The sequence below is a fragment of the Medicago sativa genome, chromosome 1 (genome assembly GCF_051527215.1).
Source record: "Medicago sativa cultivar Bolivia chromosome 1, Bolivia_mono, whole genome shotgun sequence".
NCBI classification, from domain to species: Eukaryota; Viridiplantae; Streptophyta; class Magnoliopsida; order Fabales; family Fabaceae; genus Medicago; species Medicago sativa.
The window spans coordinates 71,365,542-71,479,427 of record NC_140749.1 but is presented as its reverse complement, the minus strand read 5'-3'; the positions used below and the strand labels follow the sequence as shown (position 1 = coordinate 71,479,427).

Sequence of the window (113,886 nt, the reverse complement as noted above, 5' to 3'; positions counted from 1 at the left end):
CTATCCCTTAACTCCTTTATTTGATAGTTCAAATGTAAGCATATTCATCCAATTTCTTCAAGTATCAAATTCATTTTGATATATAATTTTACTTGTGACTATTATTTTTAATTCAGCTTCTTCCACGATGGATGATTTTTGAGTTTTATGTGGGTTCAAAAGGTCCAAATATAAATCGACACAATTTAGGTTGATTTTGGCCATGTGGATCTTCTCAAGTAGAATTTGGTTTTGGTGGTTTTGTTATTCTTTCTGGAGTGTTCCACGTTTGTTGCTAAAATTGTAAGGTCTGTGGTTCAATTCTGGGTTTTCGCCATTAAGTTGGCTTGTTACGATGGCGTGTTGATCAAGCATGGTTTTACGGGTAACGGATGCACCTTCGATCGTGGTTGGTTGTTGGATAAAAAGTAATTAATATATCTTTTGTATAAAAAAAGAGATTTCCTTAAAGTAATTAATATAAAAATGGTCAAATATAACATTTGACCATATATTCATGATAAGACACATCATCACGCTATATACCTATGCAAATGGAACTTGCTATATATTGATAGGTTTGAATATCCATGAGTATGGTCTGATCTTTAATATCGAAATGACGAAATCAAATTCAACGGAGTGGAGAGGCTTCCTCAACTATAGTATTAGTTGTCACCGGATTTTAGGAGTTACTTGAGACTTGAGAGCTGTGAGAATAGTGTAATAGTGACACGAATTTAGAACTGATTACTATAAGTTGTATAACATATACTGTATTAATAGATTATTAATCTAAACATGAAAATTTTACCAGAACTTAAATACATACGGGCTATTGGCTTGAGATAAATTGTTTAAATTTGTTATTGAACTTTAATAAAAAGACAGAGCCAATCATTTTTAGTCGCACTGAAAGAAACAATTTGATTATCACTACCAATCATTTCTATACCTTATTTTCTTGACTTATTTATAAGAGTCCATATTTATATTTTCTGTATTGCGCCCATTTCATCTCTTTGACTCGTTACACTATATTTGGTAAAGTGAGATATTTTGATTTTTTTCCTTCTTTCAAATAAGAACATTTAAACAAAAATCAAGAGTGATAGAATAGACAAAAAAGAAAAAAGAGTATATATGAGTGTGTATATTTGAAAGAATGCTTATTAAAATTCCCAGTCTGCATGGGAAATTCCCAAATGATTGTCCAAGATCTGTACATCATCCTAAAAATTGCATTCAATCAATCATTAATCTAACACGTACTACCTCCGTCCCGGTATAATTGACCTACTTTGGTTTTTCACACAGATTAAGAAAAGTGTATAAATAAAGAGGAAAGTGGAATATATTGTATTAGGAATGATAAAAGTAGTATTATTTAGTGTTATATTGTATTGGAAATGATGAAAGTTGTATTGAAAATTGAAATAAGTCAGTTATTTTGGGACACTTTTTTTTAGAAAATGGGTCAGTTATTCCGGGACGGAGGAAGTATATAAAAGTAAAGGAAGCAGAATTAAGTTCAAAAATTAATTAATCTATGTGATATGTAATTATGGGAATGGGTGTCAAACGTGTTTAGTAGTAGTAAAATGTTAACGATCGATCATCACGTGCACATCTTATTCTCAACTCCTCATTCTTTTTTATTAATGAAAATAGATTGTTAATTAAATTTCTTTTTTGAAGATTAGATCTAGATCAAATTTAATGTTCGATGCTTTTTTATATTGGGTGAGAGCAATTCTGTGTTAAGTGAGATTGCTTTAAAGGCAAGGTACAAATAGTATGTGTGAATTGCAACAGCACCTAACTATACGTGTGAAATTTGAATATCTAAACATACCAACCACCACACAAATATATACATTAACGGAGAAGCGAAGTTAACCGTGAGGCATTGGCAGCTACCAACTTGGCCTCATGCCTTCCATAAGAAGCTTGTCAATGCTGTTTCGGATTATAATTAACAATCCCCTAGTCAGGGCCGTTCTTACGAATCCGGATATTTAACTTTGTAAGTGAAAAGAGGTCCATAATAAAATAATATTTTTTTTAAAGAACAATGTTCTATTTAAATTTTTTAAAGGATAAATATAAGGTGTCGTATATATGCGGTATACCCAATGGTGAAAATCACGGCCGTACACCCAAATGTTCTATTTTCTTTTTTTAGTGGGGTGATACTTAGTAGTACTTCTGAACTATAATTTTTTTTTTTAGGCTCATATCTTGGAGAGGCTCAACTCCATTGAGCTGTTTGCACACCCCAAGGTCCGGCATGCTCCTAGTACAATACATTGCAGCATAAATACACTTTGTCATGGATTTATTGAGTTTGGCCATATGATCTAAAATCAAGATTGAAATGTATCTAAAGGTTAAATAAGTTTTTCTTTCCTTACAAAATTATAAATTTTATTTTTCATTTATATAATAAAAATTGAACTTTTTTTTATCCTTACTACATTTTCATGCATGCGGTTTTGATGTTTTAGTTTTTGTTGATCGACATATGATTTTGAATGAATTTTTGAAATAGTATTTAGAAAGAAAGAAGTCCATACTCCCATTTATATCTAAACTGCACTTCACTTTAACAAATTGAAGCAGTAATTTTTTTTCTTTCAAAAATCGGGTACTCCCCAAATGACCAAAAATCTTAGAAAATTCTCGGATGTTTTGTATTTCAAAGGATTCAGTATGAATATCCATATGGATTGTTTTGAAAATAAGTTTTTCAAAAGAAGTGTCAGATTTCGAAAATAAGTTTTTAGTAGATACGAAACTGGGGGGTGTACGAAGTAAAATTCCTCGTCAAAGCTCTTGCTGAAGACTCATGTTTTAGGGCTTATTTGAGAAAGATTAAAATAAGTTATATTTTTGATACCACGCACTTGATATTGACACCCCCGATTTTGACAAATAGTAAAATAATTTTAAAAATTTGATTAAAGAAAATCAAACAACCATCTGGATGTTTCTTCTCCCCCCATTGATTTTTTTTTTATAGATAACTAGCATCATGGGACTAATTAAATGAACAATAAAATGATAAGAAACAATTAGTGAAGAGAAAAAAATAAAAGAAAACTGTTACATCAAAATACAATATTTTCTTTATTTAAAATTAAAATAATTTTTTTTATAATGTTCAATGTTTTTTTTCCTGGATTTTCCCTCCTATTGTTGTAGATTATTCTTATTTTAATGAACCAATTTTTTAATTGAAAACTTAAATAATATTATAAAATGATAATATAGATTAAACGAAAGGTAAAAATAAAAGAAAAATCCATCACAAAAGGGTGTATCCCCTTTAAATTGTCTTTTTTTTGACATAAACCCTCTATATATTGTTATAGTTCAAGGGATGTCCGTCCTTGTGAGCTTAACTCAGTTGATTGGGACAATGCATAAAATATGTAAGGTTTGGGGTTCAAACCCTGACCACTACCAAAGAAAAGTTCAAGCGATTTCCTTTTTATGGTTAGAGCTTGACTTTTTAACTTCATTTAACATGTATAATTTGAAACTCACTTGACATAATTGTATTTTTTTTGTATTTTTTTTGTTAAATAAACCAACGATAAGAATATGCTTTTTTTTTTGTTAAATAAACCAACGTTAAGAATATATATATATATTTTTTGTTGTTATAGATTCATATTTATTTGAAATTTTTTGTTTCGTCAACAAATATATGAATGTTTCGTCAACAAATATATGAATTTGAAATTTTTTGTTTCGTCAACAAATTTGTTAAATAAACCAACGTTAAGAATATATATATATATATATATATATATATATATATATATATATATTTTGTTGTTATAGATTCATATTTATTTGAAATTTTTTGTTTCGTCAACAAATATATGAATGTTTCGTCAACAAATATATGAATTTGAAATTTGTTGTTTCGTCAACAAATTTGTTAAATAAACCAACGTTAAGAATATATATATATATATATATATATATATATATATATATATATATATATATATTTTGTTGTTATAGATTCATATTTATTTGAAATTTTTTGTTTCGTCAACAAATATATGAATGTTTCGTCAACAAATATATGAATTGAAATTTTTTGTTTCGTCAACAAATATATGAATGTTTCGTCAACAAATATATGAATAACTTAAAGTCTAAAGGTTTTTTTTTTTGTGGTGGCCGGGGTTCGAACCCTAGACCTTGCATATTTTTATGCATCGTCCATACCAAATGAGCTAAGCTCACGAGGATCTCTAAACCAACGATAAGAATATATATATATATATGGACCGTCGTAACTTTCTTGGGAGACTTGCTGAACCTCGGGAAAGTCCAGTCTCATGACATCATCACTTCGCCTTGTTCCAAGACTCGTGCTTGGGGGGCTGTGGACCGTCATAATATTCCTAAAGGCTAAAGATCCCTTCATAAAGACCTGGGCGCCCTCCGTAAGGGCCTAGGCGCACTCCAGAAGGAAAATCCCTTCATAAAGACCTGGGCGCCCTCCGTAAGGGTCTGGGCGCCCCCCAGAAGGGCCACAGGCCCAGGCGCGTCTTCCATAAGGACGCCGCCTCACCCAGTCTCTAGAACCCTCCAAAATCATCAAAAGTACGCCAATACCCCTGTTGCTTGGAAACCAAGCAACCAAAGCCCAAACCCATAAACAGGCTATAAATAACACTCTTGAGAGCAGTCTCAAGGCATCTAATCATCAGTCTAAAACCCTAATACACGATTCTTAGCCCTAGAATCCTTACCGTACTTTTCTGCAAGTACAGTTGGCGCCGTCTGTGGGGACATGTAAAACTAGCCTTGACCACGTTTCTAAATCGCGAATCGTGATTTGGAAAACCTGAAACCAGACCTCCGAATCGTAAGACCACCTTACGACTTGGAAACCCCTTTTCCTTTGCAAACCTAAATCGCACCTCACGTACGATTTAGAGAAAAGCCTTTCATCATGGCGACGACCGAAGAGTTAGAATCCATGCGAACTCAACTCGCACAATTGCAAGATCGCAACGACGCCTTACAGGCTTCGATGGAGAACATACAACAGAAACAACTGGAGGAAAAAGTGGAATCACACCACGGCGAGATGGACGATCCAGAGCCGCAGCCTCTGTCCGCCGAGATCTGGGGAGCGCCGGTTCCAGAGAACTTCAAACCACCCCATCTCTCTGTCTTCGACGGGAAAAGCGACCCTATGGAGCACGTCACAGCTTTCAACACTCGCATGTCCGTAGTCGGAGCCCCTGACTCCCTCAAGTGCAAACTACTGGCGGGGACTTTTTCTGAGGCCGCCTTACGGTGGTACATGAACCTCCCTCGTTTCTCTGTCATCAGCTACCCGGACATGACAAGGAAACTCATCCAACAATTCTCTGCCAGTCGCCATCGCAAAGTACCCGCAACCAGCCTTTTCAACGTTCGCCAAGGACACAACGAGTCCCTACGAGACTATCTAGAGAGATTCAACGATACAACCATAAAAGTCATCAATCCCAACCAAGAAGTATTTGTGGGCGCCTTCCAGAACGGTTTGAAGGCAGGACAGTTCAATGAATCACTCGCTCAAAAGCCCGCTGATTCCATGGAGGAGATAATCGCAAGGGCAGATTGTTACATAAAGGGCGAGGAGAGCAACGCTGAGAAGAGGGCGAGAGACGCCAAGGAACGAATGTCCAATTCAGAGCGGCGACCTTATCAACCATCATCTAGTAGGGATCGCATTCCTTACCGAAGACCTAATTACAGGCCCTACCCGCGGCCGGAGGAATTCACCCCTCTCAACACGAAACCGGAGCGCATTTTGAAGGAAGTCTATGAAGCCAAATTGATCCCAGACCCGCCTCCGCCACGATACGAGGTCATGGGAAAGGACAAAAACAAATGGTGCAAGTACCACCGAATACGGGGACATGACACTGACTCATGCATACACCTACGACAAGAAATAGAGAAGCTGATACAGAATGGGAAATTAAGAGGATACGCTCAGGACAGGAAGGGCGAGAGCGAACACAAGATGGAAAGGAAAAAAGATGAAGGGAGCGAAGGGAAGAGACACACGCTCAACACCATTTCGGGCGGTTTCTCCGGTGGCGGAGAGTCCAATTCATCACGAAAGAAATACGTCAGGCAGGTGATGTTGTGCCAAGAATACGAAACCCCAAACTCTGGGCGTGAACCTGACATCTCTTTCACTGCCAGAGATTTCCAAGACGTCATACCGCACGACGACGACCCCATGGTCGTTACTTTACAGATATTCAAGTGGGATGTGAAGAGAGTATTGATTGACCCAGGAAGTTCGGCAGACATCCTATACTACGATACATTCGATCGAATGGGTTTGGACCCGGAACTGCTACAACCTTTCAAGGGAACCCTGGCAGGTTTTACAGGCGAACAGGTACACGTAAGAGGTTACATCACACTTAAAACAACGTTCGGGAGCGGCTCTCATTCAAAAACCATCCGAGTAAGGTACCTCGTCGTGAACTCGCCAAGCTCTTACAACATTATCATTGGTCGCCCGACTTTCAACCTTTTGGGAGGTTTCCTATCTACAAAGTTCTTGGTCATGAAGTATCCCCTGGATAACGGAAAGATCGGGACCATTCGAGGCGACCAGAAAACCGCCAGAGAATGCTACCACAATAGCCTGAGATTACAAAAGACAAGGAAGAAGTCTAGTAATGAAGAAACTCACGAGGTCAACATGATAGACCTCGATCCTAGAGAGGACTTCCAACAAGAGCGCCTCGAGCCCATCGAAGACTTGAAGGAAGTATCCATTGGTCCAGAAGCACATCAGACAACTAAGATCGGCACGTCTCTAAACCAGAAGGAAGAGATCGCCCTCGTCGATTTACTACGGAGAAACCTGGATCTCTTTGCCTGGCACCCATCTGAAATGCCAGGAATGGACCCCGACATCGCCTGTCACCATCTGTCAGTCAAGCCTGGAGTGAAACCGGTAGTGCAACGGAAAAGGAAGATGGGCGAGGAAAGAAGGAAAGCCGTGGACGACGAAGTGCGGAAATTAGTAGACGCCCGCTTCATCAGCGAAATAAAGTACCCAACATGGCTGGCCAATACCGTCCTGGTAAAGAAGGCGAACGGGAAGTGGAGGATGTGCGTGGATTATACGGATCTGAACTCAGCATGCCCAAAAGATCCTTACCCGCTCCCAAACATTGACCATCTGATTGACAGTGCCTCAGGCTACAACACCTTGAGCTTCATGGACACCTACTCTGGTTACAACCAGATACGAATGGACCCTTTAGACGCCCCCAAAACGGCCTTCATGACTAACACCAAGAACTACCACTATGAAGTCATGTCTTTCGGCCTAAAAAACGCTGGAGCCACTTTCCAAAGGTCTATGGACACCGCTTTCACACACCAGATTGGACGTAACCTGGAAGTATACATCGACGATCTGGTAGCAAAAACAAAGGAAGGAGGGAGCCACACAGAAGATTTGGAAGAAATCTTAGGGCAAGTAAGGAAGTATCGGATACGATTAAACCCATCAAAGTGTTCTTTCGGAGTGCAGGCTGGGAAATTCCTAGGTTTTCTCTTAACTAGGCGAGGTATCGAAGCAAATCCAGATAAGTGTCAGGCGATCATCAACATGAGAAGCCCGTCCAACATAAAGGAAGTCCAACAGTTGACAGGAAGGCTGGCTGCCCTGTCCCGCTTCTTATCCTGCGCCGGCGACAAAGCTTTCTCCTTCTTCGCTTCAATTAGAAGGAAGGAAAAATTTGAATGGACACCAGAGTGCGAGGATGCCTTTCAACAAGTAAAAAAGTTTTTATCTAGCCCGCCAATCCTTCAGAGACCAAACCCAAACTCCATCCTCTTTCTATACTTGGCGATCTCCGCAAATGCTATGAGTACGGTGTTGGTCGAAGATTCAGAAGAAGGAGAAAGGCCGATCTACTTCGTCAGCAGAGTGTTCAAAGGCGCCGAGCTGCGCTACCAGAAGTTAGAGCGCCTGGCTCTGGCCGTAGTCGTTACAGCAAGGAAACTGCGTCCGTATTTCCAAAGCCACAGAATAGTCGTAAAAACAGACTATCCCATCAGACAAGTGCTTGGGAAACCGGACCTTGCAGGAAGGATGGTCGCCTGGTCCGTAGAACTATCAGAGTACGACATCCAGTTCGTACCAAGAGGAAGCATAAAGTCCCAAGTCCTGGCAGATTTCGTGGTAGAACTCACCTCCCCGTCCCCAGAGGAGGTCCCATTTGTATGGCTTTTATCTGTTGACGGCTCCTCCAACTTGAAAGGAAGTGGCGTGGGCGTTATCCTGGAAGGTCCCGACGATATTGTCATAGAACAATCCATCCGGTTTGAATTCAAAGCAAGCAACAATCAGGCAGAATACGAAGCTCTAATCGCCGGCATGACTTTGGCGCAGGAAATGAGGGCTGAAAATTTACGAGCAAAAAGTGATTCTCAGCTCGTAACAAGCCAAATTACGGGCGAGTACCAGACGAAGGACCCTCAACTCACCAAATATCTGGGAAAGGTACGGGCCCTAGCCAAAAGATTCGTTTTCTTTGAAGCTATCTACGTGCCCCGAGAACAGAACTCCAGAGCAGATATACTAGCAAAGCTCGCCAGCACCAAACGTCCGGGCAACAACAGAACCGTCATTCAAGAAGTAATCTCAGCACCCAATACCAGCGTTGAAACGGTTCTCCACATCGCCGAAGAAGGTGTAGGCTGGATGGAGCCGCTACTCAGGTATCTAACCGGCTCTTTTACACCCAAGAACAAAGACGAAGAGCAGATAGTCAGAAAAAGGGCTTCAAAGTTCACTATCATCTCAGGCAAACTCTACAAGCGTGGTCGAACGAGCCCCCTGCTGCGTTGTCTAGCGGAGAGCGAGACCCACCTAGTGCTTCTTGAAGTTCATGAAGGCGTGTGCGGCAGCCACATAGGAGGGCGAGCTCTAGCTGCAAAGCTCCTCCGCGCAGGATATTACTGGCCCACTATGCTCCAAGACAGCTCAGACTTCGTCCGAAAGTGTGACAAATGCCAAAGATTCTCTGATAAAAAGCACGCCCCAGCAGTGGAACTTACTTCAGTATACTCCCCTTGGCCTTTCCATAAATGGGCGGTTGACATCGTAGGACCTTTTCCTCTCGCCCCAGGACAACTGAAGTTCCTCATAGTAGGAGTCGATTACTTTACTAAGTGGATTGAAGCAGAAGCCGTCGCCAAAATAACAGCTGAGAGAGTCAAAAAATTTTACTGGAAGAAAATCATCTGCCGTTTCGGTCTACCCAAATTCATAGTATCTGATAATGGGACCCAATTCGCAAGCTCATCCGTGGTAGAATTCTGCAAACACCTGGGAATACAGACAAAGTTCGTCTCAGTAATACACCCGCAAGCTAATGGGCAGGCCGAGTCAGCCAACAAGGTCATCCTCAACGGCATCAAGAAGAAGCTGGAGGCCGCCAAGAGTCTCTGGGCAGAACAACTCCACGAGGTAAGGACATGGTCAATTTAAATTCTATTTTTCAATTCAATTTCTCCACATTTCCAATACAATGTGTCACACGTATGAACGTCGCCTTGGTCAAAATAAGCACAGGTACTATGGTCTTACCACACTACACCACACTCTTCGACAATGGAGACGCCATTTACGATGGTTTACGGCACAGACGCCATGCTCCCAGTAGAAATTGATACCCCCACTTGGCGGAGAGATACCTTTTCTGAAGAAGGTATCAAGTCTTATATTTATGCATCTAACTTGTTGTTCCGCAGGCAGACAGATTTCCTTTTTACAGTTTCACCTCTTACAACTCCACCGTATGAATTCATGAGTTATTTCTTTGAAAAGCTAATGAGACAGGTCTCGCTGTTAGCATGGACGTGATCGACGAGGTGAGAGAGCAAGCTCACATAAGAGAATTCGCCGCCAAACAAAGAGCAGCCCGCCGCTACAACTCAAAGGTGGCGCACAGAGAAATGAAAGAAGGCGATCTCGTGCTAAAACAAGTGGTCGCCCCTACAAGAATAGGAAAATTGTTTCCCAATTGGGAAGGCCCGTATCGAGTTCGAGAAAAATGTTCCCATGGAGCTTACAAGTTGGAAGAACTGAGCGGAGAAGCTATCCCCCGTACTTGGAATATAGCTAATCTGCGCCACTATTACAGTTGATTTTTCGCTTTTCCTTTCTTTTTTCGTAGTTTGTCATCTTTGAATAAGGCTGGCTTGAAGACCACCATTATGACTTATGATTCCTTTGAATAAATTGAATAAACAGAGGGTTAGGGCAGCACTCTTTTCCCCTGCAAGGGCAGGGGTTTTTAACGAGGCGCCCTCTCCTTTTTTCAAAGTTACTAGCTCCTACTATTGCATGAAATATTATTGTCAAAAATTTTATACGCAGGATCGCCAGTACCGTCAACCCTGGAAGGGCTCTGACGTAGATGATTAACTTCAACCCTGTAAGGGCTCTGATGCTCGCCCAAAACGCCAACCCTGTAAGGGCTCTGGCGGGGTTCGACTGAAATTTCCGTCAACCCTGGAAGGGCTCTGACGTAGATGATTAACTTCAACCCTGTAAGGGCTCTGATGCTCGCCCAAAACGCCAACCCTGTAAGGGCTTTGGCGGGGTTCGTCTGAAATTTCCGTCAACCCTGGAAGGGCTCTGACGTAGATGATTAACTTCAACCCTGTAAGGGCTCTGATGCTCGCCCAAAACGCCATCCCTGTAAGGGCTCTGGCGGGGTTCGACTGAAATTTCTGTCAACCCTGGAAGGGCTCTGACGTAGATGATTAACTTCAACCTTGTAAGGGCTCTGATGCTCGCCCAAAACGCCAACCCTGTAAGGGCTCTGGCGGGGTTCGACTGAAATTTCCGACAACCCTGGAAGGGCTCTGACGTAGATGATTAACTTCAACCCTGTAAGGGCTCTGATGCTCGCCCAAAACGCCAACCCTGTAAGGGCTCTGGCGGGGTTCGACTAAAAGTTCCGTCAACCCTGGAAGGGCTCTGACGTAGATAATTGACTTCAAACCCTGTAAGAGCTCTGATGGTCGCCCCAAAATAAAGGCTCGCATAATTTTGATCAATGTAACGTGAACCTTAGAAAGGCCCTAATTAAATTTGACAATCACAAAGCCTCGAAAAAGCTAAAGCGCATCGTCATCCGGAGGAAATTCACGCAACATAAAGACGATAAAACAAAAACAAACGGCAGGCTCATACAAGTGCGATAATATGATCAAAACGCATCAAAATTTAAAAACTACGAAGTTCCCATACGGAATCCAAAAAACAAGCGTTAAATGTAGTACGTCACCATGACTTAAGTTACAAAACCATATGATCAATGTAGTACGACACCATGACTTAAGTTACAAAACCATAAGATTCAACATAAAATCATTCATCGTCGACGAGCTCGCCGTCGACAATCACCTTAAATGGATCAAGATCTTCCAATTTGGCGTCAGGGTTGAAAAAGTGCGCTTGCTCCTTAGCACGCCTGAAGCCGTCTTCGAAGTAGATCGCCAAAGCTCGCCTACCTTCGTCCACCGCCGCTTCCGACTTCTCCAAGGCGGACTTGGCCTCATCCCTCGCCGCCTCTGCAGCCTCTTTGGCCATCTTCATCTCTTCCAGAGCATCCTCAGCAGCCTTCTTGTCCTTCAGCGCCTCCTTCAGGCGGCCATCTAGCCCGCTAGATTTATGTTTCCACTTCTCGACGTCCTCAGCAGCATCTTTATATTTCTTCTCCACCAGATCCTGCTTAACCTCCAGACAATGGGTCAGCAACAGAGTCCTCAAAGCAGCAGTACCAATATCAGCCACCAGGTCACTGCACTTAGCTTTCACCCCGGCCTCGACATCGACCTTCGCAAAAGGCACTTGTTCTTTCAGGTACCTGCAAGACGCCGCGTCACAATAAGTCACCTCTCGTTTGAAACAAATAAAAACAATCAACTAGAAAGCAGCCAAAAAGGCTTACCGGCGAATGTCAAATTCCGAATGCCAGAAGGACTCCATGACCTCATCATTCAGCGACGTCCCACCGACCTCTTTCCCAGACGGAGGGCGACCTCCAGCACCCTTAGCGCCTCGCGTGGTCCTAGACTTTTTTGACAAGGGAGATTCAATGGCAACAGGGTTGTGCGCCCCACCAGCACCCTCTGAATCGTCCACCTCTATAACCCCAGCTTCGCCCTTCCCAGAAGGCTCTTTACGTTTCAGCTTCCGCAAAGAGACGCCAGCTGAGCCACTGGACACATAACCATCAGGATTCTTGTTCCTCTCAAGCTCGGCGAGATACTTCTTCATCTCCGCTCCAGTAAGGGGCAACATCTCCTCTGAAAATAAAACCAAATTCATCCAGTCAGTAAGACACATATGATAATCCACAAGCGAAACCCAACATAAGTAATCAAGAAAACACTCACGTAAATAAGCATTCAGACGAACCAAGTCGCCCTCCCTATTTAGCAGCTCGTGAATATTGGTTAAAGGGGCTTCCTCCAAGAAATCCACAAGTGCACGCTCATAGGGCGACATGGCGTCACGAGCATAACCTTTCACAGCCAAAGGAGCGCTAGTCCACCTAAGAGGAAACTTGGGTACTCCATTCACCAGCACGGAAGATGTAGAACATTCCGGTGCACCCTGTACCCTAACAAATGTGTCTCGCCATTCTTTCTTAAAATTACAGGCGTAAGTAGGAAACAACCTTTTTCCAGAATGGGCCGAAATAGAGATCCACGTGCCCTTGTTAACATCTTTGGTCCCATAGAAGTGGAAGAACACGCCAACCGAGTGCTCGAGACCCATGGCTTTGCACAGAACCTCGAAGGCGCGAATAAACGCCCAACTGTTAGGGCGTATTTGAGTAGGCGCCATATTGAGGAGCCTCAAGACATCCATCTCGAAGGGCGTGAAAGGGATTTTCACGCCAAACTCCTCCAAAACCGCAGTATAGACGAAGTAGGATTCGTCGCCCTCGCCCATCATCTCTTGGTCACAAGCACGCTCATCAGGGTCACAGGACAATAAAACTACGTCCTCCTCTCGCCCAGTTGCAGAGATATCAAACTTGCTCCTAAAGTAGTCGAGAGCAGAAACATCGACGTACAATGATTCTTCCAGCCGCACTTCCTCGGCGAATAGGGCCATTTCTGCGGACCTAGAAGCGTTTTCGTCTCCAACCAACCCTAAGGGAGCCTGAAACGGACGAATCTCCTGGCACTCGTCCTCCTTGTGATTCGTCCCTGAAGTGGCAGACAAGAACACACAGTCACTATCACTACCCGAATTAGCGCTAGACTCGCTAGACAAATCACTAAACAACTCCTCTCCAAATAAACCGTCATAATAAGTGTCCCAATTTATCATCCCATCAGGACCGGTGGCATGTTTCAAGCATTCCTTCCTCAAACGATTTTTCTCAACTGGATCAATGGGTTGAACCAATCTCCCTTTCTCATCGCACTCCCTAATCAACACCATACCTAATTTCTATTTCGAACTCTCACGAAGCGTAACAGTAAAGAAAAATTTGAGAGAGGTTAAGGAGTTGAGAAATACCTGCGAAGGAAAAATAGAAAGATCTGCTGAAGCCGCTTAAGCCGGAAGGGAAGAAGCTTGAATACAGCAACGACGGAAGCGGAGAAATAAAAATGAATGCAAAGGCCAAACACGTCCTTTAAAAAGGAAAGGTCGCCTCGGGAAGCGTGTCCGAAACGATTGAGTGGGGCAACGTCATTTGATCTCGACACGTGGCGATCATCGGGGACGAAGAGAATACGAAACGTTCAGAAGGCGGGCTATTGATGTCAAGATCGCCACGAGCCTCGCCGAAACTCCAAGCAAGTCCCTACGCGTAAATCTGTGAGCGCCCACAACGGGCGTCCGCCCAAAGCTAACATCAGACGTCCTCATCACCTCGCCTTGTTCCAAGACTTGTGCTTGGGGGGCTGTGGACCGTCGTAACTTTCTTGGGAGACTTGCTGAACCTCGGGAAAGTCCAGTCTCATGACATCATCACTTCGCCTTGTTCCAAGACTCGTGCTTGGGGGGCTGTGGACCGTCATAATATTCCTAAAGGCTAAAGATCCCTTCATAAAGACCTGGGCGCCCTCCGTAAGGGCCTAGGCGCACTCCAGAAGGAAAATCCCTTCATAAAGACCTGGACGCCCTCCGTAAGGGTCTGGGCGCCCCCCAGAAGGGCCACAGGCCCAGGCGCGTCTTCCATAAGGACGCCGCCTCACCCAGTCTCTAGAACCCTCCAAAATCATCAAAAGTACGCCAATACCCCTGTTGCTTGGAAACCAAGCAACCAAAGCCCAAACCCATAAACAGGCTATAAATAACACTCTTGAGAGCAGTCTCAAGGCATCTAATCATCAGTCTAAAACCCTAATACACGATTCTTAGCCCTAGAATCCTTACCGTACTTTTCTGCAAGTACAATATATATATATATATTGTTGTTATAGATTCATATTTATTTGAAATTTTTTGTTTCGTCAACAAATATATGAATAACTTAAAGTCTAAAGGTTTTTTTTTTTTTTTTTTGTGGTGGCCGGGGTTCGAACCCTATACCTTGCATATTTTTATGCATCGTCCATACCAAATGAGCTAAGCTCACGAGGATCTCTAAACCATATATATATATATATATATATATATATATATATATATATATATATAGGGGGCTGTTAACTTGCACCCACCTAAAAACACTAAGGTGCAAGTTAACAAGCTGCACCTACTAGTTATTTACCAAAACACCCATGTTTTTCTATTATAAACAAATATTATTTATGCTATTTACAAAAATGTCCTTTTAATTAAAATAAAGTTTAATAGAGACAAAAGGGTGTTTTAGTAAAGTACAAGTAGGTGCAACTTGTTAACTTGCACCTTAGTGTTTTTAGGTGGATGCAAGTTAACAGCCCCCATATATATATATATATATATATATATATATATATATATATATATATATATATATATATATATATATTTTGTTGTTATAGATTCATATTTATTTGAAATTTTTTGTTTCGTCAACAAATATATGAATAACTTAAAGTCTAAAGGTTTTTTTTTTTTTTTGTGGTGGCCGGGGTTCGAACCCTAGACCTTGCATATTTTTATGCATCGTCCATACCAAATGAGTTAAGCTCACGAGGATCTCTAAAAGGTTTACCACAAGTAGTTTCTTGCATTGTATTTTAATTTTAAATCTATAAATTAAAATTATAACAATTAAGAGATAACTTTGATGTACAAACACTATATAGTGTTTAATATGTTCTTCTAAGTAAGTTAGTTTGGAACCTTCTTTATGATCCTCAGAAATTATGGGTGAGGGTTTTATCTCACAAGTACATTAAAGGCGGCGATATTTGGAACATCAAAGCTAAATGAAGCATTTCTCTAATCTGAAGAAGTATTTTAAAGGCATTGGAAGCTTTGAGACAAGACTTTCAATTCCGCATCAGTGACGTATCCTCCTCATTCTGGTATGATAACTGGACGGGGCTAGGAGCACTTTGTCACTTGTTTGATTTTGTCAATATTTCGGATACTCAGTTACAACTTAAGGATGTTAGTTTTATTGGATCATGGGATTGGAATAAGTTGATGACAATGGTTCCAAACGATCTTAAAACGATAGTTGATCGATCCCTCCTCCTTTGGCCTTTGATGATAATATTCATGATAGATGGGCTCGGGGAGCTGCTCAAACTGGAAGGTATTCATACTCTACAGAATATAGTTGTCTTTTATCTCGTTGTAGAGAGTGGAATGATAATGAAAGTTGGGATTGGATTTGGAAATTGTCGATACCAGCTAAGGTGCAACATTTCCTTTGGCTTTGCATACACAATGTAATCTCAACTAACAATCTTCCACATCACTGCCACTTGGCAACTTCTGTTTGCCAAAGATGTGGAACCCACAATGAAGATGTGCTTCATTGCCTTAGAGATTGTGCTCCATCGAAGGAAGTTTGGCAGCAAATTTGTAGTGTTAATCATACATATTTCTTCAGCTTCACAAACCTGATAACATGGTTACAAACTATATGTGAAAGTCCTTTTGGTAACATGTTTGCAATAGCTATTTGGTGGATACGACGCTTCAGAAATAACAATACTCTTGGTGACAAGCAATGGAAAACTTGAAATATCATTCATTCTATAGACATCGTGCGTACTGACCTAACTTCTATTAATATTCGCTCTTCTGTGCACCGCATTAATCGTAACAATGTTAAGTGGACCCCACCTCAAGATGGATGTGTTAAGTTGGATATTGATGGAAGTTGTGGTGCCTCTGGTGACATTGGTTCTGACGGTTTACTTCGTGACAACAAGGGTGACTGGATAGCTGGTTTCTCTTCTAATGAGGGATAGGGGATGCACTTTTTGCTGAGCTCTTTGGTGTTTGTCATGGTTTGATGTTGGTAATAAGAAACTCTATTCAACATGTTATTTGCGAGATAGCTTCTCATGAAGTCCTCCGCCTTCTTCAACATCCGGACTACTCGCATATGCATGCATACATTTCTTTGTTGGTAAAGATCTTTAGTTTAAAGGTGTATATTCCTAACATTTCTTTCCAACATGTGCTTAGAGAGGGAAACTGTTGCGCAAATTTTTTGGTCAAGCTCGGTCGTCTTCAAGGTTAAGTGTGACATTTTGACAGACTTCTCATTCAGAGTTGGAGTCAGTGTTGAGGCTTGGTGCCCCAGACTAAACCCTGTTTGTAGTTTTTTTTTTTCCTTTTCTTTTTTCCTTTGTCATTCTACCGAAAAAAAACTATATAATGTTAATCTTATTAACCTTTTTTTTTGGTTACAATCTTATTAGCTTTTTGACAATTAGATTGGGATACATTAATTAAGTTCCATACCATAAAAGTGAGTAATGGAATCTAAAGTTGGATATATAGTCGGATTTGGATCTTCTACCTTTAATTAAATTCATGTTTATGAATATATTTATTTCAATGGAATAATCATAACCATCTCGTTTTAAATAGAAAATAAAATATAAGAGGGATAAATGACTCTTCCATAAAAAATGAAATCAGAGGAGATAGTTATGTTTATTGCATTTAAAAATTGTAAAATGTATGTTGCATAAAGTCAACATTAAGTGATTTTTTTTATGGTTTCAAATAAAAATGTACTACTATGTTGCAAAAAGAATTCCAGCCGTTTTGGCCTTCCTGCCTCTTGACTAAGAAGAAATAATAAAATTTCAGGCGCATACGTAACATTAGTTCCAAAAATAGGTACACCATTTAGTTGAAGGTTCATACGAGTACCAAGTGGCTATCACACCTTTTGGCTTATGCACTTGTGGTGACACTAATCCTTGAAACCTAACATGGAAAGTTACGTTATATATGTACAATTATATATTTAGCTTAAAATATTGATTGTCAAAATTCAGCATAAGAAATCAAGTGATTTTTTTTTGGTCATAATTTTATTTAATTATGACTAATTACACATGAATAGAAGACAAGTGGACAACAAGCTACACCGTTAAACTTTTTTGAATGACAAAACCAATCATTGTAAACACAACATTCATGAACTTAGGAGACATGACATTGATGTGCATGTCCCTTTGAACTCTATGTCGAAGATCAACATGTAGTGCTAGAAAGCCAAAAGTGTAAAAAAAATGGTATAAAAGCTTGTTGATGTCAGAACACACTTTCTCATGTTTGGCCACTTTGCTTGACGCAACTTTTGGTTGCCCAACCGTATAAGTCTCGACCCCTAATATCACGAGTGACGAAACCCCGATCAAGTCCACACATGCATGTTTACCTCTTACACATTTGTGCATCATAACATCTGCATGCTTAACTGTTCTATCTAGCGAGTCAGTGAGGAAGTTCACATGGCCTCCTTCTTCACTGATGATACTCCTATCTGCTTGAATATATAAAAAGGACATCCCTAGCAAAGTCATCTATGTACTTAAAGTTAGGAAGCTCCTTACAACGAACTACATTCTCCTAAAAAATATCCAGACACACCTTACGACAAACAGGACATGCCTCGTCAATAAAAAGTAGTGAAATTATAAGTCGATATCTAAGAATAGTACGATACTTTACTGATAATATATGCTGACTTAATCTATCAATAGGGATAGCTTGAAGAAAATGCTGATCAGCATCGACTACAAACATTTTTTAACTTTTTTTTTTAATTTATCATTAGCAGAAACATTTCTACCAAAAATAGGAAAATTAAATTCTTATGATCGAAGGAGTCTATACTAGTAGAGACAAGTGTTCCTTCTTCATTGCCACGGGTCATTCCTCATGTACTCTTAAGTCAGTATCCATTCTCCAACATTCCAAGTGTCTCTTGCTCACTTACTCACACTTTATACATTCATTCACTCAATATATATTTGTTGGTACCTCACAAATAATACATACATATAGTATTATCATTAAAGAAAATAGTGTATAGTATTTATATTACTAGTAGGAAAGGTTGCTACAACTTCAGCAGTGACTAGTGAGCAATGGTGAAAAAGGAACCAGAAGAGACAGCATCAAAAAAGCCACGATCAAGAAGAAAAGGAGGACCAGAGAATGCATTATGCAATTACAAAGGAGTGAGGCAAAGGACTTGGGGAAAATGGGTTGCTGAAATAAGAGAGCCCAAACGTGGCACTAGGCTTTGGCTAGGAACATTCAACACCTCTATTGAAGCAGCACTTGCCTATGACAATGCTGCAAAAAGACTCTATGGTGAATCTGCTAGGCTCAATTTGGCACCATCACAATCCACTCCAACAACAAGTATAGGGGTTGATCAGAATTTGATTGTTCCTACACAATCTACTGCTCCTAACTGCATTGAAGAAAATTCTAATAATAATAAGGGTGTGTTAGTGGAGACTAATTTGGACCTTGAGTTACAAAGTCTTCCATGGAATACTAGTGACTTTGTCATGGATGATTTTATGGAACTTAATGATACATTACTGGCTCAAGGGCTTAAGGATTGGGATCCATCATTACTTGAGATTTAATCCATCCTTTCGCAGATAAAATACACACCTTTGATGTATTATATAAATATGTGTTTTTTTTTTTTTTTTTTAACAAATCAAAATGGAATATATTTCATTAACCAAAAGTGAATCACCCCGCACAAGGTGTGCTAAAAGTGATGACTCACTCACAAACAATTACAGAGTCATGACCTCTAAGAAAAGGTCGCCAACCACCAAGGAAAGAAAACAAAAATTACATGACACCCATACAAAGGAGGGGGTGTTGCCACCAGTCATGATAGCAATACCCTAAAGGGACACGATTCGAAGACATCCATAAAAAGGAATTTAGCTTAATTTTTTCTAGAATAATGAAAGAGTCAGACACCGCATTGTTAAAGATACGGTTGTTCCTTTCCTCCCAAATTGCCCAAACACTTGCAAGCCAAATAACCTTTAAATAAAGATGAACAGATCGCGGCATTCCCGCCAAGTGACTAAATTGTAAGAAGTGATCAACAAGAGATCCAGGAAAAACAAAAGATATGCCAAGTCAATGACAAACCAAGTACCAGACAGCCCCAAATACCTTGCAATCAATGAACAGGTGAGCTGCCATCTCGATTGTACCACACCCTCCAACACATAAATTATCTTCAGGTTGTAAAGCACGATGACGCACCAAATTTGTTTTACTTGGAATTCTGTCCTGAAGAAGACGCCAAACAAATACAGAGACTTTGGAAGGAACCAACCTGTGCCAAACATTATTTAGAACAACATTTGCCACAGGTTCGTCAGTGGACGTTAGAAATGCATAAGTCCCACGAACCTAAATATATGTGTTACTTATTATTATTTACTATATTTTTATATTTATATTATATAGTCTAGCTTTTAGTTCATGAAGACTCATTTTGGTTTTTGTAAAACAAATACAACTTTTAGTTCCAAGATTTTTATCTCAATTTGCGTTTAAAGATTTTTTGTTTTTGTTTTGTGCTGATTTTGTGTCAAGAATGTTCAATAACAACTAACCATTAATATGGCCATTTCAAAAATAAAATGTTGAGTATGTGTTGTTATAATGTTTTTAGGGATGATATGGTCTCAATGAGATAAATCTCTCACTCTTAATTTTTTAACCATTCGTACTTTTTTTTCTTCCCTTCGTCCATTAAAGATCTTGCGAGGATCCTCTAAATGTCTAGTTCTATATATAGATATATTTTGAAGATGTTACGGAGTGTAGAATGAATATTTTTGCCTAACTAATAATGTTCCGTAAATCGAATGTTAACTCTACGAGTTTACCGAATTTACGTTTTTAGGTACCAAAATCGTGTTAACTTGGAGGTAAACTCGATTTTTGGAAAATCGAAAGGTTTGATGAGTTTGACCAAGTTAACACTCGGTAAACTCGACCGAGTTTACCGAGTTTTACGAGTTTACATCTAAAAAAATATATAAAAAAACCCTTTTTTGGGCCCATTTTTTCAAAACTCAATTCCTTTTCTACAAGCCCAAAGACTAAAACGTTTACTGAACAGTTACCTTTACAGTAACACATTGTTCCTGAAATGAAACATTTTTTTTTCTTTTTTCTCTGAGTTCTCAAACCATGAACATGGAAGCACATACCAGTTAGGGTTGCGATTTAGACGGTGGAAATTCATTTTTCGACGTCGGTGATTGCGATGTCGGTTAGGGTTGCGGTGGTGGTGTTTGTTGACCTTTTGAAGAAATCAACTAGTTTATTTTTTAGATAGTTTTATTAACAACGTTGGGAACTTGTGAAACTTGCTTTTTTGGATGGTTTTATGTATGGCTTAAACTTAGAGACTTATGAAACTTATGATTTTGTGCGTTAATTTTTGTATTTTGATGCTAAGTTGAGCATAACGTTTTATTATGGTAGTTTGGTATAATTTGCCTTTGTAATTAAGTCTATTTTACGCTATTGACCTATTTACAATATTATATTAGCTTATATATGTCATGCATATAATAAATTTTATATAATTTTAATTTTTGGTAAACTCGTACGAGTTCTCGAGTCGAGTTTACCTAGGCAAAACGAGTTGAGGTAAACTTTCGAGTTGCAAAACCTTAAATGTCACATTGTTAATTTTCGGTAATTGAAACTTATAAAATTCATATACAAACATATTATAATTGAAACTTATAAAATTCATATACAAACAAATCACTTTAATCTCCACTAATTCCATATGATATTTTTTTGTAAGAGTGCATATATTTCGAAATGAATCATATTCTCATGAATTAACTTTTTTACCCACATATGTTTACGGTGATGTAAGAACCCTAACCTTTTTTTTTTACCGAATACAAGTAGCAATGTAATCACTCTTGCTCATTAGACATTGTATGTGATCTATAAAATGTGTTGTTTCTGAACAACGAACTATCATTCACATTATTATATATTTGGTTCATGTCATAGAAATTCGACAAAGTTTTACGTTAATTAAACAAAGAGATAGAAAATGAATCTTTAAAAAAAAAACAGAGAGATAGAAAATGAAATAAATTACCTAAATTTTGATTATTAATTTTTTGGTAAATTTCTTATATATATTTTTTTTAATTTTTTTTAAGCGGGGACCACCGGCCATGGCATTTATGGGGTTCCAAAGAGATCTGCCACTCACTATTATGGTCATATTTCAAAATTATGGTCAGAGAGATCAATGAAGAGACATAAGGATTATCTATTGAAGGACTTCTCATTTTAGATGCTTAAATATGTTCGGTATGTATAAGTTATTCTTTTATAATTTTTCAATGTTAGTATTTAATAAGGGAAACGCGTGTTAGTACGACATATTGAACGATGAAAATTGATGAATTAATCTTAACAGTAAGATGTGCTTCAAATTGTAATTTAGTTTGACTCTTATTTATTTTTTAAAAATGCAATACCTATATCCCCATGCAAAGGTGGCCTTGAAGGTGGGCGGGAGAAGCTGCAGCCGAGGTCATCATTTTTAGGGGTATCAAAATTATATTTTTACTTAGTAGCCAGTACTATATGATATATATATATTTTTTTAATTCTCTTTGATTAATTTTATTGCAAATATACTTTTAGAGAACTTTGATTATAAATGAATATTTTGCAACAAAAATGTAAGAAGAAAAATATTAGAATAATTAAAATGACACAATTTGATTGTTTCGTCTAGGGCACAAAAAATCTAAGGACCGGCTCTGTCCCAATGATCCGTCATGATTACTTTCTTTGCACCATATAACAATGCTTATTTAATAGAGTAAATTTCACTACCTTTCTTTAAAATATGCTTGAATTACACTCATCTCTCCTCTTATGTTAAAATACACACTCTCATTCTTTGAAAAATAATACTTACACTCCCCTCCCCTATGTGTAACGCCCTCCTTTTATTTAATTATTTTTATTAAGTTAGAATCTATTTATGTGATTTATTTATATATATGAGGTGTTAGAATTTTATTATGTGGCATTATTCTATTATTTATTAGAATATGAGAATTATTAGTGTAGTAGAATTGGAGGTTAGAATAGAAAGAATAATAAGTTATTGGGCCTAAATAGATTTAGGAAGAGTGATTAATATTATAAATAAGGAAGCTTAGGTTAGAAAGAGTTTTTACGTTAAACCGCTTTTTGGAGAAAGATGAGAAAGAGGAGAACTCAGAGAGAGAGAGAACCCTAAGAACGAAGAACGCTGCTTTTGATTTCAGAAAAACAATCTAAGGTGAGGGTGAGACTATCTTGCATTAATATTAAGTTGTTAAATCATTAGATTGCATCTAACAAGTTGGGGAAAGTCTGTGAGAATTTGAGAATTAGGGTTTTGAGAGAGATTTGATGATTAGATGATGAAAACTTGTTGAATTGATGTAGAAATTGTATATAGTCCTTAGATAACCCATAGGATGATTATTGGATGTAGTTTTGAGGTTAGAACCATGGAATTGGATGAGATGTTGGTGAGTTTAAGAATTAGGGTTTAATAATTGTAATAGGTTGTTAATAGATTTGAGAACCCTTTGAATTTGCATACAGTAAGTTGATGAATAATTAATGTTCTAATGATAGGGTAATCATAGGGTAATTATTAGGGTCAAGTTTGGAGAGTATTGGATCGAATACGAAGTGGAAAAGATTTCCCCAAAGCGAAATCGCAGCTGAACTGCGATTTTGCTGTCAATGTGCAAAATGCGTTTTTATTGTCTCAGTTTGACAAGTTTAAGTTCCGAACTGGGTTTAGGTGTAAACACGAAAGTTGTAGGTATAGATGTTAGCTTTCTAATGCCGTTGGTCTCACGTCAATATGATTTATAGAACTTGAGTTATGGTCAAATTATTGCACGTAGGTCACAGTGAATTTTTATGGACTTTCAGCACAACTTTTCCGAATTTAAAATAAAAACTGGTACTGATCTGTACAAAATTGGTCTTAGGCGTAAACATGAAAGTTTTAGATAATTTTGTTAGCTTTCCAGTGGCTTTGGTTTGACGTGAAAATGATGTTTGGTCTTTGAGTTATGATGAAAATACTACAGGGAGGTCTTAACGAAATTGTATGGTGACAGCCTTCTCTGTTTCATGTTTTTGCGTTTTGTTCATATGTTTCTGTTTTGAATTGATCTTTGTTGTAAACATGAAAGTTGTTGATATTTGTGATATCTTTCCAATAGCTTTGGTTTGACATGAAAATATGTTGTGGATAATTTATTATGTTTTTACAAAGATACATAGTGAATTATTGTTGATGTTTAAATACGATGTTATATGAAGTTGTTTATGATTGATGAATATGATATTTTAAGATGTTGTTTATTATCATTTGATATTGTTATATTATGATATGACATGAATTATTTATGTGATCCATATGTTGTCAAGATGTTAAGATGTTAAGACGTTAAGATGATAAGAGTTGTTAAGTCGTCAAGTCGTTATGAAGTCATCAAGTTATTAAGATGTTATGTTGTCAAGATATCAAGATGTTAGGATGTCATAGATGTTCATGAAGTTGTCTAAGTTGTAGGAAGTTGAGTCCATTGCATACTCATATACGTTGGTTGGGGGCTTGATGCTTTGGAATGCTTAGTCATTCACACGATTGGTTGGGGGCTTGATGCTCTGAAGAGCCTATTTACGCTCATATAAGTTGGTTGGGAGCTTGATGCTCTGAAGAGCCTATTTACGCTCATATAAGTTGGTTGGGAGCTTGATGCTCTGTATTGGTACCAAATGCATTTGCATATCAAGAAGTTTTAAGATGTGAAGTTGTCGAGTTGTCAAGTTGTTAAGTTGTCAAGATGCTATGATTTGAGATGTTAAGAGTTACATAGTCGAGTTGAGTCGCATTGTCGAGTTAAGTGAGGTTTGATTATGAAGTTTGATTGTGATTTGATGATTATGATTTAATGATGATGTTTGTTTATGAAGTTGATTATGAACTTGATTATGAAGTTGTTTTCGATAAATGCTATGTTTTGATAATGATACTTATGTGAATTATATGATGATGCTTACGATTATATTTGGTGTTAGATATTGATGCTTATGATCATGATTTAAGATAAGATGTTTTATGAATAATAATTGAGATTACTTGATGAAGTATATGACTAATATAGGAAGGATGATGACACTAGTTAAGGAAGTTTAAGTTATTAGATATGATTAATGAATTATAAGATGTTTAAGTTGTTGAATGTACTTTATATGATTTATATGCTTAATATTATTGTTTGAGAAATCTCACCCCTCTGCTTGGAAATGTTGCTCTTCGTATGGGTAACTTGCAGGTAACCAGGATTAGTTGCGGTCGTGAGTGGACTCCTCACAAGTGTGTCTTAGGTGCTCTGATACGTAACGGGATGGGATTATGTCTTCTATTTCTATTTCTTACGTATTAATTATGGATTTTTATGAATAAATGTTGAACAAGACTTATGAGATTTTTATGTTGAGGCCTGCGTGCCAAAGATTATTTTTATTGTTGAACTAATTTCCGCTGCGAAGTTTTGAATTACTTATGTTAAATGATTTTGAAGAATAAATTGTTATTTATTCAGTTTATGAATTTTTAAGAAGTGTGGCATTCCGTTTAAAGTTGAAAAACTCTGATTTATTTATGAAATTTTTACGTTGGGAAAACGGGGTGTTACACTATGAAATGTTTGAATTACAACATCTTAATAATTCCTTCAAAAAAAAAAAACATCTTAATAATTAAATATGCACCACACTTTAACCAATTTTAACATAAATATATTTATGATATATACTATTTTTTTGAACCACCATTTAAGAAAAATACATTAATTTTTTTATGATTTAAATGTCAAGGATAATTAAATTTATATATTTTGTTTGTCAATTTTTTTTATATATATTTTGTTATTAATTTTATAATTTAGCGTATAAAAATCACTTTTAAATAACCATACTTTATGACTTTAGTAATTTTTGACATATTTTAATTTTATTTTGTATTGTTTCATATTTTATAATAGGGTTTAAAACTATATGTTGATGAAATTGTGAATAAACAATAGCGAAAAATATATGCATTCAAATTTTCATTATATTAAAATGGACTACTATTTTTTTGTGAAGTGTGTTAGATTATTTTTATTGCTAGATTATTAGAAATAAAAGAAATTATTAAGGGAGTAAAATGTAGATTTTAACATAAAAAGGGAAGGAGATGTAATTCAAGCTTCTATAAGGGGAGGGGAGTGAAATATTTTCTGATATGTTTTGAATAAAATGGGAGGAAAATGTATATTTTAATAAGCATCAAATCTTTCAAATCCAACGGCTAAAAAATTACTCATTAAATAGGTCTACCAATAATTTTTTTTTCTTTTTTTGGTGTTAACCCTTCGCTTCTCAAGAAAAATGGCCCCTGATAATCCGGAATTTGACCAAAAGGTAAGTAAAGTCTGACCAAGAATTGTTCCACCCAAGAATCGGACTAACGTTCTTGTGAGCAATTCGTAACTAATGAACTTCAACCATTTGAGTCAAAATAATTAGTTGCATATCAATAATGTTATATTGTTACATTTCAACAAAAATCATTTATTTATTTCAATTTATCAAGTGGAGCGACTCAAGTTGAGAGACTTAAAAAAGTGAGGAGAGAAAAAGGATTCTACCACTCTATAACCACTCAAATTTTTCATTCCATAATTGAGATTCGAAACTCATCCATTTGTGTGTTGAGTTTCAATGTTTAATGATTATTGTCATTTCGTTTATCTTTCAACAAAAAGCTAATATCATAATAAAAGAGAAATGATATTTTTAGCGAAAGATAGTATCGTGAAAATTTTCCGATCGTATAATTGCTAAATACCTTTTCTAAATTATATCCATTACTTTCCTTGATTTTCGGCCAAAAGAATTTTAATTGGCTAAAATATGTTTGTGATAAATTCTTAATAAAATATGTCGCGATCAATAGCTACACTCATAATAAAAATATTTCTTTCTTTTTTTCATCCACCAAGGAGGGGTTGTTAGGTTATTTTTTTACATGAAATCGCATCTCTAGATTATTATTTTTCCTTTTTATTCAAATAAATGATTTTCACATATATTTAATTCTCTCTTGTTATTTCGTCATCTATGCGACATTGTTTTGTTCAAATCGACAAACTACATTCGATATAGTGCAAATTCAATCAATAACAATTGATATCGTCAACAATTTAGATTCAGAAACATGAGTATTTTGAACACTTTAATTTCGTTATATCAGTAGGCTTTGTCATACTTGTAGGCATTTTATCGTTGTATGATGTTAATCTGAGTGTTGTGAGTTTTATCGCAGATTTATCGTTAAAAAGAAATAACACTTATTTGGACACATGTGTTAATCGCGCACCCAAAATGTAACTCACCTCAGTATTCTCTTTGACTTTACTTACACGATGGTGTGACCACTCTTTTCTTTTGAAATGTCACACTTATTACGGAGAAAATCTTGTAGGGACCAGGACCAAGAATTTTGGTTTGGTCACACACACAAAAATTTGTCTTCTCTCTCTTCTCTTCTCTCTTCTCCATTTTCTCTCTCTTCTCTCTTCTCTCTCTTCTCTCTTCTCTCTTTGTGTGTGACCAAACCAAAATTCTTGGTTCTGATCCACACAAGTGTTTCTCCTTATTACGATAGAGATTAACCTGCAAAGGGGTGGATACTCTAAACTTTGAATCAACCCAATGTTTAATTATTGTATTAAATTGTCAGTTTATATGAAACAGTGACCAGAAAATGATTATGGGTAATAATTAACTCATTTAATCAATGTAGACACAAAATGCTACTTCTCTGATTTCTTACGGCCAAGACAGATGGATATAAATAGTTCAATCATGAGCTACGAATTTCCATAATATTAATGATAAGGTTTTGTATTAATCATAGACTTTTAAATGTTAAGAGTAGGACAGTATACCAACTTAGTGTACTTACAAGCCCCCAACATCCACAACTGTTAGATATGAAAATTTAGGGGAGAAAAATAAAAAATAAAAAATAAAATAAGAAAGGTTTTTCAGATAAGCTAAGATTCTATCAACATTTTGTTTGATGGCGGTTTTGCATTGTCTTTTTTGGCAAGATTCTGCTTTTTAAGTGACAACATGCTTTAACTAAAAGAAAGAAAGAGCAGAAGGTGAAAGATTAATTCAGTAAAAATGGAGGGGGGCTACTCTGACCAACCCTTCACCTTCTTTATGTTGATCACATGCAAATCCATGCATTTCACTATTGGTCCCTCCATCATGCATATTGCATAGCAGTCGGTAGATAGCTAGTATTTACTAGTTCCAATTAGATATGTATTTTTCTTCAATAATTAACAAATTCAAAACTAGCTTGTTTACCTCCAACTTTTATATCCATAAATGTTCGGGTTAAAAAACGTGTGTATTTCCATTAGTATTTTATTCGTCCATGTGAACATAGTTTAGTTGGGACATTGTAGTATGTAAGGATTGAGGTTTGAACATCGGATTCTCCACCTATTCATCTTATAAGCATGAATTTCTAGCCACTCGAATATTTAACCAAAAAATAAAAATCTCTTATCATTGTTTTTACCATGTTATATATTTTCTTTGACAAATTTACCATGCTATACATATAGGCCTAGTAATTAAATACTACAATTTTTATCTTGTACCAACTTACGAGTTGTGACTTGCTGATGCTGTTGTTGTATACTCAATTCCACTCGTTTTAAATGAATTGTTTTACCTCATTTCAAAATTATCACATCACATATACATGCATGCAACAAGTAGTAAATTACAATGGAGGTTGGTACACGGACCCCCAATTTTCTGCTCCTTTGATACGAAGGATGACATCGTTTTGGAATCTAAGGAAAATGTGACACATTTGCTGAAACAAGGAACTTGAGCAATTACTTTGTTACTTGATTTGGCGATTGATTTAAACTTGGAAGATGGTAGAAGAATCAATATGACATTTATGAATGCGGTAAAATGTTGTAGACTTGTAGTGAGTGGTCTTTCAAATTCTATATATATAGACGTAACATTTTTCAATCTATCACTTACTCACCACAACATATAGCGTAAAAAGTTTCACTTTACGTATTCATACTTAGTCATGGCTAGTTCTTTAGTGTTTAGTTGTTGTTTAATAATGATAACAAATTTGTATGTGGCCTTTGATTTTGCTCATGCTCAACCAACAAGAGCTTTTTTCGTGTTTGGTGATTCAATAGCAGATAATGGCAACAATCATTTCTTATTAACCACTGCTCGTGCTGATACTCCCCCATATGGCATTGATTTCCCTACGCACAAACCAACTGGACGTTTCTCTAATGGCCTAAACATTCCTGATATAATCAGTATGAGTTTAATATGTTATTAGCTTAATTACTAGCTAATCAAAATAGTTTATGCAATTTACTTGATTAACAATGCTGAATTGTTTGGTTCTAGTCTCTCATTTGCATGCATTGCTTAAAGTAGGGTTTTGATATTGTGAAATTGTTAAATTGCAGGTGAGCGACTTGGTTTAGAACCAACTCTTCCTTATTTGAGTCCCTTGCTAATTGGTGAAAAACTTTTAGTTGGTGCCAATTTTGCATCTGCGGGCATTGGAATTCTTAATGATACCGGATTTCAATTTGTAAGTTTAGTTAGTTGTTAATGTTATAAACATGACTGGTTAATTTTGTTATAGGAGGACAAAATTGTTAGTGACATGAATCAAACTCTGATCATCCTTTTTCAATACTCCCTCGGTGTCCTAGAAGAGGATCCATGACTATTTTATTTTTTTTGTGGTTAAAATAATAATGTTAAAAAATTTGTCCAATGAAATCTTCTCTCCTTCTACTGCTCTGTCCAGATCCACTTGTCTTCTATATATTGTTATGTCGAGCTCATATTTGTTTTAGGAAAGATCTTTTTTAAATTTTAAATTCTTTTTTGGGAAAAATCCGCATGTTTGGTTATAGGCTATAACCACATTATGCCTAGAGGTGGATCCGTCCCTAAGTATCCCTATAGTGGACTACAAATTTGGGGGCATTTTTATAATGTATTTCGAGTCATTTAAATTTATACTACATAAATAGTGCAAGGTTGTTTCTTTGTGGATTATTCTTACATGCTCACAAGATCAAATATAAATTATTTACACATGCTCATAAAATGTTAACTTTACATTTTAATTTTTTAATTATTTTAAAATGATTGAAAAAGTAATTCAATATTTTGCTTTTATGCGAGTGTGTCTAAAACTAGTGTCCATATAGTTTATGACTATGGAATACTTGTTTGCTTCTTTTATTCACAACTAAAGCTGACAATAGGTTGTAAATTAAATAATTTTTTGGCAGCTTGACATCATACACATTGACAAGCAATTGAAATTATTCGATCATTACCAGCAAAGGTTGAGTGCACATATTGGTGCAGAGGAAGCTAAGAAACTAGTCCACAAAGCAATTGTACTCATCGTTCTTGGAGGCAACGATTTTGTTAACAATTATTATTTGGTCCCATTTTCAGCAAGATCTCGCCAATTTTCTCTTCCAGACTACGTGACATATCTCATATCTGAATACAAAAAAATTCTCAAGGTAATACTACTTTGAAGCATGTGCCATGTATATTTCAATTGTCAAGAATTTATGATTCTCATTGGAAAAATACAACTCCTATGTTGGGCTAAAGAGGGAGGAGGAGTGCTAGCAACAGTCTCTTTTGAACACTCTCTCCAGCACTCACTCTTTTATTGGGTGAAATCAATGTATGATCTACACTTTGGAAATGGAACCCACATAAAGTGGTGGCACATACATTGATTTCACCCAATAAATGAGTGAGTGCTAGAGAGAGTGTTCAAAAGAGAATGTTGCTAGCATTCCTCAAAGAGGGAGTATGTTAGAAATATGGATTACTTTTCTTGATATTTTACAAATATGACACTTAGTATATTTTATGTTGGTTCCTATTATAAATATGGCACACAAAAATATTCCGTAGCCTATAATTGTGACATGTATATTACCTACTCGTTCTTTTCTCCAATGAATCTAGCTACTACCTCCGTCCCGGTATAATTGACCTACTTTGGTTTTTCACACAGATTAAGAAAAATGTATAAATAAAGGGGAAAGTGGAATATATTGTATTGGGAATGATAAAAGTAGTATTATTTAGTGTTATATTGTATTGGGAATGATGAAAGTTGTATTGAAAATTGAAATGGGTCAGTTATTTTGGGACACTTTTTTTTAGAAAATGGGTCAGTTATTCCGAGACGGAGGGAGTATTAAACTCAAACACATTAAGTGCATCAAAGTCGAGAATTACAAATTTGAAGTTGAGTCACATCATATCAAATATTTTAATTTCTTTTATCGTATAAGTTGTACTTAAGGAACATGTATACTACCTACTTAAAGATCAACTTATACTATATAAATAAATTAAATTAATGGAAAATATGTTTTTAGGAAAATTTATGAAAAATGTTAAATAGTGCCTCTGGAGAACTAGTTCAGTAAACAAATATAGCATAAATATTTCGGAATTCAAATATAGCATAAATATTTTAGAATTTGCATAGTCAAACTCTTAAAATGTAAAAAATGATGTCTTCAATGATAAAAACTTATTTTTTTTGTTTCCTTAATTAGTATCTCAGATACGCTAGTTTGCATGACCCATTAAATTACTATTTGATTCTTATGAGGATGTTTAATTAACGGGTGCAGAAACTTTATGATTTGGGAGGTCGTAAGGTTCTTGTAACGGGAACGGGACCAATGGGGTGTGTGCCTGCAGAGTTAGCTTTGAGAAGTAGAAATGGTGATTGTGATGTGGAACTTGTGAGAGCTGCCTCTTTATATAATCCACAACTTGTCGAAATGATCAAAGAACTCAACACAGAGATTGGTGTTGATGTCTTCATTGCTGCCAATGCACGTCAAATGCACATGGATTTTATTACCAACCCTCAATCTTTTGGTATGTGCACTAAACTTCAATTTTATCAATTTTTCTGTTTATTTTGTAGTAAAAAAACATAACTTTGAAATAGTTACTCCGTTTTAAAAAATAAATAAATTAGGGAAGGTAGAGAACTAAGAGTGTGTTTGGATAGGGGAATGTTTTGAGGGAATGTAATGTTATGAGGGAATTCAAATACTTTGAGGTGAATTCCATTGTTTGGATGGGGGAATGTAATGTAATGTTGAGAAAATGTAATGTTATGAAGGAATTCAAATATTTTGAGGTAAATTGCCTAGAATTTTAAATTATTTAAAATTTCCAAATTACCTCATCCAAACACACTCTAATAGTCATTTTACAATTGTCCTTAAGAACATCTAAACTCTGAATTTTAATGTTACAAGGCTAAGTTCTTTCCAATGTCATCCATATTTTATAACAATTGTCTCAAATAGTTTCTCCATGCATGCCCTGCATATTCTATTTACAACAAGCTTTAGCACACACAACCACATCTTTAGCTGGTTCATATATTTTTTACTGATGTACCGCCATGTATTTATGTTTTGATATCTATTGAGAAAAAAACCTTAGCATTTCAATGATTGTATAAATTAATTTGGGTCAATGAAGTTTTTAGTCCCTATAAATATTCACAATTTTGTTTTTAGTCCCTACAAAATAAAATCATACTTTTTAGTCCCTGTGACATTTTCCTTAAGCATTTTAGGGACCAAAATGTTGATGGAAATTTTTGACAGGGACTAAAAATGCTGATGGAAATTTTTTATAGGGACTAAAAATGTTGATAGAAAATTTTATAGGGACTAAAAAATGTGATTTTATTTTATAGGAATTAAAAACAAAATTCTGAATATTTACAAGGATCATTTAATTAACCCCATTAATTTTTAGCTTTAGCGTTACTTCTCCATATTTGTGGATAAAAATAAGGGGATAAAATAGGTTTTTTTTTTTTTGTCAAGTAGTCTGGTAGTTAGAAATTCACTTTTTTAAGGTGAATTAGCGGAATGACTGAGGTAAAATAATTTTTAACGTTATCATTACATTAGAAAGAAAAAAAAAACCTATTTTTTAAGGTTTTCTCTACTTTGAAACGATACCATCTTTTCGCCCTAAATTTGTATTTTAAAAAACCTATCTCTAATATAGTAATTTCGAAAATTTAAATCAACAGGATTTGTTACATCAAAGATAGCTTGTTGTGGACAAGGCCCTTACAATGGGATTGGACTATGCACACCCCTTTCAAACTTGTGCCAAAATCGAGATCTTTATGCATTTTGGGATCCATTCCATCCATCTGAAAAAGCTAGCAGAATCATAGTCGAACAGATCTTGACTGGCTCCAACGAGTATATGTACCCTATGAATCTAAGCACTGTTCTGGCCATGGATCCCATGGTTTGATTCTTACATTGCACTATTAGTTTCTTAGATATTTCTCTCAGGGATTAATTAAGTTACTATATGTGTACTAGTATGTGTTACCATATATCTTATTCTATATATTTTGACTCCTTAGTCCCTAGCTAGTGTTATTTGTGGTACAAAACATGCTGGCTTGTATCTCATTAATTGCAATTGCTCTATTCCCAGTAATAAAATGTTGTATTCTTTAGTGTGTGACAATATTGGAGAAATTAATTGTAATCGTGTAGCTTTTGCACCTCCTAATTAAAAAATATAGTGCATGTGATGAACATCCAGTCAATTCATAAACAAACTCGTATATTAGCATGTCAAAAAAAAAAAAACCGAGTATATAAAATGACATTATCCGCTGTTAAAGAGTATTGTACCAGGGATCCAAAATTGGTCGGATAGATTTGTATCAAAGTGTTAAACTAACTTTATATTGGTGGAAAAAAGAGTACTTTAAATGCATCTGGGTTAAATTAGCAAAATAATATGTTTATCTTTTTGAGAGAATTAGTGAAGGGAGAGTAACCTTATGTTGTTTGTGATAGCGCATCAATGATAACTTGCACCGTAAGTTATCTGTTTTCAAAGAGAGAATTGAGAAATTGAGAGAGAAGAAGAGAATGAACTATTGATTGTAAACTTGTTAGTCTCATTAGCCATGAAAGTGAGCTTACATCATTTTTTTTTTTTTGACGTTAAAGACAATTTCAATAACGAAAGTCTGGCAATAAATCAAATGTCAAAACTGCTGGAACAAAATGTGTTTAACAATGAACCTTAAAGAGTTTTGATGATAACAAGGTATTAAAAATTGTAAATTGGACTAGCTAATATTTGTTCAAGTGTACAGGACCATAATTATAAAGTTACATCATCATTGGTTCTGAATGAGCAAATAAAGAGCTAAGGAAACAACAAAAATTTGAAGCTTGGACGCTCCTGAAGGCAACTTGTTACTGAAGAGAAAAAGCGCTCCTGAAGTTAAGTCGCTTCTGAAGTAAGGATAGTGCTCCTGAAGTTAAGGCGCTTCTGAAGTAAGAATAGTGCTCCTGAAGACAAGAAGTTCAGAAGTCATATCATCAGAAGCTGCATCATCAGAAGCTGCAGAAGTCATATCATCAGAAGCTGCATCATCAGAAGCTGCCTCATCAGAAGCCATTTCACCAGAAGCTGAATATCAACTGGATTTGCAAAGAATCAAGAATTGAAGAATTATCAATGCAAAAGCTGTCTATTGGATTCGAAAACACAAACAAAGGATTAGTGGAATTTTGCAACGGTCATTTCAAAGGTGTTTGAAGGCTTGTGCTTGCAATTTGGACGAAAGCGTTGACATTGTACTTTGTACGAATTGTACAACCACGTTCTCCACTACTCTGTTTTGTGTCCACGCTACAGGACAAGAAAACAGCTCCAGAATACGGTTTCGCTTGCATAGATGTTCCTTTGGATAAGGAATGGATTTCAAATTTGTTCTTCATAGGACAACAACCAAATCAGGCAAAAGATCATTGGCGACAGATCAAGCTTCAACAACGACTCTTTGGTGTGCTGGCAATTTCACAACGTCTCTTTCACACCTCTATATAAAGGAGTGAAGACCTAGAGAATTGGTAATGCAAGAACGCTGAACGAAAGACTCACAAGATTTTCACAAGTACCAAACCTCTGCTGAAATTGTTCTGCATTCACTTAGAATTTCTGTGTCTTAAAGTCATATCTTAGAAATTCTTAAGTCCATTGAGTCTGTATCTGATTTGTATTGTGAGCACCTCTGATTGTATATCAAGTGTTCAACCTTAAACAATTTTCTGTGTAATTTTGTTTAGTTAGGAAGTCTCTTGCAATTGTGCTTGAGCAGGAAGTCTCTTGATTGTGTTCTTGAGCAAAGGAAGTCTCTTGCTTGTGTGCTTGAGCATTGGAAGTCTCTTGCTTGTGTGCTTGAGCATTTGTAATCAGATATTACTCATAGTGAAATCTCCTTGGAAGTGCAAGGGGGACTGGACTACTTCCGGTTTGTGGAAGGAACCGGTATAATTGCTTTGTGTCGTTCTTCTTCTCTCTCTCTGTTTTATTCCGCTGCATTTAGATTCTGATTATCACTTCAGAAGCTGTCTCGCTTAGCTTCTGATCAGTGTGTTCAGTTTGTAGGAGGAACGAAGAATTTTTCTAAAACACAATTCAACCCCCCCTTCTTGTGTTTTTCTCACCTTCAATTGGTATCTAGAGCCTTGGTCTGTTGTGTAACACTTAACCGTGCAACAATCAAAGATCTGAGAAAAACATGTCTACTCCTCCTCCTAATGGTTCTGGTGATACTAGCTATAAAAATGTCTCACATGATTATAGTGATAGTAAGAAAACCATGGTTGGAAAAGTTCCAAAGTTCAATGGAGATGCTGAAGAGTTCTCTTGGTGGAAGACCAATTTTTACAGTTACATCATGAGCCTGGATGAAGAATTATGGGATATTCTGGAAGATGGTGTTGGTGATTTAGTCCTTGATGAAGAAGGAGCTGCTGTGGATAGAAAGAAACATACTCCAGAACTGAGGAAACTCTACAAGAAGCATCATATTATCAGAGGAGCTCTTGTCACTGCCATACCCAAAGCAGAGTACATGAAGATGAGTGACAAATCCACTGCTAAAGCTATGTTTGCTTCTCTCTGTTCAAATTATGAAGGGAGCAAGAAGGTCAAAGAAGCAAAGGCTCTTCTGCTTGTACATCAGTATGAATTATTCAAGATGAAGGATGATGAAACTATTGAGGAGATGTACTCAAGGTTTCAAACCTTAGTTTTTGGGCTACAGATTCTAAAGAAGAGCTATGTTGCTTCTGATCATGTAAGCAAGATTCTCAGAAGCTTACCTGCCAGATGGAGACCGAAGGTGACTGCCATTGAGGAAGCTAAAGATTTAAACACTTTAAGTGTCGAAGATCTTGCTAGTTCTCTCAAAGTTCATGAGTTAAGTCTTAATGAACATGAGTCTACTAAGAAAAGTAAATCAATAGCTCTTCCATCCAAAGGCAAGTCATCAAAAGCTCTCAAAGTGGTTGAATCTGAAGAGGAAGATCAATCAAGTTCAGATTCTGAACCAGATGCTGCTGAAATGGCCATGCTCTCAAACAGACTTCAATATCTGGCCAAGAAGAACAGAAAGTTTCTCGCCAAAAGGGGTAACTCCAGAAGCTCAAGGAAAGAAGATCAGAAGGGATGCTTCAACTGTAAGAAGCCGGGACACTTCATTGCTGAATGCCCTGATCTTCAAAGAGAAAAGTCAAAGGACAAGTCAAAGAGGTCTACATTCAAACCAAGCAAATTCAAGAAGCAGATTAAGCAGAGTTTAATGGCAACCTGGGATGATTTGGGTAGTGAATCTGGATCTGATAAAGAGGAAGCTGATGAAGATGCAAAGGTAGCTGTTGGGTTGGTAGCAACAGCAACTTCAGAAGCTGGATCAGATTCAGACTCAGAAGATGAAAACGAGGTATATTCCAAAATTCCCAGAGATGAACTTGTTGAGTCACTTAAAGAACTTCTTACACATTTTGAAGTAAGAACCAATGAGTTGAAGGATTTAAAAGAAAAATATGCTGATTTGGTACAACAGCAAAAATCAACTCTATTGGATCTGAAAGCTTCTGAACAAGGACTTAGGGGCTTTGACTTCATGTGTAAAACATATGAAGACCAACTCAGGTTCTTATGTCAGAAGCTACAAGAAAAGTGTAATGAAAAACCTTTAAGTAATCATGAAATTGCTCTTGAAGATTTCATTATATCTGGCATTGACAGAAGCAGAGTAGCTTCTATGATTTATAGCATTTACAAGAACAATGGCAGAGGAATTGGTTTTCCAGAGGTGAAACTGGAGAAAACCAATCTAAAGTCTTGTTGTGAATGCATCAAGGAAGGTCTGAAAACATTCTTTGTACCAGAAGGGGCTGAGTTGGAAACTGTTGTTCAATCAGAACCTGAAGCTTCTAGTTCTAAGGCTAAGATTACTTCAAAGCCAAAGAACTCTAAGTCAAAGGCTATGATCAAATCTGATTCCAAGACTTCAAAGGTTAGGATCCTGAAAAGATCAGAACCTATTCCTCAGAGTCTGGTGAAACCAAAATCTGGGGTTCTGAAGTCTAAGTTTCAGAAGAAGACAGTTACTGCTTCTGAAGTACCAAAACCTAAGGTGATGGTTAATCAGAAGCAACCCAACTCACAGCACAAGGTACAAGAAGTGAAGAGTAAAGCCTTAAGTACTAACCTTCCAGGACCCATAGAACAATGGGTACCTAAAACTAAAAATGTCAATGATGCAGGTATGTCTAAGAGCAGTGCCAAAGCAAAGATCATGGTACTTAGACAGCGGTTGCTCAAGACACATGACAGGAGACAAGTCCATGTTCCTCAGTCTAACAATGAAAGAGGGAGGAAATGTGAAATTTGGAGGCAACCAGTCAGGCAAGATCATAGGTACAGGAACTATTCGTAATTCCTCTACCTCAATTAATAATGTATGGTTGGTAGATGGTCTTGAACATAACCTTTTGAGCATTAGTCAATTTTGTGATAATGGTTATGATGTGCTTTTTGAAAAACCCAACTGTACAGTAATCAACAAGAAAGACAAATCCATTGTATTCAAAGGAAAGAGAGTTGACAATGTCTATAAAATCAATTTTTCTGAACTGGATGATCAGAAGGTGATTTGCCTACTATCAGTGAATGATAAGAAATGGATGTGGCACAGAAGGTTGGGACATGCTAACTGGAGGTTAATCTCTAAGCTTAGTAAGTTACAACTTGTGAAAGGGCCACCAGACATTGACTATCATTCAGATGCACTCTGTGGTGCATGTCAGAGAGGGAAAATTGTGAAATCATCTTTTAAAACCAAAGACATTGTTTCAACCTCAAGACCTTTAGAATTACTCCATATTGATTTATTTGGACCAGTGAGTACTGCATCCTTATATGGAAGTAGATATGTATTAGTCATTGTTGATGATTACAGCAGATGGACTTGGGTGAAATTCATAAAGAGTAAAGATGTTGCGTGTGATGTATTCAGTAGCTTCTGCACTCAAATTCAATCTGAAAAAGAATCAAAAATTTTGAAAATCAGAAGTGATCATGGTGGAGAATTTGAAAATGAGCCATTTGAAGCTTTTTGTGAAAAACATGGAATTTTCCATGAATTCTCTTCTCCTAGAACACCACAACAAAATGGGGTTGTAGAGAGAAAGAATAGAACTTTACAAGAAATGGCCAGAACCATGATTCATGAAAACAATTTACCAAAACATTTTTGGGCAGAAGCAGTGAATACAGCAAGCTATGTTCAAAACAGGATCTATATTAGACCTATTTTGGAGAAAACATCATATGAACTCTTTAAAGGAAGAAAACCCAATATCTCTTACTTTCATCAATTTGGATGTACATGTTACATTCTGAACAACAAGCTCTACCTAAAGAAATTTGATGCCAAGGCCCAAAGAGGAATCTTTTTAGGTTACTCTGAAAGGTCAAAGGCATACAGAGTGTATAATTCAGAAACACTCTGTGTTGAAGAATCTATGCACGTTAAATTTGATGACAAGGAGCTTGAAGATAAAACTTCAAAGCAAGGTGAAAGTTTTGCAGAGATACAGGTTCCTGAAGCTACTCCAGAACCTGATCAGATAGCTGAGTCTGAAGATAGTCCAGAAGCTGAACCCACATCAGAAGCTCAAGATGAAACTGCTTCTGATGAAGCACAAGATGGCTCACATCAAGAAGATCCTCCCAGAAACACATTCAAACACAAGTCTTCACATCCTGAGGAGCTAATCATTGGAAACAAAGATAGTCCAAGAAGAACAAGATCACATTTCAGACAAGAAGAGTCAATGATTGGACTAATCTCAATGATTGAACCTACAACAGTTGATGAAGCACTTTCAGATGATGGATGGATCCTAGCTATGCAAGAAGAGTTGAATCAATTTCAAAGAAATGATGTGTGGGATCTGGTACCCAAACCTCAGCACAAGAACATTATTGGAACAAAATGGGTATTCAGAAACAAGCTGAATGAGCAAGGTGAAGTAACAAGAAACAAAGCCAGGCTTGTTGCACAAGGGTATAGTCAACAAGAAGGCATTGATTACACTGAAACGTTTGCTCCAGTTGCAAGATTGGAAGCAATCAGGTTACTTCTTTCCTATGCAGTTAATCATGGCATAATATTATATCAAATGGATGTCAAGAGTGCATTTCTAAATGGTGTCATAGAAGAAGAAGTGTATGTCAAGCAACCTCCTGGATTTGAGGATATTAAATATCCTGACCATGTTTTTAAACTGAAGAAATCACTATATGGCTTGAAACAAGCTCCCAGAGCTTGGTATGATAGACTAAGTAATTTCTTAATCAAGAATGATTTTAAAAGAGGACAGGTTGACACTACACTCTTCAGAAGGACCCTTGGGAAAGATATTCTTGTTGTGCAAATATATGTTGATGATATAATATTTGGTTCTACTAATGCATCTCTTTGCAAGGAATTTTCTGAGTTAATGCAGGATGAATTTGAAATGAGCATGATGGGAGAGCTGAAGTTCTTCCTTGGCATTCAAATCAATCAAAGCAAAGATGGAGTCTATGTTCATCAATCAAAGTACACAAAGGAGCTTCTGAAGAAGTTCAAACTTGAAGATTGTAAAGTGATGAACACTCCAATGCATCCTACGTGCAACTTAAGCAAAGAAGATGAAGGAGCTAAAGTAGATCAGAAGCTGTATAGAGGTATGATTGGTTCTTTGTTATACCTCACTGCATCTAGGCCAGATATTTTATTCAGTGTATGCTTGTGTGCAAGATTCCAATCAGATCCTAGAGAATCTCATATGACTGCTGTCAAGAGAATCTTCAGGTATTTGAAAGGAACAACTAATCTTGGACTCCTTTATAGGAAATCCTTAGATTATAAGCTAATTGGATTCTGTGACGCTGATTATGCTGGTGATAGGATTGAAAGAAAGTCAACCAGTGGCAATTGTCAATTTCTGGGTGATAATCTTATATCCCGGGCTAGCAAAAGACAAACAACTATTGTTATGTCTACAGCAGAAGCAGAATACATTTCAGCTGCAAGTTGTTGTACACAACTACTTTGGATGAAACATCAGTTGGAAGATTATCAGATAACTGCTAACAGTATTCCCATTTATTGTGATAATACTGCTGCTATTTGTTTGTCTAAAAATCCAATTTTGCATTCAAGAGCTAAGCACATTGAAATCAAACACCATTTTATCAGAGATTATGTTCAAAAAGGAATTTTAGATATACAATTCATTGATACTGAAAATCAATGGGCTGATATATTTACTAAGTCTTTAACTGTTGAAAGATTTGATTTTATAAAGAAAAATTTGAACATGCACTTTGTATCTGATTAGATGTTTGCTTGCTCCTGAATAGGATTTTAGGTTCTGAAGTTAGTTCAGAAGCGGTAGTCCATCAGAAGCTCTTTATTGAGGTTCTGAGGAAAACTCGCTTCTGATGATGACGTCAGCATCTGAAGTCCAGAAGCTGGATTTGTTGCTTCTGAATAGTTGAATTAGTGGAAACGTTGGAAGTTACCTTTTAAAAAAAAAATAACTTCTGGCCCACTAACTTGGTAGTTACTCTGTGAACTCCTTACGTGGCCTGTATGTGTTGGTGTATAACTAAAAGGGCAATGATGATTTAATAGCTTTGAAAGTACTTTTCACGCGCCCCCAATTTTGTCATTAATGTTATGTTTGTTTGTCTCTTTTGAATTGCAATCGTTTTACTTTTAACACTTTGACAATTCACACACTACTCACTCACAACAAACACATTTGCTCTCAAACCTCTTGCGAAGTAAGCGCATTCTCTCAACCTTAGAATCCTAAAATCTTCATCTTCTTCAAATCTTCGTCAATCACCAAATGGCATCATCAAGTTCGCAACGAAAAGATTCAGTATCTACTTCACGAATGGTCCCAGAATATGACTACAGAGGAAGAAGCATGAAATTGGAAGAATGGGATTTACAAGTTCAGATAGAGAATCCAGTGGATTTTGATTCCCTGGATTTTCATAAGTGTTGGATCAGAAGCTACTTTGAAGAGCAAGGACTCATGCATTACTTCAAAATGTTGAATGGACCAACATACGAAGCTCTGGTTAGACACTTCTGGGTAAGAGCAAAATTTTACAACAGAGCAGCATCCCTAGCTGAGGAAAGTCAGATGGTGTTAATGTATCCTGAATTAGAAGGGAAAACAAGAGAAGAAATGGGTCTTGCGCCGTTTGTTGAGGATGAAATCAGATCAAGTATTTGCGGTATTCCAGTAAGAATTACTCAATGGCAGATATAAGCTGTTCTTAAGGTTGAAGCGTCTGGATATTACTCTGGAATTGATCTTTCAAGTGCTGCTGAACAACGCATTTGGAAGGAAAAAGCTAACTTGGTTATATACAATTCTGAAAAGGAGAAGAAATATGCTGAATTAAACATGGAAACCAAGATGCTTCTGAAGATTCAGAATGAAAATTTGTTTCCATGTGGTGATAATGAGAAACCAAATTTGGCTCAGAAGGTCTTTCTCCAGCACCTCATCAAGAAGGAAAAGGTGAATGTGCCCAAATACATGTTCAAGTACTTGGTAGAGTGTCTGAAACAGAGTCAGCTGCAGGATAAACCAAGGCCCTGGGTTCCTTATGGAAGACTCTTATCAGAGATATTCTATCAAGGAGGTGTCTTGGACAGTTTAAGCAGAGCACAAGGCTACACAGATCAGATGCTGGATACAAAAACTGGAGCATTCATAAATGCTCAAACTCTCAAGAATATGAAGCTGATCAGCAAGGTCACCAAACTTAAGACTGATCTAAGTGAATCCCACGTCATGTCTGATCTTATGAGGGATTTTCCACCCATCTGCAAACAAGATCCTATTGAAGTACAGATGAGGTACATCAAGGAACACTATGTGGCAACCAAAGAGGTCATCAGGTTGGATGAGGTACCTGAGGAAATGTATGGTGGTACTGTGCCTCTGGCAAAAAGCAGAAAGAGGAAAATGACCAAAGAAGAGTATCTGAAGGTTGAAGAATCTGCTAAGAAGGCAAGACCTGCCTCTGTCAAGCTTAAGATTGGTAGTTCTGCAATGCCATCAATTGAAGAGGTAGCTGAAGACAACAACTCTTGTGCAGTCCTAAGTTCTGGTATTGCCCCTGTACAACCAACTATACCAAAGAGGAAGAGGAAGCCAGCTTTGAGAAGGACCAAGGATTTTCCTCATATCACTTTGACAGCTCAAGCTGCTTCTAATTTGGAGTTAAAGGAGTTACAAGGGAAGAAGGCAGCAGCTGAAAAAGTCTTGGAAATTGCTGCTGAGCTACAAGAGTCCGTAGTTTCAGAAGCCAAGCAACTGTTGCTGATGACCAGTGAGTCTGCTAAAGAGGATTCTGATCCTGAACCAGAGAAGGTAATTAATATATCATCAGATTCCGCATCCAAATCATTATCAGATTCTGATGATTCTGATGATGATATACCCTTAGCTCAACTTTTTCAAAAACCAGTAAAAAGCCAATCAACATCAACCAAAACCAACAAAAAGCCCTCTCAGTCAACTACTTATGAACCAGTTGGTCACATAATTAATGAGAAGTTGGCTGAACTGGCTGAGCAGAGAGAAAGAGTCATTGATACTATCTTTCGCCTTAACCCTCAACCCCTTAACATTCAACCTCTCAACATGATTCCTCCAGAAAATGTTGAACTCACCTCAGAAAAGGCCTCTGAAACAACTCCAGAAGCAGCTGCTTCTGAAAATGTTGTTTTAGAAAACCCCCATCAACACACACCTGAACCACATAAACCCACAACACCCCCACAATCACCAACAGCTACCATTGACCCCCAACTCAACAATCAAACAACAACATCACCACAACAACCACCAACTGAAACTGATTTTCAACATTTACCTGAACACTCCCCAGAACCAACTCCCATGGATGTTGACAACTCTCAAGTCAATGTCCAAGCCTCAACCTCTACCACACACTTTGCTTCTGACCAGCCTTCATCTTCAAACACACAAACACATGTTACCATTCCAGTTCCTAACCCTGTTCAAGACCTGGAAATCAGTGATTCTGATCTTGAAACCCTTGAACAACCACCCACAGACATCTTGGAATCTGGATATATTAATGCTGAGCTTCTCACAATCCTGAGTCAAATGCATAATCTGGTGGATCAAAGAAGGACAATTGATCTCACAAGTGCATATGAAGACTCCTGGGCATCACTTCAGAACCGGGCAGCTGAGCTTGTTGAAGATATAAAGGCTAAATGCATCCGAGTCAAGCAAGCCTCAGTCAGAAGGCTAATGGAGCATTTGAATCAGAGTCTCAGAGTAAGAAGTTCTACACTGCTCCTGGCAAACCAGCCTTTCTTCTCAGAAAAGGACTACTTGACCAGAGAAGCAAGGTTGTGTAAGCTTCTGAAGAAACAGATGGCACAGCAGCAGCAAGAGGCTAAGGAAAGGGAACAGGCTCTTCTCCAGAGGCAACAACAGCTTGAAGAACTGTTGCAGAAGAAAATTGAAGAAATGGAGAAGATGAAGAAACAACAACAAACCAACCCTTAGTTGCACACCTTTGTGTTATTTTTTGTTTGTTGTTTGTTTTAAAATTTTTAGTCCTTGCTTCTGAAACCATCTTGTTTTATTTCTCTATGCTTCTGAATGCTTATTGATTCTGACTGCTTAGCTGCTTCTGATAATTAGATATTCATGTTCATATATTTTGCTCTGATTTATTTAGTTAATTTCTTAGTATACTCTCTCTTGTTTGAGTTTTTCTCATATCTTTTTGTCTTTTATGCTTACTTTTATTTCAATTTTTTTTGATAATGACAAAAGGGGGAGTATATGTGACAAGTATTTAAAGGCTCTGAGCCCCATTAATGACATTTGAATTTTTTTGAAAAACTTCTATCATTTTTTTTACCTTATTGGTATAAGCTATGAACGAACGAAGGAGTATCAAAATTCAAGTAAAATTAATTGAACCATTCTTCTTATCTATAAGTTAATTCTTTCAATGATTCAATTTTTTAAGCTCTGGTTATTTTATTGTGCGAATAATGAATTTAATTAACCTGGATAGAACTTAGGGGGAGCTTACAAACCTCACCTTAAAGACTATCAGACTCAGGGGGAGTTTGAGCTTACAAACCTCAGATTCTGAGCTTACAAACCTCAGAACCCCAAAGTCAACTTGTTAATTAGATTAACAACAATTGATCAATTTTAAATACTTTTGTTTGTCATCATCAAAAAGGGGGAGATTGTTGGAACAAAATGTGTTTAACAATGAACCTTAAAGAGTTTTGATGATAACAAGGTATTAAAAATTGTAAATTGGACTAGCTAATATTTGTTCAAGTGTACAGGACCATAATTATAAAGTTACATCATCATTGGTTCTGAATGAGCAAATAAAGAGCTAAGGAAACAACAAAAATTTGAAGCTTGGACGCTCCTGAAGGCAACTTGTTACTGAAGAGAAAAAGCGCTCCTGAAGTTAAGTCGCTTCTGAAGTAAGGATAGTGCTCCTGAAGTTAAGGCGCTTCTGAAGTAAGAATAGTGCTCCTGAAGACAAGAAGTTCAGAAGTCATATCATCAGAAGCTGCATCATCAGAAGCTGCAGAAGTCATATCATCAGAAGCTGCATCATCAGAAGCTGCCTCATCAGAAGCCATTTCACCAGAAGCTGAATATCAACTGGATTTGCAAAGAATCAAGAATTGAAGAATTATCAATGCAAAAGCTGTCTATTGGATTCGAAAACACAAACAAAGGATTAGTGGAATTTTGCAACGGTCATTTCAAAGGTGTTTGAAGGCTTGTGCTTGCAATTTGGACGAAAGCGTTGACATTGTACTTTGTACGAATTGTACAACCACGTTCTCCACTACTCTGTTTTGTGTCCACGCTACAGGACAAGAAAACAGCTCCAGAATACGGTTTCGCCTGCATAGATGTTCCTTTGGATAAGGAATGGATTTCAAATTTGTTCTTCATAGGACAACAACCAAATCAGGCAAAAGATCATTGGTGAAAGATCAAGCTTCAACAACGACTCTTTGGTGTGCTGGCAATTTCACAACGTCTCTTTCACACCTCTATATAAAGGAGTGAAGACCTAGAGAATTGGTAATGCAAGAACGCTGAACGAAAGACTCACAAGATTTTCACAAGTACCAAACCTCTGCTGAAATTGTTCTGCATTCACTTAGAATTTCTGTGTCTTAAAGTCATATCTTAGAAATTCTTAAGTCCATTGAGTCTGTATCTGATTTGTATTGTGAGCACCTCTGATTGTATATCAAGTGTTCAACCTTAAACAATTTTCTGTGTAATTTTGTTTAGTTAGGAAGTCTCTTGCAATTGTGCTTGAGCAGGAAGTCTCTTGATTGTGTTCTTGAGCAAAGGAAGTCTCTTGCTTGTGTGCTTGAGCATTGGAAGTCTCTTGCTTGTGTGCTTGAGCATTTGTAATCAGATATTACTCATAGTGAAATCTCCTTGGAAGTGCAAGGGGGACTGGACTACTTCCGGTTTGTGGAAGGAACCAGTATAATTGGTTTGTGTCGTTCTTCTTCTCTCTCTCTGTTTTATTCCGCTGCATTTAGATTCTGATTATCACTTCAGAAGCTGTCTCGCTTAGCTTCTGATCAGTGTGTTCAGTTTTTAGGAGGAACGAAGAATTTTTCTAAAACACAATTCAACCCCCCCTTCTTGTGTTTTTCTCACCTTCAAAAACTGCAGAAATACAAGGTGGAGTTTCTTCGACCCATATGCCATCTAAATTCTTAAAAGCATATTTAGCTAAATAACGAGCAGCTTAGTTGGCTTCACGCCTAACATGAAGTGAGTTTACATCATACTTATACAAGTTTATGTACATATTTTGCTGATCAAGTAATCAATCAAAAGCGAACAAACTTTGCTTAAAAGTAGCTAACAATCATAATCAACTATATAACTACTTTCCATGTTAACTAACTTTGAGTTTTTCTCAACTAACTTGTTTCCATGTTAACTAACTTTGAGTTTTTCTCAACTAACTTGAACTGAAAACTAACAGTTAGGCATGAAAAGAAATAGAGAACAAAATATTATGGGTGTCATCACTTTCTCTTGTCTTATCTTATTTAAGAAATGATGAAATTTTTTCTCAGTTTTTGTCACAGTTATGTGAAATAATTCTTTTACTATTCTATCTGGTTAATAATAATTGTCATATCAACGGTGCTATATATATAGCGAATTTTTATTTCCCGAAAACACCACAAAGTGTTATGTGCTAAAGCAAAGCTGCTGGTTCATATGTGATAGAGATGCGATCAACCCATCTCGAGATCCTTTGAATGGAATAGGAAGTCCTATGAATAAGTCTAAGACAAAGAGGAAGAATCAAGCTTTACAAGGCTTAATCATAAAGATCAATGAAAAAGAAATTCAACATGCATGCATCAGAGGCTGCACCAAATTAGGTCACTTTCTTACAATTGGATCAAGATGCTTTGAGGCCAACTTGAAGACATATGGTGTAGCCCAAATCAGTGGCGGATCTTGACTTAAATTTTTGGGGGTGCCAAACTTCTATGGAATATATATTAAATGGTTTCAAACAATAACAATAATTAATAATTGGCCTGGTGGTATGAATTGTTTGAAAGTAGAAGGAGAATGTGGGTTCTTGAAAGTAGAAGGAGAATGTGGGTTCGAATCCCATCAAAATTGTTATTTTTAATACAGTTTGTAAAAATAATATGTGTGAAAGTAGAAGGAGAATGTGGGTTCGAATCCCATCAAAATTGTTATTTTTAATACAGTTTGTAAAAATATGTGAAAAAATATGTGAAAAAGAAGCCCATGAAGTGTCGAACCAGCAACCTTTACCACATTGTGGCACCCCCAACCACTGCAGCGGATAGAATTTGTTGGACATATTACATCTAATATACTATATAAGCAAAACCTGGGGGATGTCGTGGCCCCCGCCGGCCACTGAAGAGATCCGCCACTGGCCCAAATTCATATGACAAGAAACTTTAGTGGGCTAATTAGTGCTAAATAAAATAATCATTAAAAGTCTAATTTTCTTCATTTTAATATGTAATTTTCCTTTTTATTTTTGGATGGATTTTTAGATGATCTTTTGTATTCTCTTAGACTCTCTAAATGCTTCAAAGTAGTGGTTAGGGTATTCAAAACTGAACTAATCCAATAGAAAAACCGCAAACCAACCCAAACCGAAATCGCGAAAAATCGCATTTGGTTCGGATGTATTCATATCATTTTTTTACTCAACCGCATGGTTTGGTTTGGTTTGCGATTTTTATTTTACCAACCGCACCTAACCAAACCAAACCGCAACATAAGAAAAACATTAATTAAACATATGTCACATAGACCAATACTTATAGAAACTCAATGGAAACTTTTATAAAATGACATTTTTTTTTTCTCCTGATAAGTTTCTTATTTGCTCTTTATTTCAAAAGTGTATTCATATGCTACTTAAACTTTTAGTGAATGTTAAAATCTTAGTCTTTTGTATTTCTTACAAAATATGATTACTTTTTGTTCACGTTTTAAATTTGGTCTATGTAGTTGGGAATTTTTTTATTTGAAAATAAAATTGTAATGTTGTATGAAATCTAAAACATTGTTGAAAATTTATTTTTAACTTGATTTTAATGTTGGAAAAAAATTTATTGTCTCATAAAAACCGAATCAACCGATCCAAACCAAACCGCATTAGTTTGGTTTGGTTTGGTTCGGATTTTATTTTAAAAGTCAAACAAACCAAACCAAACCGCATGTTTTTCTATCTTGCGGTTCAGATGACTATAAATGCTCGTGTACTTCTCAAATGACACTTTGAAGATTAATCAATTTGAGTTTTCGATATTGTGAGAACTTTTTCTTTGTTCTTGGTTCAAGAACATTTATAGTGTTGGTTCTAACGGCAGGTCGTGGTTACGGTCGCACTTTGTTTGATAACTTTGGTTCTACCGACAGGTCGCAGTTAGGGTCAAGTTCCTTGCCTGTTTTCAAGATGTTCCTAATCGATCACTTACCAGTTGGTATCAGAGCGATTAAGACCGAATTAAAATACTAAAATATTATTAAATTAATATAGAAATAAGAAAATGGAATAAAAAATCTGAAAATATAAACTTTTTTCTTGATTTCTTTTAAAACTATAGATTTTTAAATTAATTTTAATATGATTAATAATTTATTATTTTAATAAAAATTAAAAAATTAAATTAAAATTCTGCGACCACCCGCGCACCACCGGAGCACCACCACGGTCACCGAAGCTCCGCCGCCGGACCATCGTATCTCAGTTGTGATTCGTCGGAATTTGATCGGAGCTCTGACGTGAATCTCCAGAGCTCTGTTGTGGTCAATGTCGGCGGCGGTCCTTTGACCACCGACTGCCACCCCATTAATTATTATTTAATTATTAACATTAAATATTTCTGATTTATTAGTTTAATTGGCCTTATGCCAAAAAAAGTCAATGGGGTAAACAAAAAATCAGTATTTGCACTGAATTCATGGAAAAATAAGTAATATATTAATTTCGACAAAAAAAGTAATGCACATTAATATATGGATCGGATGGATATTCATCCATTAATAATCTTTTTTGAGCAAGTCATCCATTAATAATCTAATAATGGATGAATCAAATGAATTTAATATTTGATGGATTTGATTGGATGAATTTTTTTTTAAAAAAAGTTAGTGGATTTTAATGGATTCATTGATTTATTTATTTATTTATTAGGATTCAAATTCACATCCATCCAATTTATCCATTTTACCAATCCTACTATTATTCGTGAGACTAATACATATGATACCGGAAAGTAAAAATTAACTAGACAGATCTTTCTCGACCATACAACCATGTTGAATATTAATGTCATCTTGTTCATATCAACATTAGTTACTACTTTTTTTCTTTCTTTCTTTTTTCCCTTAACTCTTTCCAAGCCTTTTACGGTTTTTCCTTTAAAGAAGGATGCGACATATGTCATATCTGAATACATAAAAATTCTCAAGGTAATACTATTACTTTCCATTATATACTACTTTGAAGCATGTGCCATGTATAGTTCAATTGTCAAGAATTTATGATTCACATGGGAGAATTTAGTAAAAATACAATTAAAGTAGCCTATGTGTTTTAGGGAAACTTGGTGGCATTTAGCCTGAGAAAGGCTATTTTTTCCCACCATGGGAAAGTTGTTTTTGAACCATTTGATTAAATGAAGAACACAATCTTATCATGCTCCTCTAACACTGAATTTTTTCTCACTTTCTTTCCCAACCATTCTCTCTCCCACATGTCTCTTTCACCCATTATCTTCATCTTCCCCTTTTCATTTCATCGTTTGTTTTTTTCTTCCAATATTTGTGTATCAATTATGGCAATAAAATGGTACAAATTACATTTATAAAATGATACAAAGTAGTTTGCTTCTGTTATCCAATTTCTGCATTCCATCGTACTTTGCTATCTTCAAGTCTTGGTCTAAACATGTTAGCGGAAGAAACTAGTTAGTTAGACATGAGGTTGATATAACAATTTCTGCACATCGTACTTGCTATCAACCAATATTGATGAATAAACACCACATGAAACTCTTGGTCCAAATGAAAGATCTTAGTGTTTCAATTTTTGTGGGTTTTGTTTTGTCCCGAAACTAGAAAAAGGGTTTTTTTTTATTTGATGGATGTAGTGACTCCATTGTAATCAACATAAAAAATCAGATCTGAAAAGATGTTGATATGTATCTTGAAGAGTCTTGCCATTATTAACAAGACACTCATTATTATTGAGGCCAGTGAAAATTGTTGGTTGATAAAATATGCAGAACTGAAACATGTGGGAGAGAGAATGGTTGGGGAAGAAAGTGAGAAAAAATTCAGTGTTATAGGAGCATGATAAGATTGTGTTCTTCATTTAATCAAATGGTTCAAAAACAACTTTCCCATGGTGGGAAAAAATAGCCTTTCCCAGGCTAAACCCCACCGGGAAACTTAAAGGATAGGAGTTGAGTGTCTTTGAGTGGGAATCTTGGGTTGGGAAACAAACAAATAAGAGAGAGATACAAAATTATTACAAGAAATTATTTTCAACAAGCTTTCCAATAATTACAAGAAATTATTTTCAAGAAGCTTTCCAATAACAAACCTAATCTCTATTCATTTCATTTTTATTATTTTACAAAATGATGTAGACTTGCAGTAGTCTTTCAAATTGTGTGTGTGTGTATATATGTGTGTGTGTGTGTGAGAATCACGACAACTCCCCTTTCTTCCTTTCTCTTCTCTCCTTCTCAAACCCTAACCGTCACCATTTTCTTCTTCTTCTTCTTCTTGCCCGTGGGGTGATTTAGGGTCAATTTTGACCCAAAAATCACCCCTCCGAGTTGTTTTTCCTTCTATCCTAATTAAATAAGTGATTTCACATATTTTATGTTTTCTTTCATTTGTTTTTGTGATTTCGTCATCTCTGAACGACTCTGTTTGTTTTGATTTTCCGTCTTTGTGCGGTGTGTTTTTGATTTCCCGTCTTAGTGCGATGTTTATTTGATTCAGGTTGAAAGATTAGCTTTGAGCAGGTGCAGATCCGATCAATGACAATGACTTTGGCGTCGTCAACGTTGCAGATCCGGAGACATGAGTATTCCGGAGACTTGAATATAGTCATATTAGTAATATTTGTAGGCATAGATACTTTGTTGTTTTATGCTATTAACATGGATGGTGTGAGTTTCTTCACAGATTCATCCTTTTTGTTTTTAGCGAATTTGGATTTGTATTGTATCAATGTACTCTATCAATTTGAATGAATGAATATCGTTTACTTTTGTCAAAAAAAAATTGTGTGTATATATATACACACATAACATTTCCAAACTATCACTTACTCACCACAACATATAGCACAAAAAGTTCCACTTCACTTATTTTCGTAACTTAGCCATGACTAGTTCTGTAATGTTTAGGTGTTGTTTAATAATGATAACAAATTTATTTGTGGCCTTTGATTTTGCTTTTGCTCAACCAACAAGAGCTTTTTTCGTTTTTGGTGATTCACTGGCAGATAATGGCAACAATCATTTCTTATTAACCACATTACGTGCTGATATTCCCCCATATGGCATTGATTTCTCCACGCATAAACCCACCGGACGTTTCTCTAATGGCCTAAACATTCCTGACATAATCAGTATGTGTTTAACTTGTTCTTAACTTAAATACAAGTTAGTGAAAATAGTGTATCTAATTTACTTGCTTAACAATGGCAAATTGTTTTGGTTATAATCTCTAATTTGCATGCATTGCTTAAAGATGAGTTTTGTTTTTGTGAAATGGTTAAATTGCAGGTGAGCAACTTGGTTTAGAGCCGACTCTCCCTTATTTGAGCCCCTTGTTAATTGGTGAAAAACTTTTAGTTGGTGCCAATTTTGCTTCTGCGGGCGTCGGAATTCTTAATGATACCGGAATTCAATTTGTAAGTTTAGTTAGTTGTTAATGTTATAAATATGACTGGTTAGTTTTGTTATAGGAGGACAAAATTGCTAGTGACGTGAATCAAACTTTGATCATCCTTTTCAATATTCCCTCGGTGTCTCAAGAGGCGGATCCATGACTATTTTTTGTGTGATTAAAAATAATAGTGTCAAAACAATTGTCCAATGAAATTAAATACTATGGGGGCGTTTGTTTCGGTGACGCATAAATTATACCCAGGAATAACTTACCCGGAAATAAAAATATGAAAATTCCATTCCTAGGTATATTTTTATTTAAAAAGTGTTTGGCAAATAAGTTGACATTCCTAAAAAAATTGGAAGTTACAAATTTTAAAAAAAAATCTATGTAGGATGTCATGGAATGCACATTCCCACCTTCTCACGTGGGAATAAGGGAAGTTACTTCATTCCCAGGAACCTCTATACTCACGAATATATTTTCAAAATCTTATAACAAACATGGGTTTAAATCATTCTCTAGCCATGTATTTTCAGGAATGTCATTTTTAAACTTGAAACAAACACCCCCTATATATTAATTCATTCAAATTGTGAACAAATCTTCTCTCCTTCTACTGTCCAGATCCTCTCGTCTCCCACGATCCTGTCCGGCTCGTATTTGTTTTAGGAAAAATCTTTTTAAAATTTTAAATGTTTTTGCGAAAAATCTACAGGTTGGCTATAGCCATATTATGCTTAGTGGTGGATCCGTCCCTAAGTATCCCCACAGTGGACTACAAATTTGGGGGCATTTTTATAATGTATTTCGAGTCATTTAAATTTATGTGTTAAATAAATTTATACTAGATAAAGAGTGCATGGTTGTTTCTTTATGGATTATTCTTACAAGATCACGAGAACAAATATAAATTACTTACACACACTCACAAAATGTTAACTTTACTTTTAATCTTTTAATTATTTTAGAAACAACGATTGAAAAAGTAATTCAATATTGGGTCATGCTAACTAGTGCTTTCACAACACTAGTTAAAGAAGAAAAAAAATTTACATTTAAAAAATATTTTTTTTACTCTTGAGTTTGACTATACATCTTTTAAGAAAGTTTTATCATATTTAATTTCATAAGTAGTTTTTCAGAGGCACTAATTAATATTTTTCCTTAATATTTTGCTTTTATGTAAGTGTGTCTAAAACTTCTACCCATAGTTTATGAGTATGGAAGACATGCTTGTTTCTTTTTTCACAACTAAAGCTGACAATTGGTTGTAAATGTAAATAATTTTTTGGCAGCTACACATCTTACACATTGACAAGCAATTGACGTTATTTGATCATCACCAGCAAAGGTTGAGTGCACATATTGGTGCAGAGGAAGCTAAGAAACTAGTCAACAAAGCACTTGTACTCATCATTCTTGGAGGCAACGATTTTGTTAGCAATTATTACTGGGTCCCATTTTCAACAAGATCTCGCCAATTTTCTCTTCCAGACTACGTGATATATCTCATATCTGAATACAAAAATATTCTAAAGGTAATACTCCTTCTATCTCAAATTATAAGACGTTTGGTCATTTCACACGTATTAAGAAATGTAATTAATTTTATATGTGAAAGATATTTTATGAGTTATTTTATAAAAAGAAAATGTTAACAAGTGCCCTAAGGGCATTCTTGAAGCATCTAAAAGTAACAACTTTTGTATTGGAAATTATACGGTTATAACTTTAACATGTGTTTGACTTATATTTTCAAGACATAATTTCTTTTTATGGATTCCTTAAATAATGGCCTTAGGACACTTGTTAAGAAGACCCTAGAAAAAATAGCATCAATGCTTCATTGGCATTGTAAAGTTACTTATAATTTAGAACAATCTTCGTCTCAAAGCAATAAATACTACTTTGAAGCATGTGCCATGTATAGTTCAATTCATAGTTTTAAAAACCGGACCGGTCATCGACTCGGTAAGGTTAGTGGGTCACTGGGTCATTGGTCGAACCACTGAGTCACTGGTCGAACCGCATGAAAGAATCGGATTGAATCGGATAACTCGGGTGTATCACTCGGTCTCCATAAAGTTTTTATCTTTGTATTAAACATGACTCGATCTATATAAAAAATCACAACACTAATAAATGTTAAAAAAATCATCAAATAAATTATGATTTCTCAAATTTGCTCTTCAAATTTAAGTCTATCGACTATGACATAATTATCGAATCAAACACCTAAATTAATTATCTTTGTGTGTGTATATATTATATGATTTGTCAAAAAAATAATAATAATTTTGAGAATAATAAATTAGAAACAGTTAATTTTACAATATATATTATCAAGATAAACAAAATAAATTGTGAATTCAAATGTAAGTGTAACTGATGTTGCTTTGTATATCCAATATATATATATATATATATATATATATATATATATATATATATATATATATATATATATATATATATGGGTTATGATAGAAGACACCTTTTGTGAAGGTGTCTTTTATCAAGTTACTCTATGAGCATTTGTTAAAAGACACCAACTACTTTTTATGAAGGTGTCTTTTATCAAAGTTATAACTAAAAAAGTGAAAATCACACCTTGAGGTGTGACTTGATAAAAGACACCACCAAATGGTGTCTTCTATCATAACCCTATATATATATATATATATATATATATATATATATACACATATATATGGGTTATATATATATGTGTATATATATATATATATATATATATATATATATATATATATATATATATATATATATATATATATATATATAGGGTTATGATAGAAGACACCATTTGGTGGTGTCTTTTATCAAGTCACACCTCAAGGTGTGATTTTCACTTTTTAGTTATAACTTTGATAAAAGACACCTTCATAAAAAGTAGTTGGTGTCTTTTAACAAATGCTCATAGAGTAACTTGATAAAAGACACCTTCATAAAAGGAGGTGTGATTTTCACTTTTTAGTTATAACTTTGATAAAAGACACCTTCATAAAAAGTAGTTGGTGTCTTCTATCATAACCCATATATATATATATATATATATATATATATATATATATATATATATATATATATATATATATATATATAATCAATAACAACTAACATACTATCACAAACAATTGAATGCTGTAGTGGTAAGCGATAATGTTATGTGTATGCCTAGCTGTGCTCCTGTTCGATTCCTGCTTGGGGCAGTTTTCATTTTTTAATATATAAAATAGTTTTTTTTTTTGAATAAAATATATAAAATAGTTGTTAATTAGTAAAAGGCTTTGAACCGGTTGGTTCATTGAACCGCCGGGTCACCGGTTTTCACCGCTGCTTGAGGCAGTTTTCATTTTTTAATATATAAAATAGTTTTTTTTTTTTTTGAATAAAATATATAAAATAGTTGTTAATTAGTAAAAGGCTTTGAACCGGTTGGTTCATTGAACCGCCGGGTCACCGGTTTTCACCGGTTCTGACCGAGTCGCACCGGTTCTCACCGGGTTAACTGCACAACCGATCCAAAACTTAGATCGAACCGGTCAGGGGTCCGGTCCCCGGTTCAACCGGTCGGACCGGCCGGTCCGGTCCGAGTTTTAAAACTATGGTTCAATTGTCGTTCAATTGTCGAGAATTTATGATTCACATTGGAGAATTCATGATTCACATTGGAGAATTACAACTCCTATGCTGGCTAAAAATTGGTCTAGCCAGAACATAAGCACCATAAATAATAAATTTTTATGAAAATGTGTGTATTCAATGCGTTGAAAATTTAAACGTTTGATTTTTTTAAGGAATAATTTTATTCATTGGGTAGTGTTAACTTGTGCCCTTAGGGCACATGTTAAGAAACCCAAAAGAAGAAGTATTCTCTAAAATTTTGTGCATTTAATTGACTAAAAAGTTAAAAATTAGTAAATGCATTGCACACATTCCAATAAATTATTTTTATATTTAAATAATTAACTTGTGTCTTGAGGGCACAAGTTAACATTTCCCTTTTTCATTTTATAAGCCAAAAATGCCTTCTTTTTTTGAGAAGTCATGATTGAATTCTCTTGCATTTTTTTATGTGTACATTAACCTGGAATCGAAATCTTAACTAATTGGTTAAAAGACTTAAATATTTAATACATACACCCTCCGGTCACTAATATAAGCAAAAATACACTTTTTAGGTTCATTCAATAAATGATGTATGTAGCCTATAATAAAGACTACATACATCATTAATTGAATGAATCTAAAAAGTGAATTTTTGCTTATATTAGTAACCGGAGGGTGTATTAATTACTCCGTCCGTCCCACAAAAGAAACTCAAAAGTTAAAAGAAGAAATATTCTCTAAAATTTTGTGCATTCAATTAATTAAAAAGTTAAAGATTAAATGTAATGCACACATTTCAATAAACTATTTCTATATTGCGTCATGTTAACCGGTGTCCCCGGGGCACTGGTTGAGGAAGTCAAAAGAAGAAATTGTAAGTCAAAGAGGACACTTTTAAGCTTTTAATGCATTGATTACACATCTTTCAATGCAAATATTACTATATTTGCTTCCTTAACCAGTGCCCCGGAGCACTGTTTAACATTTCCCTTCTATATTTAATGCATTAATTTGTGCCTTAAGGGCACTCGTTATCATTTCAATATTAATTGCATCACTTTCAATTCAATTCTTCTGCTTTGCATTTATGTTAACGATGAATGTACCACTACTTGTCAATGATACTTAAAACCAGTTTTCTCTCTCATTCACATATACACTTTTCTCAATATGTGTGAAATACCTAAATGAATCACTTATTGTAGAACAAAGGGAGTATTTTATGGGAGGGAGGGAGTATCTTTGCAATTCTTTTATTATCTAAGTTGTATTTAAGGAACATGTGTATTACTTACTTAAAGATCAAATAATACTATATAAATAAATTGAATTAATGGAAAATGTTAAATAGTGCCCCTAGCTAGGATAAACAAATATTTTATCTGTCTCATATTAGGTGTTTCATTTGAGTTTTACACGGTTATTAAGAAAATGATTAATAGTGTTGTTTATAATGCAATAAATAAGGATATGTTAGTGGAAAAAAAAATATTGTATTGGTATTATAAAAGAAACAAATAAGCAAAGAAAATTAGGAAAGATGACACCTAATTTGAAAGGAGAGAGTATAGCATAAATATTTTAAAATTTGTATAATCAAGACTTTTTTTTTTTTTTTTACAAAATATAATCATGACTCTTAGAAAAAAAATTGTGTGTGGATCCTCGACAGCTAGCTTGTTTGCAGCCTAATATCAACCATTGAATTGGCTTATTAGACTGGATGTAGAAACAATGTAAAATTTTAAAAAATTCGGAAATGAGTCCTCAATTATACCCAAGCCAATTTACTCACGCTGCTCCACTAGGTCTCTGAATGTAATAGTTTTCAGTTGTTATCAATCTCGTTCTCAACATTTTAAGAGTTTATTTTTCTCAAATCTCATTTCTAGGGCTTTATAAAACCATTTCATTGTTAGGTGCATTCAGATTAATCGTAACACAAATTTTTGCTCTATGTTTTCCTCTTTTTATTAACTCATGTTTTGACATACACGTATCATATTGGTATCGTACCCGTACTTTACGCAATATAGTTGTAAACACAAACATCATATACAAACTAATACATCAATATCGATAATAATACAAACTAATACATCAATATCGATAATATTTTGAGAAAGTAATAAAATAATATAATCATATATGTCGGTGTTATGTTGGTTTCAAATACTAACATGTGTTGTACTCGAAACACATCATCGAAATTAGAAGTGTATGGTTACATACATAATATATTTTAATATTTAAAAAAAAAGGTTATGCTAACAAGTGCCCTAAGAAAATTGTTTAAGGAATCCATAATAAGAAATTGTATCTTGAAAATATAAGTCAAAAACATGTAAATTTCATAATTACACAACTTTCTATGCAAAAGCTACTACTTTTGGTTGCTTAAACAATACCCCGAAAACACCTGTTAGCATTTTCCAAAAAAAATAAAGGGTTAATTATGTTTCTAGTCCCTATAAAATAGCGACCTTGTAAGTTTAGTCCCTACTTAATTTTAATAGCATTTTTAGTCCCTAATTTTGTTTTTCTGCACTGAGTATTAGTCCCTACTCAATTCAAATTTGTTTAATTTATGCTTAAACTCTTAAATTTTTGAACAATTTTTTGCTGACATGTTTAGAACATTACTAAAAGTTCGTCCGCAAAAAATTATCGCAAAATTTGATTTCTACATCCAGATTTTATTACTTTTTATTTTTAACTTTTGTCGTTTTAAAAAATTCATATTTAATTCATTTCATGTCAGAAAATTCTAAATTTTAGTAAACGAACCTTTCATAGTGTTCTAATCTTGTCTCAAAAAAATCGTTCAAAAATTTAAGAGTTTAAGGATAATTAATCAAACTTTGTTTTAGCAGGGACTAAAATTATAAGTAAATTTTTTGTATAGGGACTAAAAATGCTATTAAAATTAAGTAGGGACTAAACTTAAGAGGTCGCTATTTTGTAAGGACTAGAAACATAATTAACCCAAAAATAAATTATGTTTCCCTTTAAAAAAAACAACATTGATGTCATTGTTTCTGTGCTAATTTGTTTTTATTAATTTATAAATAATATAATAGATTTTTGTTGTTTGAAAAATACAAGAGTTTTGCTAATATATGTGCACCCATATTAATCCAACTAGTTCGTCTACCCGTGCTTCCGCACGGGTCATATATTGTTTAAAACATTATTACTTGAAGAAATAACACGGTCTACTTAATGTGAGTTTGATAAAAGTACGTTGATTACGCCACGGTGTTGGATAAACAACTTTTCAAGATTGCACGTTAAGGATATACAAACACTAAATACGGCACTTAATAATGGTGAGAATTTTGGCCTTTCACAATTTAGCGTAACATAATGCATTAACTATGTCATTATATAGACTTGGAATGCATGTATTGAAGGATTTTTCCTGAAAAAACATTGACATGAACCTGCTCTGATATGCACATAGTAATATTAAACAGATGCAGTTAATATTGAAGCATATCATAATAGATTAATGGTGTCATATATTAGGCTTCCAATACACTTAATTATGTAATACGTAAACCAAAAACAACTTCATGAGATCCACGACCGACGTGAAATTCTTAACAGGTGAAACATCACTTTCAACATCTGAAGCCTCTATGCACATTACATTTTCAAAGCCATGAAACAGATAGCAATTTCATATACTGTGGGATTTGTCTTGTAACAACAGTGGCATAAAAGTCCGGTCAATTAGTTTCCAATTCATCTGCAATACAACAACAACCAAAGGGAAATCCAATTAGAGGTAACAGTGTCTACAACAACATACCTAATTAAGCACTAACATTAACATGCTTGAATATGCAATCTGCCTATTATCCTTAAAAACAACAATAAGTAATATGTCATTCAATATCTACCATTCGATTTAGCATAAGGTACCTTAGATAATTGATTCTGAATGAAACACAAACAACCAATAACTTCCGCTACATACTGAACTTGACCTGGACAAACACATCAGCAACTAAAGTTATCTACTGCAGGCTTTGAGAAAAAAATTAACAATGTCAAATACATATATTAGGCTTCCAATACAGCTAATTATGTAATACGTAAACCAAAAACAACTTCATGAGATCCACGACCGACATGAAATTCTTAACAGATGAAACATACACTTTCAACATCTGAAGCCTCTATGCACATTACATTTTCAAAGCCATGAAACAGATAGCAATTACCTATTTCATTGACAAAGTAGCATAGCAGTCAGACAGCAGGACTCATTACAAATTGCAGAATACTTCTTTGTAAACGACATTTGATGTAGTATTCATAAAATTGCCATCTTCATCTGTCAATAGAATTTTCAATCCATTTCTTGAGGTAAATTAATGTCAGAGGAAATTAATACAACTTATGTGACAAAACGATGCATTTTAACTCAATGTGATTAATTGACTAAAGAACTTCATTATGAATAAGTTCAAATTGACGCAGAAATAACATACATACACAGCCATCAATGGGCATCATATACTACTCCACTTTCATTCTAATTGCATCAGTTCCAAGTAATTTGAGTGACAAATGTGTCTTGTAGCATGGGTATTGACCTAAAAAACATCATGAACAAATCACCTGCCAACATTCAAAAACATATACAGTTGAGTGGTATTAGTGTTTTTACAACAGGTGTATATATCAACTTGCAGGTAATGTTTCAATTAAAAATCTGTCGGTTTCACTTTTTTTTTAAATCAAAATATATCAACCGGCCCCGACACAAGCAGTACCTAATAGGGCAAGGGAGCAAACCAATACAAAAGGCACGACATCACAAAACAGAAAAAGAAGGCCAAGTAACAGCCGAACAGCAGGGTGATAGAAAAAAGAAACCATGAAAAACCAATTATAATGCAATGTGGCAGAAAATGAAACAACATCAGGACACACACAGCCAAACTGGCTTTCACACCCCTTACAGGCGCTGCACCAAGCCTCAAAACAGCCCCTGCACTCACAGAAGCAGCTGCTAACAGCAGCAACAAACCCAGCCACTCCCAACCAGCCGGTTTCACATTTAAACATACCAAAAAATGTCTGTAGACTTCAAAGCATAAACCAAGTGGTCCAGCAACTTTACACAACGCTTTTAGCTTATTTGTGGTCTTGTATTTCTGCACCAATTTAATCTGAACACACACCAGAGCATGGCAACCTAATGCCTTGGAGACTAATTTAGTTAGTATAATTGAACTTACAAAAGTAGATTAGTTAATATGATAGAATTGAATTTATAGAAAAACATTATCTTTATCCTGTATATATTCATATGTCGGATTAGGCCCAATAGTCGTATATATTCACGACAATGATCCCAACAAAAGATTAGACATAAGCTTAGAATAGCAATATGAAAGTGGTGTAGATGGATTCCAATCAAAGCTTCAAATCACCCACCAATGTGAAATGGGAAAATTACATTCTCAAGAACAATGAAACAAAACAACAATTAGAATTTCAATCAAATTTTCATAATATATGATATGTCAATCAAATTAAGCTAATATTTTAAAATAACCAAATCAAATTCCAGCAAAACCTTTGAAAAGTAATTGTCATATTTAAATTCTGAACAATCAAATTTTGATGATATATTGATTTTTTCAAAAATTCAAAAGGCATAAATAGTAATAAAAAAAATTGATTCCTACCATTTTACCAAAGAAATTACCTATCGGGTCCGAGTTGCAGTCAAATATTGAAATAGTGTCAACATAGACTTGAATGAATCTCATGCACGCATAAAATTGTTGAAAAAAACCCTAGCAATCAAATACCCCTAAATAAGAAAACGCATTCTTAATCAACATGCTGTGTTGCAGTAGCTTCAGTACAAAAAAAAGGATTAAATATAAATAAGAAAACTCACCGTGATAAACAAAGCTCCAACAGACCCAAAAGCTTCCTTCATAACACCAGAGTATGTCGTGGTTACACCGGCATGTGTAAAACGCATGAGAAAATCAACAGAAACTTTAGCGAGCACAGCGACGATAAGAATCAAGACGAAAGAAGGAAGCACGCCGAGAACTTTGAGAATCTCCGGAATTGACATGATTCCGAAGCTGATTATGCTGGTGGCGACATTGAATACGGCGCCGGGGATTGAACCAGGAACCGCCGTCGGATTTAATCCGTTCAAGAGAGGGATGTGAACTCCGGAAGATGGTGTCGGTGGCATCCCGGCGGTGAGATTTTTTGGAGAGTTTGAGAAAGGAAATGTTCACTCAAGGACATAGAGGAGATGGTGAAATGGGAAAAGGTTGTGGTTGATATCTGATTCGTGAGAGAGAGAGAGATAGAGGGGGGCAGAGAGAGCGTGAGGGAAGGCGGTGGTGTACAGAGGGAGAGTAAGCGTGTGGAAGAGAGAAAGCAGTGCTGGAAAAGAAGAGAGGTGAACCAAAAAGAGGCCGATGGGAAATTAGAGGAAATGAGGGAAGAGAGATGAACCAAAAGAAGTTGATAGGTTGTGGGATGCATAGGAAATAAAACATCATTAAATGTGCAAGGAAAATAGAAAGAGATTTCAAATTTGAACTTCAAATGGGGGGCGCCAATTTTATTTAGGCTTAGATATAAAGGATAGATTAATCTAACGGCTGGAATGATTTGGAGCCAAAAAAGTAGGGTTAGGAGTTGGGAATTAGGGTAAGCATGGTAGCTAGGATTAGATATAGAGGATGGATGGGAATTATGAGTTAGAGGTTGCTACAGACATTAGAGCTGCCGAGAATCCGGATCCAAGAAACTTTTTTTTTTTCTTTCCTTAATTAATGTTTCAAGGACATTAGTTAGCAAGACCGATAAAATTACTATTTGATTCTTACGAGGATGTTTAATTAACGGGTGCAGAAATTTTATGATTTGGGAGGTCGTAAGGTTCTTGTAATGGGCATAGGACCAATGGGGTGTTGTGTGCCTGCAGAGTTAGCTCTGTGGAGTAGAAACGGTGATTGTGATGTTGAACTCGTGAGAGCTGCCTCTTTATTTGATCGACAATTTGTCGAAATGATCAAAGAACTCAACACAGAGATTGGTGATGATGTCTTCATTGCTGTTATTGCACATAAAATGTTCATGGATTTTGTTAACAACCCTCAAGCTTTTGGTATGTGCACTAAACCTCAATGTATCAATCTTTCTATTAATTTTGCAGTAAGAAATAAATTTTCAATTTTAAAATAATCATTACCAAATTTAATGATACTACTTAAGCTTAAAAAAAGCATAAATGAAAATTATTTAGAAAAACTATTTGATCACTTTCTGATTTATTTCTTTTATATAATTGTTACTAATTTTAAAAAAATAGTCATTTAAGGTTTTCTCTACTTTGGATTGAAATATCATTCTCTTGCTCTAAATTTTTCTTTTTCAAAAATTTAAATCAAGGGAATTTTTGTGTCGAATTAAAGGGGTTCATAATTATTTTTTAACTTACAACGAATTACGGGTGAACAGGATTTGTTACATCAAAGAAAGCTTGTTGTGGCCAAGGCCCATACAATGCGATTGGACCATGCACACCTTTTTCAAACTTGTGCCAAAATCGAGACCTCTATGCATTTTGGGATTTACTCCATCCATCTGAAAAAGCTTGCAGAATCATAGTGCAAAAAATCTTGACTGGCTCCAACGAGTATATGTACCCTATGAATCTTAGCACTGTTCTGGCCATGGATCACATGGTTTGATTCATACATTGTACTATTATTTTTCTAGATATTTCTCTGAGTGATTAATTAAGTTACAATATGTGTACTAGTATGTGTTACCATATAACTTATCTCATATCTCTTCTCTTACTAATAAAGCTTATTAGGTTAAGCAATGGTTTAACCCCAGTCAACAAAGATTTTCCCTCCTTGCTATCATTAAATGCATGGTTATACATTATGATCAATGACTGATTTAATGAGGGATAGCAAAAGATTAGTGTTTGCTGAACGTGTTCCTATAGTTTTTCCTCCCACTATGAATCAGAGGGAGCGAAAACAATGGCAGAAGGTGAATGTTCAATCCATAAAAGCAATTAGAGGGATTTCAAAAAAATCACTGGAAGGTGATTGTCATGATCGTTGATGATCTAGATCGGTATTCATCGTAATATTCATTGATTTTGGATTGGATGTATTGGTCTCTCTCTCTCTCTCTCTCTGTTTTTCTCCCTATTTTTTCTTCACCTTTGCAGGTTTTCCTTTTCGGTTAGATTATGTTTATTGAGGGATGCATAACTTAACTGTAATATTGATGTAGAACAAGAGGACCCATCAACTCTCCCAATAGTTAGGTGCAAAAGATTTAATGAATCAATTTTGGTTTTGTGGTAGTTATGTCATGACAAATGTTTGTATTGATTTTAATTTTGTACCTATTATTATTTGAGCTTTTATTTTACTTAGTTTTAAGAGTAAAATTGCGCATGTACTATGTATTTTGTTTTTTGATGTATTTTTTGATTACTTCAATATAATTATGCACCAAAAAAGAGTGGAGGGGACTGAGAATGTGGCAGGTATATCACTTTGACGTGGAGGATGGTGGTGTGGCACTATTTGTTGTGAGGGATTCTCTTTGTTATGAATACTCAAGAGTGAACATTAAGAGAATCCTACTCTTTTTTAGGAATTGGAGAATTTTCCTGGTAGTACATCTACACGTTTTTTGGGAGGTCGTTGTTATGTCATGTTTTGCTGACTTGCTGCTACATATTTCTTGGGCCATTTTTCCCACTTTCGATATAGTTCTATTGTCAATTCAACTCACATTTTTCTAGTATCAGAGAAGAGAATTTCGACGCCCATTTTGATCTGAGGCAGCTTGAGTTTATGTTTTGTTGCATATGTGTTGTGGTTATGGTTTAGTTCCTTTGAAACATTGTGTTCGTATCTGGCTTGCCTTGATTTAAAGCCTTTTATGTTTTGTTGTTTTTCACTTCTTTGTCTGTAATACATCTTGGGTTGCTGACATTTGTTGTAGTATCTTGCTTGACATTATGTATTACCTGCTAATTATTTAACATATTTTTTATAAAAAAAAATAAAAAATGAACATATCAATCTCTTATGATTATTTCATTGGCAGTGTACCATATATCGATGGATCAATGATTTGGTTTGTCAAAGCATAATGGTCGACTATATAAAAGCATGGTTTTTGCATAGTACTACAAATGAAGAATTTGAAAATACTTTTGTCATTGTTACAATGAAGAATTTCGTTCCGCAGTATTCATTAGAAGAATGAGCGAAAATCTTCATAACAAAAAGAACAATAAGTGAAAATAAGTATAAGTTACGGGATGGGTACACAACTACAACCAATAAAATCCCTTAAAAAAATAACTACAATCAATAAAAATTATTAATTAATTTAAAATAAACATTATAGGCTAAATAATGAAAGTAAAATCAAAGTTTAAACTAATGTTTTCAAGAATGGCGAACAAACTATATTTGGTAACAATTTCTTTTCAAGAATGCTGAAAATGGTGATTTATGATTATATCAACTTTTAATATAAGAGGTTTGGGTATCAACTTTTAATATAAGAGGTTTGGGGGAGTGTTGAAGAGGAATAAAATTAGAGAGTTAATTAGAATCCATAACATTGACTTTATAGCCATCCAAGAGACTAAGATGGAGGTCATCACACCTAATTTTTGCTTTAATTTGTGGGGGAGTGAAGATTGTGATTGGGTGTTCCTTCCTTCGGAAAGGAATAGTGGAGGAGTTCTATCCATGTGGAATAAGGTCATCTCTAGACTTAACTTCACATTTGTAGGGGAAGATTTTGTGGGAGTGTGTTTGGATTGGGGGATCCATCATAGGAAGTGTTTTGTGATAAATGTGTATGCCAAGGGTAGTGTGGAGGATAAGAAAAGATTGTGGGAGAGTTTAGTGGCGGTTAGAAGAAGTTTGGGGGAAGGGGCGTGGTGTACTTTGGGGGATTTCAATGCGGTAAGTAATAGGGATGAGAGGATGGAAGTGAATGATGAAGCTTCTTCGTCACAAGTATTAGAAATGAATTTTTTTAATGACTTTGTGCGGGAGGTGGAGTTGGATGATTTGAATGTGTTGGGAAGACGATATACTTGGTACCATCCTAATGGAATTACGATGAGTAAGATTGATAGGATTTTAACCTCCGAGGAATGGACACATTATTGGGGTGCAACATCTCTATGAGTGCTTCCGAGAGATGTGTCAGATCATTGTCCTTTGTTACTAAAGGTTGGGGGTTGGGATTGGGGTCCAAAACCTTTTAGATTCAACAATTTTTGGTTAGAAAATACCAATTTTAATCTCTATGGTTTTGTGTTAAAAGAAAAATTAAAAATGTTAAAATATCACCTGAAAGAGTGAAATAAAGGGGAATATGGGGGGATGGATGAGCGGATGGGGAAGTTGATGAAGGATATTGCGGCTTTGGATGAGAAAGGCGAGGAAGGAGCCTTGAATGGGGAAAATGTTCTAACAAGGAAAAGTTCTTTTGGTGATTTATGGAGGCTTTTATGGCGAAAAATGCAATGATGATGCAAAGATCTCGTTTGAGGTGGTTGAAAGAGGGAGATGCGAATTCTAAATATTTTCATAGATGTGTGAAGACGCGATCAAGTAGGAATACTATCAAGGCTTTAAAGGTTAAAGAGGATTGGGTGGAAACACCAAATGAGGTGCGGAGGAAGGTGGTGGCATACTTCACAAGTCATGTGTGAAATGATCAAATGACTCACTTATCTTAATACTGATGTAGTACTCCCTCCGTTTCACAATACATGTCGCTTTTGAAGAATAATTTTGTTTCACTTTACTGGTCACTTTCAAGTTTTAATGCAACATCAATTATTGGTTTATCAATAATACCCTTATTTATTTATTGCAGAAAAAGAAATAATAGAATGAAATAATAAATGGGTATGGGTATTATAGAAAAAACACAAAGAATTTCATAAAAAATAACAAAATTTATTTGATTTCTTGGTATGTGTAATTTCCTCAAAAGTGACAAATATTATGAAATGGATGGAGTATTATTTACTCTCTCCATTTCAAAATACATGTCACAATTTTACAATGTGCATTACTTACATTTATTTACATAGCTTACTTTGACCATATTTTTTAACTAATATATAAATACAATTGTTAGCATGTAAGATGTTGTTTGATTTGTCCCAATGAATATTTTCAAAATATCAAATTTTTATAATTTTTTGTTATATATAATTAAAAATATTAATGATTGAAGTTGTTTATTGACACATGTGCAGTGGTTAACTGAAACATGTATTTTGGAACGGATGAAGTATAATTTGGCGAAAACAATTATAGAGTCACACACATAGACCGATTAATATTTAATTAAATAACTAGACTCTAACCTGTGTGATGCCCATGGTTTTATAGAGTTCCATATATAACTATCATATTGGCTATATATATATATATATATATATATATATATATAGGACACAATGATACCATTGAAGAAATCAAGTTATAATAATTTCCAATACCATAAATCAATTTTCAATAGTGATGGTGAGGTGGTCACAAACAATGTGACGACAAAATGGTGAAAGGGAGAGGCAATTGGAGAAGTTTTGATTTTTTTTTTTAAGTAACTTGCTTTGGAGAGTTTAAATAAACTATTGGTGCACATAATTTTTGTGCATTTAAAAAAAATACTAAGACCTATAATTCTTTTCAAACAGGTGCACCACAATTGCAATACCACGAACATTTTCATTGTGTACAATGTTTATGTTATAGCCAATTATAAAATATTATTCAAAATTAAATTGGATTTCAAAGGAAAATGATTCAAAGGATATTTCACTTGAACATAATTAAACAATAGATTTAAATTCTTAAACAATAGATTTAAATTCTTTTTTTAGCAAACAATAGATTTAAAGTTTTATAAATTGTTCAAACACGAAAATAATATACACATAAAAAAATATAGACATAAACTGATTCAAAATTTCATCTTACTGGAGTACAAACGGTTCGACATGAAAATAGTATACACATGAAAAAATAATCTTGCAAACTGTATCAAACAATAGCCATTAGAGATAAAAAAAAAATTAGACAATAATTTTTTTGGATAGAATGCTATAATCTAACATGTCACGGCCAAGGAAATTCCACGTAGCTAAAAAGAATTCAGATTGATAAAGTGAGCAATAACTATTTCTTTCCCAACTGCTGTCAAAACTTGCATACCTTTATAGGTTTAAATGAAAATTTATATATGTTTGTGTGGATTAAATGGACAGAGACAGTCCTACAAAAGTAACCAATATATAACTTAAATGGTTTAGGCAAAACCCTTGCAATTCAAAAATAAGAAAAATGAAGAGAGAAACTTGAATCCAACTAAAAAAAACTACATAATCGCTTGGAATGACCCCGTATTCTAAAAAACTTGAAACTATGAACCCTATTAACATTCATCTTCATGACAAAAAAGAAGAGGAGATAAAATGATTTTGGAGAGATGAGGGAAGAATTAAAATTGAGATCGTGGTTATGAAATATCATATTTGTTCTCGTAAGTAAAAAAGATGGAGTGAATGAGAGAGATTAGATTGAGATGTAAAGAATGAAGGGGGTGAGGAAGAAAAAGAAACTGAAAAAGAGAGAGAAGGAGCGTGTGAGGACTGAGGGGAAGCAATGAAGAGGAGGGATTTGGAAGTTGGAACTGCCTGATGTGGGGAGAGTGGTCAATCAACATTTACTAAGGGAGAGGAAATGAAGCGTGTTTTAAGGAGGAAGGGATGTTGGGTTAAACAGAAATGGTCAATATTTAACTTAAAATAAAGATAAAGCGTAAATATGTATATAAAAAGCAAAGAGTTAATGGCGCAACGACATAATATTTAACTAATACCAACATGTACTTGGTTTGAATCCCTTCAAAACTAAAAATTAGGACAAACCATTAGGATTAGGACAACACTACCTAACATTTAGTATTATAACGATAAAGATAAAGATAAGCGAATTGGTACGAGATCAATAGAGATGCAAGCAAGTAGTATAAGTATTAAAAAAAAACAAAGTGAAATGAAGGCGTGTGAAAATAACATTTCTCCAAAAATTCAATTCTTTGCTGTGTTTAGGCTAGAGACAGAGAAGAGACGAAATGTGCTACAAATATCCAATTGTCTTACCTGGTTGATAGGGAAAATCCTAAAAGAAATACAAATCGAATGAAATTGCCAAACATGGCCATGATTAGTTACATCTAAAGGCTGAAATGTGACTTCTAAAAGAGAGTGTAATTTACCGACATTGTATGAAACACATTTTACTTGAATTTGTCTGGTATAACCTCTCAAGTCACACGGCCTTAAATTTTAATACAAATAGTCAGTTAATCATTCATTAATCATATATAAATAGCACAAATTAATCATTCATTAATCGTATATAAATACAAATAGTCGGTTAATCATACATCTACGCTATGAATTGGACAATGAACAAAGTGCAATTATTTTGATACTTGATTCGGCATTGCTTTAAACTTGGAAGGTGGTAGAAGATTCAAGAAGGCATTTATGAATGTATTTTGAAGGTACGTATCAGTTCTTCAAACATTAGATATATAGCCACAACATAGCACAAAAAGTTTCATTCACTTATTCATACTTGGCCATGGCTAGTTCTTTAATGTTATGTTGCTGTTATATAATAATGATAACAAATTTGTTTGTGGGTTTTGATTTAGCTTATGCTCAACCAAGAAGAGCTTTTTTTGTTTTTGGTGATTCAGTAGCAGACAATGGCAATAATAATTTCTTAACAACCACAGCTCGAGCAGATGCTCCTCCGTATGGCATTGATTTCCCTACACATGAACCTACTGGACGTTTTTCTAATGGCCTAAATATTCCTGACATAATTAGTATGTTTTTTTCTTCTTCTAAGGGAGTTTGTTTTTAATTTGTACTATATGTTCAGAATATATATAGTTTCTTAACAATGCTTATTTATTTGATTCTAGTCTCTCATTTGCATGCATTGCTTAAATTAAGATGAATTTTGATGTTGTGAAATGATTAAATTGCAGGTGAGAGACTTGGTTTAGAACAATCTCTTCCTTATTTGAGTCCTTTATTAGTTGGTGAAAAACTTTTAGTCGGTGCCAATTTTGCATCAGCAGGTGTTGGGATTCTCGATGATACCGGATTTCAATTTGTAAGTTTAATTAATTTTATTTTTATTTTTTTGAGTAGGCAAAGAAACTTATTAATAATAACTCAATCACTTGCAAGTTTACAACATTAATTCAGAATATATCAAAGATATCAACCAATACTTTAGGGTTAGTTGGGATCCTCTTCAATATACAAGATTATCTCCATATATTGATAGGGGAAATTGTCAATCGTACATGCTTGAATCCTGAACCTCTTTCTTAAATGCATTTTTGGTTGGTATATTTTAACTGAAACATGATTGTAGTCCCAAATTTCTAAATATAGACTTTTATTACCCAATTTCAAAAGTTTTAACTGAAAAATGACAATAAATTCTAAATTAAATAATGTTTTGGCAGCTACAAATCATCCACATTGGCAAGCAATTGGATCTATTCAATCAATACCAGCAAAAGTTAAGTGCACAAATTGGCGTAGAGGGAGCTAAGCAACTAGTCAACAAAGCAATTGTACTCATCATGCTTGGAGGCAACGATTTTGTCAACAATTATTATTTGGTCCCATTTTCAGCAAGATCTCGCCAATTTTCTCTTCCAAACTATGTCACCTATCTCATATCTGAGTATAAAAAAATTCTGAAGGTATTATTTGATTCCCAATAAATACTACCTTTAGGTCCACCCTACCTTTAAGGCATGTGTTATTTCACTCACACAGTCGATTAGAATTTGAGATTCACATAGGAAAAACATAACTATTAGATAATGCTCATTTTCACGTAAAAAAAAATTGAGTAACAAGGCACACAAAAATATTCCACAATTTCTTTTTTTTTTTTTGGTACAAAAAAAAAAGTCCACAATTTCTAATTAAGGTTAAATGAAATTTTGGTTTCTAAATTTTTTACCAAATTTCATTTTCGGTCCCAATAAAAAAAAAGTGTCACGTTTTTGTCTTTACAGAATTTTCTGCATGCAATTTTAGTCTTTGTGCTGTTAAGTATTTGATTGTTACGAGAACGTTTAATATGTCAACGATGCAGAGGCTTTATGATTTGGGAGCTCGTAGGGTTCTTGTTACGGGCACGGGACCAATGGGTTGTGCACCTGCTGAGTTAGCCTTGAAAAGTAGAAATGGTGATTGTGATGCAGAACTCATGAGAGCTGCGTCCTTATATAATCCACAACTTGTTCAAATGGTCACACAACTCAACAGAGAGATTGGTGCTGATGTCTTCATTGCCGTTAATGCACATCAAATGCACATGGATTTTATTACCAACCCTCAAGCTTTTGGTATGTGCACCAAGCTTAGTTTTTAACCAATTATTTAAATTTAGGTTTGATTATATTTGAACTTATCAATAAAATTTGGACCAACAGGATTTGTTACAGCAAAGGATGCTTGTTGTGGTCAAGGGCGATTCAATGGGATTGGACTGTGTACACCTATTTCAAAATTGTGCCCAAATCGAAACCTTTATGCATTTTGGGATGCATTTCATCCATCTGAAAAAGCTAGCAGAATCATAGTCCAACAGATGTTCATTGGATCCAACCTGTATATGAACCCTATGAATCTTAGCACTGTTCTTGCCATGGATTCCATGGTTTGATTCTAGATATCTCTAGCTGGGATTTATTAAGTTACAATATGTGTATGTATTACCATTTATCTAGTCCCTAGCTAGATTGATTTGTGCTACAAAATATGCTGGCTTGTGTATCCTAATTTGCTATTGCCAGTAATCAAATGTTTTACTCTTTGTTGTGTGACAATATTGGAGAAATCAATTTGGATCGTGACTTACAGCGAATTTGGAGCTTTATATGCACATCTTAAATGTATTGCGAATTTTCAAATTATGGGCAAATGAGTTTACTTTGTTCATAAAAAAAAAAAAATTGAATTTACTATTGTACATGCATGGCCATTCTAGCCAATATGTGATATTGGGTTCATTGATATTTATACGTCTACTTTGGGATTGATAAATAAATAATTTGATATTGCAAGGGTGACACACGTTATGACTTGCACTTAACTAGACATTTTGACGAATGGACAATTACCGCACAATATATTTGGTCACATAAAGGTTAAAGTTGGGAGCGTTCAGCCCTCTTTGTAATTAAAAAATATATATTAAAGTTGGATCACCTGATTTTTTTTAGAAATTGGATAACAATGATGCATTACTAGATATCACCCATTGTTTCTAATATTTAACACTCTCTGTGTCCTAAAAATAAGTGATCCATTTGTAAAAAAATTGTCTCAACATAATTGACCTGTTTCATTGTGTCCTAAAATAAGTGATCCATTTGTAAAAAAATTGTAACATAATTGACCTATTTCATTTTTCAATGCAATATTAATTACTTTTTTTAAATTATACACTCTAATTAATATTAATTTCATCACTTTCAGTTCGATTTTCCACTTTGCATTTATAATAATTGGTGAATCTATCAATATTTAACAAAGACACTTAAAACCATTTTTTTCTCTCTTTCACTTACACTTTTTTTTTAAGAAACTAAAATGGAATATATTAAACTTCCCAAGCACAAGATGTGCTAAAGGGAAACCAAAATAGTCACAAAAGTATTATATCAGAGACAGAGTACAAAGGAAAAAATAACAACATGTTAGCATAGATAAATGAATAATTTATAATAAACCCAATATCATGTTAGCATGGATGTTGTGAGTTTGTTGACAAATTCATCATCTTTGTTGTTAGTGAATTTGTATTATATGAATGTACTATATCGATAAATGAATATAATTTATTTTTAGTCAACAAAGTCATAAAATGAGTGTTGTGTACATAAGAAAATCATTTAAGCATCCAAAATATGGAGCTTCATTATTATGGATGCTCTAACCATATCCTTATAATTAAAGAATCTAGTTATCTGCCAAATTTACTGCACTACACTATTACACTAACAATGTCCATTTTTAATTTTGAGTTGTTTGGTACGAGATCAACAAAGATGCAAACAAATTTAAGCATAAAAAAAACAAAGTGAAATGAAGGCGTGTGAAAATAACATTTCTCCAAAAATATTAATCCTAAGCTTTGTTTAGGCTAGAGACAGAGCAAAACACGAAATGTGCTACAAATATTCAATTGTCCTACTTGGTTGATAGGGAAAATCCTAAAAGAAATATAAATCGAATGAAATTGCTAAACATAGTCATGATTAGTTACATTTAAAGGCTGAAATGTGACTTCTAAAAGTGAGTGAAATCTACCCACATTATATCAAACATACTTTTGCTTGAATTTGTCTGGTATAATCTCACAAGTCACAACCTTATATTTTAATATAAACAGTTAATCATTCATAAATCAATATATAAATGCAAAGTAACTAACTATACCTTTGTATAATTTGTCGAGCATTCGTTTTCAAAACGTGACAACCATAGAGTCCTAACTATATAATAAGACCCATTATCATACACAGTTACACATGAATCAACATCTACTTGTAGTGTTGTCATCAATTATCAAAACCTTTTTCTCCTAGCTATATTCATCCAATTCAAATAATCATGGCTAATTTTCTTGTTTTCACATCCTGCATTGTTGTCATTTTGGGTCTAGCAAATGGTTTTATTGGTGTAGATGCTGGTCGTGCTTTCTTTGTGTTTGGAGATTCACTAGTTGATAATGGCAATAACAATTTTTTGGCCACCTCGGCGCGAGCCAATTATCCACCTTATGGCATTGATTTTCCAACTCGTCAACCTACGGGACGTTTCTCTAATGGCTTAAACGTTCCCGATTTAATCAGTTGTGTAAATTAATTTGATCATTTCTCCTTTTTCAAACATTTTTTTTTTTCATTTCTCATATTTGCATTGTGTTGTGTAAATTAATTAACTCATATAGTAATTATTTATGTTTGTGATTATTAAAGGTAAAGAACTTGGGTCATCTCCCCCTTTGCCATATTTAAGTCCTAAGCTAAGAGGGCATAGAATGCTTAATGGTGCCAACTTTGCTTCTGCTGGCATTGGAATTCTCAATGACACTGGATTTCAATTTGTAAGTGAAAATTGATGACAAATTATGTAACATTAGTTTCAATTTTGTATATACTTTTATTATTTATGAATGCAACGAAATCATGTATACATATATTATTGCAGATAGAAGTAATCAGAATGTACAAACAGCTAGATTTTTTCGAAGAATACCAGACAAGGGTGCGTGATCTAATTGGAAAAAAAGAAGCTAAGAAATTAATAAATGGAGCACTAATCCTTATTACATGTGGAGGTAATGATTTTGTGAATAACTACTACTTGGTGCCAAACTCCCTAAGATCCCGCCAGTATGCTTTACCAGAATATGTCACGTATTTGATCTCTGAGTACAAGAAGATTTTACGGGTAATTTTTATATTTTATGTGTGCATGCTTTTCTTCGAATTAAAGTAATAATAATAATAATCATGGTAATAATAATAATAATAATAATGATTATTTAAAAAAATAGATATAAAAGAAAGAGATCGAATATACATTGTTTTACGAACATGAGGTGACCTAAAAGTTCCACAAAAATAGAGATCACTTACAAATTAATGCATCATCTTTAACTAGTATTTTATCTTATCTTCATCAAATGTCTCGTTTTTAAATGATGTTTGGGGCAATGACGTAACTAGAGAGGTAATCATCGAGACACGTCTACTGCTGGTTGAAAACTACTTCCAAACCCCCCTTTAGGCCTAAGCTTGTCTCTAGGGCCTTTGAGAATTTCTAGAAGGACTCCATTTTTAGGTAAAGCCCTAAAAAAATGTTTCATTTTAAAAGTCTCTTTTTTCTTCTTATTAACAAGTAAAACTAACTTTAAAAAATAAAAATATTTTTTTCACAAAGTAAACATAACCTTAGTATCTCTTATTTGGTTATCTATTTTAGTATCTCTTTAATATATAAGTATAAATTAATTGTTAGATAATAAAGTGTCGGGATATGTTATTGGGCCTGTTAAGTTAGAGTTCATTAGGTTTTATTATATATTCTCTAATATCCTTTTGTAATATCAATCTATTTTGTATTTCATGAAACCCTAGTCGTCATCTTTGTTCGTCTCTATTGAAACCTTATATTGTTAACATGGTATCAGAGCTTGTTTCGATCCACCTTGAACTCGTTGTCGCTTCCGCTGTCGAATCCCAAAAGATTGGGAATGTGTTTGATTTTTCCGTGATCATTATTTTGGTTGAAACTAGATTGGGAATGTGTTTGCCTTTTTTATCGTTGATTCTATTAGCGTATTATGGTCTTGTGATAGCTCCCTCTCGTTTTATGCAAATCAGGTTCGGTTGTAGCATTTTCCAATTGATTTCACGGATTAGCTTATTTTGTTTCTCTCCATGTGATTCTCATATTTTGTGGGTTTGTTGGACTGAACCTCTCAATTATCATTTCTTGGTCAAACATTCAATTTGATGATTAATAGTTGTTGAGTTCTCTTGTTATTAGTTTGTTGGATTTGTTTGCTACAAGCGACGATGCCAACATTGTGCGGTTGGTCAACTCTTATTGATTTGGTCACACCACTATTTTGCTTCTTGTAATTACTAGGTGGATTAAGGAATCTGTATAGAGTTTTTAAATCAAATTTGCATGGTTTTGCCAAATTTGCATGGTTTTGAAATCTAATTTGAAGCTACATGAATAGTAAGGAATGGTTTTCCATGCCGTAAGTTGGTGTTGACAGGTTATTTAGTGCGGGTTGGTTAATTGGATCTCTTTGCATATTGTATGACATTGTTCTGGTAGCTCCTCTTTTGTTGGTTGACTCCTCTCTGTTTAGTCGTTGCTTCTCATTTGGTTGTCGTCTATCTTTTTTTGTTTGAGTCTAGTTCTTTGTTTATGGGTTGTTTGGGTATTGGTGTGTTTCTATGGCTTTTGTGTTTGTGTTTGGTTAATTGGTTGTTCGTTTTTGTCTGTCTCTAGTTGCTTTGGTAGCTTGGTTCTTCAAGTTGTCTTGATTTAGTTTTGTTCAGTTTAGTTTGGTTGGTTTAATTTGTTTGGTTGTTGGGTGAGTCAACATTTGTTTGTTTGGTGGGTCAAGCGCTCACAATTTGCTTGTTTGGTGAGTCGAGTGCTCACTATTTGGTTTCTTCTCCCCTTCTGATTCTTCAACTTGGTTGTTTAGTGAGTCTAGTGCTCACATTTGGTTGTTTGGTGAGTCGAGTGCTCACAATTTGGTTTCTTCTCCCCCCTTTTGATTCTTTAATTTGGTTGTTTGGTGAGTCTAGTGCTCAAAAATTGGTTGTTGGTGAGTCGAGTGCTCACATTTTGGTTTCTTCCTCCCCTTTTGATTCTCCTGATTGCACTTCTCCCCCCTTTTGGTTCTTTCTGATTGATTGCACTTCTCCCCCTTTTGGTTCTTTCTGATTGATTGCACTTCTCCCCCCTTTTGGTTCTTCTGATTGATTGCACTTTTTCCCCTTTTGGTTATTCTGATTGATTGCACTTCTCCGCCTTTTGATTCTTCTGATTGCATTGCACTTCTTCCCCTTTTGGTTCTTCTGATTGATTGCACTTCTCCCCCTTTTGGTTCTTCTGATTGCACTTCTCCCACTTTTGATGATTCTTTGGTTACTCCTCTATTGGTTCTTGTGTATGACTGCTTCTCTCTATTGGTTCTATTGTTTGGATGGTTCTCTCTTTGATTGGTTGATGGTGATGGTTCTTGCTGCTCTCTCTACAAAGATAACTCACTTTGGTTGCTGCTCTCCATTGGTTTTGCTAACAGCTGATTTGATTTATTTTTGTGGGTTAATTTGTAACAAGCTTAAAGCGTAGTAAGCTTCAGCTTGAGGGATAATGTTAGAACTTTATATTAGTTAATATGTTTCTTTGTATGTTATTTAACAAACTCACAATGCTTCTTTGTGATGCATCATGAGTTTGAGGGTAGGTGTTAGATAATAAAGTGTCGGGATATGTTATTGGGCCTGTTAAGTTAGAGTCCATTAGGTTTTATTATATATTCTCTAATATCCTTTTGTAATATCAATCTATTTTGTATTTCATGAAACCCTAGTCGTCATCTTTGTTCGTCTCTATTGAAACCTTATATTGTTAACATTAATGACATGCTTATCTTAATTATTTCTTGTTAATTAAAGTGCATGCATATAATACAATGGTTTATATTGAGTTAATTTGAAATGTCATTTCCAGAGGCTATATCATCTTGGAGCACGTAGGGTTCTGGTGTCAGGAACTGGTCCAATGGGTTGTGCTCCAGCAGCATTAGCTATAGGAGGCACAGATGGCGAATGTGCACCTGAGTTACAGCTTGCTGCGTCCTTATACAATCCACAACTTGTTCAGTTGATCACAAAACTCAATCAACAAATTGGATCTGATGTCTTCTCTGTGCTCAACATAGATGCACTCAGCCTTTTTGGAAATGGTACTAAATAAATTATAGTAACTATAAGATTAAATATATATTTTTAGGACACATTTAATTTAGCTTTAACTTGTTTTTGGGACTGAAATGTTACTTTTAAACTTAATAATTATTTTTAAGCTAAAAGTTATTTGAAAATATTTTTACAAAATTTTATCTAAATTCTTTTTTTAATAGAAACAAAAAAAATTAAATAAAAATTAAAACTAATTGTGATATTACATGTTTTTATTAATGAAATATTTTAAAATGCAAAATACTTTTTATAAAAAAATAAATAAATGTTAAGATATTGTTATAAGAGAAAAAAGAATAAAACATTATATGAATTCATTATAAGAATTGAACCTTGCTAGATTGATCTATCTATACATTAAATTATTAATAGCTAATATATTGAATTTATTTGAACGTAGATTGTTGGTATATACTATCAATATTGATATACTAACAATTAATTAAAGAAGTCATTATTATTTATTAATGAATGATGTAATGAAATTGTGCATATATGTAGAATTCAAGACATCAAAGGTGGCATGTTGCGGTCAAGGACCCTATAATGGAATTGGACTGTGCACATTGGCATCCAGCATATGTCAAAACCGTGACGACCATTTATTTTGGGATGCATTTCATCCATCTGAAAGAGCCAACAAGATGATCGTTAAGCAAATCATGACAGGTTCCACAGATGTTATATACCCAATGAATCTCAGCACTATTTTGGCCTTGGATTCCAAGATCCCTCTCTAGCTAAACCACCAATCAATATTCATGATTCCCTGTATAATAATATCATAATAAGTACATTATCCATATTGGAACTTAGTTAATAATAAGTTTTATGTATCATTTTGTGTAAAAAAAAAAGTGTTATGTATCGTAGTATATATGTTGTTCTGGTTTGAATAATAACTACCCTTTTTTTTACAAAAAGAATAATAATTAAATGTGTTTTTCTTTTGCCTTCAATATGTTCTTGTTTTAAATCTTCATCACTGCACTTATGGTGTGATTTCATATTCTTATTATGTTGATTTGGATGAATACTGGGATGCCTCTTATAATTGGTAAGCTATGTGAGAATATTGTCTTAAAAGTTCTTATAAACATGGTTGGCCCAAGAGTAAGTTACCAACAAAAAATTATTTTCATTAGTTTTTTATAAACAAAAAGACCACATGTAAATAAAAAATGTCGCATGTATTAAAACTTATTTTAAGTCTTTTTTTTTTTTGACATTTAAAACTTATTTTAAGTCTCATTTACTAATTACTACTCCCTCCGTTTCAAAATGAGTGTCGCTTTAGCAAAAAAAAATTGTTTCAAAATGAACGTCACTTTCAGTTTCCAATGCAATAATAACTTTTTCTTTTCAATTGTACCCTCCAATTAATACTCTGCACACTACTTCCAAAGTATTACTTTTAAAACTAACCAATAGTTAATAAGGATAATTTGGTAAAATAACCATTCTCTTTCTTTTAATCATTGCATATCTTAATATGCGTGTAAACACCTAAAACGACATTCATTTTGAAACGGAGGGAGTATTAAAAGTTAGGAAAAAGATTGGTGAACACCCTTCTCCATACCACTCTTCCATACACCCCTTATGTGGCATGGGTATTTTTGAAATTTCACACAACTTTCTCTTTCTCACCCTCTTCTCTCTCTTAGATCTCCCTTTCTTCTACCAAAACCTCCATCCAACACAGCACATGTAGCACTCTCTGTTACATTATAGGCTTAATTACACTTTTGGCCCCCTAAGTATCCAAAAGTTGCGATTCAGGCCCCCTAAAAAAAATAACTCTTTTCAGGCCCCTTAAGTTCACTTTTGGTTGCAATTTTGGCCCCCTAGCCCAATTTTGACCCAGTCAACGCTGACGTGGACGCATATTTGAATTTTTTAATATTTTTTTTAATTTTGTAATTAAAAAATAAATAAAAATTCTGGAAAAATGAAAAATTAATAAAAAAATTGATTTTTTTTTAAAAATTCTAAAAAATTGAAAAATTAATAAAAAATTGGAAAAAAAATATTAAAAAATTCTGAAAAATTGAAAAATTAATAAAAAAATTGAAAACAATTCTGGAAAATTGAAAAATTAATAAAGAAATTGAAAAAAAATATTAAAAAATTCTTGAAAATTGAAAAATTAATAAAAATGAAAAATAATTGAAAAAATACGGAAAAATTTAAAAATTTAGGAAAAATTAATAAAAATAAAAAATGATTAAAAAATTGAAAATTCATTAGTATTAAAAAAATTTAAAAATTGAAAAAAATTTAAAAATTTCGAAAATATCTGGAAAATTTGAAAACGGAATTCTGGAAAATTGAAAATTCTGGAAAATACGGAAAATATTTAAAAATTTTCGAAATTTTCATTCGTATTTTTTCTGGGAATTTTTGTGTATTTATAAACCGGAATACACATAATTTTTTGTAAACCGGAATACACATAATGAAAATTTCCCGGAAAAAATACTAATGAAAATTTTTCCGGAAAAAATACTAATGAAAATTTAGAAGTTTCGAAAAATACACTGAAAAAACCTAAGCTCGGCATATATACTAATGAAAATTTCGAAATTTCGAGAAATACTAATGAAAATTTCAAAAATTTCATTTTTTTTAAAAATGATTAATCTTTTTAATTTTTTCGAAAATTTCGAATTTTTTTTAAATATTTTCCAGAATTTTTATTTTTCATTAAAATTTCGAAAATTTCATTTTTCTAGAATTTAATTTTTTTTAGAAAATTTCGAAATTTTATTTTTTCAGAATTTTTTAGATTATTTTATTTTTTTTAATTTTTCAATTATCCAGAATTTTTTTATTTTTTTTAAATTTTTTTATTTATTTTTCAATTTTCCAGAATTTTATAATATTTTTTTTCAATTTTTTTTGTAATTAAAAAAACATTTTTATTTCTGTAATAAAAAAACATTTTTTTAATTACAAAAATATTTTTTTTTTTTATTAATTAAAAAAATAAAATAAAAAAATTTACACACGTGGCGCTGACGTGTTTGTTGACTGGGTCAAAATTGGGCTAGGGGGCCAAAATTGCAACCAAAAGTGAACTTAAGGGGCCTGAAAAGAGTTATTTTTTTTAGGGGGCCTGAATCGCAACTTTTGGATACTTAGGGGGCCAAAAGTGTAATTAAGCCTACATTATATTATAAAAAAAATTCATTTTAATTACCATAAACCCATTATTCTCTCCTTCTTCACAAAAACACACACCACCCACCATCACTTTTCAACAAGATGAAGATAATGGTAACCGTAAAACGAGTAATCGATTACGCCGTCAAAATCAGAGTCAAACCCGACAAGGTAAATTAATCTCAAAAAACACACTTTTTTGTTTTTGTTTTTGTTTTTGTTTTTGTTTTTGTTTTTGTTTTTACAATTTTTGTCTCAAAAAGACACGATTTTTACGTTTTTTGCAGACAGGGGTAGTGACCCAGAATGTGAAAATGTCAATGAACCCATTTTGTGAGATTGCCTTAGAAGAAGCCCTTAGAATAAGGGAATCTGGGTTGGCGTCAGAAGTTGTAGCTGTTAGTATGGGACCTTCTCAGTGTGTGGATACTCTTAGAACTGGTCTTGCTATGGGAGCTGATAGAGGAACTCATGTCGAGGCTAATGATTCCATGTATCCGCTTTTTGTTGCCAAGATTTTGAAGAAGCTTGTTGAGATTGAGAAACCTGGGCTTTTGATTCTTGGCAAACAGGTTTGTGGAAATTGAGGTTTTGTGTTTTTTGATGATGTTTTGTTTGGATGGTTTTGTGGATTTAGTTGTTTTGTTATTTGATTTTTCTTGGGGTTGTTGGTTTGTGGTGATGAGATTAGTTCGAAATCTTGGTTATGTTGATGATGATAAACCATAGTGGATATTTTGATTATGTTTTGTTGTATAAGTGTAATCCCCAATCCACATTTTGATTATCTTGGGTATTTGATAATGTTTACATGGTTGAATGTTTTGTAGTTGTTTGGTTATTTAAATGTTCAAGTTGTTGAGTTTAATAAAACCGTTTGGATTGACTTATCCTTTATATCTAATCCTAGCAAACATGCAAACCCTAATTCCAAAACCCTTAACCTAATAATTTGGGCGCCAAACAATGTTGACCGTTGGATCTCTATCTTTGGGCGCCACTATTATATCAGCCATTGATCTTATTTGAATGCTGACTTGCACACATCACAACAATCAGTTCAAATTTAAATTTGAAATTTGAATCCTTGAAAATCCATGACAATTACAACGCACACTACTCAATACATGACTTAAGGGATAGGATTCAATGTTATGCAAAAGACCGAAAGACAAAACACAACACACGCTCTTCCTTTCAAAAAAAAACATGCGTTTCTTCTTCTTCCTCCTCCTCTTATCATAATCACCACCACCAACCCTCTCCCGCCATCCATCGGCGGCGACCACCAAGCCTCTCCCTCAATCCACCGATGTTCTCCCCCTTCTGCTCCACACATCTCCTCACACAACTCAACCACTCTCTTCCCACTTTTCACCTCCCGACGCAACAACTGCCTCATCCTCTCCGCGCGCCGCCTCCACTTCTGGAAACACTATCGTCTCCTCCCTCCACTCTCTTTTCACCATCGTTGTTGAAAAGATAGGGCTGAAACGGCGGTGATACTGGTGGTCGGAGCAGAAGGGAAGAACGCCGAGGTATAAAGAGAGAGGGAGAGGTAAAATTTGTAGTTATTATTCAATTAATTGTGTAATTGTTATATTCAATTGTAAGTCCAGACAAAGTAAAACTAAAATGGATTGTACTTTCATTCTTTGTTTTGGTTTGTGAAGAAAAACATTCAAGTGATTGAAGTGCAGTACAAGGTCATATAAAAGGTTTGCTGCAAATATGGACTTGATGACATCTACATGGATTGATTACTGGTAAATTAATCTTTCTGTAGTTGTTTTTTCATCAAAGACCATAGATAAATTGTTGTAGGTTTTTTAGGGAATTGGGATTTTTGTGGTTTTTAATTTTATTTTATTGTTCTGCTTGCAGGTGAAATAATCTTTAATAATATTTCAGGGCTTCATCTCGAAATGCACAATATGTCAGGGCAATCTCTTCCAACAATCATTTGTCTGTTGTCAACGTTTATCTTGAATCGCAAAGGTTCTGTTCCGTTTGATTATGAGTGAATTGATTCATGGTTAAAATTTGAGTTGAAAATAAATCGGGTTATTCTACCCTTTTTGTGAGTATTTTTACGACTAACTTCCCATGGGTATGGGTTTTTGATTTTTCTATAATATTTTGTGTTTACAACTGATATGTAGGTTTATTTCACAATGTACTGATCTTTGTTGATAGAAATGTGGACATTGGGTTTGCAGGTATGTTCATTTCACTCTCATCATGTTAAGGTTTTTCTTCTTCTTCTCTTTTTCTTTCTTCATTTTTTTTGGAAGGTTACACAATTAGTAACATATTTAGAAGGCCAAGATCCTACTTTTTTGCTGCAATGAAATGTACAAGTGTATATTTTATCATTCTTTATAATTTCTTTGGTTTCATATGTGTGTTGAATCTAAGAATGATGAGACTTAATTTCTGCAGGTTTGAATTAATGTCATTATGCAGCCACTGTTGCTTAAAAATTCTCTAAATTTTATGAGATATTTCAATTTTGCCAAGTTGAAAGATGCAATGTGGCTTGATAAGGTACAATACAATAGCTTCTGTGGTAATACATGAATTATTAACGGCAATTGGAAATACATGAATTAAAAACGAATTTACGACATTGTCTGCCACATTCTTATTTTTGTTCAATTTCCAAAAAATAATAATCAATGAAGATATGTCAATATCACAGTGCCCTGTCTGAAAATAATATTTTTGTTCAATTTACAACATTGTCTGCCACATTCTTATTTGTTTTCATTTTGGCAGGGTGAACGTGGGAGTCATCGTGATGGCTCAAAGCCAAACCAGAAGTCCACAAAAACTCTATTTGTGATTAACTTTGACCCGAATCGCACTAGAGTTAGTGATATAGAGAGACACTTTAAACCTTATGCGCCTCTTCATCATGTTCGAATTCGTCGGAACTTTGCATTTGTGCAGTATGAAACACAAGAGATGCTACTAAAGCCTTAGAGTGTACAAATATGAGTTCAGTGTCTCATTGATGAGATTGTTATATTATATGCTATAACCTTGAGTTTCCTATTTTAACATGTACAATTAATAACGAGTTTCTGCTCATTGATCTTGCAGTGTCTCTACTGGATAGGGTGGTGTCTATTGGGTATGCTTTGAGGGATGATAGTGATAGGGTCGACAATTATGGTGGCAGTCCCAGAAGAGGAGGGGGGTCATGCTAGATCTCCCAGTCTAGGTTATCGCAGGTGACCAATTCCAGACTATGGTCGTCAACGTAGTCCTGTGTATGATAGGTATAATGGACCGGACAGGCGGATGAGTCCTAATTATGGCATGAACACGAGTCCTGGATATGGCAGATACCGCAGGTATTGTATTTGAAGTCAATTTTACTTATCTTACTCAGCACTTCCTATTATATTTTGCCCTGCTTTTGTGAAGTTGGATCCATGTTGTGTTTTTCTACATGCTAAGGGATAATCTCTTATTTTTCTGTAACAGAGATCAAACATGTGAGGTAGATTATCATTTCTGTTCTCTGTACCAATTTGTGTAACGACTAAATTGCTCCATAATCCCGCCTAAGCCATTTAAGTCTCCCATACTTTTCATCTTCCCTGGTCAATAAATAACTCTCTTCATATGTGCCGTTCCAATTGTCCAACCAAATATTGTGTGAGAAAACCATTCCAATCTCCATTTTCAATAACCTTTCTCTACTTCTCTTATTTTTATCCAATATTCCACAACCAGTCTTACTTTCTCTTCCATTGCAGCTCTATCTCTTATTCTTCCTCATCTACGTGTCAATTTTTTTTTCTCTCTCTTCAATTTCAAACTTTGGAAGTCCATTCTACTCACCATATACTAGAAGCTCAAGCCAGTATACAATAGAGGTAAAAACCCTGAGTTTGTTTTGCCAATTTAATTGTTTTCTCCCTCCATTTGTGCGTTTTGGGGTGTACACACATGTGTACAATTCTTTATTCTTTATATCTTCTAAACTTTTTGTCTTGCTATGGAAATCTTAGCAACATGTTTCATTCAATATTTATGTTATTTTGGGCATTGTTCTTTCAGTTAATTGCTCCTTTGAGGTTGTTAATTAATCCATTTTCTTTATTAACTGGTCTGGAACATTTTTACATGATTTCATGCATGAATATAAGGGCTTGGAGAATACTGCAATTATGTAGTTTGGGCATAATTATCATGCTGCTTAAGTGAATTGGTTGATGCATATTTTTCATTCAATATTGAATTTATTTTGGACATTGATCTATCACATGTCAATCTGTTTCAGATTTTTATTTGGTTTGATTTGTAACTAAAACTTGGTTTGACCTCTTGGTTTTTTCAATCATGATGGTTGGACTATAGTTATTCTTCCTTTAAGAGCCCATCCTCATCTATGATTTGTGCATGTATGGTGTTTAAAAGTTTTGCTCTGTTTTGCTAGGCTTTTTGTTCTTAAGTTATTTATGCGTAAATGCTTTTTATCACATAAATTTATTTTATTTTTGGTTTTTTGCTGTGAGGTTTTTTGCCTTCCTTTTGACTTTGTTTACTGTTTTCAACTCAAGGATGCAGGGGTTAAAGATCATATTGCCATAGGGGAATCTTAAGCACTCATGGCATCCATGGACATCAAAGCATCTCACTAAAAGGGTGGTTCTCTTGACTTTTATGTTTAATGGCAAAAGAAGAGTACAGAATGAGGAAAGAATTACCGAGACATGTTGTATTTGAGCATACCTTCTTTTTAAGTCTCATTACACTACTCAGTTTGAGAATATCTTATTAAGCTATGTTATCCGTTTCATATATGATACTTTCACAGGTTCAACAACATGGAGATCAAAAAAAATTTGATGCACACTAAACACACTTACAATTAAAGCAACAATTGTATCCGAGTTTGTGTAAAATGAAGTGTTAATTTGTTTGATCCAATATAGCACAATTTTATAACAAACTTGATTGTAGAATTGACTGCTCATACTTTTAACCTTTGGCTGAATATATATGCTGCAAAGTATATGAAGCAACAATTTTTGGTTTTTTCGCAAGAATATATTTGAACTGTGATTTAATGGTTACACTGCTGAACTCCTGCTTTTGTTTTGTGTTACACTGGTATGCATTATCAAGAAATAGACTATTATAATGTCAATTCATGCGAAAGAGTCATTTTCTTGATGACCAATGGGAAGATGGTTTTTTCCATGTTATATTCGTGTTTGTAATTAGTGAATATTACAACTGTTATGCAGCAGGCAAATTAAACACAAACATTACAAGTGTGATTTTACTATTATATATTTTGCCAACACAAATGCATATGTATAATATTGTCTAAGCGGAATCAGCCGAGTTGAAGTCGAATTAGTTTAACGAAGAAAAAAAAAGACAACATTAATTTTATACGAAATGAATCAACATACAAATTTCATATTACAACATTTGTCAAGTAATTTCTTAAACTATATATAACCCGTGCGGTAGCACGGGTGGACGATCTAGTTTAAGCTTATCTACTGTCATAAGCACTTGTGAGATTATTTTGGAGAGCGTATAATTTTGTTGACATGTCTATAAGTTGTTTACATAAGCTTTACAAGATAGTTTATGAAAACAGTTTATTAGCTTATATGAAAATAGTTCGACTTAATTTTATCTTTGGTTATATAAAGAGCATATACAGAAACACTTATGTATTAACTGTTTATGCTATAAGCGCTTGATTAAGTTGTTTATCCAAATAGGGTCTAAAGGGCTACTTCTGCGTTTGATTTGCTTTGACTTATTGTGTTTTCACTTGTCAAGTTCGGATATTATGGAAAAATTGACAGATGCAAGAGAAAAACAACACTGAATATTTGATATATACATTTTAAACTCGTCTAATGAGACTATTTGGTTGTCATCATTGTCTACTCTATTAAGTTGTGTATGCCCTGTTGATTATCCATGGAACCAAACTTTACTTGAAATAATTATAAACAAATTATTTAGGCTTAATGATGTCTTTAGTCCCTGCAAATAGGCGGCGTTTAAAAATTGGTCCCTGTAATCGCTAATCCTGGCATTTTACCCCTGCAATTGTTAATCATTTAAAATTTGGTCCTTTGACCAACTTAATCACTGCCACGTCACCAGATTGGCAAAAATGGCATGGGAATTGACCAAAATACCCCCGGGCTAATTTTTTTTTTTTCCTTCAAAAAATTTTTTTTTTCAAAATTTTGAAAATTCTTTTTTAAATTAAAAAAATCTGAAAAAATAATTAAAAGTCAAAAAAAATTTCGGAAAAAAATTGTTAAAATTAAAACTGAAAAATTTTCGGGAAAAAATCGTAAAAAAAATTCGGGAAAAAACTGAATTTTTTTTTTAAGGAAAAAAAACAAAAAAAAATAAGCCAGGGGTAATTTCATCATTTCCCATGCCATTTTTGCTAATCTGGTGACGTGGCAGTGATTAAGTTGGTCAAAGGACCAAATTTTAAATGATTAACAATTGCAGGGGTAAAATGCCAGGATTAGCGATTACAGGGACCAATTTTTAAACGCCGCCTATTTGCAGGGGCGAAACACACCATTAAGCCAATTATTTACTATATGGTATGAAAACACACATGGTTCTATTGAAATTACTTCTGTTAAGGTTAGTAAGTTATGTATATGTCTGATATCATTTTCATTTCATTGTCAAATTTGAAGGTGCTTGTTTATCCTGGAAATGTGTTGGCAATTAATATGTCAAAGCCTCAAGGATTTAGCTATAAGAGTGGACAGTACATGCTTGTCAATTGTGCTGCTGTTTCTCCACTTGAATGGTATGGATTTGTTTTTGAAGAAACATTCTATATTAAATATGGCATCTAATTAGCATCATATCAGCTTGAGTTACATCCGTTTTTCTATTTTTATTTCCCATTTATCTGATTTCTATACCTTAATTCATTGTTTATGCATTCACAGGCATCCATTTCCCATTTATCAGAAGAATCAACTTCAAGCAACTACGTTCAATTTTTTGAATTTTATTTTATTATGTGATATGGCTAACTTATTTAGTTTTATTGTTTGAAGCACTTATTCCACCATGTAAATGATATGAGTAAATAGTTTAAACTCGAATACATATATCGCCTTAAAATGCCAAAAATGATATTTTTTCACTACATTTTATCACTTTTGATATTTCAGTGATAACTCGCCTTAAAATAATATTGTTTTCACAGAAAAATTATGTATAACCAAATATTTGAAGTGTGTAACCACAATTGCGTAACCATTTTTTTTTTCTTTCATGTGTTTAAAACTAGTCGTGAGACATTATAATTTACGAAAAAATGGTTACGCCTTTGACAAATTATGGTTATATTGTTCGTTTATTTGGTTATCTGTAACTTACATGTGCAAAAAAAAAAAGCAATTCAAGCCAATTGTCAATGAGACATTCTAATTTACGAAAAAATAGTGGTCACGCATATGTAAAAATGTGGTCATACAGACCATATATTTGGCTAGTTTTTCTTTCCCAGGTGTAAATAATATCGTTTTAGGCGAATCGAACGCATGATCTCATTTGATCACTGCACTAACAACCTTTCCAACCATAAATAACCTGTTTTACAATCGGCAAGTTTATCACGCCTAAAGACGGACAAGTTCTAATTTATGAAAAAATAGTGGTCACATATATGTAAAAATGTGGTCATACAGACCATATATTTGGCTAGTTTTTCTTTCCCATGTGTAAATAATATCGTTTTAGGCGAATCGAACGCATGATCTCATTTGATCACTGCACTAACAGCCTTTCCAACCATAAATAACCTGTTTCACAATCGACAAGTTTATCATGCCTAAAGACGGACAAGTTCTAATTTATGAAAAAATAGTGGTCACATATATGTAAAAATGTGGTCATACAGACCATATATTTGGCTAGTTTTTCTTTCCCAGGTGTAAATAATATCGTTTTAGGCAAATCGAATGCATGATCTCATTTGATCACTGCACTACAAGCATTTCCAACCATAAATAACCTCTTTTACAATCGGCAAGTTTATCACGCCTAAGGACGGACAAGTTCTAATTTATGAAAAAATAGTGGTCAGATATTTGTAAAAATGTGGTCATACAGACCATATATTTGGCTAGTTTATATTTCCCAGATGTAAATAATTTCGTTTTAGGCGAATCGAACGCATAATCTCATTTGATCACTGCACTACAAGCATTTCCAACCATAAATAACCTCTTTTACAATCGGCAAGTTTATCACGCCTAAGGACGGACAAGTTCTAATTTATGAAAAAATAGTGGTCAAGCATGTGTAAAAATGTGGTCATACAGACCATATATTTGACTAGTTTATATTTCCCAAATCCTCTTGTACACCCCCTAAGGTGGCATATTTTAATTAAAAATAATTCAAACTCAATTCTCTCTCTGTCCCTCTCTCATCTGTTGTCACTCCCAAATTGCCAATTCACAGTCCATACTTTTCCTTCATCAACCCTCATCGGCCGCCGCCGCCGCCGCAGCCACCGTCGCCGCCGTCACATATGTTCACTCTATTTTCATACTTTCTGTTCCTTTTTCTTTTTCTTTTAATTTATGTCTTCTCTCATCTCTCTCTGTGTGTGTGATCCTCTCATCTCCCTCCTCCACCTCCGACCACCACCGTCAACATCACACCACCGTCATCAACAACGGCGGCAGACAACCCAGAAATCGACGACGTCGCCACCCTCACACTCAAAACCCAACCCGAATTCAAAACCAAATCCGGATCCAACACTCACCACTCTTCAGCAACCTCAAGATCTGACATACCACAGGCAACAGATAGAGATCCGAGGGAGAAAAGAGAAAGAGACAACAGGCCATAGGGATAGAAAGAGAGAAGTAACAACGCAAGGGTTCGAGGGTTGTGGTGGTGGTGGTGGCTGGAGGGTACGGTGGTGGTGAGGTGATTGGGAATGTCATTGTATTCTCCTCTGAGAGAGAAGAGGATTTTCGACCAAAAAAGAGAGAGAAGAGGATGAAATAGAGTTGGTTGATGAGGTGAAATGACCAAAATAAAGTTGGTTGATCCGGTGATGGTAAAAAGGAAAAGAGAGACAATTAGTGGAGTGTGGGGCCCACATTGCCACATGTCATTTTTTTATGTGGGTGTAGGAGTGGTATTGCCACCTATGGTGGTATACCTATCAGGACTCTAAAAGTTATTAAACTGGTCTTGCGATAAAACAGTTTTTTTTCTTTCTTAGGCAAGGTTGGGAATGTCGAGTCTTATTAATCATCCACTTCATTTGTTATCGTTCATTTTTATGTTTGGTGAAAGTGAGAGATAATTATAAGGAGGATAAATCGATTATGCAAGTATTAGTTAGCCCAAGGTCTTTACTGCAATTTGCAACAAGTATTATCCAACGATGACTAAATTAATGTAAGAACTTATAATACATGGATGCAATTGACATTTTTCAGATAACACACTTCATCTTTAAGGTTAACGTTAGTACTATTAACAAGCACCGTTAATGATCCAACTAAACGGAGGGACCATGTTGATTGAACATTACAATTGTGAGAAAGTTTAAATTATTTCGATTAATTTGATGATGGAATTGAGCGATTAGTCAAATTCAAGGACAAACGAGCATATTCCCTTAATATTTTATGGTTCTCAATGTTTTTGTCGTTCTTAATAGGCTTAAATATGAAAAAGGTCCTTGTAAGTTGGCGCATTTTTGGTTTTCGTCCCTGTAAGTTTTTTTGTTGCGAGACAAACCCTGTAATTACCAAACGTTTTGGATCTAGTCCCTGCAGTTCAATTCCGTGAAAAAACGATGACCTGGTTAACGGAGCAATACGTGGCATCTGATGACTAGGTATTAGTTGATGAGATGGCATTAGTGTGTGGTTTCCCCCCTTTATATTGAAAAAATGCCTCACATTTTTCGTTTTCGTCCCTGTGTTTTAGGGATTCATTTTCTGAAGTTAGAAAGGCAGCAGCAAGTTCCGGTGAGAGAAGAAGCGGTTTTTGGCTCAAATCGACGGTGAAAAACGACGGAGAAACGTTAACATTTGTGAATACAACGGTGATCGAAGGCATTAGATAGTTGAAGAAGAAGATTAAACGGTTGTGTTTTGATCTTTGAAGGTAAACAAACTTTTTCACATTGTTTTTGGTTTTTTCTTGGATTAGTGTTTATAGTATCTGATATATATGAATCGCCGTTGTTTTTTGTTGTTTTTTCGTTGTTTTGCTGTAGTTTAAATATTGTTGTTGTCTGTTCTAATGTCTGTGTTGTTAACTAGTTTAGTCCTAATGAACTTTTTCAGGGATGTCTGTGTCCGTTGTTTTTCATCATGGGGGTGTGTTTGTAAGGGATTTTCTTTTGTATTACAAAGGGGGGAACGAGAATCTGTTTAATGATATTGATAAAGACAGGTGGAGCTATTTTGAAGCCACTGGTATTTTGAAGGAGTTTGGATATGATGATCATCTTAAGTACCGGTTATGGTGGTATATCAATGGAGGACAAGTATGTTAGGATTATTGATGACAATGACACTGACAGTGATTATGTTATCCAAAACAAGCGCGAGGCTCACATATATGTTGAGCATTCAGTGATAGGGAGTGTAGGAGTCAATGTTGGAGGAGGTCCTAGTAATGTTTCTGGAGGTGTTGGTGATGCTGCAGTTGATGTTTCTGGAGGATTTATTAATGGTGGAGATGAAGTTTCTGGTGGAAAAGATGATGTTGAAGATGAAGTCTCAGGTGATGAAATTGAGAGTAGTGAAGATGAACATGGTGGTGCAAGACTTGATGATAGTGAGGAAGAAAGATCACTGGGTTTGGATGATGGGTTTGGAGTTGATGGTGAGGACCCTCCTCTACCTCCTCCTCCTCCTCCTGGAAGGACCAATGCAGTGGGTGATAACAGTGGAAGGATGAATGTGATGAGTTGTGTTCCTGGTTCATCATCATCTGTTGTAGATGATTTGGATGTTGGGTATGTTAGTTAGGAACTTGATAGTAGTGACCTGATGCATCAAGTGATGAAAAGGATCCAAGATATGACCAGTTTAAGATGGAGGAGTTATCAAAGAGTTATAAGTTTAAAGTGGGGTTGGAGTTTATATCATTGGCTCAATTTAAGGAGACTATTATTGAGTGGTCAGTTTTAAATGGGTGGGAAATAAAATTTATTAAAAATGATAGAGAGAGAGTAAGGGTAGAATGCAAGGTCAAATGTGGTTTTTGGGCCCTTGTAAGTAAAGTGGGGGATAAGCACACTTTTAGAGTGAAAAGGTGGTATGGAAAGCACACGTGTGGCAGGGCAACTTTGAATAGATCTGCAACTTCAAAGTGGGTATCAAAAGCTGTGTTCAAGAAGATGTCAACAAGTGATAAGGATAATCTGACTCTGGAAAGTATTGTAACTGATATGGCTACCACACACGTTGTGGGCATAACCATGAACAGAGCATGGAGGGCCAAAGCAATTGCAAAGGAGAAGATTGAGGGTGATGCTGCAAAACAGTACAACCTGTTGTGGAAGTACTCAGCTGAATTGCAGAGGGTTAATCAAGGAAACACATGCAAGATCAACATGGAAAGGCTTGGTCCACAACTACAACCAAGGTTCTCATCCTTTTATTTCAGTTTTGATGGTATCAAAAAAGGGTTTACTACTGCCTGTAGACCTTTCATAGGTGTAGATGGATGCCATTTGAAGACCAAATATGGAGGTATACTTTTAATTGTTGTAGCTAGGGACCCAAATGATCAATATTATCCAATAGCTTTTGGTGTTTGTGAAACTGAAACAAAGGAGTCTTGGAGGTGGTTTTTAACCTTATTATTGGAGGATATTGGTCAAGACAAGAGATGGGTTTTCATCTCTGACCAACAGAAGGTAATTGTGTATTTTTATTTAATTTGTTCCTTTATTAATTTTTTTTTCTTTCCATTCTTAATTTCATGTATTTTTACTTACTTTGTTCCTTGCTTTCATTTATGAATCATAGGGTTTGATGGTTGTCTTTGATGAATTGTTTGAGAGTGTGGAACACAGAATGTGCTTGAGGCATTTATCTGCCAATTTCAAGAAGAAATTTGGAGGAGGTACACTAATTAGAGACCTTATGATGGGAGCTGCTAAGGCTACTTATTTTTAAGAGTGGGAGGCCAAGATGAAGGAGTTAAAAGCTGTCAATGAGGGTGCCTATGATTGGCTTATGAAATTCCCAACCAAATCTTGGTGTAAGCATGCATTTTCTTTTTATCCTAAGTGTGATGTGCTAATGAACAACATTTCTGAAGCTTTTAATAGCACAATATTAGTAGCTAGGGACAAACCTGTGTTAACAATGTGTGAATGGATAAGAAATTATTTGATGAATATGAATTCTGTTCTGAGACAAAAAGTTGATAGGTGGAATCAAAATATATGCCCTAAGCCTAGATATAGGTTAGATAAAGAGGTTGAGAAGAGTGGTAACTGGACTACTATATGGTCCAAGGCTGAGATATTTCAGGTGGGGCATATTCACAGTAAACATATATTCATTGTTGACATTGCCAAGAGAAGTTGCAGCTGTAATTTTTGGGAGCTTGTGGGTATCCCTTGTAGGCATGCAGTAGCTGCATTAGGGTATAGGCAGCAAAAACCCGAGGACTTTGTAGATGCTTATTACTCAAAGGCTAAATATATTGAATGTTATGATAACAATGTGAGCCCTATAAATGGAGAGGACGTGTGGCCTGAAGTGGAGGTTGAGGAGATGATTCCTCCCTCATACAAAAGAGCTCCTGGTAGGCCTAAAAAACTCAGAAGAAGGGAATCAGATGAGGATCCTAACAAGGGAAGGACAACTACTTGTTATAGGTGCACCAAGTGTAACAAAAATGGACACAATAGAAGAAGCTGCCTTAGTCAAGTGACTGACCCTGAAGCTGCTAAAAGAAAGGTAAATTTACTTAGTACCTTTTTATAATATATTCATGTTTAGGACATGATGAAATTATATGATGTTAACTTTTTTTTTTCTTATCACAGAGAAAGCCTAAAAGAAAACAACCTGAAGTTTCAAATGCTAATGTTAATGGCCCAAGTAATCAATCATCCCAAGTTCCTCAAGTGAATGACCCAACTGTTAATGATGGAAACCTTCCTGATATAGACCCAGAATTTGAAGCCCTTGCTGCAAACCTTGCAGCAGCTTTTGAGGCTAGTCAATCTCAACCAAATGTGGCCTCAGTTATGACATCTGCTAAAAATCCTCCCCTAAACCAGTTAAGTATTGTTCAACTCTTTAAATGAAGCATTTATATAGACAAAGCAAAAAGGAATTATAAACTAATACAATTGTGTTAACTTAGGTGAAGAAGACTAAGCAGAATACTCAGACTCAGAAAACTGTTAGGAGGAGTAATAGGTGCAGGAAATTGAAGACTGTCAAGGTCTCTGGAGTTGGAAGTACTCAATCTCAACCTTTGGTAATTGATGATCAGGTTCATCCAGCTGACATGCCAGTCAAAAGGTCTAGGAAACTACCTCAAATAGGTAGTAGCTCTCAGAATGTAATAAATGTAAGTGTATTATGTAGGTTAATACATTATGAATAACTGAAGACTTTGGTTTAAATAATACTGGTTTTTGCTTATAAATTTTGTTGCAATGTGATTAGGAAGCTGTTGCTACCTCTCCAATTACAACTGAAGTTCCAAATGCTCCAACTGCTCAAGTTGATGATGAACAAATTGAAGATGCTACTCAATCAAACAACACTCTGCCCACTCAATCCAGCATCATTCAGTCATCTTAAGCAACAAAACAAAACAATGATGTTGACATCATAATGGATGGACTGAAGGCATTGCCACCAGCTCAAAGCAATGAAGCAGTGACAAAAATGATTGATGAACTGTTGAACTGGGATAAGAAAATAGCAGAGGTTCGAGGCAAAAAGGTCAAGAGTGTTGGAAATCCATCAGAAAATCAGACAGAACAATGATGGCTGGACTAAGAAACTTGCCCCCAGAGGAGTTACAGATGGTCACTAGAGATCTGCTTACAGCACTTGCGAAGGGGAGGGACAATGTTCAGAAGTTCAAGAAAGGAGAAGGAGTGAATGGGGATGACACAAGACCTGCAGAGTAGATCAAGACCTGCAACTAAGCTTTTATTTTGTTATGAACATGTCTATGCTTTTATTTTGGGGATGACACAAGACCTGCACTAGGCTTTTATTTTGCTATGAACATGTCTACCTTATGTCTAATTCTGTTTTCCTTTAAACATGTCTACTTAATATCTAGGTAATTTTGCTATGAACCTTTCCATGTTTTGATGTAACCTGGCTTTTGTTAATAGCCATATGACATGTAGTTGACAATCAATTTGGCAGGTTAATGCCTAGCTACTGTTATCTATTTGCTTGTTAGTACTTAATCATTTTTTTTGTTATCAAATTCAGCACACAAAATACTTTAACGGGCAACAAACAAACATCCTTCCATTAATTCAATTAAACCACTAAAACCCATGTTTCAATTACAATCAAACTCCAAAGGAAATAAACCAAACCATTACAAACCAAACCATTACAAACCAAAATACACAACTTCAACATAGTTTTGACAACTTAACCATTCAGTTTAAATTCATTACAAACAAAGCAAAAAATACCCAAGATAAGATCAACAAAATCATAAACAGGTTGCTCTTCTTCCTTGACTGCTCAAGCTTCTTCTTCAACTTCTCATTTTTTTTGATTCCCATCTCTTTCATCAGCATGGTAAAATCTTTCATTACCTCTTCACAGTTGCAGTCACAAGGAAGCTTCTTCAAGGCAGATGATGATGCTTCAGTTGCTTGTACTGGTATAGGACGGACATATGGAGGATGTCCTTCAATCTCATCATCCCATATGTACAACTTACAACTATTACCAGCCTGAGATGAAAACAAACATATGCAGCAATTTAAATGTGTGAAAATAACAAAAAAACCAAGTATTACAACGGGAAACTCACATTATATGTTGGGCATTTCCAAAATTTCCTTTTAGGGTTTTCACTTGAATTGGATATGAACATCCTCATGGTTTTGTTGCAACCACAAATAGGCAACTCATTAGATGATGATTGATAAATAGAATGAGAAGACATTGTTGAATGATTCGCTTGAAATTGTTGGGCCCAAATAGAGGAAGAAGAAGGAGAGAAGAGAGACAGAGAGTGAGTAAGAGGAAGAAGGAAGAAAGACCAGAGAGAGAGAGAGAGGAGGAAGAAGGGATTTTAAGTTTTTAAAATTCAAAAATTGAAAATTTCGATTTTTTAAATTAGTCCCTATGGTAAATTGCGTTTTTGGTTTTAGTCCCTATACTAACCCCAGTCATCAACTAGTGCCAACTCACGAAGTGCCACGTATTGCTCCGTTAGCCATGTCATCGTTTTTTTCACGGAATTGAACGGCAGGGACTAGATCAAAAATGTTTTGTAATTACAGGGTTTGTCTCGCAACAAAAAAACTTACAGGGACGAAAACAAAAAATGCGCCAATTTACAAGGACCTTTTTCATATTTAAGCCTTCTTAATACATCCAAATTAGCCAATCCGAATGTACAAACTACATAGTTCAATTTAGTATATTTTTTACTGTCCAAATTTCGTGATCTGTCTAAATTCCATTCGAATTATATAATCCAGACACGAGTAAATTCAGTAATTTGGTAAATTTTTTAGAGCATATGAGAAATTTTAAAAATTAAAGTGTAAAGTGGTAGCGGGTTTACGTACATTAGAGCCTAAAGACAAGACCCAAATAAAGAAGTGTACTAGTTAGTTAGCGAAAAATGCTCCTCTCCCAACAAGTTTTGCTTACTCCTAACCAAACTTCCAAAAATACCCCTGGCGTGAGTTAACTCACGCATGTGTTAAACACTTGCGTGACTTAACTCACGATGTGTCTGTGCAAAATACCAGAACACGCAGAAACTCAATTTTCCCTAATTTTCTTCATTCCTTCATACATCCATTCCATCATTTTCATTCACAATCATTCAATCATTCACAATCATTCATTCATTAATAATTAACATACGCATAATAAAACCAAAAATTACGCAAAATAAAAAACCGATAAACTAATAAAAGTATCATAAAAATGCGCAAACACGCAAGTGTAAATATATTACATCAAAATCACCGAAAATATCACAAAAACATCTAAAAATATACAAATGTATGCTAGAAGAAGACCCTAATCCTCCTGTGGACTATGACTCCTACTCCTCCTCCATGGAGTCGGCACTTCCTTGCTATACTCCGCACGGAAGCTCTCCATAATGCCGGCAACAACAGAATTTGAATACACATCAGGAAGCCCCGTCATAGCGCTGTCCACTATGGCTCTGACATTGTGGAGGATCTGGAATGAGTCGGGAGGCTGTCTGGCGCACTGCTGCTCAACAATATCCTCCTCGTAGGGAGGGACATGAGCTGTGTAGTCAAGAACGGCCGCAGGGACGATCATAATAGGATGAGATACTTTGTAGAACCATTTCATGTACCCCTTTGAATGCTTCCACCCCTCGTCCTTCGGGACCGGATCACCCCTCTCCTGCTGGCTAAGGATATGGACATCAAACTCCATGAAGGTCATAACCACATCCATTGGCGTAAGCTTCGCAATCGTCGTAGGAGGTCTGGGAATGGTCTAGACATAGTCATACTACCTCAGAACTCGCTCCGGCAAGTGACAACACATCCTGTCTTTGCCGGCCATGATCCATCTGGAGTACCGCATACGTCATGAAAAGGCATCAGATCTCGTCGAGTCTCGTACGACCTCCAGATGACATGAGCATGCTTCATCAAATCAACTGCGTCTCTGTAGTGTCCAGGATCAAAAAAGCCCCTGGGAGGCTTCCATTTAGCAACAAGCGGGTCAGCACGCAGGTAATCTTCCTCACGCCTCCTCGGAACGAGTGTCTTGAAGTGCGTCAAAACCCATCCCTGCAAACACAAAGAGACAAATTTATATCATAACAAGTATCATACAAACAACTATACATTTATGATCCACTAAAAAAAATAGGGTCTTGTTAACTAGTGCCACCGGGGCACTAGTTAAGAAACTAAAAGTAGAAAAAAAATAAGTTTTACATTGAAAAGAACAATTTTTTAACTTTCAAAAAGTAGAATACACAATTTCCAATACAACGTTTCCTTTTATAATTCCTTAACCAGTGCCCCGGGGGACACTGGTTAACATTTCCCAAAAAAATATACTACCACAAGCAAGGTCATGTAACCATCAACGGCGCTAACAGCAGAGTCGGAGGTTAGAGAAAGCTGCTCATATAGGAAAGCAAGTCCCATCCCGCCCCATGACCAGTCACCCACCTTGTCCAAATCCTGAAGCGCAAGCAGCCATAGCAGATTAACGGTTCTGCTGTTATTTTCCGCAGTGTCATTTCAGTCCGTAAACTTTCACATTGCAGTCAAACTAACTATAACAATAACAAACCAATTTTTAACTAATTTCATCATTAACAATCCAAAAAACAAACAAAATTCCATTGAGGCATTTTATCAAACACTTAGAGTTCAACTTTTAATCAACTTCTAAACCCTAAACTACCACATTGCATTCTAAACAACATCTAAACTACAATTTCTAACTTAATTCTCACTAACAATCCTAAAAACTAACATGCAAACCAAATTTCTAAAAACCTAAAAATGTAAAATTTCTACGAAAAATAAAAAATTTCAACAAAAAAAAAAAAGCAATGCAATAGGATAAGCAACACTTACTTGTTGATTTGTGTGATTTGATGTTGAGTTTGGTGAAAATCGCACTTGGTTGGAGAATTTTCGTATATTGATTTTGAATAAGAATAACTGGTATGTTTTTGGCAGCGTGAGTTCTATATGACAGCATGCAGCGCCATGGGCGTTTTTACCACCCGGCTAGCCCGGGCATACGCCCGGGCTCAACCCATACCTTCTTAGTATCGCTAAAAGAAATTTACAAGAAATTTGACTTATAGTGACAGCCAAAATCCGTCACTATAGGGCAAATTTCCGTAGCTAAATCTATCTGTCAGTGTCAAATGGTTGTCATTGCATGTTTTCCACTTTTACCTACGGACAAAACGTAGTTAATTCTAAGGAGAACATTTTATAAACATTATGGACTTCTACCTACGGTTTCGGCTGTCACTAAAACTTATCATTGTTTTATTTATTTTTATTATATTTTCTATTCTACTATAAATTCTAAAAATGAATAATTCATAAAATTACCACTAAAATTAGTTTAATCAATGTAATAAAATATTATAATCAATATCATTGGAATTTGAAATTGATTACTATAATCAATTTTTAGAATAAATTATTGAAGTGACTTAACTAAAATAATTTTCCTTAACTATGAACTATTATACCATTCACCCAAGCCAATACTCAATACTCACAAAAATTCTTAATACTCACGTAAATTAAAATCTATATATACGTACTCCATTGCTCGTTTAATTTATGGTAACAAAATTTATTTCAAAAGTTGGAAGTCCACCAGTTATCAAGCCCTGTCAAGGAGCTGGTAAAATAATCTTATAAGCCCGTGAGAAATAATTGTTTTCAACAAGATCAATGATGTGTGGTTAAATGACTTGATGATATGTTACACCGAGCGGGAGATATTCAAGTCACATGTTGATATTCTTCGAACATTCACCGCAAAGAGGTTTCAGAAAGGACATTTACCTCCTAATTTTATTTAGCACACTATTGACAAATTATGTTTCATCTCTCTTGTTTCAAATTGTACTTTTATCGACAAAATGACGAGCCTATTTTATTTCGATTTATGACTATTTATATATTGTCACATGTGAATTTGCGGTCATGTGAATTTGCGGTCAAAATTTTGCCCAAGCTCGATAAAATTCCTGGCTTCGCTACTGTGCAGCGCGACTCAAGTCACGCATGGGTACTTTCGTCCATCCAATTGGGAGGGAGTGATTTTTGATGGGAGAAGAGCATTTATCATTAACGTAATTTCTGTACTATCTCCTTATCATCATCAACACACACGAGCGCTTTGTTCTTTCTCCCGACATTGAACACTATAACCACTTCACTCTCTCAACTCTCAAACCAAAACTCATTACACATTCAAACTCAAACCCATACACATGCATTCATGTTACAGTTACGGCTCCATTTACATCCCCTTCAAATTAAACCGCTTAACTCCTCGAACCGGACCGGTTCGAGCAGCGCTATCTTCTCCAGAGAAGCGGACCAGAAAGAAGAAGCAAGTGAAAGATGATGACACTTTACTTGAGAACAGTCTCCGGTTCAGTTTCATGGAAGAGCTCATGAACCGGGCTAGGAACCGTGACTCAACCGGAGTTTCTCAAGTTATGTATGATATGATTGCTGCTGGTTTGAGTCCTGGTCCTAGGTCGTTTCATGGTTTGGTTGTTTCCTATGCTCTTAATGGCGATGAACAAGCCGCGGTAATGTTTAAATTCACTTGTTTTCAGCTTACTTGTGAGACTCTTTGGATGAACTTAGAGAAACATCTTATGACATTTTCATAAACAGTTTTTAGCTTATTTTCATAAGCTCTAAAGGATAGTTTATGAAACGGACTTGTAGCCAATATAAGATATGTTTGACACTTGGACTTTATTTATATTTTGCTTTTGTTTGAATCGACTTATTTGAACTTATCTAGTTAGTACTTTTGAGACTATTTGGATGAACTTATAGAAACATCTTATGGCTTGTTTATAAGTTGTTTTCAGCTTAGGATAGTTTACGAAGACAGCTTATAGCTAATGTAAGAAAAGTTTGACTTTTTTTTTTTTTTTTTTCGGTATGTATGGATTGACTTATTTGAACTTATCTAGTAGCGTAAGCAAATTTGAGATTGTTTGGAGGAACTTGAGGAAAGAAAACAACTTATGACATGTCCATAAGCTGTGTTCAGCTTATTTACATAAGTTATTTAGGATAGCTTGTGAAAACACAACTTATAGCTAATATTGAAACAATTTGAATTTATTTATATTTTGCATCTGTTTGGATTGACTTATTTGAACTTATCTAGTAGTTATCTAGTATCATAGGCACTCGTGAGACTATTTGGAAGAACTTGAGGAAACAACTTATGACATGTCCATAAGCTGTTTTCAGCTAGCTTATTTACATGAGCTCTTTAGGATAGCTTATGAAAACACAAATTATAGCAAGTACTGAAACAAGTCGTATCATAAATGTTATAGAAATATAATTTATTTTATATTTTGTTATAGAAATAGCTTATAAATAAGCACTTGTATGATAAATGTTTGTGGCTTTGTGCTATATGCACTTAATTATGTTGTTTATCCAAACAAGGCGTAGTTATTGATTAATAAATATTATGCAGATGGATTCGTTAAGGAGGGAGTTAGGTGCAGGGCTTCGACCAATTCATGAAACTTTCGTTGCATTGGTGAGATTGTTTGGGTCTAAAGGTCATTCAACTAAAGGTTTAGAGATACTTGGAGCTATGGAGAACCTAAATTATGATATTCGTCATGCTTGGATAATTCTTATTGGTATTATTTTGATTATCATGATATTCATTCCACTCTCAGTTGATGATGGTTTTGTTTTATTTAAGTTAGTGACTGGTTTATGGTGTGTTTGTTATCCTATGTCATGTAGAGGAACTTGTTCGGAACAAGCATTTGGAAGATGCTAACAAAGTGTTCTTGAAGGGTGCTAAGGGTGGCCTCAGGGCTACTGATGAAGTTTATGATCTCCTAATTGAGGAAGATTGCAAAGCTGGAGATCATTCTAATGCTTTGGAAATTTCGTACGAGATGGAAGCTGCTGGACGAATGGCAACAACATTCCATTTTAATTGCCTACTTTCTGTGCAGGTCAACTTTCCCAATCTATTTATTGAGCAATTCTAAGATTCAGTTTCATATCTCAATAAAAATGGGGGTAGAAACTATTAGGTGACATTTTTTTTCTTTTCCATTTTAAATAAACTGATACGCGCTTGTTTATAAATAAATACAATAATTTCCATATTGTTTTTCACATTGTATATTGTCTCTAGTCGCAAATGTAATGGTGAAAATAGATCAAGATAGCTTTTTTACTATTAAAATGGAGATGCAGATATTTAGGGATCATACATGTTGTTCAATTACTTTTCTCTGTACTCAACTGATTTTGAGTGTTAAGTAATTAACTCATGTGTATTAGCTGTGATACACACGTCATTATCTAGATGAATTCCATACTGAAAACACCAACCAAATCCTTGCTTCATGGATTGTGGTTTTTTTGTGACTGTAAAATATGTTAAGGTTGCTGATATAGAATACTGTGTAATGTCACTTCCCTTTTACATGCTTCAGTCTTTCAAGTGAACTGCTGAGTTTTTCGAATTTTCAAATTTCAATTAGCTGTGGAAAAACAAATTATGAGTGTGTTTGGTCTTGACCTGGCTGATTGTGTTATGTTTTTTCTTTCTTAATATTACTTCTTTCAAATTAAATAGGCTACCTGCGGAATACCTGAAATAGCCTTTACAACATTTGAGAACATGGAATATGGAGAAGGTTTGAATTCCACTTCTCTATTTTCTCTATTTCTTATTGCTTGTGAAATACTTCTTTTTAAATTTCAATTTTCTTCTCTTTTTCATTTCTTCAATTACGTATGAATATTGTTCGGGATAAGTGCGCCCTTTTCTAGATTGATATAGCCTATTTCTCCATTATGAACTACATCTGAGGTGAATTATCTTTAATTCATTCGCTACAGATTATATGAAGCCTGATACAGAAACATACAATTGGGTCATTCAAGCTTATACTAGAGCTGACTCTTATGACAGGTTAGTTTGTTGCATGTCCATGGCCAACAATTGGCAAAAGGCAACATTATTGCATGACAATCTTTGTTCTTGAACAGTTTAGAATTTTTCTTTAATCATCATATTCTACCTTTTTATTTGTCGATATCTCCACAGTCCATGTTTGGAGTTTGATTCTGACTCCTATCACCTGGCATAGTTTAATAGTTGAGGCAGTGTTGTCAATCCTGAAAAATAAAAATCTGTTCAATTTCTGCTACATTATAGTGCTGTAGTGATGATATAACTGCTTTTTGAGAACACTTTGTGCTAAATTGTCGAACAACAGTGGTTTGTTTAAATTCCGCTAGGCTATAGCGCTGCTATAGCCATTCAAGAACACTGCATTGAGGTCCTATTAGAGACTGAAACCGCCATTGATGAACCTTGAAGGTTCAGTTAGTTACAGAGTTTGTTAGAAAGAAGAGAGAGAGAGAAAGAGAGAAGAGAGAAATAATATTCTGTTGTATTGAATGAATCTGAGAGTTACAAAGAGTTTATATAGATGAAAGGGATAAGCTTGAGATTGTGACAAGTGTCACAATCTGATAGACTAGAGCTTAAGACTAGTTAATGAACTATTACAAGCTTAATCTTATTTTAACTAATACAAGCTTAGCCTCTATCTATACTCTAACAGTCCCCCCTCAAACTAATGGGGTCTGACACCCTTAGTTTGTCTCTGAGCTCCAAGAACCTAGAAGCAGAGAGGGGCTTGGTAAGGATATCTGCCAGTTGGTATTGTGCAGGTATGTCAGAAACAACCAGATCCTTGCTGATGACTTTCTCTCTGACAAAAAAGATGTCCAGCTCCATGTGCTTTGTTCTTGAATGAAGAACAGGGTTATGAGCCAGTGACACAGTGCTCAAGTTGTCACAAAATATTTGAGGAATTGTTGTAGGAACCTTCAGTTCTTTAAGGAGAGATTGCACCCACAAAACTTCAGCAGAAGCTTGAGCCAGACTTCTGTATTCAGCTTCCGCACTGGACCTTGCAACCAGTGTTTGTTTCTTTGCCCACCAAGATATGAGGTTTGGCCCCAGAAGAATACAAGCACCTGAGGTGCTTCTTCTATCATCTGGGTCAGAAGCCCAGTCAGCATCACAAAAGGCAGTTAGAGACAGAGGTTGATGCATAGGTGCAGGTTTGATAAGAAGACCATGATGAATGGTGCCTTTTAAGTATCTGAGGATCCTTTTAACAGCTTTCCAGTGATCCTCTAGAGGTGCTGATAGAAATTGACAGACTTTATTAACTGAGTAGGAGATTTCAGGTCTAGTAACAGTGACATACTGTAGGCCACCTACTATTGACCTGAAAAATGTAGGGTCAGATACATGATTTGAGCCATACTTTGTTAGTTTTGTACTGGAGGCCATAGGGGAAGCAATTCCATTTGCATTTGCCATATTTGCTTTAGCTAACAAGTCTTGTATGTACTTTGTCTGAGACAAGAGAAGATACCCACTCTCTGAATGATGCACCTCAATACCTAAGAAGTAATCAAGCTGGCCTAGATCCTTTAGAGAAAATTCTGCATTTAACTTTTTAACCAGTTGCTGGATCAAGGAAGGAGAGCTGCCTGTGATGATTATATCATCAACATAAACTAGCATGAAGGTACTGTGCTGATTAGCATGTAGGATGAACAGAGATGGGTCACACTTACTAGAGCAGAAACCCAGCTTTAGCAAAGTAGATCTTAGCCTTTCAAACCATGCTCTTGGGGCCTGTTTTAACCCATATAATGCTTTATGCAGTTTACACACTAAGGAGGGATCATCTGTTTCAAACCCAGGTGGTTGTGTCATGTACACTTCTTCCTCTAAATAGCCATTTAAAAAGGCATTGTTCACATCCAGTTGTTGAATACACCACTTGTTTGTGACTGCTAGTGTCAGCACACTCCTCACAGTTACTGGCTTTACCACTGGTGAAAAGGTTTCTTTATAATCAAAGCCAGGCATTTGATGAAACCCTTTGGCAACCAATCTTGCCTTGTACTTATTTATGCTCCCATCAGGATTTTGTTTAACTCTAAACACCCATTTACATCCCACTGCTTGTCTGCCAGCAGGTAGAGGAACAAGAGTCCAAGTGTTATTTTTCATCAAAGCTTCATGTTCAAGCTGCATAGCTTGCAGCCACTGAGGCTGTTTCATGGCTTGTCTGTACCCAGTAGGCTCAATATGAGTAAGGAGCAGAGTGGGATGCTTCCTTTTTTGAACAATTCCATGTTTTGCTCTTGTTGCCATAGAGTGAGTATTATTAGGGTGAATACGGTGAGGTTCAGCCTGATTTAGGGGTTGATTGGTGACAGGTCCAGCAGAAATATTATGAGAAGTATTATTGGAGTGGGAGGAGGGAGATGGACTGACATTGTGGGATGGTGAGGGAGGAAGAGTAGAAATAGGTGGGGGATTAAAAATAGGTCCAGGTGGGATATTGTGGTGATTAGAATGAGGAGAAGAATGATTGTCCTGGATACTATGATGTGGATGAGATGGACTTGATTGAGAAGTATTAGCAGGTGTTTCAGAAAATGAAGAATGAGAACTAGCAGTATGAGTAGATGATGGCTGAGTTGTAGAACCTTGTTTGTTATTTGAGTGAAACATAAAGGAAGGCAAAGGATTGTAGTCAGAATTGGTCGTAGGTGATGGGGAAGATTGACCAGAAGTGAATAACTCAGAGTAGGGAAATTTATACTCATTGAATATAACATCCTTTGAGATAAACATTCTGCCTGTAGGATCTAAGCATTTGTATCCCTTATGAGAGGGTGAATATCCAAGAAACACACACTCTTTTGAACGCAATTCTAGTTTGTGATTGTTGTAGGGTCTGGTAAGGGGAAAGCATGAACAGCCAAAGCTTTTTAAAAATTTGTAATCAGGAATTTGAAGATGAAGAATGAAAAATGGGGATTTGTTGTTGAGAATGGGTGAAGGCAACCTGTTTATGAGGTAGGTGGCAGTTAAGAAGGCATGATCCCAATAGTGTAGAGGTAGCTTGGCATTGGCAAGGAGCGTTAGGCCAGTTTCTACTATGTGCCTATGCTTTCTTTCCACAGAGCCATTCTGATGATGGGTGTGGGGACAGGTAAGCCTATGTGTAATCCCTAAATTTGTTAGGAATTGGGTAAAGGGACGAAATTCTCCACCACCATCAGTTTGAACAGATTTTATAGGAAGATTATATTGAAGTTCAACCATAGTTTTAAAATTCTGGAATGTGAGGAGTGTGTGAGATTTCAGCTTAAGAGGGAATATCCAGGTATATCTAGAGTAAGCATCTACACAAGTTAAGAAATAAGAGTAACCCCCATGTGACTCAACAGAAGCAGGACCCCACAAATCACAAAAAATGAGTTCAAAAGGTTTATTATAGACAGTTTTGGATGAAACAGAAGGTAATCTGTGAGATTTACCCAAACAGCAAGCTGAACAAAAATCTGTGAAACTTTTATTAGGCAATTGTTGATTACACAATTTCATAACACTTCTAACCACCTCATGATGTGGGTGACCTAGTCTGTTATGCCAGACTTTATACAATGAAAGAAGATTAGAACTATCAGTATTACTACTAGTATGAGTTGGAGTGTACACACTTCCATTATTACATTGGGACCTAGATAAAGAAAAGCTAGAAGGAAGAGAGGAAATATGTGAAGGAAGAGCAGAGGTGGCACTAGAGCTTGAAGAAGCAGTTCTTGACACAGAAGGCACAGATGGCTGATCAAATTGGTAGAGACCATCATCTCCCAGATGACCCTTTAGAAGGATTTTAGTAGAATCCTGAGATTTAACATAGCAAAGGTTAGAGTGAAACTCAAAGAAAACATTATTGTCTTTACAAAATTGACTGACACTAACCAGATTTTTGGTTATTGAAGGGACATGCAGTAAATTGTTAAGTATAAGAGTAGTGTTAGGAGAGAAGGGAGAAGGAAAACTCATTGAGCCTATGGAGTTGATAGCCAAACCTTGACCGTTTCCAATGTACATCTGGTCAGAACCTGAGAATGAAGCAGCATCCATGAGGTTGTTGGCATCAGGAGTAACATGATGGGTGGCACCAGAGTCAGGGTACCAGCCATTGTTGAATGAATTAGAACTGGTGGACTCGTTTCCAGTTATGTAGGCTTGAGGAGCAGGAGGCCTAGAGTTGCCAAACTGAGGAGGAATAGAAGCTCTGGGTGCACCATAGGAGAGGTTTCTCTGACCAGCACCTTGCATCCAGACATTTGAAGGAGTCCCAAAGCCATTTGCAGGACCATAGCCACTTCCAAAGTTACCTCCAAGGGCACCAAAACTACCATATCCTTCATACTGAGGAGGCACAGAGAGTCTGTGATAGCAGATACTGGCATCATGACCCATCTTATAGCAGATTTGACACTGAACACTTCCTCTGCCAAAATTACGTCCTCCTCTTCCTCTAGAGCGACCACCACGAAAGCCTCTGCCTCTAGACCCACTTCTGCCACCAAAATTAGGGTTATAGTACTGAGATGAATTATTACCAGTAGGATTACCAGAGAAGTTGAGTTGCTGATCAGGATAGGAGCCAGTTGGAGATTGAGTATGACCATTCTTTTCACCAGAGTTTTCAGCATGTGTCAAGTTAACAGAAGCAGTTTCACCAACTAACGCTTTCTTGAATTTTTCGTTGCGTGCTTCTTGAGTAAGAAGCTGAGATTCTAACTCATCCAGAGAGATAACTTCTGCTTGACTGTTAACAGTGGCAACAATTGGATTGAATTCCTCCGGTAACGCTTCAAGAACAGTTTCAATCAGATCTCGGTGAGGTACAGGATCACCTATGGACATGAGAGATTCTGAGATTGAACGAATACGAGCAATAAACTCGGTAATCGAGCGCGTTCCTTTCGTAATTGTTCTAAGTTCAGAACGAAGTTGCCTTGACCTAGTTCGCATCTGAGTGTAGCAGTAAGTGTGAACTTCATCCCATACCTGATGCGAAAAGCGAAGTCGAACAAATCGCGATAGTAGAGAAGACGAGATCGTGGAGAGGATCCACGTACAGAGCAACGAATCTTGCTCTTCCCATTCGGTGTACGCCGGATTCTCAGTTCCGGCTTCACGCGCCGCGTCGTTGAGGAAAACCGGCGGAATCTGCGGCGAAACAACATGACGCACCATTTTTGTGCCGCGCAACACGCCTTCTACCTGCTGCTTCCATTGGAGATAGTTCGTTTCGTCAAGTTTGACGGAGATGACTTGCTTGAAGTTCTTCGAGGCCGCTGCGGTGACGCGTTGCGGTTCAGAGTTGTTGATAGGCGAAGACGAAGACATGGTTGGATCGAAGAAAAAGCTCAAGATACCATATTAGAGACTGAAACCGCCATTGATGAACCTTGAAGGTTCAGTTAGTTACAGAGTTTGTTAGAAAGAAGAGAGAGAGAGAAAGAGAGAAGAGAGAAATAATATTCTGTTGTATTGAATGAATCTGAGAGTTACAAAGAGTTTATATAGATGAAAGGGATAAGCTTGAGATTGTGACAAGTGTCACAATCTGATAGACTAGAGCTTAAGACTAGTTAATGAACTATTACAAGCTTAATCTTATTTTAACTAATACAAGCTTAGCCTCTATCTATACTCTAACAGGTCCCCATTGGATTTCTTAAATTGAATATTTCCTGGATTGAATTGGATTTGTTGATGTGATCTAATCAAACTTGTTTCCGTTTGGCTTGTAGAGTTCAAGATGTCGCTGAGTTGCTTGGCATGATGGTTGAAGATCATAAGCGCGTACAGCCAAATGTGAAGACCCATGCGTAAGATACATTATTTATTATTTTTCTTTTACGAACCTGACCATTTTAGCATATTGAATGTCGAATAATTTGAATTCATTAGTATAAAATTTGGCCTTTTTATTGGCTGTATTCATTGGTATTTGTAGCTGAATTATTTGAAAAATATTAGAAGTTATAATCAGCTGAAGCTTTAATATGCGAGTCTTTGTATAAAAGAAGAAACATCGTCAAAGAGGGAATATAAACTTGGGGAAGGTTCTTCAAAGTTAAACCACTGAGTATAAAAGATATCAGCAATGAGGCTATAGAGTATCACAAAGCTATTGAATATCAGTTTTGAGATTTCCATTAAAACAACATTGAGTGAAGCTACAATTGAGGCCATAAATATGAACCTTAAGCCCAACAACTGTATGCGCTAAGAGACTCCTTGAAAATGTGAGCATTCCTCTCTAACTATACATTCCAGAGGGTAACCACACAAAGACCGCACACCACAGTCTGCTACTAAGACTATTATTCAGAAAAATTAGCAGATATATTGATATAAAAGGATAAACTTATGCAATCTTATATAAATTATTTTTTAATACAATTTTTATTCAAATAATACACCACTGTCTGCCACTATGAATACTTTAATTTACTTCAAATTAGTTATTACTCCCTCCGGTCACATATATAAGCAAAAAAGTACTTTTTAGATTCATTCAATACTTAATGTATTTGGACTATATATAGACCAAATACATTATGTATTCAATGAACCTAAAAAGTACTTTTTTGCTTATATATGTGACCGGAGGGAGTATGTTAAAAATTAGAATATATATTTTTTTTAATTTAATTATTATTTTAAATATTTTCTATGGAAGTTTGAGCTACTTTCCCTTTTGTGGAAAAAGTGTTTGCTAAAATACAAAAAAAAAAATAACAAGTAATTCATCATAATCTGTGTGAAAGTGTTGGTGGTGGGGGAGTGTTAAGGTTAGGATTTTTTGCTCTATTTAAATTCAGAAGTCATGTGGTGTCCTGCTTTGATGTATAGATTTTAGTGATACTTCCTTCTACGAGGAGTTTTACTTTGCACCCGTGACTAAGTAACCCTGTGGACTGGTGTCTCTGTAGGCTGTTAGTGGAGTGTTTTACCAAGTACTGTGTAGTACGAGAAGCTGTCAGGCATTTCCGAGCACTTAAAAACTTTGAAGGGGGTACGGAAATTCTACATATGGACGGGAACCACGGAGATCCTCTTTCTTTGTACCTTCGGGCATTGTGTCGGGAAGGTATGATTATACTGGTTATTTATTTTTATTCATTCTTAGAGTTGTTGTCTTTATTGTTAAAGAATTTAATATTTCATTAATATCTTGTACAAAATGTTAGAGACTTTGAGGCATGCATTCTATAGGGTGTAAAATACGTTCAGCTGAAAGAATTATTTTCATGGTATACTTAGTAGTTGAAGGGTAATATGCTATTTCATCTTGTGTAGAAGGTTTGCTTCCACAAGATATGATCATTTCCTTGAGAAGCTATTTTCTTACATTTTGTTGCTTATGTGGTGAGACAGATAATTTACATTATTATGGATAATGGTCATGGTAAATGTAATTGTCTATGGAGTTCAATATGCAGTGTCATAAATTGTTTATAGATATTTACGACCAAATCCGGGAATGCTTTGACACAAGCCAGTACACATTTTTTTTTACTATAGGAAGGATTATTGACATGCTTGAAGCATTAGAGGCTATGGCCAACGATAACCAGCAAATCCCCCCACGGGCAATGATCTTGAGCAGAAAATACCGGACATTAGTGAGCTCATGGATTGAACCTTTACAAGAAGAGGCTGACCTTGGTTATGAGATTGATTATATTGCTAGGTATTATTTTTATGTTAGGAAATAGTTGTTATTTTGTATTTATGTATTTTAATACTATTATCGTCTAAGTTTTTAATTTTATTTATTTTTGCACATACTTTTATTGCTTATTCTTGGCCAGGTCACCAAACCCCAAATTGAAATTATTATAATGAACTGACTCGTCATTTTTAGTTTTTATCAAGGCTTCATCTCAACTGTTTTTTACTGTCCAAGAATAGTGTCACTAATATTCCTACCTAGTGATTGTTATTTTACCCTGTGATGGTAAATTGTGTTTCTATAGCTTTCGCATTTGGTGCAGGCCAATATGTCCACTAGACCCAGCGTTATACTATAAAATTCTGAATCTCTGTAGTACCCAATATTGGACTATTGGCAAAATAGGCAGACCAGAATCCTAGTAATGGTCTGAAGAAGCTCCTGAAATTTTTCTAGCTAGAAAATTTTCAAACTTTTTTATTTTGGTTTCCTTTCTTTCTATTTAATGCAGGCACACCCTACCGCTGGTCTAGTATATATTAGTTAATGGGCTAATTGACTAAGTACATATTATTATATTGATTTATGTTTGTTGATGTCTTGATTGCAAATTTGCTATTTATTGAAACAGATATGTTGAAGAAGGTGGCCTTACTGGAGAGCGCAAACGGTGGGTGCCTCGAAGTGGTAAAACACCTCTAGATCCTGATGCTGATGGATTTATATATTCAAACCCAATGGAGACTTCCTTCAAACAAAGATGCCTTGAGGAGAAGAAGGTCTACCATAAGAAGCTTCTGAAGAAGTTGCAGTATGAAGGAATTGTAGCTTTAGGGGATGGTGCATCTGAATCCGATTATGTTAGAGTGATCGAGTGGCTAAAGAAAATCATAAAGGGGCCTGAACAGAATGCATTAAAGCCTAAGGCCGCTAGTAAAATGCTTGTGAATGAATTGAAGGAAGAACTAGAAGCACAAGGTTTACCAATCGATGGAACCAGAAATGTTCTTTACCAGCGTGTTCAGAAAGCAAGGAGAATAAATCAATCTCGTGGTCGGCCGCTTTGGGTTCCTCCCGTTGAAGAGGAAGAAGAAGAGGTTGATTCTTTATCTGTTGTGCCTGAATGCCGTTTTCTTTTGTCTGCCATCTTGATCTTTAATATATAACGCCTAAACTTAAATATGGTTCATGTTGCAGGTGGATGAAGAGCTGGATGCATTGATCTCACGCATAAAGCTGGAGGAAGGAAATACAGAGTATTGGAAACGTCGCTTCTTAGGAGAAGGCTTAAATGGTGATAATGGAAATGCAATGGATGAAGGTGAATCAGAGTCCCCTGATGTTCAAGATTATATTGATGTTGTAGGGGATGATGCAAAAGAGGCTGAAGATGATGAAGCAGATGAGGATGAGGAGGAGGAAGTAGAACAGGTAGAAGAGGAAGTAGCACCAGTAGAGAACCAAGATGTAGAGAGGATAAAGGAAAAGGAAGTTGAATCTAAAAAACCCCTTCAAATGATTGGAGTCCAGCTGTTGAAAGATTCTGACGAACCCTCTGCCACTTCTAAAAAGTCAAGAAGAAGAAGATCAAGACGGAATATGGTCGAGGTATGATAATCCCTTGGTGTCTTCTTTTTCTTTACACATGTTCTGGTTGGTTGGGGGGTTGGGTTGACAATCAGGATGATTTGTTTTTTTGGACCTTGAGGGATCATGCATGAGAGGCTGAGTCTGTTTTGGACCTTGAGCTTGAATTTCATGTTACATTATTTTACTCTTTGTTGCAGCATTACATTTGAATACTTTGACGTTGTTTGAGAACCTGAAGTTGTTTCCTTACAGGATGATGCCGACGATGATTGGTTTCCTTTGGACATATTTGAGGCATTTAAGGAAATGAGGAATCGAAGAGTGTTTGATGTATCAGACATGTATACCTTAGCAGATGCTTGGGGATGGACATGGGAGATAGAACTGAAGAACAGACCTCCTCATAGATGGTCACAGGAATGGGAAGTCGAATTGGCAATCAAAGTTATGCAGAAGGCAAGTAACTTAACCTGGATTTTTTTTTTTTATTGCAAGCTTTCCTCTTGTTGAATTGGTTTGAAATGGTAGGATGCCTTGGTTTCTAAATTCTAAGAGGCATATTTAAGAATCGCTGCCTCTCCATGTGAATAAAATGAAAACTATTTAAACTTTTTGTGGAAGTTCCTGTATTTCAAGAGTTTAAGTGAAGTTGCTTACTCTGTAAACTTTTAAAGTTTCAGTGTATGCTTCCGATTTCTGAGTTTATTCATTCACTCAATTCTGAAATATCATAAAACTAAAGGAATCTTTTATGTAAATATATTGTGAGAAAGATCCATTAAAGCATCATTACCATTTATGTATTGGTTAATGGCATATATAGGATAGCCATTATATTTGGTACATCTTATATAGATGAAAACAACACCAGTCCAAAAATAGATGATCTTTTTTGTTGCAATTGCTGGTTTTTTGGTTGTGAACGCATTATTGTTTTACTCCAACCTTTGGACTGAGCAAAAAATTATATGATTTAACTTCAAACTTATTTGAATTTGAACAGCTAAGCCCGTGAATTAATGTGTAATAGGAGCAGATAATTGAAGATATGCTTGTTATAGTGGTGACATTGATGTTGCCATAATTAAGCAGTAGTAAAGACACCTTTGGAAAAATTGAATAAAAAAGAAATAGCGGAGCTGTACTGAAAGTACGTGTAAAGAACTAAAAGTTGGCTATGGCGTAATGATTAAGTATGGTGATAATGCAGCGGCCGTCATTGATCAAGAAGAAAATCTAAAAGGAACTTGAAAAGTCTATAACAGACTTTTATTATTCGTATTATCAGCTACTCTAGAAGGAATGATTTTATGCTGCTTCAAATATGAATTTATAAATACTCGGAGTGGTTATAATGTGATATTTATTTATGTCTGGCATTAAGTATAAAAGAAAAAGACTGCATTGAAGTCTATGTATCTGCTTGTAGGTTCCTGTTCAAGCATAGTGCATATTTCATTCAATTTTGAAATTTGACTTATATATCAAATCATAATTGAGATATATTCATAATTTGGCTGTATTATTCAGGTCATACAATTGGGAGGGAAGCCAACTATTGGTGATTGTGCCGTGATCTTGCGTGCGGCTATAAGTGCGCCTCTACCTTCAGCTTTCTTGACAATTTTGCAGACAACTCATAGTCTTGGTTATAAGTTTGGGAGGTAACTCTATTTTCTTTATATAACAAGACTTTTGTAGTTGAAGTCTCCAAGAATAGAGAGACTCACTCGTTGCCAACAAAACTCTTGATATCTTTGTTGCATTCTAGCTGACGTTTTCCCTTCTTTCCCCTATGTTGCAGACCGCTTTATGACGAGGTCATCTCTCTCTGCCTTGATCTTGGGGAACTAGATGCAGCTGTTGCCGTTGTGGCAGACTTGGAGACCACGGGGATCTCGGTTTCAGACCAGACTCTAGACAGGGTGATTTCTGCTAAACAGGGGATTGACATTGCTTCAAATGGTAGCATGGATGCAGAATTGTAATATTATACCTTCATGTTGTAATATTTTACACGGGAAAAGAGAGTGGTAGTGGTTGATTGTCATGTAATAATAATTATTTCATTGTTGTAGTCTTGTGCAAATTTTAAGTAGAGCTGTTAATGTATAGAATCAGTGGTTAATGAGTAACTAAGTGATCGAATTCAAGTGGTTAATGAGTTTCAGTTCTGGATGAATTGTTTGGGAGAATCAGAGTTTAATTGTTTTGTTTGTTTGGTGTCTTCCAAGTTTAAATTTTAGTTGAAATCATATTTGGCCAGATTTTATTCACGTCCTGGCCAAACATCAATTTGCCAGGTCCTTCTCACTAAAAAAAGTCGTTACAAACAAGCTTCATAAACATCGCCTTTCATTGAGTCACCACTAGAGCGAGATAGATTCTGCAGCATGTATTCTATATTTAATCATTCTTGAAGAATGTTATACCATGAAATTTTAATCGCAAGACTCCTAAGATGAATTTTTACATTGTTTCTGGGAAAGCATTGTCATTAATCCACTCACAAGATTC

The 113,886-nt window shown here is 35.3% G+C and overlaps 10 protein-coding genes, 1 long non-coding RNA gene and 2 pseudogenes across 14 annotated transcripts; 11 read left to right on the top strand and 2 right to left on the bottom strand.

Annotated features, from left to right (window-relative positions):
- Positions 1-18,508: 18,508 nt before the first annotated feature.
- On the top strand, positions 18,509-19,969 carry LOC146957022 (dehydration-responsive element-binding protein 2D-like). Its single transcript, XM_085723088.1, has one exon. It carries the CDS (start codon positions 18,574-18,576, stop codon positions 19,084-19,086), a length of 513 nt encoding a protein of 170 aa, XP_085579214.1. The 5' UTR covers positions 18,509-18,573; the 3' UTR covers positions 19,087-19,969.
- Positions 19,970-28,568: 8,599 nt separating this feature from the next.
- Positions 28,569-33,241, top strand: LOC146957021 (GDSL esterase/lipase At5g33370-like). The gene is made up of 5 exons (XM_085733476.1): positions 28,569-28,968; positions 29,125-29,252; positions 29,968-30,210; positions 31,351-31,603; positions 32,787-33,241. The coding sequence occupies exons 1-5, from the start codon at positions 28,722-28,724 to the stop codon at positions 33,017-33,019; spliced, it is 1,104 nt and encodes a 367-aa protein (XP_085589602.1). The 5' UTR covers positions 28,569-28,721; the 3' UTR covers positions 33,020-33,241.
- A 17,900-nt stretch (positions 33,242-51,141) lies between these two features.
- Positions 51,142-63,032, top strand: LOC146957019 (GDSL esterase/lipase At5g33370-like). Its single transcript, XM_085722987.1, has 5 exons — positions 51,142-51,388; positions 51,546-51,673; positions 52,950-53,192; positions 62,191-62,446; positions 62,800-63,032. The coding sequence occupies exons 1-5, from the start codon at positions 51,142-51,144 to the stop codon at positions 63,030-63,032; spliced, it is 1,107 nt and encodes a 368-aa protein (XP_085579113.1).
- LOC146957020 (uncharacterized) lies at positions 58,480-61,875 on the bottom strand. Of its 3 annotated transcripts, XR_015017602.1 has the most exons (5): positions 61,208-61,875; positions 61,010-61,117; positions 59,514-60,493; positions 59,212-59,276; positions 58,480-59,035 (listed from the first exon to the last, which is right to left on the bottom strand). It is a non-coding gene; the product is annotated as an uncharacterized LOC146957020 (long non-coding RNA). The 3 variants fall into 3 exon arrangements; XR_015017579.1 differs by having other exon boundaries at positions 59,212-60,493; XR_015017589.1 differs by having other exon boundaries at positions 58,480-59,276.
- A 5,918-nt stretch (positions 63,033-68,950) lies between the features above and the next one.
- LOC146957018 (GDSL esterase/lipase At5g33370-like) lies at positions 68,951-71,435 on the top strand. Its single transcript, XM_085722756.1, has 5 exons — positions 68,951-69,258; positions 69,424-69,551; positions 69,913-70,155; positions 70,557-70,809; positions 70,897-71,435. The coding sequence occupies exons 1-5, from the start codon at positions 69,009-69,011 to the stop codon at positions 71,127-71,129; spliced, it is 1,107 nt and encodes a 368-aa protein (XP_085578882.1). The 5' UTR covers positions 68,951-69,008; the 3' UTR covers positions 71,130-71,435.
- A 1,560-nt stretch (positions 71,436-72,995) lies between these two features.
- Positions 72,996-77,921, top strand: LOC146957016 (GDSL esterase/lipase At5g18430-like). Its single transcript, XM_085733469.1, has 5 exons — positions 72,996-73,322; positions 73,450-73,577; positions 73,682-73,924; positions 76,739-76,973; positions 77,491-77,921. The coding sequence occupies exons 1-5, from the start codon at positions 73,082-73,084 to the stop codon at positions 77,727-77,729; spliced, it is 1,086 nt and encodes a 361-aa protein (XP_085589595.1). The 5' UTR covers positions 72,996-73,081; the 3' UTR covers positions 77,730-77,921.
- Positions 74,178-74,315, top strand: LOC146957017 (U4 spliceosomal RNA; annotated as a pseudogene).
- Positions 77,922-80,243: 2,322 nt separating the features above from the next.
- Positions 80,244-85,219, top strand: LOC146957015 (serine/arginine-rich splicing factor RS40-like; annotated as a pseudogene). The gene is made up of 10 exons (XR_015021779.1): positions 80,244-80,325; positions 80,442-81,712; positions 81,828-81,920; positions 82,039-82,373; positions 82,597-82,701; positions 82,933-83,154; positions 83,260-83,513; positions 83,647-83,662; positions 83,922-84,041; positions 84,729-85,219. The product of XR_015021779.1 is annotated as a serine/arginine-rich splicing factor RS40-like (transcript).
- LOC146957014 (electron transfer flavoprotein subunit beta, mitochondrial-like) lies at positions 80,244-87,286 on the top strand. Its single transcript, XM_085733460.1, has 4 exons — positions 80,244-80,325; positions 80,442-80,726; positions 86,865-86,980; positions 87,126-87,286. Exons 1-4 carry the CDS (start codon positions 80,257-80,259, stop codon positions 87,232-87,234), a joined length of 579 nt encoding a protein of 192 aa, XP_085589586.1. The 5' UTR covers positions 80,244-80,256; the 3' UTR covers positions 87,235-87,286.
- Positions 87,287-91,261: 3,975 nt separating this feature from the next.
- LOC146957013 (uncharacterized) lies at positions 91,262-92,351 on the top strand. Its single transcript, XM_085749981.1, has 2 exons — positions 91,262-92,089; positions 92,202-92,351. Exons 1-2 carry the CDS (start codon positions 91,262-91,264, stop codon positions 92,349-92,351), a joined length of 978 nt encoding a protein of 325 aa, XP_085606107.1.
- A 45-nt stretch (positions 92,352-92,396) lies between these two features.
- On the top strand, positions 92,397-93,192 carry LOC146957012 (uncharacterized). Its single transcript, XM_085722642.1, has one exon. The coding sequence runs from the start codon at positions 92,412-92,414 to the stop codon at positions 93,168-93,170; it is 759 nt and encodes a 252-aa protein (XP_085578768.1). The 5' UTR covers positions 92,397-92,411; the 3' UTR covers positions 93,171-93,192.
- Positions 93,193-96,440: 3,248 nt separating this feature from the next.
- Positions 96,441-96,854, bottom strand: LOC146957011 (uncharacterized). Its single transcript, XM_085749976.1, has one exon. The coding sequence runs from the start codon at positions 96,852-96,854 to the stop codon at positions 96,441-96,443; it is 414 nt and encodes a 137-aa protein (XP_085606102.1).
- Positions 96,855-99,243: 2,389 nt separating this feature from the next.
- On the top strand, positions 99,244-113,585 carry PTAC3 (plastid transcriptionally active 3). Its single transcript, XM_085733444.1, has 13 exons — positions 99,244-99,714; positions 100,632-100,803; positions 100,913-101,130; positions 101,763-101,823; positions 102,029-102,101; positions 107,849-107,926; positions 109,037-109,194; positions 109,629-109,797; positions 110,411-110,876; positions 110,977-111,387; positions 111,622-111,825; positions 112,900-113,033; positions 113,174-113,585. The coding sequence occupies exons 1-13, from the start codon at positions 99,388-99,390 to the stop codon at positions 113,355-113,357; spliced, it is 2,655 nt and encodes an 884-aa protein (XP_085589570.1). The 5' UTR covers positions 99,244-99,387; the 3' UTR covers positions 113,358-113,585.
- The last annotated feature ends 301 nt before the right edge of the window (positions 113,586-113,886 follow it).

Bases quoted from the DNA above. Each gene is read 5' to 3' on its own strand.
- LOC146957022 (XM_085723088.1), top strand. From the start codon at position 18,574: ATGGTGAAAAAGGAACCAGAAGAGACAGCATCAAAAAAGCCACGATCA.
- LOC146957021 (XM_085733476.1), top strand. From the start codon at position 28,722: ATGGCTAGTTCTTTAGTGTTTAGTTGTTGTTTAATAATGATAACAAAT. The intron at 30,211-31,350 runs GTAATACTACTT...TAACGGGTGCAG, and splicing joins AATACAAAAAAATTCTCAAG to AAACTTTATGATTTGGGAGG. The intron at 31,604-32,786 runs GTATGTGCACTA...TTAAATCAACAG, and splicing joins TACCAACCCTCAATCTTTTG to GATTTGTTACATCAAAGATA.
- LOC146957019 (XM_085722987.1), top strand. From the start codon at position 51,142: ATGACTAGTTCTGTAATGTTTAGGTGTTGTTTAATAATGATAACAAAT. The intron at 53,193-62,190 runs GTAATACTCCTT...TAACGGGTGCAG, and splicing joins AATACAAAAATATTCTAAAG to AAATTTTATGATTTGGGAGG. The intron at 62,447-62,799 runs GTATGTGCACTA...ACGGGTGAACAG, and splicing joins TAACAACCCTCAAGCTTTTG to GATTTGTTACATCAAAGAAA.
- LOC146957018 (XM_085722756.1), top strand. From the start codon at position 69,009: ATGGCTAGTTCTTTAATGTTATGTTGCTGTTATATAATAATGATAACA. The intron at 69,552-69,912 runs GTAAGTTTAATT...ATGTTTTGGCAG, and splicing joins ATGATACCGGATTTCAATTT to CTACAAATCATCCACATTGG. The intron at 70,156-70,556 runs GTATTATTTGAT...TCAACGATGCAG, and splicing joins AGTATAAAAAAATTCTGAAG to AGGCTTTATGATTTGGGAGC.
- LOC146957016 (XM_085733469.1), top strand. From the start codon at position 73,082: ATGGCTAATTTTCTTGTTTTCACATCCTGCATTGTTGTCATTTTGGGT. The intron at 73,578-73,681 runs GTAAGTGAAAAT...ATATTATTGCAG, and splicing joins ATGACACTGGATTTCAATTT to ATAGAAGTAATCAGAATGTA. The intron at 73,925-76,738 runs GTAATTTTTATA...TGTCATTTCCAG, and splicing joins AGTACAAGAAGATTTTACGG to AGGCTATATCATCTTGGAGC.
- LOC146957014 (XM_085733460.1), top strand. From the start codon at position 80,257: ATGAAGATAATGGTAACCGTAAAACGAGTAATCGATTACGCCGTCAAA. The intron at 80,326-80,441 runs GTAAATTAATCT...CGTTTTTTGCAG, and splicing joins TCAGAGTCAAACCCGACAAG to ACAGGGGTAGTGACCCAGAA. The intron at 80,727-86,864 runs GTTTGTGGAAAT...TCAAATTTGAAG, and splicing joins TTTTGATTCTTGGCAAACAG to GTGCTTGTTTATCCTGGAAA.
- LOC146957013 (XM_085749981.1), top strand. From the start codon at position 91,262: ATGGAGGAGTTATCAAAGAGTTATAAGTTTAAAGTGGGGTTGGAGTTT. The intron at 92,090-92,201 runs GTAATTGTGTAT...TATGAATCATAG, and splicing joins TCATCTCTGACCAACAGAAG to GGTTTGATGGTTGTCTTTGA.
- LOC146957012 (XM_085722642.1), top strand. From the start codon at position 92,412: ATGAAATTCCCAACCAAATCTTGGTGTAAGCATGCATTTTCTTTTTAT.
- LOC146957011 (XM_085749976.1), bottom strand. From the start codon at position 96,854: ATGGATGTGGTTATGACCTTCATGGAGTTTGATGTCCATATCCTTAGC.
- PTAC3 (XM_085733444.1), top strand. From the start codon at position 99,388: ATGCATTCATGTTACAGTTACGGCTCCATTTACATCCCCTTCAAATTA. The intron at 110,877-110,976 runs GTTGATTCTTTA...TTCATGTTGCAG, and splicing joins TTGAAGAGGAAGAAGAAGAG to GTGGATGAAGAGCTGGATGC. The intron at 113,034-113,173 runs GTAACTCTATTT...CCTATGTTGCAG, and splicing joins CTTGGTTATAAGTTTGGGAG to ACCGCTTTATGACGAGGTCA.